The sequence below is a fragment of the Carcharhinus amblyrhynchos genome, chromosome 8 (assembly GCF_965287045.1).
Source record: "Carcharhinus amblyrhynchos chromosome 8, sCarAmb.v2.hapA, whole genome shotgun sequence".
Lineage (NCBI taxonomy): Eukaryota > Metazoa > Chordata > Chondrichthyes > Carcharhiniformes > Carcharhinidae > Carcharhinus > Carcharhinus amblyrhynchos.
Window position 1 is genome coordinate 93,450,686 of NC_137331.1, and position 144,179 is coordinate 93,594,864.

The window sequence follows — 144,179 nt, forward strand, 5'->3', positions numbered from 1 at the left end:
CCAGGTCCCCGGCACTGTGAGGCCTCAGTACTAATCACCGTGAGGCAATGGTGCTAACTAATTTGCTGCCATGGCGCCTTGGAAGTAAAAAGAGAATTTGCTGGAAACACTGGTGGATCTGGAAGCCTCCATGTAATGAGGCATTTCAGATCTGTGCCCCTTCATCAAAAGTGTAGGAAGGTCACTGAACCTGAAATGTTAATGTTGTTTCTCTCTTCACAGGGGCTGCCCAACCTACTGAGTATATCCATTAGTTTCTCTATCTTATTAGCTCAATGGCCAGGCACACAGGTATCTGGGCCCACTGCTGGCTTCTGGTGACTGAAAACTGCACCTGTGAGCTAGTAAGAAGTTTCACAGACCAGGTTACAGTCCTACAGATTTATTTGGAATCATTAGCTTTCCGAGCATTGGTACTTTATCAGATGAGTCAAATACTGAAGGAACTGTGCTCACCTGATGAAGGAGCAGCGCTCCGAAAGCTTGTGATTCCAGATAAACCTGTTGGACTTTAACCTGGTGCTGTGAGATTGCTTACTGTGCCCATCCCAGTCTAACGCCAACATCTCCACATCCTGTGGGATAGACAGATGTGCCAGTGGTGATAAAATGACCGCATTACAGGTCAATAAAAGTGAAGGAACGTTTACAAATTCTCATTTACAATATTCATTAATATAACCCATTGACACAATTGGTGCAATGTAGCCAGAGGTTCATTTGGAAATCTATAAGGGCACAGTACAACTCTCCATATGGTCTAAAATGTGTGAAAGAGCCTTAATTGTTGATAACATTGTCCATATTATATATATATTGCAATGATTAGACACAGATTGTAACTATTAATATTTATTTACAGTTGGTTCTACATTTATTAGTGCATTTGTAAAACTCACTGGGACATGGGCCTACTCCCTGCGCCCCAGACATCAAGACCTGAGTTACAGATGAAGGCAAATTTAATAATTCATCTTTATAAATAAAATTTAGCAACAGAGCAACAAAGCAAGGAGGCTGTTTTTAAACAGTATTTAAAGAAAAGCAGTGGCTGGGAAAGTCAGAGACAAATATAAACAGTGTTTCCACCATCCATTATAAACCCAATTCAGAATGTCGACTCATGCAGGCTGTGATTTTCCATCTATTCGTTTTATCAGAGACCAGGGTCACTGATCAACCATCAACTGAGAGCTGGTATACTGTATACACCTACATACTTAAACAGATTGTCATCAAGTGTTGACAACAATAAAAAGAACTCCCTTTCTCCAAGGCAAATAGTCTCTTTGATGTTCCTTTCACCACTCTCACATCTGATGTTGAATGATATTTTTGTTGCTAAAGTCTGTTCACCACCCTCCATTTCCTCCAGCCCTAGTTCATTTCCTTTTCCAACTCTGACCTTACAGCCCTTTATAGCCCTTCCCCATCACTGCCCGAGTCCCCAACTGTCTCATCATTTCTCCTTGCCCAGACCAAGCCTGGCCACATCTCTGGTGTAGACCACTCAAATATAGCTTCTGAATGCTATGGCCACCAACATTGTTAAGTGTGTTCATCGTTCAGGGTCTGTTACCTCCTGCTTTGCTCTTGTTTATTAAAGAGCCCACTGTTGATCCCCTTGGTCACTTTAACAATGCCTTTCATTTCCCTGCACCAGTTAGATACAAGGTGCTTATAATTGGTTGATACAGAGGTTAAAAGGAATCTAACTAACTGGTTGTGTCTACTTCTATTTTGTGTATTTCTTTTTACAAATCAGTGTTTCTTTTGCAAAGTTTGACCCCAATTCACCTTTTGAAATCAAGCTTACGTCTGTTGAACTTTCCATTGATCATACGCAGAACGAAGGAAAAATACCGTGACGCCTTTTAAAACTCAATAGTTCCTGACTGTCATGGAAAGTGCAACTCAATTAATAACGATTGCAAATATTCAAAGTTTCAGAAAAGGCAGAAAACTTGAAGGTTTCTTTGTACTCGATAAACAACCTCTTACTGGAAGCTGCATGGAAGAACTGCTCAGTTATATATAAACCTGTACCAAGCCCCTCAAGAGATAATCTAAATGAATTACCCCGGTTTGACCCAACAGAGAAGTGTGCATCCTTGACATTTCCCTGAATATTTACCTCAGAGCTCAACATTAACATATCTCTCACAGCCTCCGCACAAGTGTCGATATGTTTCCTGCACTGTTTTCCCACAAGTTTATGTCAAAGTTCACATTCTTTCAGACCTGACATGGAGAGCTGACTTTTGCCTCCTTTCTCTGGGGTCAGATTTGAAGCCACGGTCTAGAGGTTGAAATATCCAGTATCGAGGAACTAGGAAGACTTTTTACCAGGAGCTTTCTTTGCTCCTCCCTTGGCATTCACTCCTGCCTTACCACCAGCTTTGGCATTACCAGCTCCCTTAGCATTGGCCTTCCCATCACCTTTTGCTGCTCCTCCTCCTCTCTGTCCTGCTCCTTTCTGTGCTGCCCCTTTCTGTCCAGCTTTCTTTTTATTGGCTTCATTCTTTGACTCATTTTTTGATCCATCCTTTTTCTCTTTCACTCCATTCTTCTTTTGTTCCTCCTTCTTTTTGCCCTCTTTTTTTGAGCCATCAGCAGGAACTTTTGCGGAGACAGTCGGAATCTCATCCTTTTTTTCTCCTTCTGCTTCAGCTATGAAATACAAAAAGACATTGATTAAAGATTACTCTGGTAGAAGTCAAAACCCAGCAATTATCAGCCCTGAAGGGATGCTTTGGATCATTCCTGAACTTCCTCAGGAATTCCTGCCCCTGTAAAAGAACGTACAGGATCCCAAGTCACTGGAGTAAGAAATGGGAAGGTATCAGGTGCAGTTCAACAATGAAGTAAAACAATATAATCTAAATTAGATTTAAAATTAGGTTTGGGGCGGCAAAGTAACACAGTGGTTAGCACTGCTGCTTCACAGCTCCAGGGACCTGGGTTCAATTCCCAGCTTGGGTCACTGTCTTTGTGGAGTTTGCACATTCTGTCTGCGTAGGCTTCCTTTGGGTACTCTGGTTTCCTCCAACAGTCCAAAAATGTGTGGGTTATGTTGATTGGCCATACTAAAAAATTGCCCCTCAGTGTCCTGAGACGCGTAGGTTAGAGGGATTAGAATATAAGATTAGTATATAAGATTATGAAGGATATAGATAGAGTAAACAGGGGTAAGCTATTTCCTATAATAGAGACATGTAGGACAATGGGCCATGGGCTTAAGGTGAGGGGGGAGAGGTACAACACAGATATTAGAGGGAGGTTTTTCACACAGAGGGTAGTGGGGGTATGGAATGCTCTGCCAAGTAAGGTGGTGGAGGCAAACACGCTAGAGTCCTTTAAGAGTAACTTAGACAGGCACATGACTGAGTTGGAGATGGGTGGATATAGGAGATCCTTTTAAATAAGGGTCATTAGCATTGGGGCATCCCTGGTAATGTAAATGATGGTAATGGTATGATAATAATGTTTTTTCTCTTTTCATTCACAGGTTTTAAGTCGGTCCACCTCGTGTCCAACGAGGGGCATACACATGATGGGTCGTACTGGGGCTGCTCTTGGTTGTTCGAGATTGGCCTAGTGCTTCATGTCGTTAGTGTGTGCCTAAACTGGACCAGATACTGGGCAAGACGACAGCTCAGTGACTATCACTGTTTGCTGTGCAGACACATGGATTTGGGCCGGTGTCTGTGGGAGTTTGCGCATTCTCCCTGTGCTTGCGTGGGTTTTCTCCGGGTGCTCCAGTTTCCTCCCACACCCCAAAGATGTGCTGTTAGGCTGATTGGCAGGAATAAATTGTCCCTAAATCAGTTTCCCTCAATCTGGATGATACACGCGTCCTTTGTTTGAATAGAGGGGAGTACGGTAGGATGAGAGAAGAATTGGCGAATGTGGACTGGGGGAGTGCGTTGGAGGGAGGGTCTGTTGAGGAGCAGTGGAGGATCTTTAAGGAGATCTTTCTTGGTGCTCAGCAGAAATTTATTCCGATGGTCAAAAAGGATAGTAGGAGGAGAGGTAATAAGCCGTGGATAACGTAGGAGGTGAAGGAAAGTGTTAAACTAAAAGCGGAGGAATTTAGAGTAGCTAAGAGTAGTGGGCGAGAAGAGGATTGGGAGAGGTTTAAATGTCAACAAAGATTGACAAAGAAGTTGATAAAGAAGGGTAGGAGAAACTATGAAGCTGGGCTAGCGCTTAATATAAAAAAGGATAGCAAGAGTTTTTATAAATATATAAAAAGGAAGAGGCTGGCTAGGGTGAACGTTGGTCCTTTAGAGGATGAGAAAGGGGACCTAGTGGTAGGGGATGGGGATATGGCTAAGGTATTGAATAACTTTTTTGTTTCTGTCTTCACGGAGGAGGACGTGAATAATTTGCCGGGTGTTAGCGATGGAAAGGTGGTAGGACTGGAGGGTCTTAATGACATTGCTGTTACTAGAGAGGCGGTGCTCGACAGACTGGAGGGGCTGATTGTGGACAAGTCCCCAGGACCGGATGGAATGCATCCGAGGGTTCTGAAAGAAATGGCGGAGGTGATAGTGGATGCCTTGGTGGTTATTTTCCAGACGTCGCTGGGTTCCGGGGAAGTGCCGGATGATTGGAAAACGGCTAATGTTACGCCGTTGTTTAAGAAGGGTGCCAGGCAAAAGGCAGGGAATTATAGGCCGGTTAGTTTAATGTCTGTGGTAGGTAAAATGTTAGAATCTGTCATTAAGGAGGAAATTGCGAGGCATCTTGAAGGGAATTGCTTGATAGAGCAGACGCAGCACGGTTTCATTAGAGGGAAGTCATGTCTGACAAATTTACTGGAGTTCTATGAGGATGTGTCTAGGGCGGTGGATAGAGGAGAGCCGGTGGATGTGGTCTTTCTAGATTTTCAGAAGGCGTTTGACAAAGTACCTCACAAGAGGTTATTGCAGAAGGTCGAGGGACATGGAGTTGGAGGTAGGGTGTTAGCGTGGATAGAGGATTGGTTGTCAAATAGGAGGCAGAGAGTGGGGATCAACGGGTGCTATTCGGATTGGCGGATGGTGACTAGTGGAGTGCCCCAGGGGTCGGTGCTGGGGCTTCAGCTTTTTACCATTTATATAGATGATCTGGAGGAGGGAACCGAGCGTAGGGTGTCGAAATTTGCTGATGACACCAAGATTGGGGGAACGGCAAATTGTGCGGTGGGTGTGGAGAGTCTACAGAAGGATCTAGATAGGCTGGGCGAATGGGCCAGGAAATGGCAAATGGAATTTAATGTTGGCAAGTGTGAGGTGGTCCACTTTGGTAGGAAGAATGGTAGGAAGGACTATTACTTACGGGGCAAAAAACTGCAGCAGGCGACGGTGCAGAGGGACCTCGGGGTTCTTGTGCATGAGTCGCAAAAACCCAGCTTGCAGGTGCAGCAGGCGGTCAAGAAGGCGAATGGGATGCTGGCCTTCATAGCGAGGGGGATTGAATATAAAAGTAGGGAGGTCTTGCTGCGGCTGTATAGGGCATTGGTGAGGCCGCAGCTGGAGTACTGTGTGCAGTTTTGGGCGCCGCACCTGCGCAAAGATATTTTGGCCTTGGAGGGAGTGCAGAGGAGGTTTACTAGGCTGATACCGGAGTTGAGGGGGTTGAGCTATGAGGAGAGGCTGAATAAACTGGGCTTGTACTCGTTAGAGTTTAGAAGAATGAGGGGAGATCTCATTGAGAAGTATAAGATGATGAATGGGATGGATAGGATAGAGGTGGAAAGACTCTTCCCGCTCAAAAAGACAGTAGGACTAGGGGGCACAGCCTCAAGATAAAAGGGGGGCGGTTTAGAACGGAGTTGAGGAGGAACTTCTTCACTCAAAGGGTGGTGAATCTCTGGAATTCTCTGCCCGTTGAAGTGGTGGAGGCTGCCTCGCTAAATATTTTTAAGACGCGGGTTGATGGGTTTTTGATAGGAGAGGGGATTAAGGGTTATGGGGAGAGGGCGGGAAAGTGGAACTGAGCAGCGACAGATCAGCCATGATCTTACTGAATGGCGGGGCAGGCTCGAAGGGCTAGATGGCCTACTCCTGCTCCTATTTCTTATGTTCTTATGTTCTTATGGATGGCCATAAAACATTAGACAAGGGTCGTGGGTGGAGAGGGGGACTGGTGGTGTTGAGATGGCGGCGCGGGCTCATTGGGCCGAAGGGCCTGTTTCCCAGGTTGATTTTTATTTTGTTCTTTGTTCTTAGTGGGTAAAATATGTAGGGATATGGGGATAGGGCCTGGGTGGGATTGTGTTCGGTGCAGGCTCGATGGCTGAAGGGCCTCTTTCTGCACTGTAGGGTGTATGATTCTATGAAAATACTGGCCTTCATCAATCGAGGGATTGAGTTTAGGAGTTGGGAGATAATGCTGCAGCTTTATAAGACCCTAGTCAGATCCCTCTTGGACTATTGTGCTCAGTTCTGGTCGCATCATTACAAGAGGGATGTGGAAGCTATTGAAAGGGTGCAGAGGAGATTTACAAGTATGTTGCCTGGATTGGGTGGCATGCCTAATGAGGATAGGTTGAGGGAGTTCGGTCTTTTCTCCTTAGAGAGATGAAGGATGAGAGGTGACCTGATAGAAGTGTATAAGATGTTGAGAGGTATAGATCGGGTGGATTCTCAAAGGTTTTTCCCCACGGCCAAAATGGTTGCTACGAGGGGACTCAGGTTTAAGTTGCTGGGGAGTAGGTACAGAGGAGATATCAGGGATAAGTTTTTCACTCAGAGGGTAGTGGGTGAGTGGAATCGGCTGCCGTCGGTGGTGGTGGAGGCAAATTCAATAGGGTTTTTTAAGAGACTTCTGGATGAGCACATGGAACTTAATAGAATTGAGGGTTATAGGTAAGCCTAGTAGGTAGGGATATCATTGGTGCAACTTGTGGGCCGAAGGGCCTGTTTGTGCTGTAGTTTTTCTATGTTCTATGTTCTAAAATGCATGTATGTAATTGCATGAAGGGCAGTTAAAAGGGTTGATGAGCCGCTGACACAGAGCCAGATGGGTGTGATGGAAGAACGAAAACCTGGATCAAAAAAAGGACAGGTTTTGGCTATTAAATATCCAGATAAAGGCAAAAGGCTGGGAACTGAAACTAAAATAGAAGATGCCGGAAAATCTCAGCAGGCCTGACAGCATCTGTGGAGAGAGAATAGAGCCAATGTTTACAGGTGACAAGGTGGCTGTCTCACAGTGCCAGGGATCCGGTTCAATTCTGACCTTGGGCGACTGACAATCTGTGTGGTGTTTGCACATTCTCCCCGTGTCTGCGTGGCCTTCCTCCAGGTGCTCTGGTTTCTTCCCACTGTACAAACGTGCAGGTTAGGTGGATTGGCCATGTTAAATTGCCCCATTACTGTCCCAGCTTGTGTAGTTTAGGGGGATTGGCAGGGTATAAGACAATCGTGGGCCTTGTCATAACAGATGTTTGTTACCTCCTGTATGAACTTTGAGGGTAAACTTGAGAAAAGCTGCAAGAGATCCCTGTGGACTCTTGGAAACGACCATTCACGTAGAAGAGAGACGGTGATTTAAGGCTACTGCCAATGAATGTCGTTCCAGTCACCTTGGCGTCAACACCTGGAGAATATGGCAGATATGAGCCACCAGATCCCTAGACATGCAGAGGCATCATTGGCTACAATATCTTTCAAACAACTACACCAAAAACAAGTGTGGTCTGTAAACTCTTAGTCTTGGGAATCACCTACATTCAATGTTTGATCTCAACCTCAACTTCTATGTCCTTGCTCATCCTCTTTGGTGAGTTTGGCATCACCATCGCAACCTCCTTTGCCATGAGATTACGCGGGCAACAAGAAGTGCAGCCTCTGTCTTCCTGAGGCTCCCCTTTCTGTAGCACCAATGAGAAGAAGCCATGAGCCAGCAGGAGCCTCCCAAGGTCCAATTTCTGTCAGTAACTAGCCAGTGACTTTGGGCTGAAGGCCTTTGTACTGGTGTTGATACAAATTCGCTGGTCGGTTGTGCCAGGGGATAAGTCATGAAGGGGTCTAAGGGGGGAGGGTCTATAGGGGTGGGGCCTGAAGGTGGGAGGGGCCTGGCCAGGATGGCCCGATCAGGAACGGAGGATCTGAAACCTTCCCATTTTCATGCTAACTGGACACTTCGAATTTTTCTTGCAAAATCACCCCCTCCGGTTTGTTACTTGCTCTGAGAATGAGTAGGAATTTACTGCTTTGTGCTGTGTGAATCAGAAATTCCATCCACATTATCAAATGGGAATAGGAAATTCTCTCCATTGCTATGGTAGGAAGTTTTAGGTTTGGATATGAGACAGATGGAATACGAGTTCAGTCATTTAGCATTTAAACACCAGCACAGACTAGCTGGGCTGAATGGCCTGTTTCTGCATATTCCATTAATAGCTTTGAAGCAAGCAAACTTAAAACACCGACACATCTTCCTTCATCGACACGCATCCTATTATAAGCTGTTTAATTGAATTCAGGATATGTACTCTAGTTTATAAAGAACAGTCTGGCTTTATAACTTGCAACTCCCTCACATGAATCCCTGATAGCTTCGCTCCTGCCATGGCTTACAGTTAAACATGGGGCAGCACGGTGCCATAGTGGTTAACACGGCTGCCTCTCAGTGCCAGGTACCCAGGTTCCATTCCCAACCTTGGGTCACATTCCCGGCTTTCGGCCACTGTCTGTGTGGAGTTTGCACATTCTCCCTGTGTCTGCGTGGATTTCCTCCGGGAGCTCCGGTTTCCTCCCACAGTCCAAAGATGTGCTGGTTAGGTGAACTGGCCATGCTAAATTCTCCGTCAGTGCATCCAAACAGATGCCAGAGTGTGGCGACTGGGGGATTTTCACAGTAACTTCATTGCAGTGCTAATGTAAGCTTACTTGTGACTAATATATAAACTTTAACTTTACTTTTAGTAGTTGTACAGTTTGTCAGAAATCTCCAGTATATAAAAAAGGCACATTGCATAAATGGAGGCATGTTGCGAAGCTGTACATATAATCAGTAAATTAAGGGACTTACAAAACATGAAAGCCTTGTGCCCTACTTAAATTATTCATTGCGTTTAATACATTTCAAGTGAGGCCTCCGTAATTAACTCCTGCACTACCGAGAAATGGTTAGTGTTCTGTACCTGATAAATGTGATGACTCTATTAAGCATGCATGGTGTTAATGGAATTTAGTTACGTAATGCACTAGTAAAATCAATCATGTTCTCCATTGTTTCAAGGCAATTGATTGTAATCAGCAGCAGAGTAAACAATAAGAAACTGATACGGCTGATTAGTGCAAGATTCAAAGCTCAAGCATCCTAAAAGTAAAGGAGAAGTTTATTTATTAGTCACAAGTAGGCTTACATTCACACTAAAATGAAGGCACTGTGAAAATCCCCTGAGGCCAAGATGAAACTAACACCAAGACATCAGTGTAGGCGTATTCCTATTTTTGTTAATTCTGGTGACTCACGAAAAAGACTTGAGACAGGGGAGTTTGATCTATATGTGAGAGTGAAATCTCTCTCTCTGGGCAGAATTTATGACTTTGCTGATTGGAGACCTGCCCGAGGTCAACGGACTTTCCAATTGTCCGCCCCCTGCCCTCTCTGATTCCCATGGCAGGTCGGATGGTAAAATTCCGGTGCCTGCCTCTCTCTGGCTTAGGCAATGACGTTAGAAACATAGAATCATATAATGCAGAAGAGGCCCTTCAGCCCATCGAGTCCACGTTGATACGTTACAAACACATGAACCCCCATCTAATTCCATCTACCAGCACTTGACCCATGGCACATCATAGCTTTCAGGGCTAAGTGCTCATCCAGATTCTTTTTAAAGGATATGAGGCAACCTGCCTCCACCATCCTCCCAGGCAGCGCATTCTAGACTGTCACCGCTCCCTGGGTAAAAAAGTTTTTCCTCACATCCTCCCTAAACCTCCTGCCCCTCACCTTAAACCTATACCCTCTCATGACTGACCCTTCAACTAAGGGGAACTGCTGCTCCCTACCCACTCTGTCCATATCCCTCAATCTTGTACAACTCAATCAGGTTGCCCCTTAATCTTCTCTGATCCGATGAAAGCAACCCAAGCTTGTGCAATGTCTCGTTATAACTTATATGTTCCATCCCAGGCAGCATCCTGGCGAATCTCCTCTGCACCCCCTCCAGTGAGTTCATGTCCTTCTGATAATATAGTGACCAGAACTGCACACAGTACTCTAGCTGTGGCCTCACCAAAGGTCTATATAATTCCAAATGACTTCCCTGCATTTTTAATGCATGTCTTTGGGTGAAATCTTACGAGAACTTGCCAGTCAGTTCTATGAAAGTAAATTACTGTGGATTCTGGAATCTGAAACAAAAAGAGAAAACACTGGAAAATCTCAGCAGGTCTGGCAGCATCTATCTCCCAAAATGCACTATACCCACAGCTATTTGGACTGCAGCTCTTCACACCCTACATCCTGTAAGAGCTCCTTTCCTTTCTCCCACCTCCTTCGCCTCCTTCACATTTGTTCCGATAATGCCACTTTCCAAAGGGATGCTTCTGATACATTCTCTTTCTTCCTCAACTGTGGTTTCCCACCTACAGTTATCGACTAGGCCTTCTCCCGGACCATGATGCTCACCACCATCCCTCCCTCCCAGAACAAGAACAGAGTCCCTCTTGTTCTCACATTTCACTCCACCAGCCTCTGCATGCACAGCATAATCCTCCGCTATTTTCACCAACTCTAGAGTGATGCCACCACCAAACACATCTTCCCTTCACTCTTTCTGTCAGCATTCCACTCCTCTGCTATACCCAACACCTCTCCCGTCACTCATGGTGCCTTCCCATGCAATCGCAGAAGGTCTAACACCTGTCCCTTTACCTCTTCCATGCTCACCATCCAAGATCCAAAACACTCATTCCTGGTTAAACAGTGCTTCACTTGCACCTCTTCCAATTTGGTGTATTGCATTTGCTGCTCTCAATGTTGTCTCCTCTATATTGGAGAGACCAGGTGTAGACTGGGTGATCACTTTGCTGAGCACCTTTGGTCTGTGTGCAATCAGGACCCTGACCTTCCGGTTGCTTTTCATTTTAACACACGATCCAGCTCCCACGCCCACATGTCTGTCCTTGGCCTGCTGCAATGTTCCACTGAAGCTCAACGCAAACTGGAGAAACAGCGTCTCCTCGTCCGGCTAGGCACTTTACAACCTTACGGCCTCAACATCGATTCAATAACTTCAGATGATTAGCTTTACCCCACCTCGACCCCTTTGTTTTCATTTCATTGTTAACTGTTCACTACCTTTTATTTCTTTATTGTCTTTCTTTATTTTTCTTCCCCCTACTCTCTCCGCCTATTTTAGCCCCTTCCCTTACTTTTTCTCCCTCTTTGCTCCCCCTTTCCCCTTTTTTCTCAATTTTACCTCTCTCCCACCCATTCCACCTTCCCCCCCACCCCCATCCATAACTTCATCTGTCACAGCTTACCCTCAGATTTCAGCTTCTCTGCCATACGGCCCTTCACACCTTTTATTCTCTCTATGAACTGCCATTAGCAGCCTTTCCCCTTGTCCTTTCATTCACTCACCCTACAGTAAATATATCTCCCACTTTTATGCCTTTTAGCTTTGACAAAGGGTCTTCTGGACTCGAGACATCAGCTCTTTTCTCTTCTTACAATTCTGCCAAACCTGCTAAAATTTTCCAGGGTTTTCTCTTTTGGTGGCAGTCAGTTCTGGTGAGTAAACTGATGTGGAAGTCTCCAGCTCCACTGGCCAGTTTTCTCTCCAGATCTTCTCACTTTAACTGGCAAAAAGAGAGTGGTCGTGGTTTTCGTCATCATTCTGGTGAGGCAGGGACTCTTTGAGCTGGGAACTGCATCCACTGAGATCAACCACCTGAAAGAAAAATTAATCTCCTCCCCACCTCCACTACAGGAATGTCTGTGGCCTTTCCCCGATCATTGTTGGCATCCCTACTGCTTGCAGCTTCCGCTTCCCCCACTCAACCACAAATAGATTAGTCCTTGCACGTGAGGCTCCCCCGGGATCTTTATTTGGTACAACTCAAGTTGCATCCTGTGCCAGGGACAGTGCTGGGGGCATTGCCAGGGCACTGTCTGGCTACATGTCTCTCCCTAGAGGGCCATAATGACCTTTATTCCCATTTGGTGGGGCGGGGAGGGGTGGGGGGATGCAGTCCCCTCAACCGGTTCACGTCTGGCTGTTGTAAACCTTGCCAATGTGGTGTCCCATCGGCAAGGTACGAAAATCTAGCAAGGGGGAAGATCTGGCGAGGGGGGCATTTTATTGTATTTAAATATATTAAAATCAAATTCACGGCTATTATGGGCAATGATTACACCAACGGCAAGCGACAGCGAAAATTAGAAAATGAAACCTTGAACCTCCACCACCAATCACCTATTATCTTTTTGAGTGTCAGTCAAGGAAGGTGACAAATCAAATGGGCCTTCTTACATTTAGAAATATTTCTATAGGGACGTAATTTTTCTTTGAAGTCAGTCTTGTCAATCTGGGCTAAAACAATATCATGAAGCAATGAGAACAGGCTCTACAGAAAAGCATCCACAATTTTAATAAAATTAATCCATAATTCGATCTGGTTTGTAGTGATTTTTTCAATATTTGATGAGATAAAACAAGAGATCAGCATGATGTTAAAAATCTAATAAAAGTGATGCCATATCAAGCTTTATAATGCAGAGGTGATCTGTCCTCGGTTCAGTTTTCCCACTGATTTTATGAACAGCAGCAAGGGAGTTCCCTCCTGTGAAAAATTATAGACCTGACCCTTTAACTCAGTCACTGTGCACAGATACTGGCAGACACACTGAGTATTTACGCAATGACCCTGCCTCGCTTGCCATCAAGATCTTCTAGTCCTGAATCTCAGTCTTCCACAAGGCCATCTTGCCCACTTGGAAAGAAAGCGTGTTACGGGATTATAAATGTGAGCTCTGAATTCCTACACTGGGGCGACGCGTGAAGTGTACTACATTTGACAAAAGTTTCTCAATTAGTTATGGTGGGCTGAGAGAAAAGAGCAGGCCAATTACACAAGGGTGACTGGTAGTCAAGGACAAAAATCCAAGCTTTTTACATCTCCGAAGATTTGTTTGGAGGCAGAAAAGTTGTCGCCTATTGGAAGTGATACTGTAGGTGACTCACATCACACAGTGGGTCCGATTTTATTAGCACGTTGTGCCCGTTTTTGGGCGCAAAAACTTGGTAATGTCGGGCATGAGGCGAGTAGTGTGATCCACGCCCACCTCTATGCCTCTTCCCCCTTTACCAAGGCCCGAAAATGGCATTTAAATGCATGCATTTAAATTCACTTAATGGGCTGCATGTCCAACCTTACTGGCAACTTCCCCCTTTACCATCACATTCACCAGATGCTCCAGTTAGTGAGGGGGTAAGTGTCTAGTGTCCAGCGGCTCTCTACTTCAGATCGGGGGAGGGGGCGGCAGGAGGGAGTGTGCTGCCACTCTGCTTGAGGTTGGTGATGGGGGGAAGGGGGGTCCACTGCCACTCTGCCTGAGATCAGTGAGGAACAGGGGGAGGGGTCCATGATCGGTCTGGGTGGCAGGTGATGGAGGGGATAAGGGGGTCAGTGATATTGTGGGGGTGGGGCAAATTGTTTTGATGCCAGGGGAGGCATTATCCGGCCTGGGAGCGATGTGGCAGAGTAGTAGCATTTTATCTTTTTACCTACGCATGCGCAGTTGGAGACGCTGATCGGAGCTGCAGGATTTCGGGCACATTAATCCCCACCCACAGGCTTCTGCAGCGCGATTCGGAATCGCTGATATTTTTGAGGGCAGAGTGCGGATGGGGGTGCCTGAGAACGGGTCTAAAAATTGGATCTGAAACATTCCCAGTTTCAAGTCTGCCCAGCACTTTGAACCAAAATGGCAGAATAGGGCCAGTGGATAATTCCTTTAAACTGGGAGGCCAGCTATGTTCTGATTCCGCCCTTGCTCAAGTAAGTCGGACAAAGCAGAGAGTATCAGAATAGATGTGCGGACTGAAAGGTTTTGAACCATGCACTTCCTTTTTGTTTTGGTTGTAATGGACATCTCTAATAAAGGAAACAGGGAGATGTGCCATATTTGTGAGCTGCACTACACACAGACAGACAAATCAGTAGACTTTTCTGAACATCCATTTGAATCTGAAGAGGTCACCTCAGGTCAGGTTTTGACTTCCAGCAAATGATAGTTTGCAGCAGGTAATACCAGTGCCAGGTTTGGGATTCATCACTCTGCAAACACAAGACTTTCTGAAAAAAAACCTTGGCTTGTGCACATTTAGAGTAGGAGTTAGATGTTGACATAGATGTTGTGGAGATGAAAATATTTAGTTGTTTCACTTCATTGCAATGCACCATAAAAGCCTAAAGGGCATGATCTCACCTGCTGTTCATGCCATACTCCCGCTGCAGTGAAGTCGGAGAATTTGGCAGCTAGCCAAATCTTTGTTCACTGCCCTTGGGTGGGAAAATCCCATCGGCGTGCACGGTGTACGATTCCAGCCAGAGAGTTTGTAGTATTATAGAATCATACAGCGCAGGAGGAGCCCATTTGGCCCATCGAGTCTGTACCGACCATAATCCCACCCAGGCCATATTCCTGCTATCCCACATATTTACCCTGCTAATCCCCCTGACATTAGCATCAATTTAGCATAGCCAATAAACCTGACCTACACATCTTTGGACTGTGGGAGGGAACCAGATCACCTGGAGGGAACCTATGCAGACATGGGGAAAATGTGCAAACTCTACACAGACAGTGTCCTAAGGCTGGAATTGAACCTGGGTCCCTAGCGCTGTGAGGCAATGGTTCTAACCACTGTGAAATTAATCTGGAGTAGATTGAGCTCATTGACTACACACTAGTTACCATTGTGCAGAGCTGTGGCCTGCTTTGTTCTCCTTCCTCACCAGCACAAACAATTCAGAGGAATCTCCTAATGATAGATGAAAAGCAGTATGAGTGTGATAATGACTTTCCAAATGTTATCTCCATTTATCTGACACTCTGTTTGAAAGAAAAACTACCTGAAGCTGTATGCAATGCAAACATCTGCACTTGTGCTGCTTCAGTACTTAGATGGTAAAATGGGAAGTTTAATGGATCATTTATTTGGCTACCAAACACAGCAGACAGATTCCCAGCTTCCTAATCATCAAAGGGAAGAAGTACCAAGCCAACTTCATCACTTGCACCTTGGCAACAAGCTTCTATCCTGAGTAGTCTGACCTGACAACTAGTAACCTGCTGATTTCCCATAGATGTCTGAATTTCAACAATGAAGATTTTAAGTTTGATCCCCTAGCTGAGTAGGCGGAGAGTCTTCAGCTTCAAGACACATTGTCAGCTGGTGGTCTATAATGATGATTATTGTATTCTTACATCCCTGCTAAAGTGTGCTGATCAGAACAAATCAACCCCAGAGAAATAGAATCTGCACAAATTTGAGAAACCCTTTCACAATGGTGTCATTTGCCTTGACGAGCGCCTATCAAATCCACAAGTCGAGAATGTTCTCATTGATGAGATGGAGGTGGGATGGTTGTAGGTATGGGTGCAGTGTTGATCTCATTAAGGCCAGATTACAAGTAAAATGTAATTACCAAATGTCATGCAGTGAATGTATAACCTTTGTAGGAGCATATCGTGGTCTGCTGAAAGCTGCAGCATCAAAAGAAAAGTACCTTAAAAAGCAATTTCACTGTTAGACCATAGACTAGACTTTTCAGACAAATTTCAGACAAACGTACAGTACGTTTAACCAAAGCCAGCTGGATATTGGCAATGGACATAACTTCAGGGATGAGAATTCTCTCTCAATGGCAGATTTTCATCATTGCGTTCCTGGAAATTTTAAGGGAAGGACCCTGTTGGAGATCATGGAGCAGAAAGGTCATTGTGGAGCAGTGAGACCCTTGGACAGCGAGATTTTTGAGGAACAGCGTGGAGATATAGAATCAAAGAATCATAGAATCCTTACAGTGCAGAAGGAGGCCATTCAGCCCATTGCGCTGTACCAACAACAACCCTATCCAGCTCCTATCCCAGTAACCCTACTAAATTCCCCCTGAATTATGAAAAACAAAATGGAACATGAGAAAATTACACCAGTTATGTGAAAAATGCTATATTTTGAATGTTGCGAGGGACATAGTTTTGTGGTTGGGCTATTTCCAATTTCCGTAGACAATAACTCTGTCCTACAGGATGGCAATTTTGTTGCCTTATCCTCACAGCATGGAAATGAGGTACATTATTATCAATGACTATAATACTGCAGTAAAAGTAATACAAACCCTGTTGAGATTACAATCACCAGTTGCAAAGTGGTGCCTATTATATATTTAAGTGGTTGTATGATTGATTTAAGAGTGGGTCACATACTTGATTGTGACATCGTCGAGGCATTTCACAGGCTCCTGTCTGAGTTTCATTTTCCACTCTGCACCATCAACATCTCCTACAATAAACCTATTGTTAATATTTCATATGTGCAAACTATGTATTTTTCTTTTTGTTTAAAGCCTATGACTGCTAACATAGTTAAGACATCACAAAAAGGTAACTGGCAATGAGTCAGGATTTTGCTTGGTTGAGAACATCAGGATAGACTCAAAGTTTGTAGATTCTTGCACATTGAGTATTAGAAGGCAGGGTTAAATCAACAGGAAAAAAGACTGAAGAGCTGGTGAAGGAAGACCAAGTAAGAAAAAACAGAAAAAAAAACTGTTTCTGATCAGAAAAAAAATGGCGCAGTGTGCAACGACAGAGCAGAAGACTCGCAATGCAGTTGAAAAAGGATGGAAGCTCTCTGCAAGGTTTTAAAAGAGGGGTTTAACCAATCAGACAAGGATGAGATTCAAAGAAGTATCTGGCACAGTTCAAAAAAAGGGCTAGAAACATAGAAAATAGAATCAGGAATAGGCCACTCAGCCCTTCAAGCTTGCTGTGCCATTCATTTTGATCATGGCTGGTCAACAAACTCAATATCCCGAGGAACAGCTGTGATCAAAATGAATGGCAAAGCAAGCTCGAAGGGCCAAATGGCCCACTCCTGCTTCTATTTTCTATGTTTCTATCCCTTCTTTTGAAATGCTCTGCTGGACAGCAGGGGATGTTTGAAAAAATAACAAGTCAATGATCTCCAGGGTAAAAAGGGGAATACTGGGAAGACAGTAGTAAAGAATTATATACTGAGCAGTCTTGAGTCACTAACGCCTGCTAAAGAAATGACAGGTCAATTAAGTGCCTTTCAGTGAAGAAATGAAATCATGGAGTTCCTATGCAGAGCATTTTCATTACTTTGTGTAGGCGAATAAAGCTGTTTGTTCCAGCTTTTCTCAGATCAATAGGAAGTATTGTATTTGTTCTAGAGTCTGGTTCATCCAGCAAAGCCAGGAATTAAAACTTGCGATGACTTGACAAAGATCCTTGAAGAGCATTATTCTCCAAAGCCACTGATAATTGTGGAACGGTTCAGGTTCCACTGAAGGAATCAAGTGCAAGATCAAAGCATTGCTCAGTTTGTGAAAAAATTAAAAAGGCTGGCATAACATTGTCAGTTTGATGAGTCATTAGAAGTTGCTCTTTGAGATTATCTAGTTTGTGGACTCCAAAATGAGGCTATCCAAAGATTATTTGCTGAAGATGTTTTGACTTTGAAGACAGCAATAGAATTGCAGTGTTGATGGAACTGGCTGCAAAAGTGGCTTCACAATTTGGTGCAGGAATGAAGATCCACGAATTGGGAGCTGTTCACAAGAAGTCAAAACAGCAATAAGCATTTCACAGATGTGCCATAATGGGCCACCCAGTCAGTGAATGCTAGAGCAAGGATTGTAAACACAGGAATTATGGCAAAAGGGTCACATTGCAAAGCTTGTTGGGCTAGACCAGCTTCTCCTGAGAAGAATATTCAGAAGAATAATCTGGGTACCTTCAAGGAGAAGAACAAGTTGCATTCTACAAAAAGAATTTACAACATGGAAGAAATAAGTTAAGATTGTGAAGAAAAGGATGTCCATGAATATAATGAAGAGCTCCAACTAGACACCTTATCCATACAGGGTGAATCACATAGATTCTGGGTGATTCTGAAATTAAGTGGACAAACTATTAGGATGGAGATTGATATTGGTGCTGCTGTATCTTTATTCTTTCATGATGATATTATATGTGACCCTAAGAATTAAAGGGGAAAAGAAACTGACAGCAGAACCACCACCTCTCTTGATGCCTGCATAACCTCTTATTATCAGGCTATTGATCTGACATTCAGTAATGGGTCAGCAAAAATCTGATCAAACTAAATATTGGGGTAAGACCAAAACAATTGTCTTTCCTGACACAAACTCTGTTCCCTATAAAGCCATGAATTCCATCCCTCTCTCTGACAATTGCTTGATGACCTTGACATGAGTTTCTGATCTTATTTATTACACCAATGTGACCATTGATTTCCAGCTCCATAACTGCACCACTTTGCCCCTTTCTCAATTTATCTGGTAGTGGAATCCTCATCCAGGCAGATGGTTGGTTGTTTCTGGGCTTCACTATTTAAATGCACTCTGACAAGCTTGACATGTTCCATTCTCTGTAGACCGGAGGTCATTCAAAAATCACCTTCTTATGATCTAAATCATGCCGACTTCTGTTCATATCACCCCTGTGTTCACTGATGGACACTGGCTCCAGATTAAGCAACCTTTTAAAGCCATTTGGAGAGTGATGAAACTGCACTGTAATTAGGAGACGAACTGTGTTTCCAGCTACTTTAAGTGGTTGGCAATATAGCATAAATTAGATGTGCATTCTCCTCAGTAGAAGCTCACAGCTAAGAAAATGCATGGATAGTACTTCAATTTCATAGCACCTTATTTAATAAACATTCACTCTTCTATAAAATCACCTGCTCACTAAGGCATCTGTACAAATTGGCACAGATTACTCACCTATATGTGTACTACGTCATATTACTGCCTTGTGTCAAGGCTAGATAAACATACGATAAATAATTTAAAAAATTCTCATCCTGTTTTCAAATCCCGCCTTGGCCTTACCCCCTATCACAGTAATTACCTTCAGTTCCCCAGTGCCGTGAAACATCTGCAGTTCTGGTGTCTCCTGATTATCCCTGGTTTTCATTGCTCTACAACTGGCAGTCAGGGTGTTGACTGGATGTAGGCCAGCAAGGTCAATTCAAGCAGAATAGAGTCTCACAGTACACTTCTCCAACGGTGTTTAGCAGTTCTTTATTTTTTCCAGCGTGATAATTCAGGAGGCAAAATGTGGAGATGCCGGTGTTGGATTGGGGTAAACAGAGTAAGAAGTCTCAACACCAGGTTAAAGTCCAACAGGTTTTTTTTTAGCGCAAGCCACTAGCTTTCGGAGTGCTGCTCCTTCATCAGGTAAGTGGGAGTTTTGTTCACAAACGGGGCATATAAAGACACAAACTCAATTTACAAAATAATGCTTGGATTCCGAGCCTTTACAGGTAATCCAGTCTTAAAGGTACAGACAACGTGAGTGGAGAGAGCATTAGGCACAGGTTAAAGAGATGTGTATTGTCTCCAGCCAGGACAGTTAGTGAGGTTTTGCAAGCCCAGGCAAGTCATGAAGGTTACAGATAGTGTGACATGAGCCCAAGATCCCGGTTCAGACCATCTTCAAGTGTGTGGTACTTGACAATTAGTCTCTGCTCAGTGACTCTGCGTTGTCATGTGTCGTGAAGGTGCCCCGGAGAACGCTTACCCGAAGATCAGAGGCCGAATGCCCATGATCGCTGAGGTGTTTCACAACAGGAAGAGTACACTCTTGCCTGGTGATTGTCGATCCATTCGTTGTTATAGCGTCTGCATGGTCTCCCCAATGTACCATGCCTAGGGATATCCTTTCCTGCAGCGTATCAGGTAGACAACGTTGGCCGAGTTACAAGTGTATGTACTGTGTACCTGGTGTATGGTGTTCTCACGTGAGATGATGGCATCCGTGTCGATGATCTGGCATGTCTTGCAGAGATAACTGTTCAGGAGGCAAAGGCAGACTTGACAGAGACGATATACATCTGCCTCTGAGTAGGCAACAATCTCTTCAATCTGCGACGATTACTGGTGTGATAATGCTGTGCCATTGTGATATATTTTATGTTTAAGGGAGAACTGCTTTAAAATAACAGCAAAGCTTTTTTTGATAATTGCGGCCTTCTAGGGCATACAAAGACAGCACTTCAGCTCATTGCAAACTGTTTCTCTGAGGCAGTAAATGTCTTTGGCCTTACAATTAGCCTGAAGAAATTTGAAATGTTGTACCAAGCAGTCTGATTACAATCCACCACAGATCAGCAAGCTGCCAGTGCTGTAGAACAGCTTACCTACCTAAGGAGCACTGTTATAACAATGTACCTATCAACAAGGATACAGACAATTAACTGTCAAAGGACAATAGTTTCTTTGAGCCATTTCTCAAAATGTGTCTGACAGAATTTATGATGCATTTTTATCAAAAATCAGAGGTTGTCATCAGTGCCTTGTGTATGGGTCAGACTGGTTCTTTACAATAAGCAAACATAATGCTGGAGCTCTTGCAACAATGCTGTCTTCAGTCTATCAAGAAAATAAGATGGCAGGAGTACATCACAAACAATAAACTCTTCAACAGAGCCAATTTGTCAAGCAATTGTGTGCAACAACACTTGTGCTTGGTTGGACATCTATCATACACAGAGGATTCCAGAAGGCCAAAACAATGTTCCATGTGAAAAGCAAGACTCAGATATACCTTATTACTGCTTCAAAGGTCAGCTAAAAAAACAGCTGTCTCTGGATGACATTGAGAAATGGGTGCGAGAGCAGGGGGCTGCTGACAGAAGCAGCTGGCATACAACCAGGAAAGCAGCTTACAAGTTTGAGACAAACAAAATGAGATTGCTGAATAAGGCCACCGACAATAGACCAGAGCACCACCAAACCAAGGTTTCCTGTGCCCCAACTCCTCAAAAGCTGTGCAGGTGAAGAATTGGCCTCTTCAACCAACAAAGATCACACCAACTGCTACAGAGATGTCATCCTCGTCTACGGCAAATCTATTACCATAATTTTCAGCCAAGCCCTTAGCTGCCATGGTCCTAAGCTGTGGTATTTCTTTCTCAAATCCCTTCTGCCTCTCTTTCCTCTTTTCAGATTCTCCTTATACCTTCACATTTTGGCTTGAAAATACACATGTGAAGCATCTCGGGAATTTGTGAAACAATATTAAAGATACTATATAAATGCAAATTTTGTTTTTTTCTCTTTTCTACCAGTTTTATTTAGGGGATTGAAATGCTAATAAGGAGGAAAAGCAAGTTGTCCTGCTAAAAACATTCCTTTGAGTGTATAGTCAACAATGCTTTCCATTTGCATTGCTTAATTATGTACCTTGATTCATGTCCGTCAAACCTTTAGGGAAGTTCAGTAAAACCACATGATGCACATATAAACAAGAAGATTCAAGCCAATATATACTGACATCTTAGTGAGGTGATGGTTTTCCAGTAGAATAATTATTTGCTTCATAAAGTGCTATGAATTTGAAGTTCAAACTTTTTCTTTGCATTGAGTTTTCACTCTGAATGCATTTCGCATTCATGCAAAGTTAGATCACAGACCATTTCAATTACCTTGAAACTTGTTCACTGAGAGCCCAGTGTGATACTTACCTCAATTTCATTGCAGCCTGTCACTCAGCACATGACTTAATGAGTCATCCACAAAATGTTAAATATCATCCTAAATCTGTACTAAGCTCACCTGGGTAGGGCCTGGTTGTAGGTGATTTATAAATCAACCCTAGTGCCCTATACTAGAGAGAAAGAAAAATAGTGTAGATAGGGTGGATAGTCAGAGGTTTTTTTCCCAGGTTGGAAAGGCCAACTGCAAGAGGGCACAGGTTCAAGGTGAGAGGGGGAAGGTTTAGGAGAGACGTGCTGGGAAGTTTTATCTCACAGAAGGTGGTGGGTGCTTGGATTGCACTGCCAGTGGAGGTGGTGGAAGCAGGCATGTTAGCAACATTTGAGGCATATCTTGATGGACACATGACCAGGAGGCAAACAGAGAGATAGATACCACATATGGGTAAAAAGTAGTGGCTCTAAATAAGGATTAGGAATCAGCACAGGCTTGGTGGACCGAATGGCCTGGTCCTCTGCTGTATTGTTTCTTTGTTCTTAAAGTTAAAGTTTATTTATTTGTCACAAGTAGGCTTACATTAACACTGCAACGAAGTTACAGTGAAAATCCCTCAGACGTCACACTCCGGTGCCTGTTCGGGTCCACTGAGGGAGAAATTAGCATTAGAAAATAGCAATACATGGAACCACCATGCCTCTTTTGGGCTTTGGGAGGAAACCCTCACAGACATCGGGAGGTTGTGCAAACTCCACACAGACAGTGACGCAAGCCGGGAATCAAACCCGGGTCTCTGGCATGCGAGGCAGCAGTGCTAACCACCATCTTTGCTACTACTCCTGATTATAAGCTGCTAACCTCTGCAAGAAAGTACAGGGACGCCAGCTGAAGTGATCGGGGGTGTACTTTACCAACCCGCCCACCATGGGAATTGGAACGGGCGAGGAGCAGATCGTAGAAACGTCCGTTGACCAGTTTTCTGGTTTTGGGGTGAGAGGCTGGAAAATCCTATCCCAGGAGTTTTTGTTTCACAAACAAATAGCCCTTAACATTCATCTGTTGAAATGTTTTGATCGTTTTCTGAATATCTGAACACATTGAATTGGTACCAACTTGTAGCAACAGCACCCAGTGCCAACACATCTACAGCCAGCAGCCATAGAATTAGTATGGCTGCCTGATCAATGCCTTTCCTCTGCCATAAGATTCAAAGTGAGAATGATTACTGGTGGTTGCGTAGTGCTCTGTTCAATTCTGAGTTCCTCAGATAATGAAGAAGTCTGTGGTCATGTGCAGAAAGACTAGGCTTGAGCTGATCAATGACATGATAGTGATAGCCTTTTTCCTCGGATGGAGAAAGCTAGCACGAGGGGGCATGGCTTTAAATTAAGGGGGGGTAGCTACAGGACGGATTGCAGGGGTAGGTTCTTTACCCAGCGGGTGGTGAGGGATTGGAATGCCCTGCCTGCTGCAGTTGTAAATGCGTCTAGTTTGGGGGCGTTTAAGAGATCTCTGGATAGGTTTATGGACGAAAAGGGATTGGTATAGGCTAGTGGGTCATTGTTTTTGTAACTGGTCGGCGCAACATCGTGGGCCGAAGGGCCTGTTCTGCGCTGTAATGTTCTATGTTCTATGTTCTATGTTCTATGTCCTATGAATAGTTGGATGCCAGAGCTCCAGGGGGCACAGGTGAAGTAGTGGCCATTGCTAAGGAGAAGGTTCTGGGGAAACTGAAAGGTCTTAAGGTGGATAAATAACCTGGCCAGCTGGACTGCATTCCAGGGTTTGAAAAGAGTTGGCTGAGGAAATTGTGGAGGCATTTGTGGTGATCTTTCAGGAATCACTGGAGAAAGGGAGGGTCCTAGAGGACTGAAAAATAGCTAATGTAACATCACTGTTTAAGAAGGGAGGGAGGGAGGCGGCAGATGGGAAGTGATAGGCTAGTTAGCCTAACTTCGGTCACTGGCAAGATTTTAGCGTCCATTATTAAAGATGAGATCACAGAGTACTTGGAAGTGCATGATAAAATAGGACTGAATCAGCACAGCTTCATCAAGGGGAGGTCATGTCTGACAATCTGTTAGAGTCCTTTGAGGAAGTAACAAGGGAGTTAGATGAAGGAGAACCGGTGGATGTGATTTATTTAAATTTCCAAAAAGGCCTTTGTCAAGGTGCTGCATAGGAGACTGTTAAATGAGTTAAGTGCCCATGGTGTTAAGGGTAAGAACCTGGCATGAATAGAGGATTGGCTGACTGGCAGAAGGCAGCGAGTGGAGATATATGGGTCTTTTTCAGGATGGCAATCGGTGACTAGAGGTCAGTGCTGAGACCACAACTTTTCACAATATATATTAACAATTTGGAAGAAGGAACTGAAGGCACTGTTGCTAATTATGCAGATGATACAAAGATATGTAGAGAGACAGATGGTATTGAGGAAGCAGGGGGGCTGCAGAAGGATTTGGACCGCTTAGGAGAGTGGGTAAAGAAGTGGCAGATGGAAAAGTGCGAGGTTATGCGCTTTGGAAGGAAGAATGGAGGTATAGACTATTTTCTAAATGGGGAAATGCTTAGGAAATCAGAAACACAAAGGGACTTGGGAGTCATTGTTCAAGATTCTCTTAAGGTTAGCGTGCAGGTTCAGTCAGCAGTTAGGAAGGCAAATGTAATGTTAGCATTCGTGTCGAGAGGGCTAGAGTATAAGAGCAAGGATGTACTTCTGAGGCTATAAAAGGCTCTGATCAGGCCCCATTTGGAGTATTATGAGCAGTTTTGGGCCCCGTATCTAAGGAAGGAGGTTCACAAGAATGATCCCTGGAATGAAGAGCTTGTCATATGAGGAACGGTTGAGGATTCTGGGTCTGTACTTGTTGGAGTTTAGAAGGATGAGGGGGGATCTTATTGAAACTTACAGGATACTGCGAGGCCTGAACAGAGTGGGCGTGGAGAGGATGTTTCCACTTGTAGAAAAAACTAGGAACCAGAGGGCACAACCTCAGGCTAAAGGTCCAATCCTTTAAAACAGAGATGATGAGGAATTTCTTCAGCCAGAGAGTGGTGAATCTGTGGAACTTTTTGCCACAAAAGGTCATGGAGGGCAGGTCATTGAGTGTCTTTAAGACAGAGATAGACAGGTTCCTGATTAATAAGGGGATCAGGGGTTATGGGAAAAAGGCAGGAAAATGGAGATGAGAAGGATATCATAGATCAGATCATAGAACCCTACAGCGCAGAAAAAGGCTCTTCGAGTCTGCATCGAACACAATCCCACCCAGGCCCTACCTACCCCATATCCCTACATAATTGAACCATTAATCCCTCTAACCTACACATCTCAGGACACTAAGGGGCAATTTTTTAGCATGGCCAATCAACCTAACCCACACATCTTTGGACTGTGGGAGGAAACTGGAGTACGTAGAGGAAACCCATGCAGACATGAGGAGAATGTGCAAACTCCACACAGACAGTGACCTGAGCCGGGAATCGAATCCAGGTCCCTGAAGCTGTGAAGCAGCAGTGCTGACCACTGTGCTACCATACTGCCCATATACCAGCCATGGTTGAATGGCAGAGCAGACTCGATGGGCCGAGTGGCCTAATTCTGCTTCTATATCTTATGGTGTAACGCTTGTGGAACACAAAAGCCAAGAAACGGCAGCATCTCCAACAAGAGCAAGTCTAACCACTTTGCCATCCACAAATTTCCTACCATCAGCATTAATATTGTGGATACTGGAGCAGTTTAAGGACTGTGATTCACCACCTGACTCGCCAAATCCTTTCCACACAATGTGAATGTGATGGAACGCTCTCAGTCTGACCAGGCAGGAAACAATTAAGATTAAAAAGAGAAGATACAAGGATGTGTGGCATAACACAAAAATAAAATACCGCAAAGGCTGTAAATCTGAAATAAAAACAGAAATTCCTGGAAATACTCAGTAGGCCAAGCAGCACTTGTGGAGAAAGAAAGTGTTTCAGGTCAGTGATCTATCATCAGAACCGAGAAAATGTCACTTTGATTTGGAGTAAGTGAGAAGAACCAAAGGAAGGTCTGCAATAGGGTGAAGGGCAGGAAAGATTGGATACAAATATCCCTTGCTCGACAAAAGGGACGATGTAATGACTTCAATCAGGCCATTGAGATTGGACTTTTGGAGTACGCTTGAAGATCTGCCCCTTTTGAATTGTCCTTAAGTTAATTTGATTTTGTTTATTTGGTTGGTATCAAAAGATGTCTCTGATTTAAAATCCAATTGACAGGCCAATCAGGGAGTCTTTGCCTTAACCAGGAGTGGCAGTTTCTCTGGCACCCCCAGAGATAGACTGCTAACACTCTGTGTATTGCAGTTCTGTTAGGGTTGGCTCTTGGGGAGGGAAGGACTTGTGTCTCCAACAACTGAGCAAGATATTGGGGCCTGGAGATAGGGCTTAGGGGCTGGGACCTGGAGCCTGGGGCCTAGGACTTAGGGCCTATGATTCTAGCCCGTTTTCATTGTATTCTCTACCTGGAATGCCTCTCTCTCCAGGAGTGAGAGTTTCTGTTCTCAGTGCTGGTGTTAGTTGGAGCTGTTTGTTGCTTTCTGGCAACAGTTCCCAGGCCAGCAATCCCCATGAAGCTGAGTCAAAGCCTCCCATAGACCTCAGTAAATTCCTCCTCTTGGGCCTTCCTTAGATTCCTGTCTGAGGGTCAGAGTGTTTCCATCTGCCTTGCTGGGGACTCGTGCAAGAACTTTAGCTCCAGTTGGGACTTGTGTGAGAGGTGATGTTCCAGTTGAGACTCTTGTGTCCTGAAAGGTGTGGCCCAGGAAGGTGCAACTCCAGAAGACCCAACCCAGGAAAGAGTAGCCCAGAAAATATGAATTAGGAAGGTTCAACCCCAGAAGATGAAATTCAGAAGGTATGACCCTAGTAGGTGTAACCTTGGAAAAACTGGCCCAGCGGGGTGGAATCTTGGAAGTGTTCGGATGAACTTTGCGATCCCAGACGCATAGCCCTGAAAGCGAAAGTCCTGAAAAGTGTAGCCCCCACAATTTTGCAAGATAACTTATAATGGACTCTATTGTTGTGTACAGTGGACTCTATCGTTAATCATAATGGACTCTGTTCTTGCAAAGGGATTGTCTGTCAATATATTATGTGGCTTGGTGTTGTATTAGTTTGTTAGTTTAAAACTTCCCCTTTTCATTTTTGCATTATTTATTGCCCAGGGGGTATCCCCTGGCCCCTCTGGATAGAGTAACACTTGGTGGGGCGGGAGGAGGGGACAGAATATAATCTGTGGTAAGGGAATGTTCCAGAAGGTGAAGCCCCAGAAGAGTAACGCTGGAGGGAAAGTCTGCAAGGGAGTACACCGGAGGCCCAATCCCCCCACCTCAGCCGAAAATCCGGAAGGGAGGTCCAGACAGAGGAGCTCCAGAATAGCTTTCTCCATGCATCTCTGCAAACCACCACCCCCTCTCCAACCCTCAACTGGCAGGGGAAGAAACTGGGAGACGATGCTCTGGAGAGTTGCAGATAATCTATGATGTTTGTTTCCAGCGTAATAGAGTGGTTCGTCATATCATTGTATGAATGTTGCTTGTTGTTTTATGGTTCATCATTGTTGGTTTCCTGTGGCCTGGTGGGGGCTCTCTGGGGTACTTAGTCCAGGACGGCGTATCCCCTCGGATAAAGGAAGCCCTGGATAAATGGGCAAGCAAAATCCAGGAGGTGAGAATACCCAGAGGATGAAAGCCTGGAGGGTTGCAAATGGCTCTCGATGGTAGTTGTACTGTGATGGAGATGGTTGCTGTTGTACTGTGATATGACCCACGGATGGTCGCCCTCGGAATGTGTAGTCCCGAGAGCGGAACTCTCAGAAGGGGAAAATATGGAGGACAATGCCCTGGAAATTTGAAGATAACCTACAACAAACCCTTTAGTGCAAGGGAATAGTTGTTCATTATTGGTTAAAGGATGGCATTGGCCATTGGTATTGTTTCAATAGCAACTTGCTGGTTTATTGTTGCAGCGAGCTGCTTGTCAATATGCTATTTGTATTTAAATGACTTGTTTGGTGTTGATATTGATGAAATGTATTTTTGTATTTGTAACTGTTTTGATAACGACAAAAAGAGTGAATCCAATTGATGGGCCAGTCAGGGAGTCTTTGCCTTGTACTTAACTGGCAGTGGCAGTTCCTCTGACACCCCTGGAGGTAGACTGCTGACTGCGAACACTGTGTGCTGCTGTTAGGGCTGTGAGTAAGGGAATTTTGGTGAAGGGACTTCTGCCTCTGCAGACTTATTACAGACACTATAAGAGAATTAAAGAAACTATAGGTGGATCCAGTGAAGGTGTGGATGGCACGATAGCAGCCATCCTAGCAGTGAAGTAAAGGGATTAGGAGAGCAAAAGACAGCATCAAAAACACAACACAAAATAGGGGCAGAGGTTCTGACCTAAAGTTGTTGAACTCAGTATTGATTCCAGAAAGTTTAAAGTGCCCAGTCAAAGTTTGAGTTCCTTGAGCTTGCATTGAACTACATTGGAACACTGCAGCAAGCAGAGGCCGGAGCAAGGCAGAGAATTACATTGATGGGTGACTGGTAATTCAGGGTCAGGCATGTGAGCAGAACTAAATCTTCATCAAGTGGTCACTCATTCTGCACTTGGGATCCCCAAGTAGAGGACAGCTATCAGTATAGTAAGTATACTATATTTTAAGTACAAGTAAATCACTGCTTTATGCTTGGAAGGAGCGTTTGGAACCTTGAACCATAATAAAAGAAGATGCAAGAGGCCAGTTTGAGTTAAAAATTTAAAGTTTGCTTATTAGTCACAAGTAGATTTACATTTACTGGGAAAATCCCCTAGTCACCACACTCTGGTGCCTGTTCTGGTACACTGAGGGAGAATGTTTTGCATAGCCAATGCACCTCACCAGCACCTTTCAGATTGTGGGACGCCACACAGACAGTGACCCAAGCATCAAACCTGGGTCCATGGCGCTGTGAGGCAGCAGTGCCACCATGCCACCCAGTTGTGCTTTTCCTGCGTGTGGTGTTCAATTGTTCTAGGTTTGATTAAGTGAGGCTGATATGTGATGTATGCTCACCGTGTTTGATTGATTAAGCCTGGGTTTGGACAAAGAGAAAAGTAAATAAAGTGGTAGAAAGAGCTGGATGTTAGAGAAGAAGCATGGAGAAGACCTTATAAAGCATTGTGAAAAATACCTGTTACACACAAAGAAATGTGTGTCATCTTTCCACTAGTCTAAGATTAAAATTTATTTATTAGTATCCCCAATAGGCTTACATTAATATTGCAATGAAGTTACTGTGAAAATCACTGGAGAGATGCCACAACAAAAGGGAAGGGATGTTGTGGGTGACTGAGGAATGGAGCAGGGTAGATATTTTAAAATTCTCTTGTGGGATATGAACGTTTGTTGTCCAACCCTAACTGCCCTTGAATAGGTGATTGGCATTGTAATTCTGAAGATGATTGGGGGAAGGGCGTTGGTGACTGCAGAGGTGCATGAAAAGAATAGCTGAGGATCCTGTCAATGACAGTGCGTGGAATCCTCACTAGAGGGGAAAGGCTGACCATTTCAGAAATGCTAGGGTGGAATGCTGCATTATCTGAACAAACTAAATGCAGATGGAGAAACTGTAAGAATGAAATAGAATCCTTACAGGAAGTAGGGTGTGACGAATGTTGTCAAGCCAACTGTTCAGCCTGTCTTATACTTAAGATGCTCAGTATTTTGTATGTTGGGGCATAGCCCTTTTAAGGAAATGGATCAGGTGACTGGGGGTGGGAATGGACCTGCCTGGGGATCGCACTGAGAGGGCAGTTGTTGTGTGGAGTGAACAAGACTGCAATAAAGATCTATGTTCCCTGTCGCGTGTCTGTGGAGTGAGTTCTTCAGGATAATCCTCGCTAGTAAAGAATTTAACACCCAGGGTAGCTCAACAATTATCACCTGTCAAATCACAGCTCTTCATGTCCGTTATGCAATTAAATCGGCTTCTAATTAGACCTAATCAGTTGTGGATTACTAAAAACAAGACGTAAAGGTCAACTGCAATTAGGTACAACAACCTGCTGAGATACATATGTGGTAGATGAGCAATTGTAACTTCTAATTATTAACCCATGAATTAGCTGCTAATTTCCTTACCTTGATTAAGATGTCGCTAGTTAGCTAATGGACTCAGAATTTCTTCACCATTGATCCTGTCTATCATTCCTTTGTATTTTTTTCAACCTATTTCCTCTCCCTTGGTGAATTGTTTTGGCGTATGATTCCAGAGGCAGTATCAGGTTTCTACCGAGTGTCAATTTTGTGGCCTTGGCAAGAGTGAGGATGCTTCAGTCCTATGCTCCTGATCTATGGACATGTGGTGCAGGGAGGTGTAAGGAAAGTTCCCCATGAACCTGCTCCTGGGTCCGGTAAAACCTGTTCAACAGGACCAGCAGTGGGCAACTGAGGTGGGGTCATCAGACCTGGCTGTCTGCCCCTCTACCACGGCTACATTTATGCCCAGGTGTCTCTGGAGAGGGAGTATGCAGTGTCTGAAGGCACTGTGGAGGCCTTCCATGCTGTTGGACAGCGCAGGGGCTGAGGCGTATTATCGACCCCTTTAATCACATCTTAATTTGATGTTTTTAAGTTTTCTTTCCTCTTTGTTTTTGCTTTGGGCAGTTCCTCTCCTTTTTAATTTGTCCCTTAGTTAATTTAGTTTAGTTTAATGTTTAGCCAAAAAGATTGACAACAGTGGGGATCGCCATGGGTTGGGTGGGATGTAAAAGTGTGCAAAATCTCAACCCATCTCAAGTTTGTCCACTTTTGGTTTTAACAGAGTCAGGATGATGGCAGGTGACCAAACCACTCCCTGGAGGCATATTGGTCAGTTAAATATTTCAATAAGGCTTCAGATTTACTCTACAATTTACATTCAACCTTGGGTGGCCAATCTTCTCCAGCTTCAGGAGACCTGGCAGTTAAAGGGAGACAAAGCCTGTTGGATGAATGAGGTGACTGGCTTTCCAGGAGGAGTTTTGCAGGAGGAACAGCAGTGCTTTCCACTCAAATCCCCTCACTGCTTCCCCCTCCACCCCACAGCTAATTTGCTTTCCTTCCCACCATCCTGATATGACCAATCCCTCACAATGCTTGTGTCTCCCCTTCGACCCAACTCAATTACCAATCCTCCTTGCTGGCCACTGACACTCAGTTGTCCTGATCTCTCTCTGTTCCTGTGAGACAATGCTCGCCACCCTGTATCCACTCTTCACACCCCATCGGGGGCACAAGCATACCGCTCCTGGGGTGCAACTTCTGCTGTGGCACTCCCTGTTTGAGAGCAAGCCAAACTTAGCAATCAGGTTGGCTTCCAGGTGGGGATTCTATTTAAAAACAACCATGCACACTTTGGAGTCAACACTTCATGGTGTTTGTTCTGGGAAACCTCAACTTTTGATCTTCCTGACCTGGACCCCTCCTCACCACTTGGTAAGACTGCACACCTGAAGTATCAGGACCATTGGGTCTGAATGTCATTCTGAACAAGTTTATAGCAGAGATAATTTCTTCGGAGGCCCCATGGCTGTCTGTTGTGGTTCAAGTCCTACTCCAAAGATTTGAGCAAATAACCTAGGCTTACACTTTGGCAGTACTGAGGGAATGCTGCACTGTCAACGGTACAGTTTTTTGTGTCTTCATAAAATCACATTATCTTGTAGCATAAAAAGAGAATGTTCAGCCCACTGTGCCTATGTTGACTCATCAGACCCATTCACTTGTTCTTTTCCTATAATTCTTTAAAATTTGTATCAAGTTCCCTTTTAGAAGTTACTTTGGAATCTGTTTCATTTATCTTTTTCAGTCAGTGCATTCTAGATTATTACAATTCACCACACCGAGGTTCTTTGTCTTAAATCTGTCCCCTCTGGTTACCAACCTTGCTGCCAATCATTTCTTCAGAACTACCTCATCATTTCATTTTGAACGGTTCCTATTAAATCTCCTTGTAATGTAAGACCAACCGCACCTCCTCTAGTGGCTCCACATCACTAAAGTCTCTCATTCCTGGTGAAATCCTATCAGTTCAGGCACACTTTTATGACCTTGTTGCTCCCACTTTGTGGTGGGAAAATGTTGTAAATAAGGTGTAAAGCGGCTCACGGGAATGACGCCTGTTTTTGTGCTTCTTGTGATTTTTGAGACCCGGATTTCCAGCGCAGTCAGCCTCTCACTGGAAACGGGGGAGAGGCTGATTAATTTATTTAAATGGTGTTTTACATCTGCCTAGTGAGCCCGGCACTGAATCATCGGGCTCACTTGCCTTTATGGCTTCGCCAGGGGAGATTCTCTCCACGAGCAAAACACCTGCTCCCCATGAACAGGAAACAGTCATGTTGGCCTCACTGGTGGAACCGGAGGTCAGTGAGGCCCCCCCCCCCCGCACCCACCCCACCCCCCCACCACCGGGAGGCCAAATGTAAATCGGGGTGTCACTTGGGCAGTGCCACCCTGGCACTGCTCACTGGGTAGTGTCAGGGTGGGGCCTGTGGCAGCAGGGGCAGGGTCAATGGGGAGTGGGGAGGCCTGCTGCCACTCTGCCTGCGATCAATGGGGGAGGGAAAGGGACCTGTGATCAGTCTGGGCGACGGGCGCTGCATCTCAGGGCACGAGCCCTCGAGATTGTGGGGGGGTGGGGAATAGAGTTGCTTGTTGAGGCTGCCTGCAGGAGCATAGGCCTGACAGCTCTCTCTCTGTCTGTCAGACTCTTGCTACTGCAAATGCGCATGTGCAGCATCAGAGGTCTGCACATGCGCAATACCTCTCTTTACAGGCTGGCTGGTGAAGTAAGCCCTGTTCACAGCCTCTCTGGCTAGAAACTGACTAGCCCATCTTTTCAGAGACGAATTGCATAAGATTGGGTGTGAAGCCTCGCCCAAAAAAATAGATTAGGAACTTCCCTGTTTTCACGCTAGCTGGACACTTGGAATCAATCTTGTAAAATTACACCTTCTTACCTGCACCCTCTTCAGAATGGAAGGAAGTATGTGTGGAGCTTAGAAAGGAAAGTTAAATTGTCAGTGTTGTACCTGGTTATTATAGTGTTGAAGATGTATTACCCTTATTTCAAGGTTTGTTTATCATCAACATAGCATTCAGGCCAGTTTTAGCATCACTGTGTCTGTGAGCTGGGAACTTACAAACACGCAGGAAGCTGCAATCTCTTTGGGCCGGCTGACATTTAAGATAATTAGTTTCCTCTGTGCTTGACTGTAGGACATTTGTTCAGATGTTTGTGTTTTGTCCTCTTATATCATCCTAAAGCTAGAATTGGCATCCATACCTGGACCGACAGTGGCAATTACAAAAACTATGAGTAAGCGCAAAGATCAGTCAATCCAAGAAAAAAATTCAATAGACAGTGTTCTGACTCCCCATAGCAGCAGTCATCACCAAGCGCACCATTGGTATCTAAGCTCTAGATTTGAGAAGGTCCAGTTAGACAGTTCATGCTCTGGATTCAGCCCAATCAGACAGTCTGAACTCGGCATTAAAACAGAAAATTAAAAAAATTTAAACAATTAAAAAATTAAAACAAAAAGAGAAGGCCATTTATCCCTTCGAGTCTGTTCCACCATTCATTATGAACATGGCTGAATATATAACTCAATGACATGGTCTCACCTCCCTCCCCAATCTGCACCCCCCCCATCCCCCCTTACATACAGGTCGGAATTTTACCATCCTGCCTGCCATGGGAATCAGAGTGAGTGAGGGTCGGAGCATGGGGAGGTCCGTTGACCCCAGGCAGGATTTTACAATTTCAGGACGAGTGAGGCTGTAAAATCCCACCCACAGTGTTTCAGCCTCCACTGTGGTAGCGGATCCCACAGGATTATCACACTCTGGGTGAAGAAAGTCCTCCTTATCTCATGTTTTATCTGTATATTTAAACCATGACCCCTGGTTCTGGATACACCTACTATTGAGGATATCCTTCCTGCATCTACCCTGTCTAGTCCTGTTAGAATTTTATAAATTTTAGTGAGATCCCCCCTCATTCTTCCAAACTCCAGCAGATATAATCCTAACCTACTCAATCTCTGAGTCATAGTCATATCGTAGAAAAGGGGTATGGTCAGGGTATGTAGGAGCAACTGTTCCCTTTGGTTGAGGGGTCAATTATGTGGGGACTTTTTTTTAGGATTAAGGGGCAGGAGATTCAGAGAGGTTTTGATTTGATTTGATTTATTATTGTCACATGTATTAATATAGAAAAGGCCCTTTGACCCATTAAGTTTGCACTGGCAATAACTATCACTAAAGGCGCGCTAATCCCATTTTATAGCATTTGTCCCATATCCTTGAATGTTATGATATTTTAAGTGCTCATCCAAGTATTTTTTAAAGGTTGTAAAGTTTCCACCCTCCACTATCTTCCCATTCAGTGCTTTCCAAATTCTCACCACCCTCTGAGTGTCTTTTCTCTCATAGAAAGCATTCTTTCTGGTTGTATCACAGGTTGGTATGGCTCCTGTCCTGCCCAAGACTGCAAGGAACTACAAAAGGTTGTGAATGTAGCCCAAACCATCATGCAAACCGGCCTCCCATCCGTTGACTCTGTCTACACTTCCTGCTGCTTCGGCAAAGCAGCCAACATAATTAAGGACCCCACGCACCCCGGACATGCTCTCTTCCACCTTCTTCCTTCAGGAAAAAGATACAAAAATCTGAGGTCACGTACCAACCAACTCAAGAACAGCTTCTTCCCTGCTGCTGTCAGACTTTTGAATCGACTTACCTCGCATTATGTTGATCTTTCTCTGCACCCTAGCTATGACTGTGACATTACGTTCTGCACTCTCATTTCCTTCTCTATGAATGTTATGTTTTGCTTGTGTAGCGGGCAAAAAAACAATACTTTTTACTATATATTAATACATGTGACAATAATAAATCAAATCAAAATCCCTCTGAATCTCCTGCCCCTTAATCCTAAAAAAAAGTCCCCTCATGATTGGCCCCTCAAACAAGGGGAACAGTTGCTCCTACACACCCTGGCCATACCCCTCATAATTCTATATCTCTCGGTCATGTCCCCCCTCAGCCTTCTCTGATCTAAAGATAACACTCTCTCCCTATAGCTCAAATGCTCTGTCCCAGGTAACATCCTGGTGAACGTCCCCTGTACCCCAAATAATGCTATCACATCCTTCCTATAGTGAGGTGACCAGAACTGCACACAGTACCCCAGCTCTGGCTTAACCAATGCTTTGTACAATTGCAACGTTACCCCCTTTCTTTTATACCGATAAAAACAAGTGTCCCATATGCCTTCTGAACTATCCTATTCACGTACTCTGCCGACCTCAGGAATCTATGAATAATTACCCCAAGGTCCATCGCTTGCTTTGAGCTTCCCACTGTCCTGTCGTTCATTAAATACTCCCTCATCTTGTTTCTTCTGCTAAAGCGCATCACCTCGCACTTATCAGGGATAAGTGCCATTTGCCACTGCTCTGCCCATTTGACCAACCCATCTACATTTTCCTGTAATCTAAAACCATCTTCTTCATTGTTAACCACTCTTCCAATCTTGATGTCATCTGCAAACTTGTTTAACATTCCCCCAACATTTTCATCTATCTTGTTTATGTACATAAACAATAAAGGGTCCCAGTACTGATCTTTGGATACATCACTGGACACCAGTGTCCAGTCAAACAGTCTTCTACCACCAGCTTGTGTGCCCATCTCACCAAATTTCCCTGAAGCTCATGTGCTCAAACCTCAATCAGTCTCCCATGTGGGACCTTGTCAAAAGCTTTGCTAAAATCCATATAAACTACATCAACTGAACTTCTTTCATCCACATTCTTGATCATATTTTCAAAAAATTCTAACAAATTTGTTAGGTGTGACTTCCCTCTGACAAAGCCATGCTGAATAGCCCTAATTCACACATTCACCAAGTGGATATTAATTCACCAAGTGGATATTAATTCTCTCCTTCAGAATTTTCTCCAATAGTTTCCCTATCACTCACATGAGACTGTCTGGTCTGTAATTTCATGGTTCATCTCTACCAGCCTTCTTGAAAATCACATCGGTTATCCGCCAGTCCCCTGGCATTCCCCCCCCCACCACTGGCCAGAGAGGAATTAAACATTGCGTCAGAATCCTTGCAATTATCTGCCTCGCCTCCCATAACAGCCTGGGATGTAGTTCATCTGGACCTGGGGATTTAAGATCATCAGAGTTCCAATACCTCCTCATTTCCTATGTTAAACTGTGAAAGTTCCTCACAGCCCCTTTCCTGAATTCCACACCTATGTTTTCCTTCCCGAATGAAGACCGAAGAGATGTATTCATTTAACACCCTTCCAATATCCTCTGGCTTCACACACAGATTGCCCCTTGGTCTCTAATGGGCCCTACTCTTTTCCTGGTTAACCTCTTCCCTTTAGTATATTTATAAAGTATCTTGGGGTTTTCCCTAATCCTGATCACAAGTTATTTTTCATGTCCCTTTTTGCTCTTTTAATTGCTTCTTAAGTTCCATCTTGCACTTGCTATGTTCTTCTAGGGCTGCAGTTGAATTTCTACCCTTGGACTTGCTAAAACCCTTTCTCTTCTTCCTCATCCAGTACTGAATTGTCCTAGACATCCAGGGTTCCCTGAACTTATTGCTCCTGTATTTGCCCCAGAAGGATACATTTTGGACCTATACTCTCCCCAGCTCCTTTCTGAATGCTCCCCCCTGCTTTGCTGTAGACTTACCCAAAAGGAACTGTTCCTATTCAACTTTGACCAGATCCTGCCTTATTTTAATAAAATCTGACTTGCCCCAATCCATAGCTGTCTTTTGCAGGCCATCCTTCTTCTTGCCCATAAGAGATCTGAACCATACCGTGTTGTGGTCTCTATCACTAAAATATCCCCCCACTGCCATATTGAACACTTCTGACTTGTTTCATCCTTGATAGGAATCATTGAAACCCTACAGTACAGAAAGAGGCTATTCGGCCCATCAAGTCTGCACTGACCACAATCCCACCCAGACCCTACCCCCATATCCCTCCATATTTTACCCACTAAACCCTCTACCTACGCATCTCAGGACACTAAGGGGCAGTTTTAGCATGGCCAATCAACCTAACCTGCACATCTTTAGACTGTGGGAGGAAACCAGAGCACCTGGAGGAAACCCACGCAGACACAAGGAGAATGTGCAAATTCCACACAGACAGTAACTCAAGCCAGGAATCAAACCGAGGTTCCTGGAGCTGTGAAGCAGCAGTGCTAACCACTGTGCTACCATGCTGCCTTTGTTGGGCTTTCTACATATTGACATGCAGTTAGGGAGAAACTGTTTCAATTGATGGAAGGATTGAGAAACAGAGGACACAGATTTAAATGATTGGCAAAAGAAGCCTTGTGACTTCCCTCACAATAATCCCCTCGCAATAATCAGAACATTCTATTAGCTTTCCTAATTACTTGCTATACTTGTATGCCAGCCTTTTGTGATTCATGCTGTAGAACACCCAAATTCCCCTACACCTTAGAGCTCTGCAATCTCTCACCGTTTGGATAATTTGCTTATTTTTTATGCTTCTTGCCAAAATAGACAATTTCACATTTGCCCACCCTATGCTTCATCTGCCAGATTTTTGCCAACTTGCTTAACCTATGTCCTTTTGTAATCTCCTTACATCCTCTTCACAATTTACTTTCCTACCCATCTTTGGGTCATCAACAAATTGAATAACCACACCTTCAGTCCATTCATTCAAGTCATTTATATAAATTGTAAAGATTTGAAGCCCAGCACTGAATCCTGTGGCACACCACATTCTGCCAACCAGAAAAAGGTGCATTTATACCAAATCAGTTTATTGTTAGATAGCTCGGTCTTCAATCCATGCCAATTTTGTAGATCAACATTCTTGCATGGAAAAGGTCAGGAGCAATTTGGACAACCCCCAATTCCTCTCCTGTGCAGGTGTATGTGCCAATTCTGACTCAAAGAGTTTAGGTTCGCTTTTTCTACATTGAGCCTAGTGAGGTTAGTTTGTGGGGGGAGGGGGGCGGCGTTGAGGGGGGTGCGCAGCAGCGGCGGCATTTGGTGATGCCCGGTTCAGTCCATCCGTAATTGGACTATGACCAGATTTTCAGCCCCACTGAAAATGTGTATGAGAGAACAAAGAACAATATGACACAGGAGCAGGCCCTTAGACCCTCCAAGCCTGCGCCAATCATGTGTTCCTAACTAGACCATCTGTTTGTATCCCTCTATTCCCAGTCTGTTCATGTGGCTATCTAGATAAGTCTTAAATGATCCTAGCATGTCTGTCTTAACCACCTTGTTTGGTAGTGAATTTCAAGCCCCCACTACCCTCTGTGTAAAAAACGCCCCCTACATATCTGTATTGAACCTTGCCCCCCACCCCCCTCACCTTGAACTTGTGACCCCTTGTGTTTGTCATTTCTGACTGGGGAAAAAGCTTTCAACTGTTCACCCTATCTATGCCCTTCATATTTTACAAACTTCTATTAAGTCACCCCTCAACCTCCATCTTTTCAGGGAGAACAACCCTCACTTACTCAATCTCACCTCATAGCTAAGACCCTCCATACCAGGCAACATCCTAGTAAACCTTTTCTGCACTCTCTCCAAAGCCTCCACCTCCTTCTGGTAGTGTGGCGACCAGAATGGGACACAGTACTCCAAATGTGGCCTAACCAACTTTCTGTATAACTGCAACATATATGCCAACTTTTATAGTCTATGCCCTGTCCAATAAAGGCAAGCATGTCATATGCCTTTTTCATCACCTTTTCCACCTGTGCTGCCACCTTTAAGGATCTGTGGACTTGCATACCCAGATCCCTCTGTGTGTCTATACTCCTGATTGTTCTCGCATTTATTGTATAGCTCCCCCGTGCATTAGATCTACCAAAATGCATCACTTTGCATTTATCTGGATTAAGTTCCATCTGCCATTTCTCCGCCCAATTTTCCAGCCTACTTATATCTTGCTGTATTCTCTGACAATGTTCACCACGATCCGCGAGTCCAGCAATCTTTGTGTTGTCTGCAAACTTACTAATCAGACCAGCTACGTCTTTTTCCAAATCATGGGAAAAAAACACAGAAAGATACACAGTGAACAGTAGCTGGAGGAGATTGAAGCATCTTGGAAGAATGGATTAAAAAGAAAATAGATAAGGTGTGTGAGAGATAACGATAGAGGCTGAGATTACCAGTGTCGGACAGACTGTAAAAAGGAAGAAATGTGAAAAAAATGTTAGATTAAGCAGTCACAATGTTGTAGCATCATTCATGCTAGTTCAATGTTTCTATTCAATAGAACATATGAACAAACGCAAAACACAAAGTGTTAAAGCTGCTGAAAAGAAAATGGACAATGACGAGGGTGACCTAGAACATAGAACATTACAGCATAGTACAGGCCCTTCAGCCCTCGATGTTGCGCCAACCAGTGGAACCAATCTAATGACCCTCTAACCTAAACTATTCCAATGTTATCCATATGCCTATCCACTGACCATTTGAACGCCCTTAAAGTTGGCGAGTCCACAACTGCTGCAGGCAGGGCATTCCACGCCCTTACTACCCTCTGAGTAGTAAGGACCTCTGCTAGGTCACAATGTACTGTTCGAAATGATTGCATATTTACAATTAGTCAGGTACTGCTGAGTGTAAATAAAGGAAATTGGAACAACAACCAAGTCTCTCACAGTTTTCCCATTCAACGGTCTAGAAAGAACTAGAAAATCCATTTTTCCAAAGCCCTGGATAGCTTGACATCTCTGAATCTTCCTAGTTAAAACTATACTTTGATAAATTTTATTATTCACATTCGAGCTGTCGGTGTCATTGGCAGAACAGGCATTTATTTCCCATTCTTAATTGTACTGGGAAGGGTTGGACTGTAGTGATTTGATATAATTGAGTGCCTTGGGAGGTCACTTTTGAAGGCAATTAAAAGTTGTGGGTCTGAAGCCAGGTGCAGACCAAACTAGATAGAGACGGCAGGTTTCCTCCCCAAAAATACACATATCAACCAGTTGGCAATTTGTGACAGCCTGGCAGCTTCATCATTAATTTTATTGATGCCAACTTTTTATTTCCAAGTCTTTAAAATTGAATTCATATTGTGTTAAGTTTTGTTCTCTAGATTGTATGTTACATATCTCTTAATTACTCATCCAGTAATATGACAAAAGCACTTTAGCAATATGTGCTGAAAAATCTATTTCAAAAAATCTACTTAAAAGATATGAAAAATAATGAAATGTAGATTTAACTTCATGTATGGTGTTTCCATGTAACAACCTGGATGATAAAGGGCAAAACACAAGGACCTTGGTCTTTTTTGCGTAGCAATTGTCTTGCTCCCCCCACCCCCCCACATCAATCACGCTGCAACTGCTAATTCAAGCTGATAGCCAAAAACCCAATATGAAACAGGAAAGATTTATTCCAAACTATGATCCCCAAACAAACAGGAAAGCAGCAAGAATCAGGATTCAGTATGGACAACTAATTGAAACAGGCTACACAGCGGCACAGTGGCTAGCACTGAGGCCTCACAGCGTCAGACACATGGGTTTGGTTCCTGGCTTGGATCACTGTCGGTGTGGAGTTTGCACATTCCCCCCATGTCTGCATGGGTTTCCCCTGGGTGCTCCGGTTTCCTCTCACAGTCCCAAGATGTGTGGGTTAGATAGATTGGCCATGCCGAGGTTAGTGTCAGGAGGACTAGCTAGGGTAAAATGCATTGGGTCATGGGGATAAGCCCTGGACGGGATTGTGGTCGGTGCAGGCTAGATGGGCTGGATGGCCTCCTTCTGCACTGCAGGAGTCTATGATTCTATGATAAACCCAGACTTGGCATGGACAGCCAATAAGAATCATAGTTTAGTGTGGCTAGCCAATGGGACCAGGACTCAATTTGGACAACCAATGAGAGTCAGGACTTAGTGTCAACAATCAAAGGTGGGGGGGAGGCAGAGCTCATAGTAGGCAACCAATGCGTAATCAATGAGGGCCAGGCCTCATCTGGGCAACTAATGGGGTCAGGCCCCAGTGTGGGCAACCAATAGGCATCAGGGCTTAGTATGGGCAAACAATGAGAGTCTGTGTACAGTGTGGGCAACCAATGAGTGTCAGGGTTTAGCGTGGGCAACCAACAGGTGTCAGGGTTCAGTGTGGATAACCAATGAAAATCTGACCTCAGTGTGTGCAACCAATAAGAATTAGTCCAAAGTATGGACAACCAATAGGTGTCAAGGTTCAGTTTGGGCAACCAATGGGAATTGGGGATTAGTGTGGACAACCAACAGGAGTCAGGGATTAGTGTGGACAACTAATGGGTGTCAAGGTTCAACTTGGGTGACCAGTGGCTGTCAATACTCAGTGTGGATAAGTAAGGGCTCCAAGTGGACAGCAGCCAAGTGTTGAGTGTAAGCAAGAAGGGAAACTCTGAGGTTTTGGGAAGGAAAAACAAGATGGTCTCAACATTTAGGTCTGACAGCAGGGCACAGAGTTTTAGATCAAGTAGTCCACGGGAGTCAGGGTTTTAGACTAACCATTTTTTTCAGCTTTTTTGGTTTCTAACTGCACTTGCTGGAAACTTGGGTTAATTGAAATGATCTAATCAGAAGCTAAAGCTATCATAAGTATGTGGGAAATTTCCAACATTCAGGAGGGGTGAATCTTATTCGATGTAATGGATAGTAAAACGCCAGTTTCAGCATGAATGCAATCATGTTTGTTCAGTGTAACTGCTGTCTGTAGATCTGTGATAACACCACACTGGTTATTTAATATAAATAGAAAATGCCAGAAATATTTGGTGGGTCCAGCAGCTTCTGGGCTTTTCACAGTCATGCCTTCAGAACCCCCTTTTGTTCTTTTCTTTATCATCCCATTTTGCCTTCCAGTGGTGTTGATTTTGTCATTAAATCTTTTCTGCCTTCTTTTTCACCACATTGTTCTCTTTTATTCTTTCCTCTGCTCCACCTTTCCCTGCCTCTGTACTTTGCTGAAACCTGTTACCTTTCTAACCTGCTTTCATTTCAGAAGAAAGTTTACCGACCTGACATAAATTACCTCTCTTGTCACTGATGATTTCCAGCACTTTGTTTTTATTCCACAGTTTCAGTGCCCGTGGTACTTTTTTTAAATGATTGGTCATTTATTTATTCACTCCCACTCAGCTCCCAGAGTGAAGCCGGCAATTGAAAGGAAAGGTCACAGTGAAATAAATAGCTGATTCCTTGAGGTACAGGGAATGGAGGTGTATTGTCTCCACATTTCATAGACAATAAATTATCATAACTGTCTAGCATCTTCAAGAACAAGCAGCAGTATAGTGGCATGGACTGGTTAAGCTGGATTCTGCTTTTTCATGCCAGCCCTGAAATCCTCATCTCAGCTCAGGAACTGTGTGGGGACTAAATGTTCCACTCTTCCCAAAAGAAAATGCTGCAAATCAGACTTTATAGCATGCAATTGTCAAAACCTACAATTTACTTAAAATAGCAAGTCTGTTGAAAGTCCTTTGAATCAAGCTGGAGAACTTGGAGGCAGAAAGATAGGAGGCTCGTGTCTTCAGTTATGAATTCCTGTCAGTGGATAGGTTACAATGATAGGAAGGAAGTCGACACAGCAGGTGGTGATCTTGAATTCAGAGAGGCGCCATTTCATCTTCCTCCTGAAGGACAGGTAGAGAGTGGACAGATCTGTGCTGGAGCTGACCAGAGACAGTTTGCAGGGGGATAGTGTCAGAGGAATCTAGGATTCAAGGAAAGAGAAAGGGAGAGAAAAGAGAAAGCAGATCAGGGCAAGGAAGGCAAGGCAAAGTGCTATTTCTGCTGAGAGATATTGTTTCTTTCTTTTGTTCCAACGCTGAAATACAAATTCACAAATACAGTGTAGAAGGAAGCCATGTGGCCCATCCAGGCGACACCGATGACAATCCCACCCAGGCCCTGTCCCTGTAACCCTGCCCATACTGTTAAATTCCTTTATCTTCCTGGTTACCTGACTGAAGGACATCATTACCTGGCCTGTTTCTGTGCTTTTTCATGTGCATACGCACATGATTGTAAAGGTACACACACACAGATGCATGCACGCATGGAAGCGCGTGCCCAAATATTTGCACAATGCCTGCATGCATTCACCCCACCCACCATTATGCAGACACATGCATGTAAGTATGCACACTTGTGTCAAGAGGAGCACACACACACACACACACACACACACCTCCATCTGCTGATTCAGCTGAGATCAAATGGCTGACAACGAACTAACTGAAAGCTCAGATTCAAATGGAATCACAACCCCAGGGCATCCCAAGCAGAAACATTTCAATTAGCTCCGACAGCACAGAGGAGGAAAATAAACACTGATGTGACACTGATCTAATTACAAAGTACATAAATCAAAACAACAGCAACCAAAACCTGCATTTTTCTGGTGCCCGTGTTGCAAAGCACTTCACAGCAGCATTATAATAAAGAGGTTACAGACAGCCTGTCACCTTCAGTTGGTTTAGAATCAGTTCAATAAAATCTTCTGATTTAATCTTTAACATCTGGTTGGTTAATCTCGGAAACCACGCTGGGTGAAGCTGAGTGAGCCACAGATCTGCCATGATCTGGCTCAGTGCAGGGCAAGCTGTGGCCCATCAGGGTTCAAAGTGCATTTTGTTGACCGTTGCATGTGCAGGAATGCCAGATTCCACTGGTTTCCATCTGTATAGTCTTTTTTTGTCCTAACAATACGGCTGAAGTGATACATCCATAAAGCAAGGGCAAGTGAAGAGAGGCACGTGCTGACTGCACACAACATCAACTATGACAGCTCTACATCCAATCAAAGTGTTCTTATTTCTTTTGTTTTTGCCATTTGAAGTTGATGACCATTCTATTAATGTATGAACGATTGAATATTTTCTACATCTTATGAAATACTTTGCATGTATTAAACATATCCAATTTTACTTGTGGGGAGATGGTTGGTGAGAAAGATTTCAATCTTTCAGCCACCACCCTCCCCTCCCCCCAGAGATGAAGGAGAGCCACTCCTGCGGCCCATTCATTAGCTGAGGTTCACCATCACTGAGTTAATTAGAACGGCAGAACAGGTTCAATGGGCTCAATGGCATACTCCTCTTCTAGGGACCATTAGTTGATTCATTGCTCAACTTGGAGGAGAGTGGGCATGAGTGATGCAGCCGAAACGCTGGTCTACTTGTCCCTCCTTAATGAGGTGCATTCCTGCAGGGTTGGCATTGCATAACTGCTGCACTGTGGCCCATGCAACCTCTGGAAAATGATTTCAATGTGATTAAGTACTAGGATAATAACACAACTCACAGAAAACCAACACTTCATTATTATTATACTCATGGTTATATCTCAGGAATTGGAGATGATGGGGTGGGGGGAGTGGGAGGGTGCTGGTGGTGAGATGGTGGTGTAGTCGTCATTTCGTCTGACTAATAATCCAGAGGGTCAGGTTAATGCTCTGGGGGTGTGGGTTCTAGTGGAATTTAAATTCAGTTAATAAAATGCAAAGCTAGTCTCGGTAACGGTGACTATCTGCCCTCTAGGGAAGAAAATCTGCCATCCATCTACATGTGACTCCAGACTGACCACAATGGGGTTGACTCTTAACTGCCCTCTGAAATAGCCTAGCAAGTCACTCAGTTGAAGAACAATCGGGGATAGGCAACAAATGCTGGTCTTGCCAGTGCTATTCAAGTCATGGAAGGATTTAAAAAAATATTGGGTGGCCAAGCCCTCCAAGATTATTTTCGAAACACTAGGAAGTTCACATTAATCTCCAAGTCTCTGCTGGGAGAAACTCAGGAGAAAAATAACAGGGGCCTTAAAAAAATCATTTTCTTTCAATACTTCCTTTTAATAATTATGAAAAGGTTGGAACGGGGGAGAAAATGGCGTTTGACAATTAGATAACAAAGAGTCTGTTTGCTTTTCACATGAAGGTGCAAGATCGGACATGTTGGGTGATCAACAGGGGAGCTGGGCAGTGGAGGGAGACAACTATGTGTTGGAACATCCAGGTTGACATCCACCCAGAGTTTGCAACTCCAATATATAGTGAAGGGTCTGGGTTTCTGTGGAGTTTGTTCTGTCTCTTGCATGTCCTGAAACAGGACCTATATCCTAAAATGTTAACCAGTGACTTCTCTTTATTCTAATTAGACATTAATATTTGGTATGTGACTATCACAAGGCTAGCAGTTATTGCCCACTCTGTTTTGTGTGCACACTCCTTGTTACCCTTGAGGATGGTAGGTCTTCTTGAACACAATAGTTTTTATGAGGATGATTGCTAAGGGAGTGCTGCACTGTCAGTTGGGTCAGTACCGAGGGAGTGCCGCACTATCAGAGCGTCAGTACTGAGGGACTGCCGCACTGTCAGAGGGTCAGTAATGAGGGAGAGCCGCACTGTCAGAGGGTCAGTAATGAGCAAACACTATTACTTTGCCAAGTTTTGTATCATCAGCAAACATTGTGATACTGCTGTCTATGCCTGATGTAAGGTCATTTATAAAAATCTAAAAGAGTAATAAACCCATAACCTGGGGAAAACCACTGCAAAACATCTTCCAGTCAGACAAACAACATCCATCGTCATCCTTCTCTTCTTGTCCTTGAGCCAATTTAGTATCCATATCACTAATTCAATCAGAATTACCATCTTCTTAACAACCTCCAGTGTGCCACTATGTCAAATACCTCTGAAATTTCCATCAGCACTACATTGATCAAGCATCAAAGAATTCAATTGAGGTAGTTAGGCATGATTTGTCTTTAATAACTTCCTGCTGGTCCTCCTTAATTAACATAGCTCTTTCCAAATGCAAGTTTATTCTGTTCCTGATAATGTTGGAAAATCTCTAATGGAGATTTGCCTGGTTTTGGACTGATATGACCGTTACTTGTTACTTACCAGCCCAAGTCTGGATATTGTCCAAGTCTTATTGCGTGCAGATGTGGATTATTTCTTTATCTGAGGAATTTCAAATGAAGCTGAAAATTGTGCACAACATAACCTTCTGATTAGTGTACTGATGTTGATGGACCTGTGGGTGCTTCCTGAAGTTTATATTTTTGATAGCAATAATTTAGGACCAAGGGGTGCCTTTGAAAGCAGCTGGATAGCAATCTAAGTAGATATTAACAAACCTTATTTCAAGAGAGTTTTGGGAAGAATCCAGTATTTTCTAAATTAGAGAGTGGGAAGGAAGGGGAAGAAAATCTATGATAGATTAAACACATTAAAGTAGCCAATAGTTTGAGTTGAATGTCCTTTCCTCATTCGAACTTTCTTACAAAGTTTAGAATCACAGTGTTCTTGCTGCTGTCTCCTAACACACAGGTAAGAAGCTGCAAATGGAAAGAATGAGACAACCCTCACCAACTTTTACAGATACACCACAAAAAGCATTCTTTCTGGTTATATCAGAGCTCCTGCTCTGCCCCAAGACTGCAAAGAGCTATAAAAGGTCGTGAATGTAGCCCAATCCATCACGCAAACCAGCCTCCCATCCATTGACTCTGTCTACATTTCCTGCTGCCTCGACAAAGCAGCCAGCATAATTAAGGATCCCATGCACCCTGGACATTCTCTCTTCCGCCTTCTTCCGTTGGGAAAAAGATACAAAAGTATGAGGTCATGCACCAACCGACTCAAGAACAGTTTCTTCCCTGCTGCTGTCAAGGCTTTTGAATCGACTTACCTTGCATTAAGTAGATCTTTCTCTACACCCTAGCTATGACTGTAACACTACATTCTGTACTCTCTTGTTTCCTTTTCTATGAACTGTATGCTTTGTCTATATAGCCTGCAAGAAACAATACTTTTCACTGTATGTTAATACATGTGATAATAATAAATCAAATCAAAAACAACATTTGTCTTATCAAGTCCATTCCTTTTTCAAACCATAACCCATTTTAATCCATGCCATCATAGATTCCCAATTTTATAAACTGAAGAAAATTTCTGCATGATTTGTTTCCTGTTGCTGAAAAATTAATTTTAAAACAATGCAGAAATCCACACCAAAAATGTGTTACAACTGGACATCCACCACCAGCTAATATTCTTCAGTTCCAAAGCTCCAATACACTAAGATTTCATTGTTTGATTCCATTTAATTGTCTCTGCATCTATACTTATCCTGATCAAACCTCAATATAAATGGTCATAAAAGGGTTTCTTCACTGAAAAGGTTTTTGGAAAGAGTTTTTGGATGGTAAGGAGACTCGGTGCTCACCTCCTGGCATCTCTGTCAGCTCATTCAGTGGTGGGACATTGTCCAAGGTGTTGGCATACTTCTTTGCGGCCTGACGCTGGGCGTAACGTGCTTCAATCTCCTTCTTTGTCCTGGGTATTCGGCACTTGAAGATGCAACACAGTACAATTACTGAAAAGAAACAGAAAGACCTCATGATTGTCTGGGCAAAGCAACTTGGTGATCCTTGAGTGGCAGTAGTCTCAGCTTTGAATCAGGAGTCATTGATTCAAGTCGCACTCTAGAGACAAGCACAAAACCCAGGCTGTCACTCCAGTGCGGTACTGATGGAGTGCTGCATTATCAGGGCTGCTGTGTTTTCCTGATGAAACGTTAAACTGAGGCCCTGTCTGCCTTCTGATGGGGCAGAGTTTAAGAAATTTCTTACAAGAAGAAAGTATTCAAAGAGTTCGGGAGGTGTTGGTGTAACAACTCCAGGAGTTGGCTGTGAAGGAACTGTGCTTTTATTGTACAAAATGAAAATACACAATAACCACAATCCTGTGGTGAACACAACAGCTTCTAACCGGGACTAAAAGGATAATAGACCCACTCAGGGTCTTTCTTTATACACAGCTCGGTATACAGGCTCCATCTGGTTGGCTAATTACCAATCCTGAGGGAGTTCATTTTCAATGATCCCAACTGAGAGGTCAATTAGTGATTCTCCATGTAGATCATAGAGTTTATCACAGTAGGGAAGGAACTCCAGAGCTTACGGCTGACACAGCTGAAAGCACTAGCCTTCAGTGCTGAAGTCATCACAACAGGAACTTGTCAGGACCAAAAGGTATACGCAATTGGAATTAAAATTCCAAAGCAGACTTCTATGTTTCCCATTTGAAAATATGCCTTCCTGCCTAAATGACCCACCTTTAAAAATATCCAGGCTATTGGTCCTAATGTTTAGGGAAGGTGGGTAGGTGAGGCTGCAAGCAATTAATGAACCCTGGCAAGGTCAAGTAAATGGAGGCCCTGTTGATAGGACATCATTAACATATTGTAGCTCTGTCTCCTCCCTAGAGCAGCCAATTAAGTGGGAAGTCTAGGAAATGGGCAAGGTGGACCCTTGGGGAAGACTCTAGCAATCGGAAAGATAGGAAGAAATTCAGCAGTTGGACGGATGGGAATAGGTTGGTAATCAGGATGGCGGGGGAAGATTGGGGTTGGGTAAGGCAATCAGCTATGGGCAAGGTTGGGAGGGGCCAAAGGCCTCCTTGAGGAGGCTAAGGAGAGCAGTCCAGCTCTTCCCGGCTCTTAAGTACTGCTGAAACAACCACTTAACTTACAACGCTGTCAGCTCCTGCCCTTATTTCACAGTTAAGTTCCCTGACCCCTGGGAAAGATGTTCAGCACTAGTTAACTTTGATATTGGGCTTCAGGTTGCTCTGGAGGAACCCAATTTAAAGATGAGCCTCCTACTTCTCCAGGTCAGGACACTCATACACCTCAAAATCTGTTGCTCTTGGGGTTGAGGTTGAGTTCTCTTTGGATGCGCCTCATCTTCTCCTATGCTTGCCCAGGAAAATTAAACTTGGCCTCTCCTCACCTAGCGAGATCAGGTGATAGGGAACTGGAGCACCCATGATTTTTGCAAGAAGAGAATTCATAGAATCATAGAACCCTACAGTGCAGAAAGAGGACCTTCGGCCCATCGAGTCTGCACCGACCACAATCCCACCCAGGCCCTACCCCCATATCCCTACATATTATTACCCAGTAATTCCTCTAACCTAAGCATCGTAGGACACTAAGGGGCAATTTTTAGCATGGCCATTCAACCTAATCTGCACATCTTTGGACTGTGGGGGGAAACCGGAGCACCCGGAGGAAACCCATGCAGACACGAGGAGAATGTGTAAACTCCATTCAGACAGTGACCCGAGCCAGGAATCGAACCCAGGCCCCTGGGTTCTTTAGTTTCATTTTAAAACAAAGCTTTAAAAATGTTAGCACAACATGATAGATTGTCACTGATCAGCCCAGATGTAACTGCTGCAGAAGAAAAGAAATCACAGTTGGCATTTTGCTGCTCTCTCAGATACTGAAGGCAAGGAAGTGGTCAGTGCCCAGGGCTCTCATCAGATACATCTGCCTTGGAATTAGACCAGGTGGCAGGACATTTGTGTCAAACACAAATACTCAATGACGGAACTCTGAGTCTTTGTCCCTTGGCACAGCAACAAGACTGATGGCAGCACGGGCACAGAGTGATGCTAATTACTTTCTCCCTACCCGCGGCTAGTCTGGGAGTCTGGAGCCTGGCGCAAGGGAGGATTTTTAGCATTTTCAGGTGGGGACCATTTTCAGTAATTCCCATAATTGAAAAACCACAGCTTGCCAAAAAAAAACATGTTTTCCTTCCTCTCATGTGAATTCATGTTGGCAGTGATCCCCAGGGCATGAGCAACGAACTGAATGAAAACAAGTAAATCAAGAATATATGTCAAGCAAGAAATTGGACATCAACCAATTTTAACAATACTATTCGAGTTGTCTTTATCCTCCTGTGGGCACTGTATGACTTTGCTACATAATTCAGCCTTCCAAGCAGCTAGCTTCCAGTTAATACTAGCTTTTATCTGGTTTCTTATTTTCACAGGCCTATTTTGCCACACTGAGAGATTTGCCACAATTGCTACCAACGTCCAAGCTTCTAGTTGCTGGAGTATTGCTGGGGTGACCTTGAAGTCAGCCTGGAAAATGTAATTTGACGCACAAGCCTTCTGGCGAATAAGTTCCCGATTTTCACAATTTGTGTCAAAGTGCTCCCTGATTTCATTCCTAAATGTCTCAACTCTAATTTTGAGAATATGCATTCATGCTCCAGATAAAATAGTTTTTCTGTATCAACCCTATTGAATTTTCAAATCATTTTAAATCAGTTTAAATACAAGATTACCTTTCTAAATCCAAAGGAATGGAAGCCAACTTGACGTAACCTCATAATTTAACCTTTTAATCCTTGGTGTTATGCCTGGATGGATGCAACTCCAATGACACTCAAAAAACTTGATGTCATCCAGAACAAAGCAGCCCACTTGATTGCACCACATCCACTCTCTCCATCACCAATGCTCAGTAGCAGCAGTGTGTACTATCCACAAGATGCACTGCAGAAATTCACCAAAGATCCTTAGACAGCACTTTCCAAGTCCAAGACCACTTCCATCTAGAAGGATAAGGGCAGCAGATACATGGAAACACCACCACTTGCAAGTTCTTCTTCACGACACTCACCATCCTGACTTGGAAATATATCGCTGTTCCTTCAAAGTTGCTGGGTCAAAATCCTGGAATTCCCTCCCTAACAGCATTGTGAATCAACCCACAGCATGTAGGCTGCAGCGTTTCAAGAAGGCAGCTCACCACCACACTTGCAAGGGGCAGTGATGGCCTAGTGGTATTATCGTTGGACTATTAATCCAGAAATTCAGCTAATGTTCTGGGGAGCCAGGTTTGAATCCTGCCAGGACAAGTGGTGGAAGTTGAATTCAATAAAAATATTTGGAATTAAGAATCTACTGATGACCATGAGACCCTCGTCGATTGTTGGAAAAGCCTATCTGGTCCTTTAGGGAAGGAAATCCATTGTCCTTACCTGGTCTGGCCTGCATGCTACTCTGGAGCCACAGCCATGTAGTTTTCTCTCAACTGTCCTCCAAGAGCAACAAGGGATGCGCAATAAATGCCAGTGATGCCCATGTCCCACAATTAAATCAAAAAAATCCTGTACCACTTCCAAGATCAATATACATTTTGTTGTGATTGTTCAATTTAAAGTGACTGGGAATGGGGGAACGATGTGAAGTTGTACTATTTCTGCCTAGTGACAGATGCGTGTGATCAGGTTGTCAGATGGAATGGGGTTCAGGTCAAATCCTATTGAAAGTGATGTGCAAGCTTTAGCATCTGGACACAAAAGAAGAAGCAGGTAGCTTCCAGATTCTCAGAATTGATCACACCTTGAGTTGTGGAAGAAGGGGCTGCTATGTCAATCAGGGATAGCACCCAATTAGAGGCCTGATGAGGATGGAATTCCTGTTCAAGGAAACAAGGATTATGAAACGTGAAGAATCATGGAATTACCAGGTAGCACTGGACAATAGGAAATCCATTTGATTGTCTAAAGGCTCTAGTGAAGTGGACTTTGTTCAATAAGACACTGGGAATTGGGTTCCAGTTAGAGCCAGAGGACTACTGCTACGACAGTATTATAAATAGTGAAAGCTATGAGGGTGAGCCCATGCTCTCCGTCCATGAGAGTGGTGGCACTTGCTCAAAATCCAGAGAGACTCAGAAAACACTGTTCGTGCAGGCGAATTTCTGAGTTCCAATCTTCCAGCCCTTTCACTGGCGGAGTCGCATGAAACACACCATGGGACACCAGGATGCTTATTTTAATATATTTGCATGTCATTAGCAAGCAGTGTCTCTGGACATCCTCCTTCACTTGATATTCAACGGCGTTGGCATGATGTCACATCAGTGCCATTTATAACTGGTTTACCTAGATGTGAACCTATTGGCCCAGAGTGCAGCACAATGTATAAATGTAGTGTAGGGTGATAGCTTTCAGAATCTCCATCTCCACTCAAGCTTTTGGATATTTCACCCATCATATCCTCTGTGCTTATAGTTGAGTACACATGCTTTTCATGGTGTTTTCACATCTGTCATGTACAGTAGCTGCCTCATTGATTCGAACAGGCCTGTGCTAACAGTTTATATCACCTCTGTACTTTGCTACTGGACCTTCGGTTTTAATCTATTGCCACAGCTGTCAACATCAGCAAATCCAAGTTGAGAGATTTTCTGCTGAGAGCCAGATGAGGTGGCGATGCACAACAAAGCAGGAACGTGTCTGAAGCCAACAAATCTGCTCTTATTCCCCCTCCTCTTATTCTCCATCATTCTCTCTTTCCCCCTTTCTCCCAATTTTTTGCATTCCTTTTTTCTCCACTGCTGGCTTATGGTTAATCTGTTAATGGGCAGGGTGCTGCGGTACAGTTTGCTGCGGCTTCTCATTATGTGGCTGGTAATGCACTTCCATTTTGTGCATTTCCTTTCATTCTCTTACCCCCCTGGAGGGTAATAGAACTAACACTTTTTGGTCACTTGGACTTTTCCTCTTTTTCATGCTTTACTTGTTCATGAACTCTTTTAACTCTCCACGTCAGGGTTTGTCCATGCTTTAGTCCTGTCAGATGCCTGTAAGGTCAAAATAAATGTCTTTCATGTTAACTCAGTAACCTCACTGAGCAGTTTTCACATTGTCTCTGATCTGAAACAAGGTAACCAGTTTATTCTCTTCCCTGATGTTGCTGCACAAGACCAGTAATGTTTTGCTTTCCATTTTCAGCCTCTATACCTCAGCACTGGGCCATAGGCTGGTAATTGTCCACTAATGTAACCTAGCTAGTGAGTGGACCACTTGCATGGCCCTCCTTCATCTCAGTGGGCTGCAAGATTGAAATCAGGCTTTTCACTACCAAGATCTCATGAATAAGATTAAATATGCTCAATATCCACTGAGTATTTCACGAGTTATGGAAAGTGCTTATTCATTCATAAAATAACAGCACTGTCATCAACTTCAAGTAGTAAAAACAAAAGGAATAATGACACTTTGATTGGATGCTGAGCTCTCGCAGTCAATGCTGTGTGCAGTGGGCACGCACCTCACTTCACCTCCTCTTGTTTTACGTGTGTTTTTAGTCATATTAGTCGGAAAAATTCTATACAGACAGAAACAAGTGGAATTTGGCAGCCCTGCACATAGGCAATGGTCAGCAAAATGTCTCGTGGGCCAACTTCTGCGGATGCATCATAGAAAGCATTTTTTTTGGTTGTATCACAGCTTGGTATGACTTCTGCTCTGCCCAAGACCACAATAAATGACAAAATATCGTGGACAAAGCCCAGTCCATCACTCAAACCAGCCTCCTATCCATTGACTCTGTCTATACTTCCCAATGCCTCGGCAAAGCAGCCAGCATAAGTAAGGACTCCATGTGCCCCGGACATACTCCAAACCCTGATTGATCACGTTTGCACCACAGCCTGTGGGTTGACCCCCGCTGTTCTTGACACTCCAAGCGCTCGGCTTGCTCTCTTGAGTGCAATTAACTGGTTATGCACTGTGGGAGATGAACTTTTTTCTTTAAAACGTGTCTTGTAATGTACACCGGACATCAACTTTCAGTATTTCTACCTCAGCACCGAGTGCCCTGCCCACTACCCACATTACAACCAACCCCCGCCACTCTCTTCCCCCTCACCCCCCGTGCCCCCACCAGCACTTCAATGAAATCTGCTCATCTCCCCAGTGATCTTATTGTGAAGTTGAATGAATCAAGTACTGGCATGATGGGAAAATTGGTCAAGTATTTGGTACAAAATAAGGAATGCTGATCAAGCTATTCCAAAATGCCAGACCCCTGTAAGAATTAATAAGACGGACTCCGCATAACTTAAGACATAAATAAGACCAGAGAACGTCAAGCTGTGCCTAATCTCTGTAAGCCTGTACAGACCTCTGTACAGGGCACTGGTGAGGCCACAACTGGAGTACTGTGTGTAGTTTTGGTCCCCGTATTTGCGAAAAGATATATTAGCCTTGGAGGGTGTACAGAGAAGGTTCACTAGGCTGATACTGGAGATGAGAGGGTTAGCTTATGAAGAGAGATTGAATAGACTGGGTCTGTACTCGTTAGAGTTTAGAAGGCTGAGGGGGGATCTTATAGAGACATATAAGATAATGAAGGGGCTAGATAGGGTAGAGGTAGAGAGAGTCATCCCGCTTAGAAAGGATAGCAGAGCTAGAGCGCATAGCCTTAAAATAAGGTGGTGGGGGGGCAGTTTAGAACGGAGTTGAGGAGGAACTTCTTCACTCAAAGCGTAGTGAATCTCTGGAATTCTCTGCCCGTTGAAGTGGTGGAGGTTACCTCGTTGAATATATTTAAGTCATGGGTGGATAGATTTCTGATTGATAAGGGAATTAAGGGTTATGGGTGGGAAGCGGGAAAGTGGAACTGATCCACTTCAGGTCAGCCATGATCTTATTGAATGGCAGGGCAGGCGCGAAGGGCTAGATGGCCTACTCCTGCTCCTATTTCTTATGTTCTTATTACATAATGGCCTCAATTTGGCACTGGGAAGGCCAACATTGACTTTCCCACAATCAGAGTGAGTCAGGAACATCAGAGGCTTGGCACCTCATGCCCTCCTACCCAATTAAACCACATTGGATACTGCAGTGGATCTTGAACTCATATATTCTCTTATTAAGACAGTTAGAGCTGACACTTGGCATTAAGTGATAAGTAACAAAGATTGCTAAATAGTGTTGATATACAAACCAATCTGAATGAATTGAAAGATGAAACAGGCTGAAAAGCTTATACATCTTCCTGTGTTCAACTTACATTAGTGCAGTGAATTGTGGGTGACATACGGCCTGTCACATCTTCAAAGTGTGCTGCAGGGCACAAGTTGTCACATCAGAGAAACAAAAACATGTTTTTTTAAACAACCCGATGATTTTTCTATCATGGGAAATACTGCACTGGGAGTTCCCAATCTGAAATGCTAAATCCTCCCTGTGCTGACTGCCAAACTAACCATAGGTGGGCAGTCAGCAAATAGAAGCACCTGGAACCCTTGCTATGATCAGTCTTGTTTCTAGAATGAGGACTGACAATTCAGCATTAAAAGTTTGTGTTTGATCTAAATGTCTCGTGACCTGGACAAAGTCTAGTCTTATCCTCAGGCTGGCGTATGTGAGGAGGGTATATTTCATATGATGTGGTAGGTGTGGACTTTGAGAAAGCGTTTGACAAAGTCCCACATAAAAGATTATATTTCAAGATTAAAGCAAGATTAAAGAGTATTGAGATAGATACAAAACTGGTTGGCAGAGAGGAAACAAAGAGTAGGAATTAATGGGTGTTTTTCAAATTGGCAGACAGTAACTAGGGGGGTGCCACAGGTTTCAATGCTGGGATCCCACCTATTCACAATATACATTAATAATTTGGATGAGGAAACAAGATGTAACATCTTAAAGTTTGCAGATGATAACAAGTTGGGTGGGAGGGTGAACTGTGACAAGGATGCAGAGATCCTTTCTAATGATCTGGACAGTTTGGGTGAGTGGGCAAATCAATGGCAGATGCAGTATAATTTGGATAAATGTGAGGTTATTCACTTTGGAAACAAAAGCAAGAAGACAGGTATGTCTGGCTGAATGGCTGTAAATTAGGAGAGGGGAGTGTGCAGCAGGACCTGGGTGTTCTGGACCACCAGCCACTGAAGGTAAGCATGCAGGTGCAGCAGGTGGTGGAGAAGGCAAATGGCATGTTGGCCTTCATTGCGAGAGGTTTCAAGTACAGGAACAGGGACGTGTTGTTGCCATTATACAGGGCCTTGGCAAGGCTGCACCTAGAGTATTCTGTGCAGTTTTGATCTCCTTTTCTGAAGAAGGACGTTCTTGCTCTCAAGGGAGTGCAGCGAAGGCTTACCAAGTTGACTTTGGTGATGAAGGGACTGATGTATGAGGAGAAAGTGACTAGGTTAGGATTGTTTTTGCTGGAGTTCAGATGAATGAGGGAGTAATCTCATAGAGACTTATAAAATTCTAACGGGGCTAGACAGAGTAGACGCAGGGAGAATATTCCCAATGGTGGGGGATTCCAGAACCACAAGTCATAGTCTGATGATTCAGGGTAGACCATTTAGGACGGAGGTGAGGAGACATTTCTTCACCCAAAGCGTGGTGAGCCTGTGGAATTCATTACCATAGGAAATAGTTGATGCTAAACATTGAATGTAATCAAGAGTGAGCTGGAAATAGCACTTGGAGTGAATGGGATCAAAAGTTATGGGGAAAAAGCAGGATTAGGCTATTGAGTTGACAATCAGCCATGATCATAAAGAATGGTGGAGCAGGCTCAAAGAGCCAAGTGGCATATTCCTGCTCCTATCTTCTATATTTCTGTTTCTATCAGGGCCTTGGGCACTTACCCCACCCTCAAACCCAATCTTGGAGAGAGCCCAGAGATTTTTTTCTGAAGCAATTCTTCGATGGGGTCAGCTAACTCAATGACAGATCTGTGAAGCAGAATGACAATCTACTGACTTTCCACAAAAGCTTCAAAGAATCCATAGAATCCCTACAGTGCAGAAGGTGACCATTCGCCCCATGAAACCTGCACTGACAACAATCCCACCCAGGCCCCATCTCTGTAACCCCACGTATTTACCCTGCTAATCCCCCGACATTAAAGTCAGTTCGGCAATCAACCTAATCTGCACATCTTTGGAGTGTGGGAGGAAACCAGAGCACCCGGAGGAAACCCAGGCAGATGCGGGGAGAATGTACAAACTCCACATAGACCGACACCTGAAGACAGAATCAAATCCAGGTCCCTGGCACTGTGAGGCACAGTGCTAACCACTGTGCCACTGTGCTGCCCTTCACGTTTAGAGAAACAATGAAATTCTATTCCAACAAAAGATCCAATAAATGTGTAATGGAGAACCAGGGGTCTTCCATTCGTTCAAGTTTGTGAAATGCTCCCCCATCAAAAATGCCAGGTCTGGTTGAGAATGGACTAGATGCAGAAAGATATGCCCCATACACTTCCCATGGAGCAGGGAACAAGGACAGAATAATACCCATTTACACTAGCCTATTAAACACTCAGGATCAGCATGAGTTAGGTAGACTAAATCTCCCCCTACACTTTCCCAATAAACTCTCCAGACAGGGGAACTACTGCAGAAGCCATTCCTGATGAAGCACACATGATGCCCTTGGATTTGATGAACTTGTCTGCACCACACTATAACCTCATTCCACTGCGCTAATGTCACAATGTGAAGTTATGTAGAACATAGCTATGCACATTAACTTGGCAGTCCAGGTGTTAAAATAGAAATGGCCTCCATCAGGAATTAATCCGAGAGTTTACAAGCTCCTTCAATAATTCCCCAGAGTGCAATTGCTCTGGTGCTGTTGTACGCAAGGCTGCAATGTAATCATGCAGAGGACCCCATTGTACACCAAAAAAACAATCCATCAGCTAACTCAGACCTTGTCTCTAATGGTGTCACGTCATTGTGAATTTGTTCTGCTTTCATAATCAATTGCTTTACATTAGAAACAGGGCCAGAGGGAAAAAAATATTCCACAGGTTGCTGGTTTGGTCTGCATCAGTGTGGAATCTTAACTAGTCAGGGAAAATAAATGGAAAGAAAGCCAAAGAATGGACTTCAATTCATATTCTGGCTCAAATGAGCTGGGTTTAGTTATGGTGCATGAATATTTAGCTAATAGTGAGTATAATATGATTGACGGTGTGTGAAGGGAAGAAACATAAGGCAGCTACTAAAAGTCAGATAAAATCTGTGGAAGGTGTTCAAAAATAAATTTAACACAACCATTTTATAACCCTATGGACAAGAACTCACCTACTAAAATAAACCCCAAAGAGATAAGACACTAACAATGGAACTAAATGAAATCATTCACGAAAAGCAAGAGGTCTGCTCTCTGTTTCTTATCCATTCACCAGCTCAATGCAAAGGGCGACAAAATAGATAGCAAGAGTTACAAAAGCAAGTCTGAAAAGAAACTGGCAAAGGATTTGGAGATCAGCACTTACTTTACAATTATATTTGAAAAAAGAGAATCACCAGGAAAGGACAGACAGGCTGAGTAACTCGCAGCAGCATTTACTGTAGAAGAAGTGGTTAGCTTGCCAGAAATGACAACAAACTAATATTGAATCAGGGACAGGAACTCACTCAAATTAAACAAAATAACAACAATAAAGCAAAGAATGCTATGAAAGAATGACAAATCCCAAAGTAGGTTCCCTATCAAGATTTGAAAGGAAGCAGATAGGAACATTGCACGTGCCCCTACTATAATCTTCCAAAGTTCTCTTGACTTGGAGGCTGTTGGGAATTTGTGCATGTCACTCCACTATTTCAGAAAGATGACAGAGGAAAGCCAGTGGAATACAGAGACCCGTTAGCCTCGCATCTGTTATCAGGACATTGCTGGAATCTCTAATTAAAAATGGCGTGACTGAACACGTTAAAAACATAGCTGATTGGAGAGCCAGCGTGGATCTGTAAAAGGTCTGATGAATCTGATTGAATATTTTGAAGAGGTGACTGAAGGAGTGGACAAGGAATGTCTACGTATGTTATTCTTACAGGCTTCCTGAAGGCATGCGGTAAACTCCCACATACAAGACAGTAGGAGAAGTTGAAACTCATTGAATTGAAGGCAAATTATTCAGGTGGTTAAGAAATCATCTGAGAAGTGAGAGATAGAGTAGGGGTAATTGGCAGAATGTGACAAGTTGTGTCCCGCAATAATCTGTTGGGATCCTAACTGATCATTGTCCAAAGGTGTGCAGTTTAGGTGGATTGGCCATGCTAAATTGCCCCTTAGCGCCAGGGGGAATAGCTAGGGTAAATGCATGGAGTTACGGGGATATGGCCTGTGTAGGATTGCGGTCAGTGCAGAGTCGATAGGCTGAGTAGCCTCCTTCTGCACTGTATAATTCTATGATTCTATGAATGAGTTTATTAATGACTTAGATCATGGAATAGAAAGCCACCTATCTAAATTTGCCAATGGCATAAAGATGGGCAGCATTGTAAGAATACTAGATGGAAGAATAAAATTACAGACTTATTGATAATTTAGAGGAATGGGCAAAATTGTGGCAACTAAATTTCAATCCAGGCCAATATATGGTAATAGGGCTGAATTTTGTATGCCTCTAGTGAGTGTGTTTCCTGCAAAGGGGACATGTAAAAGAGGTTAGATGTCGACTGCTCACCTTCCCATCCACCCCCAAGTTTACCTCCGTAGTACAAAGGGTTGGGCAGGAAGCCAAAATTGAAAATTGTCAGCCTGACTGTCATAGTTAACTAAGTACTTAGGGGTCAATTAGGCTTCTCAAGCACAAAGTTATTCCAGGCACTGCAGTGCATGAGTTAGTAGGGCCAAAAAAAACTGCCCTGTGAACCAGCAGACCTACTCTCCTACGTGCTTGGATTAAAGCCAAATGGTTTGAATTGAGTGTTTACCAATTCTGGGACAGTTAAAATAAGTTTAAAGCCAATTCCACAGGGGTAACTGCACCTCTCCAAAGGGATACCCTGACTATCCAAAGGAATGCACAAAGCTAAGAGTTGTTCCTATCAGCTCTACTCAATGCAGATGTATCATACTTCAGGCTCCGAGAATCATAGAATCTCTACAGTGCAGAAGGAGGCCACTTGGCCCATTGACTGCACCGATCACAATCCCACCCAGGCCCTATCTCCATAACCCTACTTATTTACCCTGTTAACCACTTGACACTAAGCGGCAATTTAGCACAGCCAATCAACCTAATCCGCACATCTTTGGAGTGAGAGCAAAATCCAATGAGTGGAGGCAGTTGCTGATTTATATGGGAAACTGGGAAAATATGGACTTCTAATTGATGAGTGGCACAGCCATTCTTGAAGTTGGTTCTAACCAACTTGCCTCCATGAAACATGCCTGACACATGTGAAACACAAGTTGCTTTACCCTAGTGGTAGATGCTGTGTTCAGAGGTGGGACTTGTGATTTCTGGACCCCTTCGCCATTTTTGCAACAACAGATTGGCCATAAAGAACAGAGTGTGTAAAGCCAGCAGGTTTCCTTCATGGAAGGTCATTAATGAACCAATCAAGTTTATACAGCAATCTGACTGCCTGTGGCTGCTTCTACTGACACCACCTTCTTAATTTCCTTCTTTTAAAAAATTGAATTCAATTTGAAATGACAGGATTACAATTTGTGTATTCTAGCTGCTTGTGTAGCTTTTTGGATTCACTAATGTTGGGTTAAATCTTCAATTGCTGGAGAGGTAAGCACGGATGTTGACATGCATTAAAAATTGCATTTCTGTCAATTGTCACTGGATCCCAACGCCTGTGGAGCACAACATAATTTTCAAAAGGAAAGCAGAAGGGCAGAGGGACCTGGAATATGCTCACCTCTAATTAAAGTCCATTAAGCTCCTTGAGGAGATAGTGAAGGGGCCCATGGAGACCTGAAAGTGATTTTGAAATGGGAAATCATCAAAACTAAACAGTCTAGGCACAAGCCAAAAATTTGTCTGAGAAGTCAAAGACTCTCTGTGAAAATTAAAACCTCCTGAAGTTGCTGCAGGATTGGGCTCAGTACTGTTTGTCTGGCCATTTGCTGAACTCCAGAGTGCTGACGTCCTGGTCCTTTCCACTCCTGCCTTTTCCCTGTGCAAGTCCTCTCCTGCCTCCTCACAGATTACAATAGGGGTACCATACGCATACCCATGGGTCAAGGTAGGTGTAAGAAAATGCTTTGTTAAGATGGCAGCGCGGGCTCATTGGGCCGAAGGGCCTGTTTCCCGTGCTGGGTTGTTCTTTGTTCTTTGTAAATCTCGGAGCCAAGCTGACAAGCTCACCTCCGATCCAATTAATCAACTGACATTTGAAAGTTGGGCCTATGAATGATGCAGATTTGCCAGATTTAAGATTTGCCTGCCCCATTGTGTTGGAACCCACCGCAGGACATGCAGCTGACCAGTCAAAATTCCATTGACTTTCCGCATGAGCGGACAATCCTGTTGGTGGGCAAGGCTGGAAAACCCTATCCTTTGTTAGTTTCGGGACCTGGAAATTATCTGGGTGTGGGTTTCCGGATCCTGATTGGAAAATCGAGCCCACCACACCACCACGTTCCTGATGTTTGCACTTGCCTTTGTTAAAGCTACAAATTTGTTGACATTTCTCTAAAGGGTTTCATCCAGATGATTAACTAAGTCTGTCTTTGCAATGAACCCTTGCAAATTGAAGCATTAGGTTCCCTTCCATAAATATCAATGAATTTTGGAACTGGCACTTATTGCATTAATATATATTATAAAGATATAACCTATCCAAATACATGCTGGGTGAAAGCAATACCTGTGAATACCAGGGCCAGCACTTAATGTTGCACTCCCCTCCCCCTCCCCCCCAAAAAACAACAGATAGGTGGGTAAGAGGACGGACAAAGCTCAGATCCTTGGGAGGTTCCAGGGATAGCACTGCAGGGAAGACATCCCTGGAGATAAGCTGATTATGCCTGGAAAGGTAAAAGTGGAACTAACTGAGGGTAATCCCACCAATAGTGGCGCTTTGGTATTGTCAATCATACCAAAAATGGCTGAAATGGCTGTTACTAGGGGACATACCTATAACGTTCATGGTGGGAGATATAGGAGGGATGTCTGAGGTAGACTCTTCACTCAGAGAGTGGTTGGGGTGTGGAATAGACACACTGTGATAGTGGAGTCGGACACATTAGGAACTTTCAAGTGGTTATTGAATAGGCACATGGAGCACACCAGAATTATAGGTAGTGGGATAGCTTGATCTTGGGATTGGACATAGCTCGGCACAACATTGAGGGCCAAAGGGCTTGTACTGTGCTGTAATGTTCTATGTTCTAAAAACTGTAGAGAAAACAAAGGAGTCGTACCTTGCAACTCACCATGAACATACATAGAAACATGTACAGTCCAATACCATTAGAGATCCAATATATTAATCAATAAATGCTTTTGTTTATATAACATCTTTAGCATCCCCAGGACATCTGAAAGCACTTTGTAACTAACACAATACTTGTGAAACTGGTTGCAGGGCATGAGTCATCCAACTGTTGTACAACAAGAAATATTCAATTGGCTGTAAAGTGCTTTGAGGTGTATTAAGGTTGTGAAAGGTGAAATGCTAATGCAAGTTTATACTTGGAACTAATAATTTCAACATTTATCTTCTTCTATTTTCTTCTTCCCGACCTCACTTAAAGACACTCACCATATGCATTCTGAAAGTCTTATAAAACAAAACTACTGACTGGCTCTTCTCCACCAATTTAGCCATAAGTTCATGTGTACCTTCTAAGTATGCATTGGATTTTGAAAATTACAAGTGGAGCATTGAAACAATTGACTATCAAAGTACTCGAAGATTCAAGAGCAGAGACTCAATCTATGGAAGAATGTGAATCATAATTACTGTCTTCCTTAAGAACCAACTTGAAGAATGGCTGTGCCACTCATCACATAAAAGTCCATACTTTCCCACAAAAACAGGAAATGTATTAGGCTAATAGGGTTATCCAATAGTCCAACTTTAATAGACCCTTTCACTTACTCGGAAGACTGTCTTCCAAAAGCACTCTCATATTTTCTTTTCTGGAGAACAAGGAATGGAAAGGCATGGTGGCACAATGGTTAGCACTGCTCCCTCACAGTGCCAAGGTCCTGGATTCGATTCCCGGCTTGGCTCACTATCTGTGTGGAGTTTGCACATTCTCCCCATGTCTGTGTGGGTTTCCTCCAAGTGCTCCGGTTTCCTCCCACAGTCCAAAGATATGTGGGTTAGGTGGATTGGCCATGCTAAATTGCTCCTTACTGTCAGGGGGTGTAACCAGGGTAAATGCATGGGGTTATGGGGACAGGGCTTGGGCGGGACTGTGGTGGGTTCGGACTTGATGGGCCGAATGATCTCCTTCTGCTCTGTAGGATTCTATGGTTGACTCTCACCTCAGTTAGTATCCCAACAGTTAGCCTTGGGCCATATTTCAGGCACACCCATAAGAACAAGGACTAATTGGTCACAGTGACTTACTCACGGTCAGGGCGAATATGGAGAAGACTCCAACCACTTGCCATAGTCGCAGTCCCCAGAAAACCACAGTTTCCGATGTCACTGGGTCTGGCTTCTTTGGAGGAATTGTAGTGGACTGCAAAATAAAAGAATGTCACTGATCCTTTTGCAGGTTTTAAAGCATGTAAAATCATCTAATGTAGAACTTCTACATCTGTGTTCACCATCTATGTCATGGTGCAAATTCCAGTACCAGGCAGCACGCTGGCACAATGGTTAGCACTGCTGCCTCACAGCTCTAGGGACCCGGGTTCGATTCCCAGCTTGGCTCACTGTCTGTGTGACGTCTGCGCGTTCTCTCTGTGAATGTGTGGGTTTCCTCCGGGTGCTCCGGTTTCCTCCCATAGTCCAAAAGACATGCTGGTTAGGTGCATTGGCCATGCTAAATTCTCCCTCAGTGTACCCGAACAGGCGCTGGAGTGTGAAGTCTAGGAGGTTTTCACAGTAACTTCATTGCACTGTTAATGTAACCCTGCTTGTGACTAATAAATAAACTTTAACTTAAATTTATTGGGAACGTAGACTGTTCAGCCCTCTGAGCATAGTCTGCTATACAGTTAGATGATGGCTGATCTGTATCTTAATTTCATTCACGCAATTCATTTCTTTTTCCTTGATACTCTTTCTCCATAGAACTTTAGTTCATTCTTGATAATTCCAGTCTTTTGTGTGGCCCAGCTCTAGATTTCTCTCACAATTTTTGTGAAAAATTCTTCCAGATTTTATTTCTGAATGGCTTAGTCTTACTGATTATGTCCCTGGATCTCGCTAAATGAAACAGAATCATAGAAATGTTACCATGCTGAAAGAGGCCATTCAACCCATCAGCTAAAAAAGAGAAAAAAGGAAACTAGCCACTCATTTTCATCACATTTTCCAGCACGTGGTCCAGGCTACAGATATGTATGCAGGTCCTGGTACCTTTTAAATGAGTTGAGCTTTTCAGTTTCAATCTCCCACTTAAGTCAGGAACATGGTGGCACAATAGTTAGCACTGCTGCTTCACAGTGCCAGAGACCCGGATTCGATTCCCACTTAGGGTCTGTGTGAAGTTTGCGCATTCTCCTCATGTCTGCTTGGGTTTCCTCTGGGTGCTCTGGTTTCCTTCCACAGTCTGAAAGACGTGCTGGTTAGGTGCATTGACCTGAACAGGTGCCGGAATATGGTGACTGAGGAATTTCACAGTAACTTCATTGCAGTGTTAATGGAAACCCTACTTGTGACTAATAGTAAACTTTCTTTCTAAGGTGGAGATGAGGCTGAGATGAGATCAGCCATGATCATATTAAATGGTGGAGCAGGCTCGAGGGGCTGAGTTGCCTACTTTTGCTCCTAGTTTTTATAATTCATATGATCCACAGCAACGTGGTTGACTCTGAACCGCCACTCAATCTGAAGACAAGTGGGGATGGGCAACAAGTACTGGCCTTGTCAGCAATGCCCATGTCTCATGAAAGAATAAAGATTACTTTTTGTACTGGTGCACAAGATTTATGTACATGAGCACACAAATCCCTTTGATAATCTACAGCTCCCATAGTCTCTCCCTGATAATAAAATACTTTGATTGGTCTTTTTCAGGTTCCATAGTGGATGACCTCATACTCCCTCACATTAAAAACTATGTGCTACGGTTTTTCCAATTCATTTCATCTGTTTCGAGGGTCAGAGAATGATACAGCCGAGAAGTGAAGTCACTCAGCTCATTGTACCTGTGCTTGGTACAGCTACCCAACTGGTCCTACTCTCCTGCTCTTCCTTTGTAGCACTGTAATTATTTTCCCTTCAATTCCCTTGAAAGTTACTACAGAATCTATTTCTATCACCCTTTTCATTCCAGTTCACAACTCCTCACTGTGTAAAAACATGTTTCCTCACAAACCACTGGATCTTTTTTGGCAGACATCCTTGATCTGTGTCCTTTGTCAACCTTTCTGACAGTAGAAACCATCTCTTCTTACCTATTCTATTAAAACCTTTCAGGGTTTTGAACACTTTTATCAAACGTCCTCTTACTTAATCTTTTCTGCTGAGATTTTGAGAGCAATAATTGGATTCGTATGCTTAGTATCTGCAATCAAACTGCTGCTGCATCTTGCAAGAGATTAGTTGGGCCGAGGGGATGATGAAAAGCAAAGACAATGGCCTTGCAAAGCCTAGAATGGAGTCTCTCTTAGTTGTTGCATACGTACAGGCTTGGATGCCAGTGATCTGTACTGTACTAATATTAGACCATAAGATGTAGGAGCAAAAGCAGTCCATTCAGCCCATCATTCAATGAGTTCATGGCTGATCTAAAATGATAACCCTCTACTCCACTTTCCCTCCCTACCCCCATAACTCTTAGTTTCCTTACTGATTAAATGGAAAAGTTCCAATGAGTTTGAACTAGAAGTAACAATTACCATACCATTCCACACCACATCATCTTGAGTGAAAAAGTAGTCACTATCGTCATAGTCATAGGCTGCTCTATCCTGTGAGGGGGAGAGCTAACTGGTGGGGGTGGATTTTACTATCCCGTCAGCCATGGGAATTGGAGTAGGCGAGGGCCTGACTGTGGAAATGTCCGATGACCTCGGGCAGGATTTTTCGGTTCTGGGGTGAGCGAGGCTGGAAAGTCCCACCTGTGGTGTTTAACTTGAGAATCACCACATCCTGGGCAAGGGGCAAAGTTGAGAAGGTAAGCCTTCATGAATAACCTCAGCTGGTACAGAAATTGAACACATGTCTTTGGCAGAGTTGTACATTATGAACTAGCCACCCAATCAATTGAACCAATTTGCTCTCTTGAGTACTAATTCAAACATAACATACAGACCTTTCTACATTGACTTCTGAACTACAATCCTTGCCATGTATGTGGTGTTGCTGAAGCACCTTGCATTCATAAACTTCTGACTTGGAACAGTTATGTATCCATGCTTCTAGACACACTGGCACACACATGTTGTTTTTGTCTCTCTTTATTTTCTCCCCTTTGCTCTTTCCCTCTACTCATTATTCTCCCTTTGTCTAATACTACTTTGCCCTGTATTCCTGTTTTTCCATTTCTGTTTCTTTGCAGTCTCTCCATTTCCATTTGTTTTCTACGATTGCTGAATCCCCTACTATCAATAATCTTAGAGTTACCATTGACCAGGAACTGAACTGCATTGAATTAACCACACAAAAACATTGCTACTAGAGCAGGTTAGAGGTAAGGAATCCTGTGGTGAATAATTCACCTCCTGACTGCCAAAGCCTGTCTAGAAGGCACAATTCAGGAGTGTGATGGAATACTCCCCACTTGCCTGGATGAGCACAGCTCCAACAACGCTCAACTCCAACAATTAATTCTCTCTTTCCTCTTGCTTTCCTTACTATCAGTGTGCTTCACTGAAGATACAGGTACAGTTGTGAATAATGACACAGGGCTAGATATTTTTGGCAGGTTGTCAAACCTTGAATGCAATAATTTAAATATTTGAAATGTTGAATCATAGCTGTTAAATATTTGAATTTCTTAAGCATGAACCAGAGTAAAATGAGTTGTACTGGAACTGTCAATCACAGAACGCAGACTATTGTTAAATGATGGTTTTAGTTGATCCCTGCTGCCTGACAATTGGAACCTGTGTACTTAAGAAAATAATTGTTATGTTGATTTCAGTCAGGCTAAATAATTAATTTCTACTTGGGTTCATATCTGTCCTGCTCTATTTAATTCTGTTGATGTTTCAAATATTGAGATTTTATCTTTTATTCATTTATAATTTTTTTGGTTAGCTGAAAATAAGACCTTTTCCTGCAGGGTGAAAATCTGCTGCTTTTGCAGGCTGGACCAGAGTCTCTGCTGTACTGGGAAGCTGTCTTGTCTTCAAACTGTTTTAAGTCTCAAGAGAACATGACTGCAAAATTTGACTAATGGCCTCATCCCAGTATTACGTGAACCTTCACTTATGTCGTGTTAAACCTGTGAAAGGATGTTTTCTCTATGGGATTGGTTTGATTGGAACATTGTAAAGATCTTTGTTAAGAGTGAAACACCATCATGATTGTTTGTTTCTTGTTTGGAACTGACAAGAGTCCTTGCTAATTTTCTTACTATACATGTTAACTATATCCTTAAATAATCTTTGTTTAATAAACTCTCCCAAGTAGGTCACTTGAGTCATACCTGAAGTGAAGCATCTCATGCTTATCCTAGCCAAATTCAAGATGCAAAACTTATGATTCAGACAGGCTTTATAAAACACTTTGGAGTTTCTAACCTGAACCACAACATTGTAACCAGGTAGTTAGGTGGCTGGTCTATTTAACATTTTGATCAAGGGTGATTCCAAGCTGTGGATGAGAGATTTGATGATGAAAATACTATTGAATGTCAAGAACAGGAGATAGACTTTCTGACATTTTGACGGGTGGCCTAAACAGAGGAGCACTAATAGCTTCCCTGCTCGTCTGAAAATGCCAGGAGCTGGATTCAAAGCTAGAGGAAACATTGGCAGGTTTGTTTTTAAGAGACTATTTGCAGATTTACTTTTGAGTCAGGACAGAGTGGGTTACCGCTCTGGCTTATTACCTTTGGATTACCACACTGCTCCTATTTACTTACTTGGCTCCACAGTTCTCACCTGGACCTCCACAGAAATGTGGATTGTACCTGTTCTAGGAATCCTCCCTTCAGAGTGCAGGAGTGTTGGGGGAGTTCAAGCCATGCCCTCTTTTTATGGCACCAGATGGCATATTCCAGTAAGTTTAAATGTCCCTAAGCTACTTTGACAAGCTACAGAGAGATGCTAAGAGTGTAAGGTAAATGGGTGAGACAACATGGTGGCAGGTAAGTACGTGTTGGGTTAGGGTGAGTCAGAGGCTTGGGGTAGTCACATCAGGGGGTCGGGGATGTTAGGCAGTTGACAGGGCAGTCAGGGCATATCAGGACGGCAAGGGTGGTTTGGGGGTAAGGGTGAGTTGTTGAGTCAGGAAGGGCAGTCAGGTGGTCACGAGCAAGTTATGGGGGGATGGGGGGGGGGTGTCCAATGGGGGAGTAAGGGCATGATTAGTGGCATAGCTATCCAGGAATTAAAAATGATTTCATCCTTCTAACTTCTCCTGGGTAACTATTCTGCTAAGTAATTTAGAACCATCCCAAGTCACCAGTTTTAACTCAGATTTTCAGAGAGTTCCAGATGCAAGATGATTATCCATCAGAATTCCAAAATTCCTGGCAATTCCCATGTAGTCAGTGCTTGGAGACATCCGAGGAGTTCCCCAGTACCTCTTGGTTTGGCTCTTTGAGGATTGGATGTTCTGAGTCACTTTGGAAAAAAACTAATTTAAAAATATCTGGTGAGTTTTAGAGACTACTTCTCTCCTGCCATCCATTGAATCTGAGTGGTATTGCAGGTTGGCTGTCACCCAAGTCTACAGGGCTTTTTTCTGCTCCTTTCAAATCCTCCCCACCTCTTCTGAAGATACTGGCTCTCACTGGGCCATCAGCAGCGGGGCTCCCACCCCCTACCTCGGCCACCCAGTTCCTTTAGATATATCATAGAATCATCATAGAACCCTACAGTGCAGAAAGAAGCCCTTCAGCCCATCGAGTCTGTACCGACCACAATCCCACCTCGGCCCTACCCCCATATTCCTACATATTTTACCTGCTAATCCTTCTAACCTACGCATCTAAGGACACTAAGGGGCAATTTTTTTTTAGCATAGCCAATAAACCGAACCTGCACATCTTTGGACTGTGGGAGGAAACTGGAGCACCCACGCAGACACGAGGAGAATGTGCAAACTCCACACAGACTGTGACCTGAGCCGGGAATTGAACCCAGGTCCCTAGAGCTGTGAAGCAGCAGTGCTAACCATTGTGCTGCTGTGCCACCCAACTGAGTGTACTCCGGCTTTTGCTCCAAGGTACGCTGGAAATCCGATGGTGCCAGCCTGCTGACAAGAGCTGAAGGTAATATGATTCCTGTGTCAGGACAAGTCAGTCAGAAATGCACCCGATAATGGACCTCATTTTAATTAGTCAGGAGAGCTGTGAATGCTTACTTTACATCCTAGGCAGCTTTCTGGTGATGTAGATTAAATTTTATCTAGCTGCCAGTGACCCTCTGAAAGCACTTGATGGAAGAATCTGACAACTTACTTTTGTCCTTTGCTAAATGTACATTCACTTAACATGTTATATACACATTTTAGTGACGCCCTCCAGTGTTCCCATTAAGAGTTGCCAGTTAGGCTACATATAGACCTGGTGACACTAGAACAAAGAACAAAGAACAATAGAATACAGGAACATGCCCTTCAGCCCTCCAAGACTGCACCGATCACGTGTTAGAACATAAGAACATAAGAAATAGGAGCAGGAGTAGGCCATCTAGCCCTTCGAGCCTGCCCCGCCATTCAATAAGATCATGGCTGATCTGTTGTGGCTCAGTTCCACTTTCCCGCCCTCTCCCCATAACCCTTAATCCCCTCTCTTATCAAAAACCCATCAACCCGCTTCTTAAAAATATTTAGCGAGGCAGCCTCCACCACTTCAACGGGCAGAGAATTCCAGAGATTCACCACCCTTTGAGTGAAGAAGTTCCTCCTCAACTCCGTTCTAAACCGCCTCCCCTTTATCTTGAGGCTGTGCCCCCTAGTCCTACTGTCTTTTTTGAGCGGGAAGAGTCTCTCCACCTCTATCCTATCCATCCCATTCATCATCTTATACGTCTCAATGAGATCTCCCCTCATTCTTCTAAACTCTAACGAGTACAAGCCTAGTTTATTCAGCCTCTCCTCATAGCTCAATCCCCTCAACTCCGGCATCAGCCTAGTAAACCTCCTCTGCACTCCCTCCAGGGCCAAAATATCCTTGCGCAGGTGCGGCGCCCAAAACTGCACACAGTACTCCAGCTGCGGCCTCACCAATGCCCTATACAGCTGCAGCAAGACCTCCCTACTTTTATATTCAATCCCCCTCGCTATGAAGGCCAGCATCCCATTCGCCTTCCTGACCACCTGCTGCACCTGCAAGCTGGGTTTTTGCGACTCATGCACAAGGACCCCGAGGTCCCTCTGCACCGTCGCCTGCTGCAGTTTTTCGCCACGTAAGTAATAGTCCTTCCTACCATTCTTCCTACCAAAGTGGACCACCTCACACTTGCCAACATTAAATTCCATTTGCCATTTCCTGGCCCATTCGCCCAGCCTATCTAGATCCTTCTGCAGACTCTCCACACCCTCCGCACAATTTGCCGTTCCCCCAATCTTGGTGTCATCAGCAAATTTCGACACCCTGCACTCGGTTCCCTCCTCCAGATCATCTATATAAATGGTAAATAGCTGAGGCCCCAGCACCGACCCCTGGGGCACCCCACTAGTCACCATCCGCCAATCCGAATAGCACCCATTGACCCCCACTCTCTGCCTCCTATTTGACAACCAATCCTCTATCCACGCTAACACCCTACCCCCAACTCCATGTCCCCTGACCTTCTGCAATAACCTCTTGTGAGGTACCTTGTCAAACGCCTTCTGAAAATCCAGAAAGACCACATCCACCGGCTCTCCTCTATCCACTGCCCTAGACACATCCTCATAGAACTCCAGTAAATTTGTCAGACACGACTTCCCTTTAATGAAACCGTGTTGCGTCCGCCCTATCAAGCAATTCCCTTCAAGATGCCTCGCAATTTCCTGCTTAATGATGGATTCTAACATTTTACCTACCACAGACGTTAAACTAACCGGCCTATAATTCCCCGCCTTTTGCCTGGCACCCTTCTTAAACAACGGCGTAACATTAGCCGTTTTCCAATCTTCCGGCACTTCCCCGGAATCCAGCGACGTCTGGAAAATTAGACCATCCGTTTGTACCCCTCTATTCCCAGTCTGTTCATGTGGCTATCTAGATAAGTCTTAAAAGATCTCAGTGTGTCTGTCTCAACCACCTTGCTTGGTAGTGCATTCCAGGCCTCCACCACCCTCTGTGTGAAATACGTCCCCCACATATCTGTATTGAACCTTTTCCCCCTTACCTTGAACTTGTGACCCCTTGTGTTTGTCATTTCCGACCTGGGAAAAAGCTTCCAACTGTTCACCCTTTCTATGCCCTTCATAATTCTATAAATTTCTATTAGGTCGACCCTCAACCTCCGTTTTTCCAGGGAAACAACCCTAGTTTACTCAATCTCGCCTCATAACTAAGACCCTCCATACCAAGCAACATCCTGGTAAACCTTTTCTGTACTCTCTCCAAAGCCTCCACATCCTTCTGGTAGTGTGGCAACCAGAACTGGATGCAGTATTCCAAATGTGGCCTGACTAATATTCTATCTAACTGCAACATCATACACCAACTTTTATACACTATGCCCCGTCCAATAAAGGCAAGCATGCCATATGCCTTTTTCACCACCTCTTCCACCTGTGTTGCCATCTTTAAGGATCTGTGGACTTGCACAACCAGATTTTTCTGTGTGTCTATACTTCTGATGGTTCTGCCATTTATTGTATAGCTCCCCCGGCATTAGATCTACCAAAATGCATCACTTCGCATTTATCTGGAATAAATTCCATCTGCCATTTCTCCGCCCAGTTTTCCAGCCTATCTATATCCTGCTGTAATCTCTGACAATGTTCATCACTATCCTCAACTCCAGCAATCTTTGTGTCGTTCGCAAACTTACTAATCAGACCAGCTACATCTTCTTCCAAATCATTTATATATATCACAAACAGCAGAGGTCCCATTTCAGAGCTCTGTGGAACACCACTAGTCACAGACCTCCAACCGGAAAAAGACCCCTCCACTGCTACCCTCTATCTTCTGTGGCCAAGCCCAGTTCTGAATCCATCTAACTTGTCCACCTTGATCCTGTGTGATTTAACCTTTTACACCAGCCTGCCATGAGGGACCTTATCAAATGCTTTACTAAAATCCATGCAGACGACATCCACGGCTCTCCTCTCGTCAATCATTTTTGTCATCTCCTCAAAAAACTCAATCAAATTTGTGAGGCATGACCTCCCTCATACAAAACCATGTTGTTTATTGATAATTAGACTATTCTGTTCTAAATGCGTATAGATCCTATCTCTAAAAATCTTCTCCAACAATTTCCCTACTATGGACGTCAAGCTCACCGGCCTATAATTACCTGGGTTATTCTTGCTACCCTTCTTAAATAACGGGACCACATTTGCTATCTTCCAATCCACTGGGCCCTCATCTGTGTCCAATGAAGAAACAAAGATTTCTGTTAGAGGCCCAACAATTTCATGTCTTGTCTCCCTCAGTAATCTAGGACAGATGCCATCTGGCCCTGGGGATTTGTCTACCTTAATGCTGCGTAAAACATCAAACACTTCCTCCCTTGTAATTATGATATGTTCTAACGGGTCAACACATCCCTCTGAGCCACTACCAATCAACGTGTCCCTCTCCTTTGTGAATACTGATGCAAAGTATTCATTTAGGATCTCACCTATTTCCTTGGGTTCTAAGTATTATTCCCCTCCTTTGTTCTTGAGATTTCCGGCTCTTTCTCTGACAACCTTCTTGTTCCTAATATATGTATAAAATGCCTTGGGGTTCTCCTTAATCTTGTCTGCCAAGAACAAGATTAGGGGGAATCTAATTAATCATAGCCAACGCCACATTGTGCACAGGGAAGATGAATTTTTGAAAGAATGAAGCCCCCTTATTAGCACATGTAAATAATCTGTTTCAGACTTAGACTCTGGGCATCCTTGGCTTCAGGCTGCGCTAATATGGCCGCCGGCGCAAATTAAGCACAGAATGTGTGTCTCGCTCTGCCCACCATCGTTTCACATCTATAAAGTGGTAATGGCATCAATAAGTTTTGAAGTTGCAGGGTTTATTTTTCAGGATATGATGAGATAAATGTTTAATTTAGCAAATAGAGCCAGAGATGGAGAAACCTTGAAATCCGATTGCGCTGCCTTTCAGCAAAGGCAAAACGTGAGACCAGCTCCTTGCCCTGACCACCTTCATTGAAAATGGCTTCGAAAAAACCTCAAAATAGGCACTGTTTTTCTTGATCTCACTGCAGGATATGGCACAATCTGGCACATTGATCTCCTTGGCAGTCCTTCCTCCAGGGATTGCTGAAGCCATTGAACTATTACTCCGAGATAGACGGTTCGAGGGCACATGGGTGATGAGAGAAGCACTTGGAGGGAAGAGTCCAGTGGGCTTCCCCCAGGGTCTGTTCCAGCCCCAACCCTTTTCAATCTCTTGGAAGTTTATCTGTACTGATGATATTTGCTGTGTCTCTCAGGCACAGACGTTGTCTAAACTAGAGACAACATTAAACAACAATTTTGCAAAGCTGGTCAACTATTTTAAGACATGGTGCCTTCAACCCAGCAGCTGAAAATAGTCTCAAATATAGTCAACTTCCACAATGCCATTGCCAAAAGGGAACTCAACACCTCCTTGAATGGCAAGAGATTGAATTCTGAACAACAGCATGTTTATTGTGGTGTTGCCATTGATTGAATATTAACATACAAAAAAAATCTGAGCAAGACAGTAGTGAAGATCAAAATGTGAAATAACAGCCTCAGCAACTTGCTGGATCCTCTTGTGGTGTGGATACTCAGGCCTTAAGGACCCCAGGCTCTTGCCATCGTCTACTTGACTGCAGAGTACTGTACATCAGTATGGTACAATTCATCCCATGCCAGTCTTGTAGATACCCAGCTCGACACAAGAATGCACATCATCATCTCAGGCACCCTCCAATCAATTCAACTCCCTCAGCTCCTGAGCAAGATTCCACACCCTCACATAAGGAGGGAGATTGCAACAAGAGAGCTTTTGGAGAAAGTTTATATCAACCCAAACGTCCTGCCACACACCTATCCACCTGCCGCTCACCTACCATCATAGCAGCCTTTATGGCTAAGACCACTATCTTAGAATGATAGTAGAGCCTGTATGGCAGCAGGAATGGAACCAACACCTCACCATTAAAAACCACTTCCTCACCACAGATCCCACAGCCTGCCTCCTTGGCTTCTACCTGCCACACCAACACTGGGCATTCCGGAACCATTTTTGCACTAGCTAAGGCCTTTGTCCAGCAAATCAGCACAAGTGGGACCTTGCAGGGAGCCTGAACGGCAGTTATGGTGCACCCCAATCAATGACTTACATCATGGAAGACTGCCCCTTCACAAAATTCAGCGGGGGACTCAGACAGCTCCGTTTAGCCACAGCGGAAGTTGTTGCCTGGCTTGGTGATCACCGTAAGAAGTCTCACAACACCAGGTTAAAGTCCAACCAGTTTATTTGATAGTTGGACTTTGACCTGATGTTGTGAAACATCTTACTGTGTTTACCCCAGTCCAACGCTGGCATCTCCACATCATGACTACCATCAGTGATCACCGCACAGACTAAAAAAAAGTTTAATAGTTGGCCACAGCTGCTGTGAATAAAATGGGCTTCAGTTACGATCTTGATAAGATTTTTAAAAAGTTCCCCTCTCTTATCGACACATAGATTTAAATTAAACTGATATGGCAGCTCAGAAATGGGAGTTCAATTAAAGCTTTCCAACAGGAAATGTACCACTCTTTATGACAAGATTTAATCTTGTTGGGAATTATATTGTTTATCACCACATTAATCATGTAGCTGCAATGTCATAAGGTTAGGTATTTTAATTTAACTGGTTCCTCAATTCACTTGAAGAGAAGCAAGATGAAAAGATACAAGTAGAGCATGGTGAAGGAATATGGATAGGCCGTTGTCTGGCTCAGTGTGAGCACGCTCAACCTCAAGGTCAGAGATCATGAGGTCACGGCCCTTCTCGAGAGGTTTGCCAGACTTACATCACTGCATTGCTGAGGGAGTGCTGTACTTTCGGAGGAATGAGATGCTAATCTGTGTCTGGCCCTCTTAACTGAATCAAGAAAATCTCATGGTACTATTTCAGAACAGAAGCACGGCTATTCTCCCTGTTTTTCTGACCAATATTCATTCCTCAACAAACAGAATTAAAAGAGATGATTTGGCCATCTATTTCATTGCTATTTATGGGAGTTTGCTGAGTGCAAATTAGCTGCCATGTTCCCTACATTACAATAGTGACTACTTTAAAAATATTGAGTTGGCTGTCAAGAGCTTTGAGATGCCCTAAGGTGTTATATAAGTGCAAGTTCTTTCTTTCTCTTCAGGACATTCCTGTTAGAAGTGTTTTAAATATGCAGATCAGGCCCCAACATTTGTGCTTGGTGGTCTGAATGGAAAAGCTGCTGTGCTTTTTCCAACAGATGAAGATACGAAAAGTTGTGGTCAGTTTTAAGTTGGGGTCAGTTTTTGCTTTCATTGTGGGTGTCAGGAAAGATAAGACTAGAGGATCAAAATGACGAGCAAATTCTCTGCCCACCTCCCAGTCTGACCTCCCCATCCTCAGCCTCATTCACCATCCCAGTGAAGTTGTAAGCCAGAGAAACAGACCCTTAGCTTTCAATTAGGCACATAGAGCCTCCCAGCTTCAACACTGACTTCAATCATTTCAGATCATAGCCACCATCCCCAATTCCTTAGATCCGAGCTGTTGGTGATGATCATGTTTTTCCCTTTATGGCTCCTTCAGATACATCTGGGGCATCATGGTCGCACAGCGGTAGCTCTTTTGGGGAGCTGGTGCAGATCCAATGGGCTAAATGGCCTCCATCTGCACTATCAGGATTCTTATTTTGTTTCTTAGCCCATTAGCATCTCTTTCTGTCTTGCACCATTGTAATTTTTACCATTTGGCCATTGCCCTCCATCCTGTAACAGACCATTTAAGTTCCTAATACTCCCCTATCCTCTTAATCTGTTGTATCTCTAACTTATTCCAGTTGCAAAGAAAGATCATGGACCTGAAAGGTTAACTCTGTTTCCCTCTCCACAGATGCTGTGTACCCTGTGTATTTCCAGCATCTTCTGATTTTATTTCACCTTTCTGACCTTGTTTTCAGGCTTCTCTTCAACTTTCCATGTTAAAGTTTGATGTGTTTTTTTGCTTCATTTGGGAGGTTTGCCAAGATAAAAGCACCTTATTAAGCAGTTATCTTTTTCAATGTGTCCTCTTAACTCTTCTATCTTATTTCTTGAACTCTAAATGTGTCACTGCACACACGCTTCCTTCCCCATTTCATCTCCACTTTAGTGGCACAGTGGAATAATTACCGGACAAGCAATCCAGAGCCCCAGGGTAATGCTCGGGGGGCTAGGTTTGAATCCTGCCACGGTAGATGGTGAAATTTAAATTTAATAAAAATATGAAATTAAAAACCTAATGATGACCATGAAACCATTGTTGGGATCAGAGGTGAGCTGGCAAGATGGATACAGAATTGGCTCGGTCATAGAAGGCAGAGGTAGCAATGGCAGAGTGCATTTCTGAATGGAGGGCTGTGACAAGTGGTGTTCCTCAGGGATCAATGCTGGGACATTTGCTGTTCGTAATATACATAAATGATTTGGAGGAAAATGTAACTGGTTTGATTAGTAAGTTTGCGGACAACATAAAGGTTAGTGGATTTGTGGATAGCGATGAGGACCATCAGAGGATACAGCAGGATATGGATCGATTGCAGACTTGGGCAGAGAGATGGCAGACGGAGTTTAATCCAGACAAATGTGAGGTAATGCATTTTGGAAGATCTAATACAGATAGTAAATATACAGTAAATGGCAGAACCCTTAAGAGTATTGATAGGCAAAGGGATGTGACTATTGATGATTCAAATATCTCTGCTATGGGACCTGCAATTTCCTCCTTAGCCTCCCACATCATCAGGTCCCGGGGATTGATCTATCTTGATGCTTTAAGACTTCCAGCACCTCCTTCGCTGTCATACATATACTCCTCAAGACATTACAATTTATTTTCCCAAGTTCCCTAACATCCATGCTTTTCTCAACAGTGAATACTGATGGGAAATATTTATTTAGGATTTCACCCATCTCTTGTGGATCCGCACATAGATATCCTTGTTGATCCTTAAGAGGTCCTATTCTCTCCTTGTTACTCTTTTGGCCTTTATTTGTAGAAGCTCTTTGGATTCTCTTTTGCCTTATCTGCCAAAACAATCTTGGGTCTCCTTTTTGCCCTCCTGATTTCTCTCTTAACTCTACTCCTACACCCTCTATACTCTTCAAGGGATCTACTTGATCCCAACAGCCTCTGCATGTCATATGCCTTCTTCTTCTTCTTGACCAGGGCCTCAATATCCCGAGTCATCTAGGGTTTCCTACTTCTACCAGCCATGCCCTTCACTCTGGACCCTGGTTAACACTTTTGAAGCCTTCCACTTACCAGACATCCCTTTGCCTTCCCACAGATTCCCCCAATTTACTATTGAAAGTTCCCGCCTGATGCCACCAAAATTGGCCTTGCCCTAATTTAGGATTTTAACTTTTGGGGCAGACCTATCTATTCTCCATAGCTATCTTAAAACTAATGGAATTATGGTCAGTGGTCCCAAAGTGATCCTTCACGAACACTTCTGTCACTTGCTGTTCCTTATTTCCCAACGGGAGGTCAAGTTTTGCCCCTTCTCTAGTCGGGCCATCCACATACTGAATGAGAAATTCCTCCTGAATACACTCAACAAATTTCTTTCCATCCAAGTCTCTAATACTATAGCTGCCCCAGTCAATTTTGGGAAAGTTAAAATCTCCCACTATTACCACCCTATTTATCTTGGAACTACCTGTAATCTCACATATTTCCTCCTCAATTTCCGCCCTGACTATTTGGGGGCCTATAGTACAACCCTATCAAAGTGACTTCCCCCTTCTTATTTCTCAGTTGAACCTATATACGCTTGTCATATGAGGACTCTGGGCCGGTACATATTGGAGTTTAGAATGATGTGGGGGGATCTTACTGAAACTTATAGGATACTGCGAGGCCTGGATAGAGTGGAGAGGATGCTTCCACTAATAGGAAAAACTAGAACCAGAGGACACAACCTCAGGCTAAAGGGACGATTCTTTAAAACAGAGGTGAGGAGGAATTTCTTCAGCCAGAGAGTGGTGAATCTGTGGAACTCTTTGCAGTAGAAGGCTGTGAAGGCCAGGTCCTTGAGTGTCTTTAAGACAAAGATAGATAGGTTCTTGATTAATAAGGGGATCAGGGATTATGGGGAAAAGGCAGGAGAATGGGGATGAGAAAAAAATCAGCCATGATTAAATGGCAGAGCAGACTGATGGGCTGAGTGGCCTAATTCTGCTCCTATGTCTTATGCCCTTATATAGATTCAGTATGCGAACCCTTGGATATATCCCTTCTCAGTATTGCCATGATGCTTTCGCTAATCAAAAGTGCAACTCCCCCTCCTCTCTTATCCCCTGTTCTATCTTTTCTACAGCATCTGTACCCCAGAACATTGAACTGTCAGTTCTTTCTTTCCACTAGCCATGTTTCAGTAATTGCTATAATATCTCAAGAATGATAATAATCTGGCTTCATCATTCTTCTATCTTTCTCAGATTGCTAAATACGGTAAACTCAGGCACTGCCAGTATCAGTTGTTGTGCATCTGTCAACACTTTTATCAACATTTGATTTGTCATGGAGGAGTGAAAGATTTACAGCTTTTAAAGAAACAAATTTAGAGGCAAAAAAACTTTCACTTGGTAATCTCTGCTGCCTTAAATTCCAGTAACAATTGATGCTAATACACTTTACTTTGTTCACATTGCTTTTCTGCCAGCTGTTGGTTTACTCACAGCTCTGGTAATTCAAATATTATCGACAATTCACCCGTCTCATCGACATCTAGTCTCCCAGCAACATTGTCTGAAAACAGCATCAGTTTTCACTTACACACTGACAAACCCAGATTTACCTCACTGCGTTCTCCCTCAGCACTCCACTTGTCGAATATTTTTTACTGGATGAGCAGAAATTGTCTAAAATAAAATATTGGGCAGATTGAAACCATTGTTGTTGTGTCTTGCCACAAACTCCGTTCCCTTGCTCCCAACTCCAGCCCTCTCCTTGGAAACTGATGGAGGCTCAACCAGGCTGTCCATAACCTTAATGGCGTTTTTGGCTCTGAGCACATAGTTTCTGAACACATGTCCATACTAGCACTATGTCCAGCTCTGCGGTGTGGCGGCATAGTAGCAAAATGTTTAGCACTGCTGTCTCACAGTACCAGGGACCCAGGTTCGATTCCGGTCTTGGGTGACTATCTGTGTGGAGTTTGCATGTTCTCTCCATGTCTGCTTGGATTTCCTCTTGGTGTTCTGGTTTCCTCCCACAGTTCAAGGACGTGCAGTGGTTAGGTGAATTGGCTTATGCTAAATTGCATCTTGGTGTCTAAGGATGTGTAGGTTAGGTGGATTAGTCATGATAAAAATGCATGGGGTGATGGGGCAGTGGGTGGGATGCTCTTTTGGAGAGTCAGTGCAAACTTAATGGGCCAAATGGCCTCCTTCTGCCCTGTAGATATTCTATGGTTCTATGGTTTGATGACATCTCTGCCCCAACCTGTCAGCTGTTGGCACTCATCCAACTCTTTGTTGCCTCTGGAGTTGACTATTCAAGCAGTACCCAGACTGTCCTCTCCCTATGCCTCTCTGCCTCTCTACCTCTCTATATCTTTGAAAATGCTCCTTAAAGCCTACGTCTTTGAACCAGCTTATGGATATCTGCTATAATATCTCTTTATGTGGCTCAGTGTTAAATCCCCTTTGATAATGCTGTTGCAAAGTGCCGTTTTATTATGTTAAAATTTAAGTTGTTGCTAGGACATTTCAGTGTCATGATAATAGTCAACCATTTGTGTGGGACTGGAGTCACATGGAGGTTCATAGAATCCCTACAGCACAGAAGGAGACCATTCAGCCCATCGAGCCTGCACTAACTCTCAGTGACTAGTGGGGTACCACAGGGATCAGTGCTTGAGCCCCACCTGTTCGCAATATATATAAATGACCTGAATGAGGGAACTGAATGTAACATTTCTGAGTTTGCTGATGACACAAAACCGGTTGGAATTGTGAGTTATGAGGATGAAGTAAGGAGGCTTATTGAGTGGGCAAACACATGGCAGATGCAGTACAAGGTGGCTAAATATGAAGTTATAAATTACGGCGTGAAAAACTGAAAGCAAGAGTATTATTTAAGTGGTGATATATCGGGAGGTGTGGATGTACAAAGGGATCGGGGTGTCCTTGTACACCAGACAATGGAAGTGCAGAGGCAGGTGTAGCAAGCACTTAGGAAGGCAATTGGCATGTTGGTCTCCATTGTAAAATTCAGGAGTAAGGATGTCTTACTGCAGTTATACAAAGCCTTGCTGAGACCATATCTGGAGTATTGCTTGCAGCTTTGGTCTCCCTACCTGAGAAAGGATATACTTGCCATAGAGGGAGTGCAGTGGAGGTTCACTAAGCTGATATCGGGGTTGGCAGGGCTGTCCTATGAGGAGAGGTTTGTTTGAATGGGCTTGTATTCACCGGAGTTTAGAAGGATCAGAGGAGATGTGATTGAAAAGTATAAAATTCTAATAGGGCTGGACAGACAAAGTGCAGAGAGGATGTTTTCTCTTGTTGACCAGGGGACACAGTGTCAGGTTACAGGGTAGGCCATTTAAGATGAGGTGAGAAAATCATTTTCACTCAAAAGATAGTGAACTGTGGAATTCTGTCCCACAGATGGCTGTGGATGCTAAGTCACTGAATATATTCAAGGAAGAGGTAGATGAATGTTTAGATTTTAATGGCATAGAATCATCGAATCTCTACAGTGCAGAAAGAGGCCGTTTGGCCCATCAAGTCTGCTCCGACTACAATCCGACCTAGATCCTATTCCCACAGCCCCTCACATTTACCCTACTAATACCCCTGATGCTAGGGTTAATTTAGCATGGCCAATCAACCTAAACCTGCACACCTTTGGGCTATAGGAGGAAACTGGACCACCTGGAGGAAACCCACGCTGACATGGGGAGAATGTGCAAACTCCACACAGACAGTGACCAAAGGCTGGAATTGAACCTGGGTCCCTGGCACTGTGAGGCAGCAGTGCTAACCACTGTGCCACCATGCAGCTCCAGCAATAGGAGGCATGGTAGAGAACAAGGATATGGCATTGAGATAGAGGATCACTCGTGATCGTATTGAATGGCAGAGCAGGCTCAAAGGACTGAATCTCAAACAACGATGAGACAGAGTACAGGAATGAGATAGGGAATCTGGTGAACTGGTGCGGCAACAATAATCTCTCCCACAATGTCAACAAAATGAAGAAGATTGTAATCAACTTCAGAAGCGTAAAGGAGAACATGCTCCCATCTACGTCAATGTGGACGAAGTAGAAAGGGTCAAGAGCTTCAAGTTTTTAGATGTTCAGATCTGCCCTGGTCCCCTATGCCGACAGTATAGTTAAGAAAGCCACCAATGCCTCTACTTTCTCAGGAGACTAAGGAAATTTGGCACATTAGCTATGGCGCTCACCAACTTTTACAGATGCACCATAGAAAGCATTCTTTCTGGTTGTATCACAGCTTGTTATGGCTCCTGCTCGGCCCAGGGAACTACAAAAGGTCATGAATGTAGCTCAATTCATCACGCAAACCAGCCTCCCATCCATTGACTGTCTATACTTCCCACTGCCTCGGCAAAGCTGCCAGCATTTTTAAGGAGGCTACACACCCCGGACATTCTGTCTTCCACCTTCTTCCTTCGGGAAAAAGAGAAAAAAGTCTCAGGTCTCGTACCAACCAACTTAAGAACAGCTTCTTCCCTGCTGCTGTCAGACTTTTGAATGGACATACCTTGCATTAAGTTGATCTTTTTCTACACCCTAGCTATGATTGTAACACTAAATTCTGCGCTCCCTTATTTCCTTCCCTATGAACGGTATGTTTTGTCTGTTTAGCGTGCAAGAAACAATAATTTTCACTATATGTTTATAAATGTGACAACAATAAATCAAATCAAATCAGAATGGCCTACCCCTGCCCCTAATTTCTATGTTTCATTATCAATGAAGATACAAGGCTTCCTAAGATTGCCCCACTTGCTGGGAAGTTCATACCTAACTGGCCCCTACAATTTCTAACTCCTGTGGCTGACATTTTTAAAATCCTCCAAAAGGAACAATGTTGATGATAGACTCCTTTTTATCCAATAATTTACATGTAATTTATCCTTCCATATAAAGACATGTGATCAAACAGAGAAGCTACATGTGCTAATGACCAAACGTATTTTCATTTCATCTTCATTGTACTTTTCTCATGCTCATTTATGATTCTCATATCCTCCTTCTGCAGCCAAGCTCTGTCATTATATTGGCTGCAATAAGTCATTAATGAGGACAAATTAAAAAAAATGTCAGTGCAGTTTGTCTTATCTTTGTCCAGCTGCAGCTTCGATTCTCTTTATCTCAACAGATTATTGGTGATTTGAACCTGACATTAAAATTTATTGGCAATTTCATCATAAATGCAACAGGGAAGACTGATTTGTTGAGTTGATATAGAAAAATTGAAGTTTAGCCATGGGTGAAACTAACACCGCCTTTCCAGCTTGTATTTATAAAGTGCATCACCCTGCGTTAGCTTCTTGCCACTGCCCTGTTTAGCACCATCTGGGCTGAGAACAGAGAGATGGTATGTGGAAGGGTTTTAGCCTGGGATTAGTTCCTGTAAAACTATTACTCAGTGCTTGCATGCAGTGTGAAATTCAACCCCAGATAACAGCTCTTAATCATTGCCTACTGGGAAATGGTAGCAAAGTATGAATTTAATTGGATTGACACTCCAAGGGCCAGTGCTAATGAGTTCAAATCCGACCTTTGTAGCCAGAGGTATTTACATTCAATGAATTAATAAAATGGAATAAAATGCCAATCTCATCAATGATGATCACAAAACAACAGTTTAAAAACCCAGCTGGTGCTCTGTTGCTCCTCAGGGAAGGAAATCTGATGTCCTTTGCTGGTGTGGCCTACAAGTGTCCCCAGACCCACAGCAATGTGAATGAATCTTAACAGCCCTCTGAAATAAATTTAAATAATAAATAAATGGCCTAGCAAGCCGCTCGATTTTAACAAATTGACAAAAAAAGTTAAAGAAGGAATAGAATAGACACTCCATCCAGCATAGACCTAGACAAAGAATACAATAAAGGCAGGCACAGTTATCCTAAGCAACTTGTTGGGATTTGCATCAAAAGTGGGAGAGCTATTGCACAGGCTAGTCAAACAAAATAAAAACAGAAAATGCTGGAAAATCTCAGGAGGTCTGACAATCTCTGTGGAGAAAGAATAGAGCTAACGCTTCAAGTCTGGATGCCCTTTCATCAGAGCTTAGACCCTTATTAAATTAAAGATTGATGCCTCTATCACCAGTCCTGGGGATGTCCTGGGGAAGGACAAGAACTCTGAGCCACACACCACCCTGCCTTGGAAATATATTACACATTTTCCTCGTGTCTGCATGGGTTTCCTCCGGATGCTCCGGTTTCCTCCCACAGTTCAAAGACGTGCTGATTAGATGGATTGACCTTGCAATGTTAGTGTTCCAAGATCTGTAGGTTTTAGAGGGATCAGCCATGATAAATGTGCGGGGTTCTGGTGATAAAGAAGGGGAGGGGGCCTGGGTAAGATACTCTGTCAGAGAGTTGGTGTAGTCTCAAGGGGCTGAATGGCTACTTTTTGCACTGTAGGGATTTTATGAAAACATTCAAAATTTCATAAGATAAGAGAAATAAAAAAGTAGAACTTAGTTTATAGATATCTCTATTAGCTGTAGTGTTAGGTTTGTGATGCTGGCTTTGTTTAACCTCTCTTTATATATACAAGAAAATTTGTTTTTGTTAAAAACATGGAATCTTGTGGCATAGGGTGGCATGGTGGCACAGTGCTGCCTCACAGCGGCAGGGATCTGATTTCAGTTCCTATCTTGGGTAACCGTCTATGTGGAGTTTGCATGTTCTCCTTGTGTGTGTGTGTGTGTGTGTGTGTGTGTGTGTGTGTGTGTGTGTGTGTGTGTGTGTGTGTGTGTGTGTGTGTGTGTGTGTGTGTGTGTGTGTGTTTCCTTCAGGTGTTCTGGTTTCCTCCCACACTCCCAAGATGTGCATGTGGGTCAGGTTGATTGGCCATGTTAAATTACTTATTGTTAGGGGGACCAGCAGGGTAAATGCGTGGGGCTAAGAGGATAAGGACTGGTGGGATTGTGGTCAGTGCAGACTCAATAGGCCAAATGGCCTCCTGCATTGTAGGGATTCTATGATTCCATAGGGATTCTATGATAGTTTAGTTGGTTATTTGATGGGTGTTCTGAATTCTTCTTTAAACATTAATGGCCCTTCACAGGATTGTGGAATGACACACACAAAGGAGGCGCTTAGCTCATTGTAGACTGTTTTTCTGAGGCATTAAATATCTTTGGCCTTGCTCTTACCCTAAAGAAAATATAAGAGCTGCATCAATCACAGCCTGAGGAAATTATAATCCACCACAGATCAGTACTGGCATCAGTGATCTCAATGCAGGAGAACAGTATCTACATAGCACAAGTATAATAATGCCACATCAATGAGGATATAGACCAGTGATGGACAACCTAGACTAGTGAGTGGGCAACATGAGTGGCCCTCCTTCACCTCAGCGGATCACAAGATTGAAATCAGGCTTGTTCATTTACCATGACCCCCATGAATAAGATTAATAAGACAACAACAATATAAGAAAAGCTCAATATCGTATTATGGGCAGCATGATGGCATAGTGGTTAGCACTGCTGCTTCATAGTGGCAGGGACCCAAGTTCGATTCCTGGCTTGGGTCACTGTCTGTTTAGGGTTTGCATGTTCTCCCTGTGTCTGCGTGGGTTTCCTACATGTTCTCTGTTTTCTCCCACACTCCAAAAATGTGCTGGTTCAGTGCATTGGCTATGCTAATTTCTCCCTCAGTGTACCTGAACAGGTGCCGGAGTGTGGCAACTAGGGGATGTTCACAATGTTTCAGATTTTCATTGCATGTTAATATAAGCCTATCTGCGACTAATAAATAAACTTTACTTAAATGCATTTAATCCATGCTGAACATTTCATAACAAGTTACAGAAACTGCTTTATTATTTATATACTAATCGAACTATCATCAACTTCACATGATCAAAACAAAATAAATATTTACACTTTAGATGCAAAGCGAGTGCATGACTCTCATAGTCAATGTTTTGTGCAAACAGCATGTGCTTCACTTCACATCCCTCGCTTTATATATGTATCACTTCAGTCATACCTGTAGGAAAACATCTATGCAGGTGGAAATCAGTAGAATATGACAGCCCTGCACATGGTCAATGGTCAACAAAATGTCTTGTGGGCTACTCTCAGAACCTACATGGGCCATATGTGACCCCTGATCTATAGGTTGCCTACAACCGATATAGAACATCAGCTGTCTGTTGGGGCAGCATGTGGCACAGTAGTTAGTACTGCTGCCTCACAGCACCAGGGACCAGGATCAATTCCAGCCTCAGGTAACTATGTGGAGTTTGCACATTCACCCTGCGTCTGCATGGATTTCCTCCGCGTGCTCCTGTTTCCTCCCACAGTCCAAAGATGTGTGGGATTGGTCATGCTAAATTACTCCTCATTGTCAAGGGGATTAGCAGGGTAAACGCATGGGTTATGGGAAGGGATTGTTGTTGGTGAAGTGTCTGAGGGCCGAATGGCCTTCTGCACTATAGGGATTGTATGAAAACAGCTCCTTTGGGCTGTTCCTCAAAGTGAGTCTGGTGAAAACATTCCACTACACATTGCTACAAAAATTCAAGTATACAAAGCAATTCTCATCACCATCTCCTTATATGGGTTTAGACTGCTGGTACACTCCCATCCATGCTATTTTCAATCTATCATGAACATCAGATGACAGGACTACATTACATTGATCGGGTTGTCAACAGAGCCAAACTGTCTAGCCTTGAATGCAATCTCTTATAACACTAATTGTGTTGGGCTGGACATATGTCATGCACAGAAGAATCCAGAATGCTGGAAACAGTGTTTTATGATGAACTAAGCTCCAGCAAGCAAGACCAGGGTGCATTTCAGAAATGCTTCAAAAACCAGCTGACTGACATTGACCAATTGCTGTGGGAGTGGGGATGTTGCCAATGGAGGCAGCACTATGGCCAGGGAAACAATTTACAAGTTCAAATCAAACAGATGCAAAACAACTGAAGAAAGGTGCAGACAATGGAAAGAATCTTTTTTTCGAAAAACATCTCCAGACCAGGGGTTCCTCTGCCCCAGCTGTTCAACAACCAGCAGATTAAGAATGATTACCCACGACCATGTCAATGATCAAGTACATAAGTCTTCCCATGATCTTCACCTATGAAGAATCTGCTATCATCACTCAATGCGGCACGGTGGCAATGTGGTTAGCACTGCTGCCTCACATTACAAGGGACTCAGGTTCAATTCCAACCTCAAGTCCCTGTCTGTGTCGAGTTTGTACATTCTACCTGTGTCTGCGTGGGTTTCCTCCGGGTGCTCCGGTTTCCTCCCACAGTCCAAAGATGTGCGGGTTAGGTTGATTGACCATGCTAAATTGCCCCCTGGTGTCAGGGAGATGAACAAGGTTAATACATTAGGGGAATAAGATCTGGGTGGGATTGTTGTCGGTGCAGGTTTGATGGGCTGAATGGCCTCCTTCTGCACTGTAGTGATTCTATGATTCTAAGAATGCATATGGATAAGTCACAACATGAAAACAGGCCATTTAATCACGTAGTGTATACCTTCTGCATAATATTTACCCACCCTATTCCCATATCCATTCAACCCCTTTCCCTTCATCTATCTATCCAACCTAATTTTGAATACTTGGTGGAAATCTTACCACCGTTCACGTGAGCAGGATTTTCCCAGCCTGCCGCAGTTAACGGAGATTTGACTGACTGCCAAATTCTCCCACCTTGCTTGGGAGTGTGGTGTGAATGGCAGGTAAGATCGCGGCCACATAATTTCTGCTGAAATTATTAACCCTGTACATGACCAAGATGATGCCTCCAAATTCTCTGTGTGAAGAGATTTCTTATGCCTTCTGTTCTAAATCTCCTGCATTTAATCTTATCTATGGGCCATTCAACAATTGGAAATCATCTGCTTCTTTCTTTCAAGTCCCATTCTTTCATAATTGAGAGCATTTATTTCCCTGGTGTCTTGATTCATCCCATCTTCTCTCCTATTCTCTTCAAGCTAGGTGTCCTGCTTCATGTACTTTGGCTCTGCAACTGAGCTTTTTAATAAAACTCTATCTGCTTCAATGATCTCCTGCAATTTAACTGAAAGGTTAACCGCAAATTGACAGATAAACTTCACAGGAATAGTATGTGACAGGATGATCATATCTTGGTCAATCAGAAAAATTTAATGGCACAATTTTGCCAAGATGCTGCTTGCATTGAATGTTTTATTTTGCATATTGGTGTTACGTGAATGTGTCACTGATAATTATTTAAGATCTTCAAATTTTTTCATTAATTGCAAATTGATGTTGGCTTTCATGTTTTCATTAATATGTCATCAAATCATATGTTTTTTTTGCCTAGCAATTTCTATCTTCCTAAATCCTTTCCTGTGACTTGTCTCCATCTTTTAGCTTTTTCTAACCTTATTCACCAATGCGCGCTCTACCCTTCTAACTTTGGGATCCTCTGTATTGTTCCTGTCCCACCATTCCCTCTGGTCTAGCATTGATGGCTGATCTTGCTTGTGATGCCCACATCCCAAGAAAAACTTAAAAATATAACTCTGCTCCTCCCACACATTTAGGAAAATTATCTTTAAACCCTGTCCCTAAAGCTTTTCCTTCACCCCCTCTTTCCCCAGCCTCAACAGACTCCACAAAACCTGTAGACACATCCCCTCTTCAACTTCCTCTTCTATGTTGGTCAGCTTCACTACTGGGGATCCAACAGGAAGGAACAATAAGGGGTATCTGGGCAAATACATGAATAGGATGGGAATAGAGGGATATTATCCCCAGAAGGGGAGAGGGTTTTAGTTCAGATGGTCAGCATGGTCGGTGCAGATTTGGAGGGCCAAAGGGCCTGTTCCTGCGCTATAATTTTCTTTGTTCTTCATTCGTTGTTCACCTTCTTGGGATGATTATGGATAGGCAATATGGCAGTTCTTCCGTATACTCAACTGAAGTGACAGCCTTAGCTCAAATGCCAGCTCTCTTACCTCCTGATTCACAATGTTGTGAGTTGCAGTTTCACTTTAGAAAGTTAAGCATTGATTGACACCAGTATAGTACATTTTTTTGGAAGAGGGATTAAATCAAAACCCTGCCATCTGCCTTCTCAAGTGGATATAAAACATTTTGTGGCACTACTTACAGGACAGGAAAAAACTTCTCCCTGGTGTCCTGGCCATCATTTTTCCTTCCCCAGCAATTTATTTCATTGCTATTTGTGGACCTGGATGCATGCAGACTGGATGTTGTGTTTCTCTACAACACTTAATTAGCCGTGGTCTGAGATAATAAAAGTGTTGTTTATTTCAAGGTCTTAGTTTAGGTAAAAGAAAGTCCAATACATGGTAGTTTTTACATAATTTTTTTCCTTCAGTTTTCTATCCCAGTTTCTGTTCTACCTAATCTCCCAGCTAATTTATGATGGGATGTGTTTCCCTCTGTTGTCTCAGTCAAGTGACTATTCTTCATGTGTGAGCTTGACCAATCAATGGCAGAAACCTGTCTCATCCCAATGTGGCACCGCAGTCCAGTCTGGACCAACTCTCATCCAACATTCACACACAACAGTATGTGAAAAATGCAGCTGGATCACAATTTGGAGCAAGAGCTTTGACTGAGTTGTTGTTCTCCTTAGCTCTAGGATATTGTATGAATTGTAATAGTCTGTCTTCGGCTTTTTGGTTAAGATTAAGTTAGTATTGACATGCTGCACTTGGATGAAGTCATTAGGTTACATTTTAGCTTCATTTGAAGCCATTTTTAAAAGCGGCATCTCGGTCTTTTGGCTAAGATGCAAATGAGGTCAAGTCTTGGAAGTGGTGCAATGCCTACTTCAATCAGCTTGGATCATATAGATCAAGCCCAAGACAGGAGGTGAGAGCTCTGTCTTGTCAGCTTGGATTGGGAATGTCTGAACTTGTTGAGATTCTGAATTGGACTTGATTTGATTGCATTGGATTAAAAAAAAATACCCTGTCCTGACACCAGGCCTTTTGGCTAAGATCAAGTGTAGTATCAACATGTAGCATTTGGTTGAAGTCATTAGGTTACATTTTAGCTTAATTTGAAGCAATTTTTAAAAGTGGCATCTCAGCCTTTCGGCTAAGATGCAAATGAGATCAAGCCTTGGAGGAGGCGCAATGCCTATTTCAATCAGCTTGCATCATGTAGATCAAGCCCAAGACAGGAGGTGAGAGCCCTGACCTGTCAGCTTGGATCAGGAATGTCTCACTTGTTGAGATTCTGAATTGGACTTGATTTGATTGAATAGAATAAATAATAAAATAAACTCTGTCATGAGACTAGCCTCTCATCCCACAGACTAGAAGTCAAACACTTGACCTTCCAGGAATTATGTGCATTATATTACAGCCGGTTTTGGGATATGGGCAATACTGGCAAAGTTGCAAGGATTGCACATGTCTAATTATCGCTACATGAGGTGGGCCTTTAATAGCTAAGGTTTTCTAGGCTGACTGGGCCATTGCTTGGTCTACTTCAGACGATGTGGGACTCAACAATCCACTTTAAAATTTGAGACTGCCTGGATAAGGACAACAGATTTCCTTCTCTTCCTTTGATTGTCAGTTGTGGCTCAGTTAGTGCACTGCTGCCCCAGTCCAAAACCTTTGGGTTCAAGTCTCGAGAGTTGAGCACGAAACTTAAAGCTGTTTTTCCCATGCTACACAGAGGTAGTCCTGCATAGTTAGAGTTTCTGATGCTTTGATGTTAAACTGGAGGTTTCTCAAGGAAAAGTTCTGGCCAATATACCAACATTACAAAACAGACTACCTGGCCATTATCATGTTGTTGTTTATGGGATCTTGCTGTGCCCAATGTTTGCTGTCATGCTCCCTATATTACAATAGTGAGTACAGTTTGCAAGTACTTTATTGCCTCTATAGCATTTGGGACATCCTTTCATCGTGAAAGGTGCTTTATAAAGAAAACCTTTCTTTTTTCCTAAAGAAAATTAACAATTCATTGAGTTTATCTAACAGCTTCCACGTCAGTAAGGGGAGTTGGGCAACTTCCTGGCTTGCTCTGTCCACCTTGGGAGAAAGTATTCGCAAAGCAGAGTCTTCATTCTTGGGGAGTTAGGACAAGTGCACTCTGGAGCCAGGTGATCCAATCTGGGAAGATGCGTGGAAACAGCCAAGAGAATGGCGGATAGGTTCTGTGAAACTTTGCCCCAGTTAAAATAAAAATAGTCAAGACCCTCCAGCCTTCATCACCTCCTCACCTTCATGTGTCTTATCCACACCACCTCATGTCCCCCACTCAATACCTATATCCCTTTATATCTTATATTCCAGGCTATCTGCCCTTCCAGTCACCTTCACGATCCCTCGTGTCTCCTATGCCAAGCTATGGCACTTACATGCTAATTCACCAAACATACACTTCTAGAACCAAATAGTGTATAGTAGAGTAAAAAAAAGCTTTGAAAAAAGATAGCTTTTAAAATTCCTTCACGGCAGGCGGGCATCTCTGGATCGGCAAAAATTTCTAATTGTCCTCGAGAGATGGCGGAGTGCTGCTTTCTTGAACCATTGCAGTCCATTTAGTGTAGGTACTCTCACAGAGATGTCAGATTTCCAGTGAACTGTGGGAGGAAACCGGAGCATCCAAAGGAAATCCACGCAGACACAAGGAGAGTGCAAGCTCCACACACAGTGTTGGGGGCAGTTAAGGGTGCTGGGTGCAGCCTTCTGGCAGGAATCAGCCTGCAACCTTTAAAGGCATTCCCAAAACATTCACGGCCTGGAACTGAGGTTGGGAATCCCAGAATAGGGATGCATTCACCATGTTTCAAAGACTCACAAAGGAACCTGACTCGATAAAAATCCAGGCCACCATTTTCTGAAATTGCTATGATGGAATTTACATTCATAACCTCTGGGTAAGTCTTGTCACACTTTAACCATGACACTACTGTACCCAGGAAGTACTAGAAACGTGCACAGATCAGTCAACATCTGAAAAGCAGCACAGATCATACAGCTAAACAACTCTTTTCTGTCTGTAAGAAAGGTCCTGGTATGTAGCTCACCACTTCACCTCCCCCTCTTTCTCTCTCTCTCTATGAAGGAAATTAATGAACTCATTTGATGTAGCAGCCTGACAGGTTTTATGGTACTGGATAACAAGTGACTGGATTTGGTGAACTATTTACCACTGACTATTACCCTATTGGAGCATTGAGTCACAGTCTGATGCATTAACCACCAAAAGCTGGGGACAAGCTATCGTTTTTTCTTACATAAAATTAAATTCAGAAAAGTATCTCCGTTGTCCAAATGGAGTCGTCTTCTTTTTAAACAATCATCTTTCCAAAATACAATTAGAATTACATCAGTGCCATTGTTGATTCACTCAGAGGTGCCGTAGCCAAATGCTGAGAAAACTGCTCTGATACAAACTCAGAGCTGTCTGTCCTTTTAACTTTCATTAGGATGGTATCAGTTACTTTTCCGGAAGCTTCTTCCAATTCTGCGCAGCCACGCGGCTGGCTAATTGCTTTTGTCAGTGAGCTTAGTTCTTTCCGCTTTTGCTCGTCTTTCACTGTTAGGATTCTTGGGCAAATTTATTCATATTATTTATTCTTGGAATCTGACCTTCACTGACAAAACTGATATTTATTGCCCATTCCTATTTGCTTTGAGAATATGAGATCACTGGATCTGAGAATGTAGAATTTGGGAACAGGAGTATGCCATTCAGCTCTTCGAGCCTGCTCCACCATATTATGAATTTGTGGCTGATCTGGTTGTGGTCCAAAACCTGCTTTCCTGCCCATCAAAAATCTAATTAACTCAACCTTGAATCAAGTCTATGATCCGGCCTCCACTGCCTCTTGTAGCAGAGAATTCCACAGACTCACAACCCTGAGGGGGGAAAATAACTTCATCTCATCTCTGCCTTAAAAGCGCAACATTGATTCTTAAACAGTGTCACCTTATAGAATAGAATCCCTACAGTATAGAAGGAGGACCATTCAGCCCATCAAGTCTGCACTGACCACAATCTCACCCAGGTTCTATTCCCATAACCCCACACATCTACCTTGATAGTCTCCCCAATTCTGGAGTCAACTTAGCATGGCCAATCAACCTAACCCGCATATCTTTGGACTGTGGGAGGAAACCAGAGTACCCAGAGGAAACCCACACAGACACAGGGAGAATGTGCAAACTCCACACAGGCAGTGACCTGAGGCTGGAATTGAACCAGGGACCCTAGCACTGTGAGGCAGCAGTGCTAACCATTGTGCCGCCATACAGTCACCTGGTTCTAGCCTCTCCATAAGTGGAAACATTTTCCTGGTATGCACCTTATTGAATCTCCTCAGGGTCTTATATATTTCAACAGGGGGATGTACTATTGCTAGTCTATTAATCCAGAAACTCAGCTAATGTTCTGGAGATCCGGGTTTGAATCCCACCATGGCAGATGGTGGAAGTTGAATTCAATAATAAAAAATATCTGGAATTAAGAATCCACTGATGATCATGAAACCATTGTCGCTTGTTGGAAAAGCCCCATCTTGTTATTTAGGGAAGGAAAACTGCCGTCCTCACCCAATCTGGCCTACATGTGACTCCAGAGCCATAGCAACGTGGTTGACTCTCAACTGTCCTCTGAACAAGGGCAACTATAAATGCCACACTCATGTCTCACCAATGAATTAAAAAAAACCTCACCTCTAATGGGTATAGGTGCAACCCATTCAACCTTTCTTCATAAATTTCTTCATAAATTAAACTTTTCATGAGTTGAGTGAACCAAATGTCTGCTTTTAGTTTGATACTACTGAGCTGCTTTATTCAATCACTTCAGATGATAGTTACAAGTGAACCACATTTGAGACTGGAGTCACTTTGGCCCAGGCAACATTAGAGGGAGAAACCTGCCATACTTGAGATCTCTTTTCTATTAATCCCAGTTTTTTTTAAAGTTTAAATCAAATTCTTAAACTGGCGAGATGTGATTAAAATTCACATTCTCTCAAATACTGATCGAGACCTCCGAATTACTGATTCAACAACAACAACTTACGTTCCTGTCATCAGATACAATGGACCCTACACCTAGAAACACCCACTCATACATGTATACAAACAGGAGTAAAGGTGATTAAAAAAGAGATAGCATGCACTTTGGTTGTTTAGAAAGTCCAGTAGCTTACTATTGCTTTGGAGTCTTTCAATATGGTTGTTAGAAACGTTGCATGGCCCAATGATTCTCTTTTGGTTCACTGAAGAATGGAGTTTAGAAGTTTCTGACCATTCATTTGCAGTGTCTCACTGCTTGCAAAAGCAGATTTTGGGCCTTGATTTGGTTGGAGTATGGTGGAGCCTCTATCGTGAATATCTGGTTTGGCACTTCATATCAGCAGGAAAATAGCTAGTGCCACTTCCCTGCCTATCAGTGCTTTTTACAGACAGAGTCCTTTCTTTCCATTTGCCAACACACCAGTGTGGCTGTGACAAATTGACATCTCATTGCTGACTGAACAGTAGAGGTACTTTGTCTTCCCTCAAAGTGAACAGCCAACAACAAAATCCAGCAGATGGTGCAGTCAGCTGTTTCTTCATTGGAAAATGGAGGAGAGCACAAAGTGAGATTGTGGCCATGAGTTGCTGATCTAGAACACACCACATCAACCTGTCTACTGAGATCTGTAATAGGAGGTACTTTATCTCTCCACTCAGCATCTCATGAGGCCATTGAATCAACTGAAAAATTAGACATCCAATTATAAGCTTTTCCCATCATGGGGTTGGTTTAGTTGGCTGGACAGTTGGCTTGTGATACAGAGCCCTATGATGACAGCATGGGTTCAATTCCCATACCAGCTGTGGTTACTCATGAAGGTTTACCTTTTCAACCTTGTCCCTCACCTGAGGTGTGGTGCTTCTCAGGTTAAATCACCACCAGTCAATTCTCCATGTTGAACAGGATAGCAGCCTATGGCCATCTGGGACAATGGTGACTTTACCCTTTCCCATCACACAAAAACAGTATTGTGGCTCCACCTAAAGTTTATGGTGAGAAAGTGACAGATCTGATACTCCTTTCACATTCTTCGTATAAATTTGTTACTTTTAATTTAACTTTCTCATCGCAATCTGAAATGATCAGAAATTTAACTGTGCCAGTCATGTAAGTACAATGGCTACAAGAAATAACAGAGGCCGGGAATTCTGTGGCAAATCCACAAAGCTTATCCACAAGGCACAAGTCAGGGGTGTGATGGAATATTCTCCACTTGTCTGGGTAAGTGCAGCTTCAACAACGCTCAAGAACATTTGACAACATGAGTTAGGAAGCTTGACACCAGCCCGGACAAAAGATTGGCAGCCTGTCCAGCACCTTTAACCGTTTTAGATTTTCCTGGAGCATTTCCTAACAATGCTTGCAAAATAGCTGGGACACAGAGGAACATTGGGAGCCAGATATATTACCCTGTTCTGTGGAATACCAGGACATGGTGTTTAGCACTGCTGCCTCACAGTGCCAGGGTCCTGGATTCAATTCCCGGCTGTCTGTGCGGAGTTTGCATGTTCTCCCCGTGTCTGTGTGGGTTTCGTCCAGGTGCTTCCTCCAGCTTCCTCCCACAATCTGAAAGACGTGCTGGTTAGGTGAATTGGTCATGCTAAATCTTCCCTCAATGTACCCAAGCAGGTGCCGCAGTGTGGCTACTAGGGGATTTTCACAATAACTTCATTGCAGTGTTAATGTAAGTCTACTTGTGACACAAATACATAAGCTTTAAAACAAACCTGAATTTCCTCTCTAAAACAAAAACAGAATATTACGGACGCTGCCATCTGAAACAAAAACAGAGATTATGATCTGTGGCCCCGTTAGCTGCGGGTGCAAAATGGCCGCTAAATCCCGCGAGCGGCCAGAAATGGGATTTGCACCGGCAAGATCGAAGTTTGAGATCTTCCCTGCCCCCTGCTGGTGATTTAATGGGGGTTCATGCCCAGAAATGATGTGAACCTAAACTCCATTCATTCTAATAAGTTTACATGGCAGGGGTCACTGGCAGCAGGGCACTGGCAGGGGGCAGTGGCAGGGGGAGCAATGCTAAGGAGAGTTAGCATTGGAGGGGGGCCCCTTCTGCATGTGGAGGTCAGGGGTGTGTCCCCTTTATCTACCAGAAGGTCCCATTTTCGTGTGGGGGTGTCCATGTCCGTGTGGGGAGTGCCTATGCCTGTGGTGGGGAGGAGTGAGGTCCTGATGTTCATTTGGCGGGGGGCCTTAAATTTAACTTTGGGTTTGAGGTGCCCTGATGATTTAAATGGAGCCCTGAACTCAGATTCCCAGTATTGCTGATGTGTTCAGGCCCCTTCGCCCCAGCTGGTTGTGCAATTCTCACCAGCATTCTGAGATTGCACAGAGCTCTGCTAAATCAGGCAAGAAAAGTTGAGTTTCACACAGCTTTTCTCATCTAATCCAACACTCTGTGTAATTTTGGGAAGATTGCACCCAGGGAATGCTGGAAGTAACTCAACAGGTCTGGCAACATCTGTAGGGTGAGAAAGTAAACTATGAGGAAAGTTTTGAGTTAGTTTGCCTCTTTGGCTGGGACTTCCTGGCTGTTCATGCCAGTGGGATCTTCCAGTCCTACTGACGGGAGACCCCCATCGCAGGTTTCATGGTGGTAATGCATGCATTCAATGGAAAACCCTATTGATGACAGGGGAGGACAGAAGATTGGCCAATGATGGCTGCCTCCCGTGGCAGATTGCATGGCAAATTCTTCCCTTTGTCTGAATTTTCTCCACGGCTTTTCTAGTGTCAGTACTTGACAATACCTAAAGAGGGTGCACTAACCCAGATTATGGACATCGGACAGCCTAACCCACTGATTGCTCTCACAAGCAATGGGCAGATCCCTGTGTGAAAATCTAGATTCTTGAACTTCTATTTAGGTGCCTTTTGGCTTACTGGTGACATTGTCAAGTCATAGAGTCATAGAATCATTGGGTTTTACAGCATAGAAACAGGCTCTTTGGCCCAATTTGTCCATGCTGCCCTTTTTTTAAACAGATAGTTCCAATTGCCCGCATTTGGCCCATATCCCTCTATACCCATCTTACCCATGTAACTGTCTAAACACTTTTTAAAAGACAAAATTGTACCCACCTCTACTGCTACCTCTGGCACCTTGTTCCAGACACTCACCACCTTCTGCGTGAAAAAATTGCCCCTCTGGACATTTTTATATCTCTCCCCCCTCACTTTAAATCTATGCCCTCTAGTTCTGGACTCCTCTATCTTTGGGAAAAGATATTGATTATCTAGCTGATCTGTGACCCTAATTATTTTATAGACCTCAAGTATGGTCTTTATTCCCCACTAGTATGTGGAAATAGCCACGCAGTGAATTTGACATCCAAAATCGTGCTGTGGCTTCAATACTTGCTTCAGAAAACTATTCATCTCTTACAAGTACCATGCCACAGCCTCCTCCTTTTGCAGTTGCAGACAAATGCAAGCACCTCACCTTCACCTCCTGGCAACCACTTGAATTTTCTTTGACCTTCCTGTGAGACATGAATCACCATTTCTATAATACATTCACCATCCCTGCTCAAACATCTATTCGGTTGCAGTTGAATAAAAGTGAAAATCAAATGGCTATCTCAGCCTCTGTCACTGTACAATTATTCTTCACACCCCACTTATTCTCCCTGTTCGTCTGTCAACTGCTTGTCACCATGTCACTGCCCCTTATCCAATACCCTTCTCTTGTAGACAGCACAGGAATTATTCTTGGTGTGCTGATGCTGGGGTTATCCTGGTGCAGTAATGCACATCAGGAGAAACAATAATTTTGTCAGTTAATACCATCAGTCGGAGTGCCGGATGGTCTGTTGCAGAAGTTGCAATATTGTGGGGATGCCAGCACTGGACGGGGGTAAACACAGTAAGAAGTCTCACAACACTAGGTTAAAGTCCAATAGGTTTATTTGGTAGCAAACATCACTAGCTTTTGAGCTTTGCTCCTTCGTCAGGTGAATGAGGAGTTGCACCTGACAAAGGGGCAAGGCCCCGAAAGCTAGTGGCGTTTGCTACCAAATAAACCTGTTGGACTTTAACCTGGTGTTGTGAGACTTCTTGCTGAAGTTGCAGCCAGACACTGGGAAATGCCTTTCTAACCCTATTAGAAATTACCAACATGAGGAAGAAGAGATTCATGGTCATTAGGCACTCCCTGGGTTTTAAGGGCATCTTTTCCTTTGAGACATAAAATGAGGTGGACAGCAACTCAATTCAGTTTTGAATTAGACATCAAAACTTCCCACTGCCTTGGAAAAGCATCCAGCATAATCAAGGATCCCACGCATCCCGGACATTCTCTCTTCCACCTTCTTCCATCAGGAAAAAGATACAAAAGTCTGAGGTCACGTACCAACCGACTCAAAAACTGCTTCTTCCCTGCTGCCATCAGACTTTTGAAAGGATCTACCTCGCATTAAATTGATCTTTCTCTACACCCTAGCTATGACTGTAGCACTGCCTTCTGCACTGTCTCATTTCCTTCTCCCCATGCACTCTGTGAATGGTATGTTTTGTCTATACAGCATGCAAGAAACAATACTTTTCACTGTGTACAAATACATGTAACAATAATAAATCAAATCAAAAGCAATGCCTCAGCCTGTGACATAGAATTACAGTAGCCCACAGCACTGAAGTGGACCATTTAATCTCCCAAGCTTGTGTTGCCTTGTTGAAAGAACCATCCAATTCTAAGTTTATTTATTAGTGTCAAAAGTAGTCTTACACGAACACCGCAGTGAAGTGACTGTGAAAATACCCTAGTGGCCACACTCCAGCACCAGTGTTTGGGTACACTGAGGAAGAATTTAGCACTGCCTGTGCACCTAACCAGCATGTCTTTCGGACTGTGGGAGGGAATTGGAGCACCCGAAGGAAACCCACGCGGACAAGGGGAGAACGTGCAAACTCCACACAGATAGTGACCCAATCCAAGGATTGAACCCTAGTTCCTGGCGCTGTGAGGCAGCAGTGCTAACCACTGTGCCAACATGCCACCCACTCCCAACTTATTTCCCTAGCCCTTTGGAAAACAACTCTCTTTTGAATATAGCTATGGGATCTGTTTCCAGCATGCTCTGAGGCAATACATTGCAGATTATAATACCTCGCTGCGTAAAAAATAATTCCCTTCATTTCCCCTCTGATTCTTTAGCCAATTCCCTGAAAGGCTTATCCTCTTCCCATTGATCCTCTTGCCAGTGGAAAATGTCTCATTTATTCCAACAAATCCTTTCGTCTTTTTGAACGCTGCTATAAAGTTATCCTCTTAACATTATTTTTCATCCCCATTGCCTCTGGTTATTTTTTATTTATTTATCGTCTCTGATGGATTCAGTAATGAAGGGCTGGAGTTTTGATGCCTGATGGGGGTGGGAGGCACCTGGATGGGTGCGGAATTTCGCGTTGCCAGTTGGCGTGCCGGATATCCAGCAGGATTCTGATCTGGAGCTATTTAGAGAAAGGCCAGGGTCGGGGCAATATAAAAACAGAAAGCGCTGGAAATATTCAATGGGATTGGTGACATCCATTCAGCTATGAGGGGCAGTTGAAGAAACTTGGTTTGTTCTCACTGGAATGATGAAGGTTGAGGGGCAACCTGATAGAAGTCTACAAGATTATGAGGGTCATGGACAGAATGGATAGTCAGAAGCTTTTTCCCAGGGTGGAAGAGTCAATTTCTTAGGGGCATAGCTTTAAGGTGAAAGGGGCCAGGTTTAAAGGAAATGTATGAGGGCAAGTTTTTTACATAGAGGGTGGTGGATGCCTGGAACCCGCTGCCGGGGAAGGCAGTGAAAGCAGTTACGATAGTGACTTTTAAGGGGCGTCTTGACAAGTACATGAATAGGATGGGAATAGAGGGATATGGTCCCCAGAAGCATAGCGGGTTTTAGTTAAGTCTGGTAGCATGGTTGGTGCAGGTTTGGAGGGCCGAAGGGCCTGTTCCTGTGCTGTAATTTTTTTTGATCTTTGTTCTAAAACAAGGTTAACGCTCGGAGTCAAATTTGACTTTTCTTCAGAATTGGAGGGAAGCAGAAATGTGATGGTTTTATACGTGGGAAGGGAGAAGAGGGAGGAAGAACAAAAGGGAATGTCTAGGATAGGGTAGAGGGATTTAATGACACAAGTATGGGAGCAAAGGCAAAGGGAGTGATAATAGTTGTAGTGAAGAAACAAAGCATTTGTCCAGAGTGGGTAAATGAATGGCAAAATGATGAACAGCTCTGCCCGAAAGTGAAAAACCAGCACATGAGGAATAAAAAAAAATCAGAATCATAACAGGGGACGGAGTTCATTGCCTTCATTTGTTAACCTCAATGTTGAGCCCAGAAGGCTGTTTGAAGTGCAGAATCAGAAGATTAGGTGGCGCTCCTCAAGCTTCATTGGAGCATTGCAGTAGGCCGAGGACAGAAATGTGAGCCCGAGAAAAGGCGGTGAATTAAAATGGAAAGTGACCAGAAGCTCAGGTTCATGCTTGGGGACTGAATGGATGTGTTATAGGAATCATAGAATCTCTACAGTACAGAAGGAGGCCATTTAGCCTCCTTCGGTACTGTACCTACCGCGATCCCACCCAGGCCCTATTCCCATAACCCTCATTTACCCTGCTAATCCCCTGACAATTAGGGGCAATTTAACATGGCCAATCAACCAAACTTTGGACACTGGAGCACTCAGAGGAAGCCCACACAGACACGGGGAGAATGTGCAAACTCCACACAGACAGCAATCCAGGTCCCTGGCGCTGTGAGAAAGCAGAGACAACCACTGGGCCAGCATGCCGTGCCGAGCGGTCACCCAATTTGGGGCAAGATGGCTGTTCACCCGAAAAAGGCAGGTAGAACACAGGCAGTAAAGCAGTCTGCTGTGGGCACTTTGACAACAGCTGGAATTTTCTGATCCCACTGGGTTCCATACTGCAGCTGAAAGCAAGTTAAACAAGGCAGCCTCCTGGCAAGCTGGGAGTGGGTGTGCAGGGAGGGTCACTCTTCATCCCATTAGAGACACATACCCTTACTCCGGTCCACAGTTGCTGGCTATCCAGGAGAAGGCTTTGGCCCTTACTTGATCACAACCGGGCAGCTGTGGCTTTTCTCACTTTCAATATTATTACCCAAACTTCAGAGTGTGCCTCCATTTTGAGATGGCCCCTCTCTCTTATAGACATATAGAACATAGAACATTGAATAGTGCAGCATAGGACCAGGCCCTTCAGCCCACAATGTTTTACTGAACAAGATGCCAAATTAACCTAATCCTTTCTGCCTGCTCTTAGTCCCTATCGCTCTATTTCTTGCATATTCATGTGCTTATCAAAATGCCCCTTAAATGCACCCATCGTATCTGCCTGCACATACCTACCTGCCTGCCTGTGGGCGCTGCCCACAGCACACCCCAGACACCTTCCGCTCTCTGTGTAAAAAACTTGCCCTTCACATCTCCACTATTTATAGGAATCAACAGCTTCTACCTCAGCTGGTGGAATGGCTGAAGTGTCATTGCCAATTTGTCTTCCAGATCCAGGAACCCATCCAGCAGGCGGGATTTTATGATTTTTTTTCTCAAAGGGTGGAATTTTTCCAATATTTGTCAGCGTGTCAAGTTCTGACTCAAAACCGACAAGCGTTTGATTTAATTTGATTTGATTTGATTTATTATTGCCATATGTATTAGCAGATGCACATTCAGACCAGATTCTCTGATATACAGTGCATAGAAAATCTGGGGGCATGGTTTGTGCTGTCACACTGGCAGGGCAGGACCAAATAGATCCAGTAACACCAACTCCACAGAGACTGGGGGCTTTCTTTACAGGGCACTTCAATCAGCTCTCATAATAAATGTCCCCCCACCCCCCGTGCCAAAGACACAGAGGACTCCCCACAATCATGTCCCCCACCATACAATTATCGGGGCACACAGCATCACCCCTACCATGCAAGTATTGGGGCATACCTGCCACCCCCACCCCCATCCCCACCATGCTAATATCGGGGGCACACATTCCCATCCCCAACCCCTCCCCCCAACCATGCAAGTTTCGGAGGCACTCCCCCGACCCCAGCCACCCACATCAGCCACACTCACATACATCAGCCCTACCCCCAACACACATAAACAGAACCCTCCCGCCATGGGGTTCCCCAATGGACCCACCCCTGGCACCAGCAGTGCCAAGGAGCAGTGGCTTCCTCTCCCTTCGCGGCCTCTGCTTAATTTGGTGCTCTGGCAGTGCCAGGGGAATGTGTCAGGGCAGTGCCAAGGGGCAGTGCTGGGACAGTACCATGGGACAGTGCCAAGGCACTGCTTGGGCATGTCTCTCTCTCTCCTCTGAGGGTCCATACTTACCTTGGTGCCCAGGCAGTGCCAGAGGATGTGCCGGGGCATTGATTGGGTACTACCTGGGCCTCTCTCCTTTGGGGACATTACGTACCTCTGGCAGATACAATTTGCTAGGTCCCCATTTGTCCAATCTGTTCTAAACCCTGCTGACATGGTGTCACACTGACATAGCGGGGCGGGGTGATATGCTAACATGGCAGGATAGTACAGCCGGGTATCCAGAGATGATGAATAAATGTATGGGGTTCCTGGCTTTTCATGGTGTGAGCCCCATTATGACACTGGCAGGGGTGGAGGGGGAGGAGGGGGTGATGGGGGGGGGGGTGACAATGTCAAGGGGAACTCTGGCTGGCATAGAAGGGTTTGGGAATCCCATTGGATTCTCTGTCTCCACCAGCTTTCCCACCTCCTGATGACAGGGATGGGAATGCAAACCCCACCCCCCCCAAAATCTTTAAGCGCACAGAAAGCACATCCTCTGACCATTCATTGGTCAATGCTGCCGATATTGTATTAAGGTAACTACACCCGACGTGATGCAGACTCAGGACACTGACGCCAGGATCAAATGTGATTCCTGACCCAAAACAGAAAATCCGGCCTCTTTGTCTCCAAATGTCTGTGATAGTGCTTCACCCAGCTCCTAACCCACTCCTCTTCCCTTCTTAGAATCATAGAATCCTACAGTGCAGAAGGAGGCTATTCAGCCCATTGAGTCTGCACCGACAATCCCACCTTGGCCCTATTCCCATAACCCCACGCATTTACTCAAGCTGGTCTCCTGATGCTAAGGGGCAATTTAGCACGGCAAATCCACCTAACCCGCCGCACATCTTTTTACTGTGGAAGAAAACCGAGCGCCTGAAGGAAACCCACACAGGCATGGGGAGACCGTGCAAACTCCACACAGATAGTGACCCGAGGCCGGGGAATCAAACCCGGTCCCTGGTGCTGTGAGGCAGCAGTGCCAATCACTGTGCCCCCATGCCACCCTCCCTTTCTTGCAATGCCTTCTGTTTGACCACCTATGAAATGAGCATCACAAAACCCCTATTGTCAAACTTTCTCCGGTGGCACAAGGAAATGTTTAACAAACTGCCAAGTTTAACATGCTTCCAGAGCACTGAGGAAGGCACTGAAACCACAGAGAGAGAAATAAATCTCCTGGCATTGCAACAAGCAGCAACAGTGTCAGGGATGAGTGAATGGAGCAAAAGAGGGAAAGAGAGGATCAGCCACTGAAGGGGAGACTGCATGGCCCCCATGTATTTCTCCTTGGCAAACATTTGTTTCTCTGGTCAAGTGTTGAGGGAATAGGCCTCCCGAGGCAGGCACAGCACTGCCTGTGGTAACCAGTAGCACTGAGGCAGCTCAGTACTACGACGACGCAGAGGAGAGGGTGTCAGTGAGAAAGAGACAGGGGAAAACAAATGTGTAACTCACGTCTGGATCCAGGAACTGGGGAGATGCGGCTGCGATAAAGAGAGAAAGCAAGGCAGCGACGGAGCTGATTATGCTGAGGGCTGAAAGGCAAGAACGCTGGTCCTCACAACACGCCATCCCCTGGTACGCTGCCCTCGGCCCAGAAGCGGTCACAGTACTCGTACATCTACAAACACACACACTCACACACACACCAATACAGAGCTGAGTGATTGATGAGCAGAAGCTTTGGCCTGACTTCACATCTGTCCCTGAATCAGCTGCCTTTTTATTTGCTTCACGGTACACAGGGCCTGCACTGCACCCTGGGGGAAACCATTAATTAATTAAATGGGTCTCCTTTTACACACAGACTGTACACAAACACTAGTTAAGGAAGTCATGTGCGCCGGTGACTGGGACAGGATTCCTTACTGCCAACACAGACATGTTTCTCCACTTAACAGCTGGAAACATTTTACTCTCACCTATACCGATACACATGGGAATATTACAAGAAAGAGTTTGCAGTGAGACTATGTTCCTCTTCCTGTGTGTTCCGTAGACAGAAAGCAGGGATTAGAGAAAGTTACGGTCTGGAGTAGACAATTTAGCCCCTCCTGCCATTCAATTAGGTCATGGCTGATTCGTACCTCCACTCCATTTCCCTGTGTTTGTTCCATCCTCCTTGACACCCCAACCAAAACCGCCATGAAAATTTCAAACAATTCTGCACTCCCAGTCGGTATTTCAGTTTGTGTGGAAATGAGCACCGTGATTTTGATCCTGAATAAGATAGTTTGAATTTTAAGATTTTGTCCATTTGATCTTGATTCCTCAGCAGGAGAACTGTGTTCTCTGTATCTACCCCCCAGTTCCTTTAAACACCTTTGTTAGGCCAGTTACCCCAATCTTCTAAATGCAAAGGTATGTAAGCCAGGTTTATTCATAGAATCCTACACTCCAGAACAAGGCCATTTGGCCCATCAAGTCATCACCGACCACAATCCCACCCAGGCCCCCTCCCCATAACCCCATTCATCCCATTCATTTAGCCTAACTAATCCCCCTGACATTAAGGGGGAGGAAACTGGAACATCCAAAAGAAATCCATGCCGTAATGGGGAGAACATGCAAATTCCAGACAGACAGTCACCTGAGGCTGGAATTGAACCTTGGCCCCTGGTGTTGTGAGGCAGCAGTGCTAACCACTGTGCTGCCCTGAAAGACATTCAGAAGGGTATCATGAAATTGAGACTTACTGAGAGCAAGTTACAAAATGCCCACATGTGAAAACAAAGGCAGGAGCAGCAGGGCTGACTGTGGACAGGCTTTCTGTCTCCAAGTCTTTGCAGTAAAAAGTCTCATAACATCAGGTTAAAGTCCAACAGATTTATTTGGTAGTAAACACCACTAGCTTTCGGAGCGCTGCTCCTTCATCAGGTGAGTGGGCAGTTCTAATCACAAACAGGGCATATAAAGGCACACAGAGTTCACAGAATATTGATTAGAATGCGAGTCTTTACACCTAATCAAGTCTTAAAGGTGCAGACAATGTGAGTGGAGATAGCATTAAGCATAGGTTAAAAAGATGTCTATTGTGTCCAGACAGGACAGAAAGTGAGATGTTGCAAGCCCAGGCAAGCCATGGGGGATACAGATAGTGTGAAATTAACTCAAGATCCTGGTTGAAGCCATCCTCATGTATGCAGAACTTGGCAATCAGTTTCTGCTCAGTGACTCTGCGCTGTCGTATGTTGTGAAGGCCGCCTTGGAGAACTTGTTTCCATTGGCAGGTGAAACTAGAACTAGGGGGCATAGCCTCAAAATAAGGGGAAGCGGATTTAGGACTGAGTTGAGGAGGAACTTATTCACACAAAGGGTTGTGAGTCTATGGAATTCCTTGCCCATTGAAGCAGTTGAGGCTATCTCACTGAATGTTTTTAAGGCAAGGATAGATAAGTGTTTGAACAGTAAAGGAATTAAGAGTTATGGTGTGTGGGTGGGTCCACAAAAAGATCAGCCATGATCTTATAGAATGGCGAAGCAGGCTTGAGGAGCCAGATGGCCTACTCCTGCTCCGAGTTCTTATGTTCTTAAGGTAGCCAACGTGTACACAGAATGATTCTACAAATATCAAAGAGAAAATGACTAGATGTGGAATAATGGTTTGGGGGGATAAATGACTCACTCCTATTGTTACATTCGTGTTGTCAGTTTTAGTCAATGTGGTTGAGAAATTAATGTTGGCTAGACCTCTGGAAGATCTCTTTAACTCTTATTTGAATGTGACAGGATCACCTGCCAGGGCAGATGGCTGAGTCACTGATGTAATGTGCCATCCAAAAAACAGCACCCCTAAAATTGGGGCGGCACAGTGGTGCAGTGGTTAGTACTACTGCCTCACAGCTCCAAAGATCTGGGTTCGATTCCCAACTTGTGTGACGGTGTGGAGTTTGTACATTCTCCCCATGTCTGCGTGGGTTTCCTCTGTGTTCTCCTGTTTCCTCTCACAATCCAAAGATATGCTGTTAGGTGCATTGACCATCCCCTTAGTCTCCTGGGATGCGTAGATTAGAGGGATTGGTGGGACAAACGTGTGGAATTGCAGGGATAGGGCCTGGGTGGAATTGTTGTTGGTTTAGGCACAACGTGTTGGACGGCTTCCTTCTATGCTATAGGGTTTCTATGATTCTATGAAGATTGCAGTGCTTCCTCAGTACTTTACTGGACTGTCAGTGTGGCTTATACGCTGAAGTCTCTGTGTCATTCTGTTTGCTTAGAAAAACTGGGATTTGAGTTCGAAACAGTTTATAAAAACTTTGGACTAAAATACATGTCTTTAAAACAACAACTGGTCAATATTACACTGTTCTGGGCTGCACTTATATAGCACCTAAGCATGAAAAAGCATCTCATGAAAAAAGCTGGAGCCAGAGCGAGGTGACTTCTTGAGAGCCGTCCCCACCATACCCTCTAATTCCATCTTTTCTATGAACAGTAGAGTTTGTCTGTATAACATGCAAGAAACAATACTTTTCACTGCATCCCAATACATGTGACAATAATAAATCAAATCAAACAAATCAAAATGAATGATCTTTGAATGTAGTCACTGCTGTTTTGGAGGTCACTGTGGGCAGTCATTTTGTGCTCAGCACAAGTCGCTAATGTGATGAATAACTAATTAAACTGATGGCTTTGGTTGAGGAAGAAATGTTGGTCAGGGCGCTAGAAAGCTCTGCTATCCTCCTTTGAAGACATTTTCCAGGGATCTTTAATGTCTAGCTGAACAGGCAAATTAGTGTTCCTTTCTAGAAATCATAGACAAATTTGGAAAGTTATCCCAAGTAAGCAGAGGCTCAGTGTGTGATTAAACACATTACTGCAAGGCAGGGTGCTGATTTTTTTGGGCTGCGTTAGAAATAATCCCTTACCAAGTCTAATCATTGCTGGTTTGTGGTCAGCCTCTAGAATTAGTGTCCTAGGACTTGGACCTGATTCATTTTAATGCTTCAATTCAGGCCGAGGCAGAATTAAAAGCAGGATGTGTGTAGGTAATTAGAATTACAAAGGATGCCAGCCTCTTTTGCGCAAAGGTTTTTCTGCTGTCATGTAATATCTGGCTCATTTCAGAAACCTTGTAACTTTACCTCAAAACGAAAGAAAAGTGAGATGATGAATAAACCAGAATCAAGGAATCAGGTTAATCTTACGGCACCTTAATAAATTGCAAACAAGCTAGTAAATTGCCCTTCGCTTTCAGCTACTGCAAATGGAACTCTATTCTACTTATGACAGACTACCAATTCTGATCTCACACTTCAGGTGATGAAGATGATCTTTATTCAATCCCGTTTATATTAATAAAAATTTTTATCCATGCAGCATCTTTGTGCTCCTGAAAATAAGGATCCATTTTTCACTTACGCAGTCATTTGATGGGGCAAGAAAAGAATCAAAAGTCAAAGTTTTGTCTGGTGCAAGATGATTTTTTTTCACATTTTTGTGAATATGGTGGTATTCTGTGAAGAAGGATATGGGCAGGATTTTACGCCCCCGCTCAGGTGAGACTGTAAATTGCCACCCGAGATCAATGGTGATTTCTGTTGTCGGACCCTTGTCTGCTCCGATTCCATGGCAGGCGAGACATAGAGTTCTGGCCTATGTGTCTCTGCGTGTGTGGGTCTGTGTGTGTCCATGACTAATTAAACTGGGAGATGGATGATAGATTCAGCTTGTCTGTGACAGCAGAGAGATAAGAGGGTAAGGTTCTTGGTGACTGCATTTGTAACATAAAACTACGGTGAGATTGGATTTACAAATAAATAGTTTGATTTAAAAAAAATTGCATTAGGAGATACATGGGGATGTGGTGTTTTAACTGTTAAATTTCAAAGGGGAGTTTAGAAATGACAAGGGACATTGACAAACGTTTGATAAGTAATCATAAGGGGAAGGATATTAAATTAATATTGACCCCAAAAGAAGAAGCAATTCAGAAACATGATAAATGTTTATACTTCAGAAAATTTGAGTTCAGAGTGCTTGAGGACAATGGAATCTGAGGTGAAAGGGAAAAAGGATATTTAAGGAAATATTTTGAGTTATGGTGGTTGTGTGGGAGAAATGTCCTGAGACTACGCCTGTATAGGGCGAAGATGTTTAAGTTGTCACTGGAAAAGTCTCAGCTTTCAGAAAGCAGGTTGTTCCAGAACCTTCTTGGATTTCCATAGCTGAGTGAAAACGTTTGAGGCATTGTGTTGTAGGTCTTTAGTAGTTTATGCTTTTGGTAATATTGTTAACCATAGATGGATAAAAATTTATAAGGGAGTTGTTGCCAAGAAGGTGATATTCTGAGCAAGTGCATTTTTTTGGGATGTTAGAATCATAGAATCATACAGCGCAGACGAGGCCATTTGGCCCATCGAGTCTGCACCGACACATTGGGAACACCTGAACACCCACTTAATCCCACCTGCCAGCGCTTGGCCCACAACCCTGAATGTTATGATGTGCCAAGTGCTCATCCGGATACTTTTTAAAGGATGTGAGGTAACACGTCTCTACTACCCTCCAAGGTGCACATTCCAGATTGTCACCACCCTCTGGGTAAAAAAGTTTCTTTTTCATCTCCTGCCCCTCACTGTCAACCCTCGTGACTGACCCTTCACTAAGGAGAACAGCTGCTCCTTATCCACTCTGTCCATGTCCTTCATAACCTTGTACACCTCGATCAGATCATCCCTCCATCTTCTCTGCTCCAACAAAAACAACACAAGTCTACCCAATCACTCTTTGTAACTTAAGTGTTCCATCCCAGGCAGCATCCTGGTGAATCTCTTCTGCACCCCTTCCAGTGCAATCACATCCTTCCTATAGTGTGGTGACCAGAACTGCTCACTGTATTCTAGATGTTTTGAAAGACTGTTTAAATTATGTAACTTTATTCTTATGTGCTGAGGTTTTTTCTTCTTGTTAATAAATCTTTTTTTGTTAAATATTAGAAGTGTTACAGGAGTTCAATGCATCAGGGATCAATAGCTTTTCTTCCTTGTTTTCAAAATGCAAAAAGAAAGGTTATGAACAGCAAGACAGGTTCCCCTCTGGCATCTGGCTTACATAGCAAATAACATCTGCTGGGGTCTTACAAGTGAAAGGATGAAAGCAGGTTAAAAACATGATCTCTGCCTTAATAAGGCACATTGCTTTGAAAGTCTAATTTTAGCACACAGTTTTGGTCCTAATTGTTGATCAGAATTGGAATTTTACGAACACATGCAAGTTTCGAATTGAAATGCTGTTTCGATCAAATTTTGGTGAGCAACATGGACTCTTTATACCCACTTCCACTTAAGGTATGGTAAGTGTTGGCTGATCCACAGTGATTTGATTTTGATTTGATTTATTATTATCACATGTATTAACATATAGTGAAAAGTATTGTTTCTTTCGTGTTATACAGACAAAACATACCATTCATAGAGATAGAAACGAGAGAGTGCAGAATGTAGTGTTACAGTCATAGCTAAGGTATAGAGAAAGATCAACTTAATGCAAAGTAGGTCCATTCAAAGTCTGATAGCAGCAGAGGAAGAAGCTGTGCTTCAGTCGGTCGGTACATGACCTCAGACTTTTGCATCTTTTTCCAGAAGGTGGGAAAGAGAATGTCCAGGCTGCATGGGATCCTTAATTATGCTGGCTGCTTCACTGAGACTGTGGGAAGTGTAGACAGAGTCAATGGATGAGATGTTGGTTTGCTTGATGGATTGGGCTACATTCACAACCTTTTGTAGTTTCTTGCAGTCTTGGGCAGAGCAGGAGCCATACCAAGGTGTGATACAGCTTTCTATGGTGCATCCGTAAAAATTGGTAAGAGTTGTAGCGGACATGCCAAATTTCCTTAGTCTTCTAAAAAAGTAGAGGTGTTGGTGGGCTTTTTTAACTATGGTGTTGGCATGGGGGGATCAGGACAGGTTGTTGGTGATCTGGACACCTAAAAACTTGAAGTTCTCAATCCTTTCTACTTTGTCCCCTTGATGTAGACAATGGCATGTTCTCCTCTGCGCTTCTTGAAGTCAATGACAACCTCCTTCATTTTTCTGACATTGAGAGAGAGAGATTATTTTTGCCGCACCAGTTCACCAGATTCTCAAACATCACTGTTTGAGATCTGACCCAACATGGTGGTGTTGTCAGCAAATTTGAAAATCGAATTGGTGGGGAATTTGGCCACACAGTCCAAGGTGAATAAGGAGTATAGTAGGGGGCTTGAGAACATGGCCTGTGGGGCACTGGTGTTGAGGATAATCGTGGATGAGATGTTGTTGCCTATCCTTACTGATTGTGGTCTGTCAGTTAGGAAGTTCAGGATCCAGTCACAGATGGAGGAGCCAAGGCCCAGGCCACGGAGTTTGGAGATGAGTTTTGTAGGAATAACGGTGTTGAAGGCTGAGCTGTAATAAATAAATAGGAGCCTGACGTACGTGTCTTTGTTATCTAGGTGTTCCAAGGTTGAGTGCAGAGCCAGGGAGATGGAGCCTGCTGTTGACCTGTTGCAGTCATAGGCAAACTATAATGGATCCAGGTAATCCGGGAAGCTGGAATTGATTCGTGCATGACTAGCTTTTCGAAGCACTTCATAATGATGGATGTCAGGGCCCTGGCCGATAGTCATTAAGGCATACTATTTGGATTTTCTTAGTTACTGGGATAATGGTCATCTTCTTGAAGCAGATAGGAACCTCAAATTGTTGTAAAGAGAGTTTGAAGATGTCTGTGAATATCCTCAGAAGCTGATCCACGCAGGAATCTGAGCGCTCGTCCAGGTACCCCATCTGGGCCAGTTGCTTTCCGTGGGTTGACTTCCAAGAAAGCTGTTGTGAGATTTGCAATGGTGACCTCAGATAAAGGTTCATCCAGAGCTTCCAGTGTGGATGGCATGCCCTCACTGACTTCTTGTTCAAAAGGAGCGTAGAATGCATTGAGCTCATCAGGGAGGGTTGCGTTGGAGGTAGCGATTTTACATGCCTTCATTTTGTAGCCTGTTACATCTTGCAGACGTTGCCCTAGTCAGTGGGGGTCTGTGTGGCAAGCCTGAGATTCTAGCTTTGATGTCCCCAGGCATGGTACATTGGGGAGACTACGCAGACACTATGACAATGGATGAATGAACACCACTCGACAACCACCAGGCAAGAGTGTTTTCTTCCTGTTGGGGAACACTTCAAAAACCACAACACCAGGTTAAAGTCCAATAGATTTATCTGGTAGCACAAATCACAAGCTTCAGCGGTCATGGGCATTCAGCTTCTGATCTTCAGGTAAACGATCTCCAAGGAGTCCTTCATGACACACAACACAGAATTGTTGAGCAGAAGCTGATAGCCAAGTTCCGCACACATGAGGATGACCTCAACCGGGATCTTGTGTTCATGTCACATCCTGTAACCCCCATAACTTGCCTGGGCTTGCAAAATCTCACTAACTGTCCTGGCTGGAGACAATACATACCTCTTTATCCTGTGCTTAACCATCTCTCCACTCACATTGTCTGTACCTTTAAGACTTGATTACCTGTAAAGACTTCCATTCCAATCATTATTTTGTAAACTGAGTTTGTGTCTTTATATGCCCTGTTTGTGAACAAAACTCCCACTCACCTGATGAAGGAGTGGTGCTCTGAAAGCTTGTGCTACTAAATAAACCTGTTGGACTTTAACCTGGTGTTATGAGACTTCTTACTGGACTCTGGCTTTGTCCAGTATTGTTTTTTGACATCTTTGATGGATCTTCTTAGATCGTACCTGGATTTCTTGTAGGGGCCAGGGTCACCTGACTTGAACGTCTCAGACTTAGGCTTCAGCAAGCAGTGGATATCCCTGTTCATCCATGGTTTTTGATTGGGAACGACATGGATTTGCTTCTGTAGCACACAATTTTCTACACATTTACTAATGGAGTCAGTTACTGTGGTGGCATACTCATTCAGTGGCAGAGTTTTTAAATACTGACCAGTCCACTGACTCTGAGCAATCATGTAGGAGATCATCTGGTTCCTCAGACCAACATTTTATGACTTTCTTTGATAAATTCTCCCGCCTTAATTTTTGTTTGTAAGCCGAGTGCAGGAGCACAGCCTTGTGGTCTGATTTGCAAATCTATCTGATTTCTGATTCTCTGATGCAGCATTCAGGTTCTCTGATGCAGGACTCGCGATCCTAGTTCACAAGGTACTAGTAGAGAAAGTATGTTTGTACCCACCTGATAGAAAATGTCCACCTTGTCCCCCTGTTCCTCTCTCCTGCAGTAGCTAATGCTGCTCTGCCTGGCCCCACATCCTCCTTCTCTTGCTCCCGTAGATTAAAGTGGACCATGAGCAAGAAGCCATTGACAAAGCACACCTTTAACCTTTGTGACTTCCACAATGTGAAAATAATGGACAGAACCTTTTCCTTTGGTGAATTTCTCAGAGAACTTCCACAACAAATGTTGATCGAGTGTGGGTGAAGCCTGGACATGATGGACAGAATTTTCCCATCCCGCTGGCCTTGAGAATTGTAGTGTGCGGGTCGTAGACCACGCAAAGATCGTTGACCTTGGGTGGGATTTTCTGGTCTTGGGGTGAACACAGCCAAAAAATTCCCGTGCATTGTCTCAGAAAGTTTCCCAAAGTGTCTGGACAGTCCTCTTCAAACCTCCAGCTGCATCAACAGTAAAAGGTGATGCAATCATAAGTCAAACACCTCTACATTCATTTGTTTACTCACAATTAGCTGGTTCTTGTGAGGAGAGGGCATTAGGTCAAGAAATATGGGCTAAAATGCCAATCAGCCTCCTTAATGGGTGCTAGAAGGCTTATTTAAAGTGGCTAGAAAGTTAACTTAAATGGTAATCAGCCCTTCATCCATTCTCTAGGTGTCCATTTTCAACCAAGCTTCAACACCATTCTCCAGGTGCTATCTTGTGTGAGATGCGATTTTGGTCACTTCGGAGGCTGTTGGGGACCTAAAGTATCCGGGGACAATCATCCTCAACCCTAAAAATCATCTGTTTCTTTCTGTGTATTGGAGCTGAATATTTAAGCATAGTTCAAATTTAGTTTAAGCAACCTGCAATTTAATCATCCCTCCTTCCCTCCTCCCTCACCACTTGGCACAAAATTCAAACCACAGGAGGTCCTTCTCCTGTGGGTGGGTTAAAATATGCCAATAAATGGTGGGTTAAAATATGCCAATGCTATTTTTAGGAAAAAGTGGCTGTTCAGGAGATAAACAATTTGGCAAGGTCCGGAATGCTTCTCAAGGTCTGCCGATGATCATGGGTCACAGTAGGTTAAGTGTAGTTTTCATCCAATATACATTGATCTTAGTACAACGTGGAATTCAGGCGAGTTAGTTGGCTTCAAGCCTCAATTCTGTGCTGTGGCTGTACCCCCAACCTCCACTGAAAATAATTCAATCTCAAAATGTTTCACATGCTTAGAAGTTCACCTTGTGAAGGGGTGATTATACAGTTCCCGCAACAGGAGAAAGAAACCTCATTCTCTATTCATTCATTGGTGCAAAGTTAAGATGTCACAAATGTAACATTGTAATACGTTGCATACGTAACACCTAAAAATGAGGTGTCAACCTTATGAAGCTACAACACAAGACTACATGCACACGAAACAGCAGAGCAGCATGTAATAGACAGAGCTAAATGATCCCACAATGGATCAGGTCTAAGCTCTGCAGTCCTGCTACACCATAAGTGATGCCAGAAACTAGGTTAATATGTTACTCCCTGCACCATGAAGTTTAATTTTCTGCAATAACCTTTGGTGTGACATTTTATCAAATGCCTTCTGGAAATCCAAGTACAATATGTCTACAAAGTTTCCCTTCATCCAAAGTACATATTACTTCAAATAACTCCAATAAATTGATTAAACATGGTTTCCTTTTCTCAAAACAATGCTGAATTGTCCCAGTTACTTTGCATTTTTCCATGTGCTGAGCTACAACTCCCTTAATGATCGATTCTAACACTTTCCCTACGACAGACATCAAGCTAACTATTTCCTGTTTTCTGCCTCCCTTCCATCTTGAATGGAGGGGTTTTATTTAGAATCATAGAGTCAGATAATCCTACAGTGCAGAAGGATGCCATTCGGACCCCAATCCCAACTAGGCTCTATCCCCATAACCTCATGCATTTATTCTAGCTAATCCCCCTGACACTAAGAGATGACTTAGCATGACCAATCCACCTAACCCACACAGCTTTGGAGTGTGTGAGAAAACCAGAGCACCTAGAGGAAACCCACATGATACGGGGAGAATATGCAAAGCCCACACAGTGACCCAAGCTAGGAATTGAACTTGGGTCCCTGGCATTGTGAGGCAGCAGTGCTAACTACTGTGCCACTGTGCCACCGTTTGCTAATTTCCAGTCTGATGAAGATTTCTATAATCTAGCAAATCTACTTGTTACTTCCTTTAAGATCCTAAGACAAAGTCCATTGGGACCCAGAAACTTGCCAGCCTATGGTTTCAACAGTTTGTTCAGTACCACTTCCCTGGTAATTGTAATTTCATCAGGTTCCTCTGTCCCTTCATCTTCTGATTTCTAATATTACTAGTATCTTTTTGTATCTTCTATTATGAAAATGGAAGCAAAATATTTGTTCATTTCATTCATTATTTCATGATGATTTACTATTTACTCCCCATTGTCATTTTCTAGAGGACAAACATTTACAATACTTACTTCTTTCTTTTTTAAATACCTGTCCAAACTCTTGCTATCCATTTTTACATTTCTGCCTAGCTTCATCTCAAACTTTAATTTCTTTCTCTTGATTAAACTTTTAGTCGTTCTCAAAGAAAGGCACCTTGCCTTTCGCAAACTAAGCTTGTTAGCAGAGTCTAAGCAGACAATGGCTTTCCAAACACCAGATCCTCATCAAAGAACAACTCTTTAAGCTCAAAATGAGACATTATGAGTCCGTGACACAAAGCCAATTTCCAGACACTGGAGAAACATCCTTTGTGAAAGTCATTGTGTGGAAGTAAGACTCAGGTTCCGAAAATGTAATGGTTAGGTTGATTGGCCATTCTAAATTGACCCCAGTTTTGGTAGGGAAAGGGAGGGATGGTATGGAGTGATTGCGACAGCAGGGTAAATATGTGAGGTTATGGGGATAGGGTGGGATTGTTGTCGGTGCAGGCTCAATTGGCCGAATGGCCTCTTCCTGGACTGTAGGGATTCTATGATTCTATTCTTACTGAACAGGTGAATATTACACTGTGAGATGCATTCCCCAATCTGCGATTTAATATCTGACTGGCAGGCCACACACCACCCCAGTCACCTGACAAAGGGGCAGAGCCCCGAAAGCTAATGGCGTTTGCTACCAAATAAACCTGTTGGACTTTAACCTGGTGTTGTGAGGCTTCTTACCGTGTTTACCCCAGTCCAACGCAGGTATCTCCATATCAAGGCCACACGTTAGCCAACTTTGGCAGGGTTAGTGCCAGCTAACCTGACTCTGCTGTACTTACTTCATCTTGTGACATCAACACTACAGGAAAAGCAAATCTTCCAACACTGGTCCGACCACTGGGAACTAATTTCTCACTGGTCTTTGATTCTGGACTCTGGAACCAATACCAATGTTCATCTTCTCTGTATAACAAGTGTATAACATCCCTTTTCCTAACTTTCCCTTTGTACACACTCCTTTTTGTGAGTTTTTTTTTGAACGTATGCAATAAATTAACCTTCTGAGTTAATCCTAATTCGAGATTGCTGTAGGGTTCACTGTTCCCCCAGTGAAAATCAGCAACCTTCCAACAGCTATGTTGCCGCCATGAGGATAAACTACACTAAGCTTGTCAAGGGCACCTGCAAGACAGGGAATGCACCAGGTAAGTAGTCATTTTCTATTCTATATAGTAATATATTTTGTTTTCCTTAGCGTAGTCAGCTTTTCCACCTGCCTGCAATACACGGTGCTAAAATCAAAGTTCGTCACACTGACTCTTATCCATCTCATTCAATCCCAGCCCCTCAAAATCAGAGACCGCCTTCAGATTCCCCTTTCTCCTACACTCTTTTAAGCTGGCTTTTAAGACCCCAGCTTTGCAGCAGCTAACAGTTGCTTGAGTGCAGTGACCAAGGATTACAGGAAGTTCCACTCTTCAGATGGAAACTGAAACAATCTGCCTGTCCCAGTGGATGTTAAAGATCAAATGACATTATTCGATGAAGAGAGGGGTATTCTCTTTGAGTCACAGCCAATATTCTCCCTTCAACTGCTCTATTGTGAGCAGTTTTGGGCCCTGTGTCTAAGGAAGGGTATGCTGGCCTTGGAAAGGGCCCAGAGAAGGTTCACAAAGATGATCCTTGGAATGAAGAGCTTATTGTATGAGGAATGCGAGCATGTGATGGTGCAGAGGGACCTCGGGGTCCTTGTGCATGAGTCGCAAAAACCCAGCCTGCAGGTGCAGCAGGTGGTCAGGAAGGCGAATGGGATGCTGGCCTTCATAGCGAGGGGGATTGAATATAAAAGTAGGGAGGTCTTGCTGCGGCTGTATAGGGCATTGGTGAGGCCGCAGCTGGAGTACTGTGCGCAGTTTTGGTTGCCGCACTTACGCAAGGATATTTTGGCCTTGGAGGGAGTGCAGAGGAGGTTTACTAGGCTGATTCCGGAGTTGAGGGGGTTGAACTATGAGGAGAGGCTGAATAAACTAGGCTTGTACTCGTTAGAGTTTAGAAGAATGAGGGGAGATCTCATTGAGACGTATAAGATGTTGAATGGGATGGATAGGATACAGGTGGAGAGGCTCTTCCTGCTCAGAAAGGACAGTAGGACTAGAGGGCACAGGCTCAGGATAAAGGGGGGGCAGTTTAGAATGGAGTTGAGGAGGAACTTCTTCACTCAAAGGGTGGTGAATCTCTGGAATTCTCTGCCCGTTGAAGTGGTGGAGGCTGCCTCGCTCAATATTTTTAAGATGCGGGTTGATAGGTTTTTGATAGGCAAGGGGATTAAGGGTTATGGGGAGAGGGCAGGAATGTGGAACTGAGCCACGACAGATCAGCCATGATCTTATTGAATGGCAGGGCAGGCTCGAGGGGCTAGATGGCCTACTCCTGCTCCTATTTCTTATGTTCTTATGAATGATTGAGGATTCTGCACCTGTATTCGTTGGAGTTTAGAAGGATGATGGGGGATTTTATCGAAACTTACAAGATACTGCGAGGCCTGGATAGAGTGGACGTGGAGACGATGGTTCCACTAGTAGGAAAAACTGGAACCAGAGGGCACAACCTCAGACTAAAGGGACGATCCTTTAAAACAGAGGTGAGAAGGAATTTCTTCAGCCAGAGAGTGGTGACACTGTGGAACTCTTTGCTGCAGAAGGCTGTGAAGGCCAGGTCATTGAGTGTCTTTAAGATAGGTTCCTGATTAATAAGGGAATCAGGGGTTATGGGGAAAAGGCAGGACAATGGAGATGAGAAAAATATCAACCCAGATTGAGTGGCAGAGCAGACTCGATTCTGTTCCTATGTCTTATGATCTTATAGTCTTATCAAAAACAGCTTTACTGACTGTCCACCTGACTTTCAACTGTGAAATTTCTGTGTGTGAATTGACTGCAACACACATGATAAGTCAATGCTGCTGAAATAGTAATTCAGTGGGTGTTAAATGATTCTTGCACTATTAGAGTGATGAACTTTCATTAGCTGTAAAGTGCTTTGGGACATCCCAAGATCACATAAGATGCTATAAACATGAGACATGATAATATATTACTGAAATACAAGACTTTCTTTCCTTTCTTTATTTATGAAGGTATTGGACAGAGGTCTAAATGTGGAGGTTTGTTTTTTGGATTGGGTGAGTACACAGGGAGGATGTTATAATCAGTTTTGCAGTTCACTCTGCCTTGTGGCGGAACTGGAGTGTCATTATTTCCTCCTCGTACCGTCTCCTCTTTCTTATTTTCTTTGCTTTTTAACAGCATTCTTTTTTTCCTTTACATTTCATTGATTGAAGGATGAAGAATAAACCAGGTCATGACTTCTTAACAACAAAGAAAAAGCATGAGGTTATAGTAAGATATCAGGCCCCTCCATCTCAGCTGCTGCCTAACAAGTGGTAAAAATCTCACTTACCTATTAGAATGAGTGCCAGCATTGGGGTGGAGACGGCAGGAGATTAGGTGAAGTGGCTGATTTATTTATCAGTGGGATGGTCACTTTGTTAAAGATCCGCTATACCAGTTGAAGAAAGCTGTGTCTCTGCAGGTATATTCCTCCCACAAGGTTTAACAGCACAGTGACAGGTTATTGAACCCACTGAGATTGTGTTCGTTCTCTGAAATAACAATCCGCCTTGCTGTGTGCACAAAGGCTATCACGTTACAACAGCACACTTCAAAAGGAAGTTTATTGATTCTAAAGTACTTTGAAAATCTCAAGGTGCGAAAGGATGCAATATATACCACAGAGTCATTGATCATAGAGTCATAGAGGTTTATAGCATGGAAACAGGCCCTTTGTCTCAACTTATCCATGCCGCCCTTTTGTTTTAAACTTCTAAGCTAGTGCCAATTGCCTGCATTTGGCCCATATTCCTCTATATCCATCTTATCCATGTAACTGCCTAAACGCTCTTCAAAAGACAAAATTGTACCCACCTTTACTACTACCTCTAGCAACTTGTTTCAGACACTCACCACACTCTGAGTGAAAAATTTTCCCCTCTGAACCCTTTTGTATCTCTCCCCTCTCACCTTAAAGCTATGCCCTCTAGTTTTAGACTCCTCTACCTTTGGGAAAATATGTTGACTATCTAGCTAAACTATGCCTCTCATTATTTTATAGACTTCTATAAGATCACCCCTCAGTCTTCTGCGCTCCAGAGAAAAAAGTCCCAGTCTATCTAGCCTCTCCTGATAACTCAAACCGTCAAGTCCCAGTAGTATCCTAATAAATTTTTTCTGCACTGTTTCTAGTTTAATAATATCCTTTCTATACTTGAGCGACCAGATTTGTACACAGTATTCCAAGTGTGGCCTTATCAGTGTTTTGTACAACTTCAACAAGATGTCCCAACTCCTGTATTCAATATTCTGACCAATGAAACCAAGCATGCTGAATGCCTTCTTCACCACTTTGTCCACCTGTGACTCCACTTTCAAGGAGCTATGAACATGTATCTCTAGATATGGCACGGTAGCAGAGTGGTTAGCACTGCGGCTTCACAGCACTAGGGACCTGGGTTCGATTCCAGGATCGGGTCACTGTTTGTGTGGAGTTTGCACGTTCTCCTCATGTCTGTGTGGGTTTTCTCCAGGTGCTCCAGTTTCCTCCCACAGTCCAAAGATGTGTGGCTTAGGTTGATTGGCCATGCTAAAATTGCCCCTTAGTGTCCTGAGATATGTAGGTTAGAGAGATTAGCGGGTAAATGTGTTGGGATATGGGGATAGGGCCTAGGTGGGATTGTGGTTGGTACAGACTCAATGGGCCGAAGGGCCTGTTTCAACACTGTAGGGTTCTATCTTCTAGATCTCCTTGTTCTGTAACTTTCCCCAATGCCCTACTATTAACTGAGTAAGTCCTGCCCTGGTTCAATCTACCAAAATGCATCACCTTGCATTTATCTAAAATAAACTCCAACTGCTACTAGCCCAATTGATCAAGATCCTGTTGCAATCCGAGATAACCTTCTTCATTGTCCAATATGCCACCAATCTTAGTGTCATCTGCAAACTTACTAACCATGCCTCCTATATTCTCATCCAAATCATTATTATGAATGACAAATAGCAGTGGTGCCAGCACTGATTCCTGAGGCACACTGCTGGTCACAGGCTTCCAGTATGAAAACCACCCCTCTACAACCCTCTACAACCTCACTCTGGCTTCTGTCATCAAGCCAATTTTGTATCCATTTGGCTACCTCACCCTGGATCCCATGAGATTTAATCTTACGCAACTATCTCCTTCTTTCATCCATGGCTCAGTTGATAGTAGCCTTACCTCTAAATGACAAGGTTTTGGTTCAAGCCTTACCCCAGGTCCTGTGCAGAAAAATTGAGGCTGACAGTCCAGCACAATATTGAGGAAGCATCATCTTGTCAGAGGTGTTGTCTTTTGGATGTGACATTTTACTGAGTGCTATCTGCCTACTCAGGTGGATGCAAAAGATCCCATGGCACTATTTCGAAAAAGAGCAGGGAAAGTATCATAGAATCCTACAGTGCAGAAAGAGGCCATTCAGCCCAGCAAGTCTTCATCAATAATAATCCCACTCAGACCCTATTCCCATAGCCCCATACATTTGCCACACTTCATTCATCTAATCTACATAGCTTTGGGCACTAGGGAGCAACTTAGCATGGCCAATCCACCTGACGTGAACATCTTTGGAGTGTGGGAGAAAATCAGAGCATCCGAAGGAAACCCACGCAGAACACATGGACAATGTGCAAACTCCGCACAGTGTCCCGAGGCCAGAATTGAACCTGGGTCCCTGGTACTGTGAGACAGCAGTGCTAACCAGTGTGCCACCATGCCACACTAAATCCCCAGTGCCCTGCTAAACAGTCATCCCTCAACCAACATCACAAAGACAATGGTCTGGTCATGATCATACTGCTGTTTGGAGGAGTTTGCTGTGTGCATATTGGCTGCTGTATTTCCTCCATTGTAACAGTGGCTGCACTGCAAAAATACTTCATTGGCTGGCGAGTAGTTTCAAATGCAAGCTTTTCTTTTTTTTCATGCTGGAATTATTTTAGTAAATTCCTTCTGCACCCTTTCCATGACCTTGACATCCTGCCTAAAATAAGAGCACAACACTTCACATAATGTTCGAATTGTGGCCTAACCAATGATTTGTTCATCCTTATGTCTTTAAATCAATGCTTACTGTTTATAAAACTCGGTTCCCACATAATACTTAGTTTTCTGATGTTGTCCCATATCTCATATTTCCACCCCGAGTCATGTGGTCAGAGCTGGGTGACATTATGGCTAGGTGAACCTCTCCTTAAAAACTGTCAAACTGGTAGTTTCTGGTTGGGTGTGTGGAGTGGGGTGGTGGGGGTACACTACAGCACAAACAGGCCCTTCGGCCCACAAGTTGCACCGATCATATCCATAGCTACCAGGCCATAGAACTATCTGTGACTCCCAATCCCATTAAATCCGATATACTCATCCAGAAGTCTTTTAAAAGACCCCAGCGAAGTCGCCTCTACCACCACCAATGGCAGCCGATTCCACTCACTCACCACCCTCTGAGTGAAAAACTTACCCCTAACATCTCTGTTAGGGGTAACATTTCTGGTCGCCTCACTATAGGAAAGACGTAGAAGCTATTGAAAGGGTACAGAGGAGATTTACAAGGATGTTGCCTGGACTGGGAGGCATGCCTTATGAAGTTAGGTTGAGGGAACTGGGTCTCTTTTCCCTGGAGAGACGAAGGTTGAGAGGCGACCTGATAGAAGTTTATAGAATGTTGAGAGGAATAGATAGGATGGATTCTCAGAGGCTATTTCCCCGGGTTGAAATGGTCGCTACGAGAGGACACAGATTTAAGGTGCGGGGAGGAAAGTACAGAAGTGATGTTAGGGGTAAGTTTTTCACTCAGAGGGTGGTGAGTGAATGGAATCGGCTGCCGTCAGTGGTGGTGGAGGCGAACTCGCTGGGGTCTTTTAAAAGACTTCTGGATGAGTATATGGGGTTTAATGGGATTGGGGGTTATAGATAGGTCTATAGATTGGTAGGTGTTGATGTGATTGGCGCAACTTGTGGGCCGAAGGGCCTGTTTGTGCTGTAGTGTTCTATGTTCTATGTTCTATCTCCTCTGTACTTGCTCCCCAGCACCTTAAACCTGTGTCATCTCATAGCGACCATTTCAGCCCTGGGAAATAGCCTTCGCGAATCCACCCTATCTATGCCTCTCAACATTTTATAAACCTCTATTGGGTCGCGTCTCAACCTTCGTCTCTCCAGGAAGGAGAGACCTAGCTCCCTCAACCTATCTTCATAAGGCATACCTCCCAATCCAGGCAACATCCTTATAAATCTCCTCTGCACCCTCTCAATAGGTGGTGGGAAGGTGGCAGCAGGTTGAAGCAGGAGTCAGGCCTGTGTGAATCACGGCAAATCTGCAGAATGCCAGGTGCAGAGATGACCTGGTCACAAGGCCAGTCTTTGTGCTATGGCATTGTTTAAATAAGTAAAAAAAAATTATAAAACAAAAACCATCCTTCCAGCCTTCCATCCCTCCGCACTCTCACGCTTTCTCTATGCCTTATCCATGCCAACCCATGTCCCCCAATCCATCTCATGGCTCTCATACCCTCTGTGACAACTAATTGTCCCTTTACCCATCCCCAATGGTCCCCATTTCCCAATTCATTTTAGTGCCCTTCTATCAACCTCCCATTGTCCCATATCCCTTCTGTCAACTTATAGAATCATAAAGTCATAGAGGTTTGCAGCATGGAAACAGGCCCTTTGGCCCAACTTGTCCACGCCACCTTTTTTTAAACCCCTAAGCTAGAAGCAATTGTCCGCATTTGGCCCATATCCCTCTATACCCATCTTATCCATGTAATTGTCTAAATGCTTTTTAAAAGACAAAATTGTACCCGCCTCTACTACTACCTCTGGCAGCTTGTTCCAGACATTCACCACCCTCTGTGTGAAAAATTTGCCCTTCTGGGCCCTTTTGTATCTCTCTTACCTTAAACTTATGCCCTTTAGTTTTAGACTGCCCTACCTTTGGGAAAAGATATTGATTATCTAGCGAATCATTGCCCCTCATTATTTTATAAACCTTGATAAGATCACCCCTCAGCCTTCTGCGCTCCAGAGGAAAAAGGCCCCAGTCTATCCAGCCTCTCCTTATAACTCAAACCATCGAGTCCCAGTAGCATCCTAATAAGTTTTTTCTGCACACTTTCTAGTTTAATATCCGTCCTATAATAGGGTGACCAGAACTGTACATAGTATTCCAAGTGTAGCCTTACCATGTCTTGTACAACTTCAACAAAACATCCCAACTCCTGTATTCAATGTTCTGACCAGTGAAACCAAGCATGCTCAATGCCTTCTTCACCACTCTGTCCACTTGTGACTCTACTTTCAAGGAGCTATGAATCTGTACCCCTAGGTCTCTTTGTTCTGTAACTCTTCCCAACGCCCTATCATTCATTGAGTAAGTCCTGCACTGGTTCAATCTACCAAAATGCATCACCTCACATTTATCTAAATTAAACTCCATCTGCTATTCATCAGCCCATTGGCCCAATTGATCAAGATCCTATTGTAATCTGAGATAACCTTTATCACTGTCCACTATGCCGTCAAACTTGGTGTCATCTGCAAACTTACTAACCATGCCTCCTATATTCTCATCCAAATCATTAACAGAAATGACAAATAACAGTGGACCCAGCGCTGACCCCTTAATAAAATTCATGCCAACAGATGCTCTCCACCCACCATCTTTTGTCCATACCTCCTCCACACCAACTTACCCAGTATCTGTGGAACATTTCATAATAGCTTTGACCTTTCTTGATTAGCTTTGACAAATTTCACAGCTGGGCAGCTGTTTCACAGTTCCTTGACAATGTACCACTCCTTGACAAACAGCATTTTTGACTTCTTTGACTTCTAGACAGTTCCTTAACAGCTGGACAGCTCTTTGTCAGCTTGACAGTTTCAATTATTTGTGCATTAAAAAGTGCAAAATCATATTCACTTTTACCAAACTCAAAGGCTGCCTTATCCCTCCCAAAGGGAGGGAAGCTTTACTTCTCTCTGTGGTACCTTTACCAAACGTGTCCGGGGACAATATATTAAGGGGTACCGTACCTCTCCAGAGGGCCTCCTGCTTATCCAAATGCATCCGCCAAATTCAGACTTCTTCTCACCTCTCCTAATCTGCACACTTGGGATTTTATATTTCTGTTCTTCTAAAATCCTTGGGGATTTCAACCATTTCTGGGATTTTAATGATCTCGAGGAAGTGAGTTCAAATCCCATCCTGGCAATTTGAGGTTTTAAATTCAGTTTTAAGAAATTTGGGAATAACAAAATGTTATCCACAAAAGGAGCCATGAAGCCATCCTTTATAAGCCCTTAGGAAAGGAAGCTTGGCGTCCTTACATTGCCTGGCCTATTTCTGACACCCAAATGTGAACTGAACTGCCCTTTGAGGGGCCCAGCAAGTCACTCAGTTCAGGGAAATTAGGGATGGAGAATTAAATGCCAAATTTGCCAGTGTTATCCAAATCTCTAGAATGAATAATGGAGGTGGACTTCCTACTTTGCAATTCAACAACATTTAATTTCTTCAACTCTTAACTTAAAGGGCAGGATTTTCTGGACCTTTTCACCGGTGGGATCATCCAGTCCTGCCAAAGGTGAACCCCCAATGACAGGATCCCCGACAATGGGATGGACTACTCACACAAGAGGGTGTGGATACTATCAGCGGGCAATGGCGAACTGCCTCCGCCATTGGAAAATATGCTGCAGGGTTAAAAATCCCACCCAAAGTTAACTTCATGAAGTAGTGTGATCCCCAAAGAAGACTGACAGACCCATCATAGCAAGAGTTTCTCCTGACTACATAGCAGACTGAGAGTAAACCTGGACCTAATTTTTTACATTTAAGTAGAGCTTTTATCACATCGCTCAAATAAATCCCATTGCACTTTGCATATGATGAATTTCTTTGAAGTGTAGTGATTATTGTTATATGGAAACATGCCATTCTGCCCACAGCAAGGACCCACAAATAACAATGTTAGATGACTAGCTCATCTATTTTCGCTGGCGACGAAGAGAAGAACATTAACCAGGACACGGACAGAACTTGCTGTTTCCCCGGAACTAGTAACCTAGTCATATCCGACTGAGATTTTCAAACCCTGCCAAGTGGAGGGAGCTGAATGCTTCATAGGAGTGAAATCTGGTCTGTCTGTGTCCAACGCAGACTGAACCTGGCATTGCAGTTTCAAATGCTGCTGAAGAAGTCTTCAAAATCTTTGAAAAATGAAGAAAAACAATCTGCTATTTTCAACCCCTGTCACACTGCATATTCGGTGAGCTAGTAAATCAAAAGAATTCATTTCTCTCACCTGTAACAGAAGGAACTTTCCATGAGATTACCAACTGAAGCATGTGATGGCACCTATTAACTGCTGATACAAAAGGGAGTGATTCCCTCCATCTGGCATACTGTCATCTCTACTTCAATCTCTTCGTTTGTTCTGAACACTCTTAACCATTCTCTGCCATCTGTAACTGTGCGACTTGGTAAATCTAATTTTTTGATGATGCTTCTGTGAAGTCCCTAGGGATGTTGTTTCTAATTTAAAGGGTCCAAATATACACAAATTGATGTTCTTGTTGTTATCAGTGCATGGGAATAAATCATAAATCTGCAGAAACAATATCAAAATGAATGTCTTCTTAAAGTTTATTTATTAGTCACAAGTAGGCTTACATTAACAATCCCTGAGTCACCATACTCCAGTACACTGACGGCCAATCCACCTAACCAGCATATTTTTCGGACTGTGGGAGGAAACACCCAGAGAAAACCCACGCAGACATGGAGAGACTGTGCAAACTCAATGTCCAGGCAACCGCTGCCTAAAAAGCACCATCAACATTAAATCAGGGAATGGATCCTTGGCTCCTAAGTTTTCCTAGTTGCCCGGTCCAGTGACAGGAGGTTTCAGGTTCATTTGGCACAATGTATGTTCCCTCAGTAAGTAAATCTGTGCTTCAAGGGGTAGGAGGAGGGGAGTGTCAGTATGAGTAACATTTGCATCTAATTTGCTATAATTACAGCAAAAGAAAGCAAGATTAAAACCTCAAAAGAAAGCAGAAGGAGCCATTGAGGTTTGGAGGGAAAAGGCAGTTTGCAGCCAGAAAAGAAAGCTGTCAAACATGCCAGCTAAACATGGGGCTACTTTGTGGATTTGTACTGGTGAGTAAAAAGCATTTTAATTTAATTGATTTATATAATATATATATGTATGTGCACACACATATATGTTCCATAATAGTAAAGGGTAGATTACAGACATATATGATGTTATTATTTAAAATCAAAGTTAATTTCAGTGTTTGGAATGGGCTATTAATAGAAAGCATAACATTCAGATATGACAATACCAATTGTGCAGCACCTGATGATGGGGCAATGCTCCGAGAACTCGTGCTACCAAGTAAACCTGTTAGACTTTAACCTGATGTTGTGAGACTACTTACAGCACTGTGAGGCTGAGAGAAATAGCCACATTACTACGGGAAGACTTGCATAGCAATTTTCACCACTATCGATGTCTGAAGAAAATGACTTTTAAAGTGTCGTCACTGTTGGAATGTAATGCAGCAGCCAGTTTGTACTTAGCAAACTCCCACAAACAGCAGTGTAACAACAGTCAGATAATGTGTCTTTGTGATGCTGACTGAGGAGTGAATATTGGCCAGGGATAACTCCCCTTCTTTTCTTCAATAGTCATGTTGACTGGGTAAACACAGTAAGAAGTCTCACTACACCAGGTTAAAGTCCAACAGGTCTTTTACATTTGATGGAAGCATCGGTTTAACAAGGGTGGCACCTCCGACAATGCGGAACACTCTCTGAAGTGTCAGACTTGATTTTTGTGATGAAACCCTGGAGTGGGACTTGAACCTAGAGATTCACAGGAAAGCGTCCTGCTAGCTGAGCCACAGCTAACATGATTAGCAGAGTTTGGACAACCTCCCTCAGTAAGAGCCCTCGATTATGGTAGCAGACAGGAAAATGTCACACACACACTGGGTCTTGGCTCCAAATCCCAAGCATAAAACAGACAACAGTGAATAGGCACCAGCTGGTTCTGTTTATTATTGATAAAGAGAAAGAAGTTAGGGCATACTGTAAACTCAGCTGTCAATTTGTGATTGACTATATTGTGCTACTGCCAAAGTTAAATTTCAAGCCCTGTTTGGTAGTTGTTCATGAGTAAAGCCAATCGTACTTGTGAAGAAGAACTTGGTCCTTTAGAGGATGAGAAAGGGGACCTAGTGGTAGGGGATGGGGATATGGCTAAGGTATTGAATAACTTTTTTGTTTCTGTCTTCACGGAGGAGGACGTGAATAATTTGCCGGGTGTTAGCGATGGAAAGGTGGTAGGACTGGAGGGTCTTAATGACATTACTGTTACTAGAAAGGCGGTGCTCGACAGACTGGAGGGGCTGATTGTGGACAAGTCCCCAGGACCGGATGGAATGCATCCGAGGGTTCTGAAAGAAATGGCGGAGGTGATAGTGGATGCCTTGGTGGTTATTTTCCAAACGTCGCTGGATTCCGGGGAAGTGCCGGATGATTGGAAAACGGCTAATGTTACGCCGTTGTTTAAGAAGGGTGCCAGGCAAAAGGCGGGGAATTATAGGCCGGTTAGTTTAACGTCTGTGGTAGGTAAAATGTTAGAATCTGTCATTAAGGAGGAAATTGCGAGGCATCTTGAAGGGAATTGCTTGATAGAGCAGACGCAGCACGGTTTCATTAAAGGGAAGTTGTGTCTGACAAATTTACTGGAGTTCTATGAGGATGTGTCTAGGGCGGTGGATAGAGGAGAGCCGGTGGATGTGGTCTTTCTAGATTTTCAGAAGGCGTTTGACAAAGTGCCTCACAAGAGGTTATTGCAGAAAGTCGAGGGACATGGAGTTGGGGGTAGGGTGTTAGCGTGGATAGAGGATTGGTTGTCAAATAGGAGGCAGAGAGTGGGGGTCAACGGGTGCTATTCGGATTGGCGGATGGTGACTAGTGGAGTGCCCCAGGGGTCGGTGCTGGGGCCTCAGCTTTTTACCATTTATATAGATGATCTGGAGGAGGGAACCGAGTGTAGAGTGTCGAAATTTGCTGATGACACCAAGATTGGGGGAACGGCAAATTGTGCGGAGGGTGTGGAGAGTCTGCAGAAGGATCTAGATAGGCTGGGCGAATGGGCCAGGAAATGGCAAATGGAATTTAATGTTGGCAAGTGTGAGGTGGTCCACTTTGGTAGGAAGAATGGTAGGAAGGACTATTACTTACGGGGCGAAAAACTGCAGCAGGCGACGGTGCAGAGGGACCTCGGGGTCCTTGTGCATGAGTCGCAAAAACCCAGCTTGCAGGTGCAGCAGGTGGTCAGGAAGGCGAATGGGATGCTGGCCTTCATAGCGAAGGGGATTGAATATAAAAGTAGGGAGGTCTTGCTGCAGCTGTATAGGGCATTGGTGAGGCCGCAACTGGAGTACTGTGTGCATTTTTGGGCGCCGCACCTGCGCAAAGATATTTTGGCCTTGGAGGGAGTGCAGAGGAGGTTTACTAGGCTGATACCGGAGTTGAGGGGGTTGAGCTATGAGGAGAGGCTGAATAAACTGGGCTTGTACTCGTTAGAGTTTAGAAGAATGAGAGGAGATCTCATTGAGACGTATAAGATGATGAATGGGATGGATAGGATAGAGGTGGAGAGACTCTTCCCGCTCAAAAAAGACAGTAGGACTAGGGGGCATAGCCTCAAGATAAAAGGGGGGCGGTTTGGAACGGAGTTGAGGAGGAACTTCTTCACTCAAAGGGTGGTGAATCTCTGGAATTCTCTGCCCGTTGAAGTGGTGGAGGCTGCCTCGCTAAATATTTTTAAGACGCGGGTTGATGGGTTTTTGATAGGAGAGGGGATTAAGGGTTATGGGGAGAGGGCGGGAAAGTGGAACTGAGCAGCGACAGATCAGCCATGATCTTATTGAATGGCAGGGCAGGCTCGAAGGGCTGGATGGCCTACTCCTGCTCCTATTTCTTATGTTCTTATGTTCTTAAGAAGAGGCAGGTATTGCTGGAAGTACACAACAGGTCATCAGCATCTGTGGAGAGAAAATGAATGAGTTACTACCACAGCTATGAATCCTTCATTAAAACTACATTACAAATAGATAGTATTTTGAAATCATCTGAACAACAGATAGTGGAAAAATAACATATACACTGGTGGATTTTTGCTTGTTTCACCTGATGTCTAGGTGAATGGCAGTTGCAAAGAGCTAGCACAAACGTGATGGTCTGACTGACCTCCTTCCATGCTGTAAACATTCTATATTCTATATATAAATGATTTAGAAGGAAATATGGGGACCTGATTACTAAGTTTGTGGATGACATGAAGATTGGTGGAGTTGCTGATAGTGCCGGGGATTGTCAGGGGATAAAACAGGATATAGATCGATTGGAGCTTTGGGCACAGAAATGGCAGATGGAGTTTAACCTGGACAAATATGGAGTGATGCATTTTGGAGAATCAAATATAGGTGTGAATTATACTGTAAATGGCAAAACCCTTAGGGGCATTAACATCATAGAATCCTGCAATGCAGAAGCAGGCCATTCGGCCCATCGAGTCTGCACTGACCACAGTCTCACCCAGGCCCTATCCCCATAACCCCATACAGAGGGATCTGGGCGTGCAGATCCATAGTTCCTTTAAAGTGGCAACACAGGTGGCCAAGGAGATTAACAAGGCACATGGCATGCTTGCTTTCATCAATCAGGGCATTGAGTACAACAGTTGGGAAATCATGTTGCAGCTACATGAAGCCTTTGTTAGGCTGCACTTGGAGTATTGTGTGCAGTTCTAATCACCATACTACCAGAGGGAGGTGGTAGCTTTGGAGAGAGTGCAAAGAAGGTTCACCAGGATGTTGCCTGGTCTTGAGGGTGTTGGCTATGAGGAGAAGTTGAATAAACTAGGATTATTTTCACTGAAAAGATGGAGGCTGAGGGGAGACCTGGGAGAGGTCTACAAAATTATCAGAGGCATAGACAGAGTGACAGTCAGAGGCTTTGTCCCAGGGTGGAAGTGTCAATTACAAGGGGGAACAGGTTCAAGGTGAGAGGTGGAAAGTTTAAGGGAGATATGTGGGGGAAGTTTTTCACATAGAGAGTGCTGGCTGCCTGGAACACGCTGCAAGTGGAGGTGATGGAAGCAGGCACATTAGCAACATTTAAGAGACATCTGAATAGGGAGGGAATAGAGGGATATGGACTGAGTAAGGGCAGAAGGTTTTTTAAATTTTAGTTAGGACATCATGATCAGCATAGGCTTGGAGAGCCAGAGGGCCTATTCCTATGCTATATTTTTCTTTGCTCTTTGTTCTTTGATTCTATCATTGGATGTTAACGGTTTCAACATGAGGTAGTAACTTTGCCACACTAACAATGTGGTCAGCTCCATTTGAAAAAAAAACACCAGTTTCACGTTCTAAAGCTTTTTAACAAAAAAATAGTGAGTACCAGAACCCTAAGTGTTACTGAGGTTTGAAAATCCACAATGTGCAGCATGAAGAAGGGCTTTTGTTCTTATCCATTCTGATTATTTTACTGACTGGGTGGGATCTTCCGGTCTCGCCCCGTCAATGGGCTATTCCATTGTTCACACCATCTGTCACCAGTGAAGCCATGATGAGCACACGCTGTCAGTGGCACCAAAAGATCCTGCCAGCAGGAGCAGCTGGAATTTTTCAGCCATGGTAAAAACGTATAAGTGAGTTGTTGTGAAAGAGCTGTTTACTTGTCTGTTCTGACCAGTTGGGTATTATTTGAGGATGTTTTGTAAAGCTGTTTTCACTGTGTAACTTTAATTTTGTGTGCTTGATTATTTTTCTGCTTCTTAATAAACCTTTGATTTTTAAAATCCTACAAATTTTACTGGAGTTCTAAGCTTCTGGGATCAGTAGTTTTTCTGTCCTCATTTTCAAAAAAAAGCCAAAAAAAGGGTTATGATCTGGAAGACAAGTTTCCCACTGGGATTTGGCTTACTCAACAAATAGTGTCTGTTGTTGTAACAGTGGGTCTGTTTTATCATTTATTCAATCAACAACCAGTTATCATACCTGACACATACAACAAATAATTGCTTATTATGAAGTGTTTAAATAGAAAACAGGAGATAAATGTCTGAAATTATAATGAACATGAGATAAAAGCTGACAAAATGAAAGAAATTAAAGCCATAAAGGATAGTTCCATGGCCTATAAAGCTATAAAGGATAGTTCCATGGCCACTTCTCCTAATGTCAGCTTATTATTTCAGAATTAAAATCTACCACGCCAGATTTTGGAATTTGAAATCAATAAAAAAAATTTGGAATTAAGAATCTACTGATGACCATGAAAAAATTGTCGATTGTCAGAAAAACCCACCTCGTTCACCAACATTCTTCAGGGAAGGAAATCTACGGTGGGATTTAACACACTTTTCCTGGATTACTATCTTTATAATTCCTCAGATGGTAAATACAGTTCATGCCCCCATACTGCAACATCTAATCTAATTTCTCTTTTATTCATTCATGGGTCATGGGCGTCACTGGCTGGCCAGCATTTAACGCCCATCCCTAGTTGTCCTTAGAGGCCAATTGAAGGTCAACTCAACTGTGGCTGTGATTCTGGAGTCACATGTAGGTCAGGCCAGGTACGGACAGCAGATTTCCTTCCCTAAAGGAAGGAAGTGAACCAGATGGGTCTTTCTGACAATCAACAATTTTTTCATGGTTATCAGTAGATTCTTAATTCCAATTACTTTTTATTGAATTCAAATTCCACCATCTGCCATGACAGGATTCAAACCCGGGTCCCCGGAGCACTAACTGAGTTTCTGGATTAATAGTCTAGCGATAATAGAACTAGGCCATTACCTCCCCCAGTTCATAGCAGGTAATATGCATGACAAGTGACAACTGCCAGACAAGGATTATCTCCAACAAGAAGAAGCCTAATGAACTCTGACACATAATGTCACTGCCATTACTGTATCCCCCACAGCTGGGGGGCAACAACTGGTCAGAATCTTGTCTGGTACAAAACATAAATACTGTGTTTAACTAGATGTTGGCTATTCATATGAATGACTCATCTTTTGACTCTCCAAACCTCCTTCAGCAGATAGGAACCATACATCAGGAGTGTGATGGAATACTCTTCACTTGCCTGGGTGGGTGCAGCTTTAACAACACTAAAGAAGTTTGAAACCACCCAAAGCTTGGCACCCCATCCCCTGGCTTAAACGTACACTCCCTCCACCATTGGTATAATTTTAGCTATAGTGTAGCTGTAGGGATAAGCAGTAGGGATTATCAAACCTTTTTGGTTGTGAGGTCTGTTCCTGTGTTATAAAACTTCCACAGACCCCTGCAACACAAATGGTTTACTGCATAAACATTAATCATGCAATTAAACATAAAAATTTATTATTATTTTCATTTATTTAATTTGTTGCATACTGTTACATACCAAGAAAATAGAAGCAGGAGTAGGGCCATTCGACCCTTCTCTGCTGTTCATTTTGACCATGGCTGATCATCAAATTCAATAGCCTGATCCCTCCTTTTTCCCATATCCCTTGTTTCCTTTCGCCAAAAGAGCTATGTCTAATTCCTTCTTGAAATCAAACAATGTTTTGGCCTCAACAACTTCCTGTGGTGGTGAATTCTACAGATTCACCACTCTGATGTAGAAATTTCTCCTCATGTCAGTCCTAAAAGGTTTACCTCATCTTCAAACTATGACTCTTAGTTCTGGACTCCCCTACCATTGGGAATATTCTATCTGAATCAATCGTGTTAGAATTTTATAAGTTCCCATGAGATCCCCTCTCATTCTTCTAAACTCCAATGAATATAATACTAACTGACATAGTGTATCCTCATACATCAGGCCTGCCATCCCAGGAATCAGCCTGGTTAAACCCTTCTGCACTCCCTCTTTAACAAGAGTATTCTTCCTCAGATAGAGTTCTTACTAATGTTGCCAAGTATGATTCTCCTTTAGCAAGTACATGGCGACTGTCTTTGATTTACAGTGCATTTCCTAAAACTTTACCTTGAATGATGGAGTCTTAGAATTTCTACCCACAGCTGAAACCCTCACTTTCCATTTCTACACAGGCCTGGTGGTCTCGTTATTAATGCTGCATGTACATGGACAGCACATACGTCGCAGGCGTGACATCTGGCAGCTAGCTAAAGTGCTGTCCTGCACTACGGGGAAGAACTTCCTTCAGATAACTTGGAGCTACCTCAATTATGGCTGCTGGTGTGGTGTGCGTGGAGCTGGGAGACCGGTAGATGGAACAGATTGGTAGTGCCACTTTGAATTCTTCATATCACCTTTCCTGTTTCCTTCTTTAAGTATCCTTTCCAACTCTGCTATCTTCCCTTAAATGGCTTTAACTGAAGCATGGGAGGAAATTGCTGTCTTGCAGTGCTGGCCCCTCTTGGTAAGTCATCCGAGTGGCCATGTCCTATACAAACATAGGAGGCACTTGTTTTTATTGTGGATTGAATATAAGAGTAAGGAGGTAATGTTGGAGTTGGACTGAGTTTTGGTTAGGCCACAGATGGAGTATTGTGTGCAGTTCTGGTCACCTCACTATGGGAAGATGTGATTCCACTCGAACGGGTACAGTGGATGTTGCCTGGAATGGAGCATTTGAGCTTCAAGGAAAGATTGGATAGGTTGGATTGTTTTCTTTAGAGCAGAGAAGACTGAGGGGGACATGATTAAGGTGTATAGGATTATGAGGGTATAGACAGGGTGAGTAGGGGACAGCTATCTCCCTTGGTTTAGGGGTCAATCATGAGGGGCACAATTTTGGGGTAAGGGGCAGGAGATTCAGAGGGTATTTGAGAAAAAACTTCTTCATTCAGTGGGGGGTTGGAATGTGGAATGCACTGCCTGGGAAGGTAGCAGGGGCCAGATACCTTACAACCTTTAAAAAAGGTTTGGGTGAGCACTTGAAATATCATAACATTCAAGGATATGGTTGGAGTGAAGGGAAATGGGATTAGCATGCCTTTAGTAGTAGTTATTGTTGGTTCAGACTTGATGGGCTGAAGGGCCTTTTCTGCATTACATATCTATACAACTGTATGGGTGGAATGTTACGAGATTTTTCCTAAGTATTCAGCTGGCGTGAAAATAGGAGAGTTGCTGATCTGTTTTTGGGCGAGTTTCCTCTCCCAATCTTATGCACTCTGTGTCTAAAATTTTGGAGCAGTCTGTTTCTGGCCACAAGAGACAGTGGGTGGGACTTAACTCCCCAGATAGCCTGCAGCTGAGATTGGAACCACAAACTGCGCGTGTGCAGAAAAAGCAACTGATAAAACAGCTCTCCTGGCAGAACCATCCTGGGCCAGATACAGCCTCCCTCTCCCCCTACAGATATCGGAGCCCTCACCCCCAACATCATTGACCCCTTACCCCCGCCCCAGGCAGCAAGGCTGAGTGTTTAACCCCATCCAACATCTTTCCCCTAAATGACCCCTAGATTCCCCAGCCCCAGCACTCTGCGTGCTTCCAGCCACTGACCCCACAAGCACCTCCTGCCCGCCCTCTCCCAAGAGCGTCACACATACAGAAACAGAGAGGTCATGATGGAATTGTATAGAACTTTGGTGAAGACGCAGCTGGAGTAGTGTGTGCAATTCTAGTCATCACATTATAGGAAGGACGTGAACACACTGGAGGGGGTGCAGAGGAGATTTACCAGGATGATGTCTGGGGTGGAACTTTTAAGTTATGAAGAGAGGAAAGGGTTGTTTTCGTTGGAGCAGAGATGATTAAGGAGTGGCCTGATTGAGGTGTTCAAGATTATGAGGGGCATGGACAGAGAGGGTAGGGAACAGCTGTTCCCCTTAGTTGAAGGATAAGCTACGAGGGGGCACAAATTAAAAATGAGGTGGGAGGTTTAGGGAGGATTTGAGGAAAAGCCTTTTTAATCAGAGGGTCTGGAATGTGCTGCCTGGAAGGATAGTGGAGGTGGGATGCCTCACGTCCTTTAGAAAGTACCCGGATGAATATTTGGCATGCCATAACATTCAAGGCTATGGACCAAGTGCTGGCAAGTGGGATTAGGTGTGCAGGTCAGGGCATTTCATGTGTCAGTGCAGACTCGATGGGCCGAAGGGCCTCTTCTGCACTGTAGTAATCTGTGATTCTGAGGGCTGCCCCATGATAACCTGCAGGATTTGCACCATCAGATTTTTCATGGCTTCTTCTGTCCTCACAGGAGAAGAATGTCCATAGCTGCCGGGATAGAGTGAAGACAGGGTGGTGATCTTGATATCCCAGCCCTCATTCCCTTTGAGGAGTGGGTGCTGGAGCTTGCAGGAGAGGAGGGGATGTGATCGATAAGTGACAACATGGTCAGTCTGGAGCATAGGAGCGAGCACCTGCCAATCCTCCACATGTTGCTCGCAGCCCAGATTCCTCTCCATCCCTTGTACTTAACCTTGTGTCCTGTGTTGCAGTAAGAGACCTGGACGCCCAGAGGTCATCTGGCTTCGCGGCCCCCACTGCTCTCCCACTCATCCTGCACCTGACCGCTCCGAAGACTCCTCGGAGGAGGCTGGTGAAGGGACCTCCGAGGGTGGCACCTTTTTGATGTCAGCTTACGTTCCACAAATCACCATCCCAGAGATTCTCACGGCGGTGGGTGAAGTTAGTGGTGAGGCATCTGGTTCACTCTCTGGTGCACACAACACATCTGCCGATGTACATCGGATGGAGGAGGGAATGTCCGAGGCCTCTGGCACGCAGGGGCCTGCTGGAGGCAAGGACTCAGCTGGTCCCAGACTCCATGCAGGAGGGGTTGACAGCAACACTGGACCAAATGACAGGCTGTTGGGAGGAGTCCCAAAGCTTTCAGGCAGACCAGCTATTGCCTGTCTTGCGTGGTTCCCAGGCCAACACTGCAAGGGTGGTACCCATGGTGGAAAGCCTGGGGCAGGACATCGTCACCATGAGGGGAGGCAATGGCCTTGTGGTATGTCACTAGGCTATTAATCCAGAAACTCAGTCACTATTCTGGGGACGTGCGTTCAAATCCCACCAGAGCATGTGATGGAATTTGAATTCAACAAAAAATATCTGGAATTAAGAATCTACTGATGACCATGAAACCATTGTTGATTGTTGGAAAATCCCATCTGGTTCACTAATGTCCTGAGGGAAGGAAATCTTACCTGGTCTGGCCTCCAGAGCTACGCTAATATGGTTGACTCTCAACCGCCCTCTGAACAAAGGCAACTAAGGGTAGGCAATAAATGCTGTCCCATGAATGAATAATAAAAAACAATGGTTGGTAGTGAGCCACAGCAGGCCATGGCGGAGTCTCAGAGGACTGCAGCCCAGTCACAGCAACCACAGTTGAGGGCCTCAACAGGCTTCTTCAGATTCTGCTGCTAATGTATGAGAGGCTCGAGAGCTTGCAGGAAACCCAGGGTGACAGTGCTGAGACACAGCGGGCTATGGCAGCAGTCATTGAGAACATAGCCCAGTCTCAGGGGGCACTTGCTGCTGCTCCTGATTCAGGTGGTCATTGCAGAGGGCTCGAGCACCGTGGCTAGAATGCAGGCGGTCCTCCAGGACAGGGCCAAGTGATGCCAGAGCTCACTGCAGAAGCACCGCCGTCCCATGGAGTCACCCAGGGGCCCTCAGATACCTTGAGGAAGGAGGAAGGAAGGGCTCGAGCCTGTGCTGGGGCCTTCCACCCAGGAGATCTATGGCTTCTGACTCCCCTCCTTCCTGACACAGCGGCATCTCAGGGGCAGCAGGATGAAGAGGGTGTGATAGATATATCCCAAATACCTGGAAGCCGGCCAGGACCTTCAGGATCCAGTCCCACCAGAGGATATCTGCCAAGGGCATCATAGGCCACGGGGCGCGGTTAGCAGCTGGACACCTCCACCTCTGATGTACATCCTGGGGAGACACCGAGATATATTGGGACGCCATGTAAAGTTAAGAAGTTGTAGCAGCTCTAAGATAGCATGGGTGAAGGGCAACACTAGGTAGATAGAGTATTTAGATAGAGTATGTTTCCTGTTCACATGTTTTCATGTTATCACTTATCATTAATACATTTTATTGGCGCCAAGAAATGTAACCTCCTGTGACTAATCTGTCTCAGATTTGCCTCCAACAGGAACGTCCTTCATCTGGATGTCAATGGGGGCGGTGGGGGCTGACCCCTTAACGCTCTGCCACTGAGAAAATGAAGGCACGCAAAGAAATCACTGGCGATAGTGGGTGGCATGCATTGGCAGCGACTTACACCAGTTGCCATGGCATCCCGAGAACACACAAGGGATTCTCTCCCCTCCCCCCACCCCACCCACCCACCCCAGGGCCCTGTCTGGGAGTTTGGTGATCCCTTAGTCATCACCCATCTGTGGGCCCAGGTGCCAGTGTGCAGAGGGAGCACAGGTAGGAGTCAGACTACTTTGTACCAGGGCGTCATCGCAATGGTGCACAACGAGTCGCCATCACCCTCCTGCCTGCCACAGAAACTCGCTAACACAGCGTACCCAGGCCCACCACTCTGGTGTTACAATGTTGCAGGAGATAGAAGGACTTTGGGGGAGGGGGGATGGAACCCACATGCACCAATACAGCCTCCTGGTGCCCAAAGTGTGTGTTGATCAGGGCCTCCCTCGCCAGCCTCGCATGCCTGACCCTTGCTGCCACCAGCCCTCTAGCACCTGGATGGTGTTACTCTTCATCGACCTCCTCCTCCTCTTCCTCTTCCCCAGCGATGCCCGGCTAGGCGGCCTCCTCATCCTCCTCCAAAATGTCTTCTTGGTGCTGTATCAGGTTGTGTAGGCCGCAGCACACCACCACAATGCGGGACGATATCAGGGGCTGTACTGGAGAACCCCTTCAGAGCGATTCAGGCACCTGAACCGCATCCTGAGGAGCCCTTTGCACCACTCCACTATTGAATGTGTGGCAATGTGGGCCTCGTTATCTCGGGTCACTGCCTCAGACTCAGGCCTCCGCACAACCGTCATCAGCCCCAAGTTCGAAGTGGGTATCCTATGTTTCCCATGAGCCATCCCTACACCCCAGGCTCCCCCCCAAAGATCTCCGGGATAGCTGAGTGCCTCAATATACACGTTGCCGGGGTGTCTGACACAGACGTGCATAATGTTGAACTGATGGTCACACACCAACTGCACATCTATTGAATGGAAGCCCCTTTCTATTCCGGAACGTTGCTGGATTCCTGACTGGGGCCTTGAGGGTGACCTGGCTGCAGTCTATAGCGCCATGCACATTTGGCATTCCCGCGATGGCTGCGAATCCTGCAGCCTGGGCTTTCTACTGGTCCTGGCCCAGGTCAAATTTGATATCATGGCCAGCCTGGGCTTGGAAGAACCCAGTGGTGTAAAGGTTTAAGGCTGCCATCACTTTCACAGCCCCTGTGCCCTGAGGTGCCAGGTCCTGCAATAAATGACACAGACTGTCTCCTTTCAGAGCCGGAGCTGTCGGCAGCACGTGATGTCCGACAGTTACTCAAAGGACACTTGCTTGCAGAATTGCCCGGGCCTCCGCTCCCTCCTTCTCCTACCCTCCCCTGGGGCAAACAGTGGCCACATCCTGCCTCCGGTGGCCAACTCCCTGTCCTCCTGCGAGTGGTAAGGCCTCAGCTCCAGCAGCAGCCAAAAGCCATCTTGTCAATCTGAGAGCGGGGTGAGAAAAAGACAAACACAAGGACGTTCGGTAGTACTCTAACCTGTTGGACTTTAACCTGGTGTTGCGAGATCTTACTGTGTATACTCTAGCACAGGATGACATTCTGCTGGGAATGGGATTGTTGCTGTTGGGAATGGGATTGTTGCTGTTGGGAGGGGGATTGTTGATGTTGGGAGTGGGACTGTTGCCGTTGGGAGTGGGATTGTTGCTGGGATTGGGATTGTTGCTGTTGGGAATGGGATTGTTGCTGTTGGGAATGGGATTGTTGCTGGAATTGGGATTGTTGCTGGGATTGGGATTGTTGCTGTTGGGAGTGGGATTGTTGCTGTTGGGAGTGGGATTGTTGCTGTTGGGAGTGGGATTGTTGCTGGGATTGGGATTGTTGCTGTTCGGATTGGGATTGTTGACAGACGGTCCCTCCCAGTGCTGTGACTTCCAGCACTTCCCACTCCTATCTGATGGCTCCCTCTAGTGGACAAATCAATCCAGTCTGACACTCACACAGCAAGCCGAGAATTTAACGGTTATAAAGTGTGTTTCATGGCATCAGGATATCTGAAAAGCTTTACAGCCAAGGAGGCACTTTTGGGGTGTTGTCACTGCTGCAACGTGAATAAAAGGGGCAGTCAATTTCTCAACAACAAACTCCCACCAGCTGCAATGAAAGAAATAACCAAATAATCTATTGAAAGCACAGGTGGGGGATAAACATTGGCAAGACCATGGTGAGAACTTCCTCATTTTTCTTCCGATGGTTCCTTGGGATCTTTCACAGCTGATAGAGGTCTTGGTTAATTTGCCATCCAAAAGACGGCACTTCTGACAGTCAGCACTCCCTCATTACTGCGCTGAAAAGTTAAGCTGGAGTTTCGGGATTCAGCCTTTGGAGAAGAATTTGACTTTCTAACTGAGGCAAGAGTACATCCGCAGAGCACTGGCACGCAATGTGACTTTGAGATGTGGAAGTTCAGTACAGAATCAGAAACTAATGTGGGCACAAACTATGGGTCAGAAAGTGTCAGAGACGCTACATTTCCCTGTAAGAGCAAAGATATTTCATCTACTGTAGACCCTCTCTGACATCCTGGGAAGGGGTGGTCAGAGGTTGGCGAGGGGGATGGGGGGATGCAGGTGGGGGAGCAAGGGTTGGGCCTTAGTGGGGTGGGGCGACGGGGGGAGGGGGTTGGATTTCAGGAGGGAAGGGGGATCAGAGGCTGGGGTGTGAGACGACTTGGACCTCAGAGAGAGGGGGGTGGGGTCAGAGCTCGATGGAGGTGGGGATCAGAGCTTGTGGTTGAGCGGAGGGGAGTGAAGGTGGGGGAGCTCCAGCCATGTTAGGGGGAATCCCCGAAGTTAGAAGAGCTTTTATTTTTTCTAACTTTCTCAAGCTAAGTGTTTGCGTTACACAGCTGAAACTATCCAAAGTTTGGGATTTAAATTGCATTTATGGATGGTTCCCAATGCAGGATAATTTGCCCAGGGGAAATTTGTAATTCTCAGCAATTGCAGTTCAGATGCTTACCTGGGAATTTACGAAGATGGTTCTCCAAAAAATCTTTATGATCCCACCACTGCCCCCTCCCCCCCTCCCCAAATCTGACACTGGGGAGCTGGGTAGTTCCATTAAATAATTGCATTATATCATTTCTTCTGCATGGCAATCAGCATAGACTCCAAACTCAATAAACTACGTGGATCTTTTTCTGAGCATTGCCCTTGCAACCTTCTAACTAAGGCCAGGCAAGATCCAGGCAGCATTGAACTGGGCCCAGCGTTGATCTCCAGCTCCATCAAAGTGAAGAAGGACATGCACCTTTTAGCCACTGTCACCAGAGTTAATGGTCCAGTGAAATTGACAGGCCAGAGAAAAACATACATTGGTCCATACATAGAAGCCAGAAGCAGGAGGAGGCAATTTGGTCCTTTGAGCCTAATCCACCATTCATGGCTCATCACCAAATTCAATATCCTGATCCCTCCCTTCCCTCCATATCCCTGATCCTTTTAGCCCCAAGAGCTATGTCTAATTCCTTTTTGAAAGCACACATTTCGTCTTAACTATTTTCTGTGGGAGTGAATTTTGCAGATTCACCACTCTCTGGGTGAAGAAATTTCTCCTCACCTCTGTCCTAAAAGATTTATCCTTTGTACCCATTATCTTCAGTGAGAGTGCGGGGGTGGGGCATTGGTTCGGGCCGGATCAGGTCTCTGGGAGGGATTGGGAGTTGGGGTGTTGTCCTGAATGTTAAATTGGTGGATGGGCTATTAATATGTTTTGTTCTGGATGGTATTGAGTTTAAGAACATAAGAAATAGGAGCAGGAGTAGGCCATCTAGCCCTTCGAGCCTGCCCCACCATTCAATAAGATCATGGCTGATCTGTCGTGGCTCAGTTCCACATTCCCGCCCTCTCCCCATAGCCCTTAATCCCCTCTCTTATCAAAAACCCATCAACCCGCGTCTTAAAAATATTTAGCGAGGCAGCCTCTACCACTTCAACGGGCAGAGAATTCCAGAGATTCACCACCCTTTGAGTGAAGAAGTTCTTCCTCAACTCCATTCTAAACCGCCCCCCCTTTATCCTGAGGCTGTGCCCCCTAGTCCTACTGTCCTTTCTGAGCGGGAAGAGTCTCTCCACCTCTATCCTATCCATCCCATTCATCATCTTATACGTCTCAATGAGATCTCCCCTCATTCTTCTAAACTCTAACGATACAAGCCTAGTTTATTCAGCCTCTCCTCATAGCTCAACCCCCTCAACTCCGGCATCAGCCTAGTAAACCTCCTCTGCACTCCCTCCAAGGCCAAAATATCCTTGCGTAAGTACGGTGCCCAAAACTGCACACAGTACTCTAGCTGCGGCCTCACCAATGCCCTATACAGCTGCAGCAAGACCTCCCTACTTTTATATTCAATTCCCCTCGCTATGAAGGCCAGCATCCCATTCGCCTTCCTGACCACCTGCTGCACCTGCAAGCTGGGTTTTTGCGACTCATGCACAAGGACCCCGAGGTCCCTCTGCACCGTTGCCTGCTGCAGTTTTTCTCCACGTAAGTAATAATCCTTCCTACCAGTATTCCTACCAAAGTGGACCACCTCACACTTGCCAACATTAAATTCCATTTGCCAGTTCCTGGCCCATTCGCCCAGCCTATCTAGATCCTTCTGCAGACTCTCCACACCCTCTGCGCAATTTGCCATTCCACCAATCTTGGTGTCATCAGCAAATTTCGACACCATACACTCGGTTCCCTCCTCCAGATCAATTTATTAAGTGTTGTTGAAGCTGCACTCATTCAGGCAATTGGAGAGTATTCTACCTTAATCCTGACTTGTAGATGAAGGGCAGACTTTGAGTTGTTAGGAGGTGAGTTCCTCTTGCTTAATTCCCAGGCTCTGATCTATTCTTGTAGCCACGTTATACCCAGATTGCCTGAATGAGTGCAGCTTCAACAACACTCAACAAATTCAATACCATCCAGAACAAAACATATTAATAGCCCATCCACCAATTTAACATTCAGGACAACACCCCAACTCCCAATCCCTCCCAGAGACCTGATCCAGCCCGAACCAATGCCCCACCCCCACACTCAGTCCTGGACTGGGTATTGTGTGATGAGCATGGATTAATTAGCAATCTCATGGTGCGAGATCCTTTGGGGAAGAGTGGCCATAGTATGGTGGAATTCTTCATTAAGATGGAGAGTGACACAGTTACTTCTGAGACTCGGGCCCTTAGCTTGAGGAAAACTAACTTTGATGGTATGAGATGTGCATTGGCTAGGAAAAGCTGGCAAAGGATGCTTGAGGGGTAGACAGAGAACAGACAATGGTAGACTTTTAAAGAGCACATGGATAAACTTCAACAACTGTACATCCTTGTCTGGTGTAAGAGTAAAACAGGGAAGGTAGCTCATTCACAGCTAACAAAGGGAATCAGGGATAGTGTTAAAGCCAAAGAGGAGGCACAGAAATTGGCCAGATAAAGCAGCAAACCTGAGGACTGGGAGAGATTTAAAATCCAGCAGAAGAGGACAAAGGATTTAATTCAAAACGGGAAAATAGAATACAAGAGTAGGCTTGCAGAGTACATAAAAACTGACTGCAAATGCTTCTATAGATATATGAAGAGAAAAAGACTGGTGAAGACAAATGTAGGTCCCTTACGGTTAGAATCAGGTGAATTTATAATGGGCAATAAAGACATGGCAGATCAGCTAAACACATATTTTGGAATCTATTTTCACTAAGGAGGACACAAACAACCTTCCAGAAATACTATGGGACAGAAGGTCCAGCATGAAGGAGGAACTAAAGGAAATCCTTATTAGTCAGGAAATTCTATTGGGGAAATTTTTGGGATTAAAACTGGTAAATCCCCAGGCCTGATGTTCTGCACCCTGGAGTATGCAAGGAACAGTGGACACATTGGTAATCATTTTCCCAAGCTCTATAGAGTCTGGAAGAGTTCCAATGGATTGGAGAGTAGCTAAAAAAAGAGGGGGCAAGAACACCAAGAATTACAGGCCAGTCAGCCTGACATTGGTGGTGGGGAAAATCTTGGAGTTAGTTATTAAAGATGCAATACCTGAACATTTGGAAAGTGGTGACAGGATTGGTCCAAGTCAGCATGGATACATTAAATGGAAATTGTGCCTGACAAATCTTCTGGAGTGTTTTGAGGATGTGATCAGTAGAGTGGACAAAGGTGAACCAGTGGATATTGTATATCTGGACTTTCAAAAGGCTTTTGACAAGGTCCCACACAACAGATTAATGAGTAAAATTAAAGCTCATGGTATTGGGGGTAGTGCATTGACATGGATAGAGAACCGGTTAGCAGACGGAAAGCAGAGAGTGGGAATAAATGGGTCCTTTTCAGAATGGCAGACAATAATAGTGGGGTACCGCAGGATTCGGTGCTGGGACCCCAGCTATTCACAATATACATTAATAATTTGGAGGAAGGAATTGAATGCAATATCTCCAAATTTGCAGATGACATTAAGCTGGGTGGCAGTGTGTGTGTGTGAGGAGGATGCTAAGAAAATGCAGGGTGACTTGGACAAGTTGTTGAGTGGGAAAATACTTGGCAAGTGCAATGTAATGTGGATGAATGTGAAGTTATCTACTTTGATGGCAAAATCAAGAAGGAATATTATTATCTGAATGGTGGCAGTTTAGAAAAAGGAGAAGTGCAATGCGACCTGAGTGTTATGGTGGAACAGTCGCCGAAGGTTGGTATGCAGGTACAGCGAGTGCTGAGGAAAGCTAATGGTGTGCTGGCCTTCATAGCAAGAGGATTTGATTATAGGAGTAGAGATGCTTTGCCATAGTTATTGCAGGGCCTTGGTGAGGCCACATCTTGAGTATTGTGTACAGTTTTGGTCCCGTAGTCTGAGGAAGGACATTCTTACCATTGAGGGAATCCCAGAGAAAGTTCACCTGAAATGGCAGCACTGACATATGAAGAGAGACTGGATTGACTGGGCTTGTACTCACTGGAATGTAGAAGAATGAGAAGGGATCTCATAGAAACACATAAAATCCTGATGGGAATGAACAGGCTAAATGCAGTAAAAATGTTAGGAAGTCCATATCTAGGGGTCACAGTCTAAGAATAAGGGATAACTGATTCAGGGTTGAGATGAGGAAGAACTTCTTCATTCAGAAAGCTGTTGGGGCCAGTTCATTAAATGTGTTCGAGAGGGAGCTGGATGTCGCCCTTGTGGCTAAAAGAATCAAAGGATGTGGAAAGAAAATGGGAGTGGGGTACTGTAAGTGTGTGATCAGCCATGATCATATTGAATGGTGGTACAGGCTCGAAGGGCCAAATGGCCTACTCCTGTGCCTGTTTTCTACATTTCGATTTATATGATGCTCTAGTTCAGTTTCTGGGCAATGCTAATCTACAGGATGTTGATTGGGGGGATGTCGCGATGTAATCTCAAGGGCCAATGATTAGATTTTCTCTTGTTGGTAATGGGCGTTCTCTGGCACTTGTTACTTGCCACTTATCAGCCCAAGACTGATTTTGTCCATATTGGCTCAAACTGCTTCAGTATCTCAGAAGTTGTGAATGACACTTAACATTGTGCAATCAACAATGAACATCCCCACTCTGACCTCATGATGGAGGGATG

General features: G+C 44.1%; 1 protein-coding gene across 2 annotated transcripts; it reads right to left on the reverse strand.

Moving 5' to 3' along the window:
- Positions 1-1,690: 1,690 nt before the first annotated feature.
- tmie (transmembrane inner ear) lies at positions 1,691-103,218 on the reverse strand. 2 transcript variants are annotated; one of them, XM_080194972.1, is made up of 4 exons: positions 102,973-103,218; positions 62,823-62,937; positions 47,088-47,237; positions 1,691-2,670 (listed from the first exon to the last, which is right to left on the reverse strand). In XM_080194972.1, exons 1-4 carry the CDS (start codon positions 103,087-103,089, stop codon positions 2,330-2,332), a joined length of 723 nt encoding a protein of 240 aa, XP_080051098.1. In that variant the 5' UTR covers positions 103,090-103,218; the 3' UTR covers positions 1,691-2,329. The 2 variants fall into 2 exon arrangements, with proteins under 2 accessions (XP_080051098.1, XP_080051099.1); XM_080194973.1 differs by lacking the exon at positions 1,691-2,670 and adding an exon at positions 41,688-42,562.
- Positions 103,219-144,179: the final 40,961 nt, after the last annotated feature.

Excerpts from the sequence above, each read along its gene's own strand:
- tmie (XM_080194972.1), bottom strand. The coding sequence starts at position 103,089 with ATGGCGTGTTGTGAGGACCAGCGTTCTTGCCTTTCAGCCCTCAGCATA. Across the intron at positions 62,938-102,972 it reads CCCAGTTCCTGGATCCAGAC|TCCACTACAATTCCTCCAAA; the intron begins GTGAGTTACACA and ends TTTATTTTGCAG. Across the intron at positions 47,238-62,822 it reads CATATTCGCCCTGACCGTGA|TAATTGTACTGTGTTGCATC; the intron begins GTAAGTCACTGT and ends GTTTCTTTTCAG.